This window comes from Mustelus asterias, chromosome 26 (genome assembly GCF_964213995.1).
Source record: "Mustelus asterias chromosome 26, sMusAst1.hap1.1, whole genome shotgun sequence".
Classification (NCBI taxonomy): Eukaryota; Metazoa; Chordata; class Chondrichthyes; order Carcharhiniformes; family Triakidae; genus Mustelus; species Mustelus asterias.
In genome coordinates, this window is record NC_135826.1 from 1,875,714 (window position 1) to 1,994,691 (window position 118,978).

At 43.0% G+C, this 118,978-nt stretch overlaps 1 protein-coding gene across 1 annotated transcript; it reads right to left on the minus strand.

The window, feature by feature from the left end:
- Nucleotides 1-3,922: 3,922 nt before the first annotated feature.
- LOC144479376 (uncharacterized) lies at nt 3,923-76,457 on the minus strand. Its single transcript, XM_078197996.1, has 9 exons — nt 75,180-76,457; nt 71,631-71,836; nt 49,686-49,732; nt 47,372-47,600; nt 32,876-33,132; nt 29,353-29,573; nt 17,724-17,838; nt 10,326-10,444; nt 3,923-5,533 (listed from the first exon to the last, which is right to left on the minus strand). Exons 1-9 carry the CDS (start codon nt 76,455-76,457, stop codon nt 5,522-5,524), a joined length of 2,484 nt encoding a protein of 827 aa, XP_078054122.1. The 3' UTR covers nt 3,923-5,521.
- Between the last annotated feature and the right edge of the window lie 42,521 nt (nt 76,458-118,978).

Consider the following 118,978-nt stretch of genomic DNA (forward strand, 5'->3'; position numbering starts at 1 on the left):
AATCAATCCATTAACATGCACTGGAAAAATACTTGTGCAATTTTCTAACGTGCAACACAGTGGCAGTGTCAACAGTCCTCCGGCTGCTGGCGAGTGGCATATCCTCTGGTCCTATTGGCTTGTTGCCCAGCAGTGTGGGTGGCTTCAATGAGAAATCCCATTAATAGCTTAGATGAACAGATACACAGGTGACATAAGCTCGGATACCAACAGGATAACAATTTAAGGTAATAACTTTGATGAGCAACATGGGGGCCAAATTTTGGAAGGTGTCAGGGTGTGTGTTGGTTCCTCAATCGCACCGGAGAATCAGCACCAGTTAGAGATAGGTTCCAATACAAATACAAAATATGATTGTAATTAACATATAAAGAAGGGTGTGATTAAGGACAAGTTTGAATGTGGCTTTTGACTAGACTGTAGCAGAGTTTGCAGTTTCTTATGGTATGAATAGTAGGAGGAAAAAATAAAAAGTCTGATTGTGAAACCTGTTTTCTATGTGATCATGTAAAATAAACTCATTTGCTGGCTTAAAATCATGCTTTTTCTCACTGGAATGCTTTTCCATTTACTTTGCATAAAGACAAGAAAATGCAGATGGGTGGACATGTCAAATCACATATCCAGTACAGAGAGCCAAAAGTTATCACCCCTGGGTGACACAATGGTTTTAACTAGCTCTGGGACTGTAGAGGACACAGAGTTTGCTTACGGAAGTGATCAGTAATACCAGTATGGCCCAGGCCCAGAGAGAGTGGAGCAGAATTAACAGCAGCATTGAGACGGGGTGGGCAGTGCTCGAGTGGAGCCCAGCAGAGTTGTGGGTTCCCTTTACAAAGGGGCAGCCAGGGAGAACTGGAATCAGAAGCATCATTATTGGGAGTTCAGCACTTTGAAGAAGCAGAGTAGACCAGCTAGAGGGAGGCAGAGCACACTTAGGAGGGCCAAAAAGTGTTTTTTGTGAAAAGTTAGTTTACCAATGAGAGAAAGATGGTCCAGGTGAGGAGGGTAAGAAATCTGACAGCAGCAGGAAAGCCAGAGCAATCAGAGAATGCTAGAGAGACCAAGAAACTTTGCTAGATGGAATTAATGTGACAGAGGTGAACAGGGAAGTAAATGGAGAATAAGGCAGACAAGTGATACAAATGGGTAACCTGGGGTGGGCAAAAAGTATAATATTCATAAATATATTGTGAACATTTCGTAAAGAGTTAATAAAGGGATGAAAGAAAAATAAGATAGTAACGCACAAACCACAACCATATATACCATGGAGCAAAGCCAAGATACAGACAACTCTATACCAAATTTACACAATAAATATTTATAGTTAATGGACAAGGTTTTAATGTGACTCGTAGCAGCCTATTCTTGCTATTTCTTACGTTAATAATAGTGGTATTTATTCCATGTCTGGATGGCATGGAGCCCACTGATTACATTTGTTGACGCAAGTGAAATTATATTTGTATTAAGCTGTATGTGATGTTTTTCAGAGGCTTTTGGGCTCAGGTTGTATGACTATTTCATAGTAAAACACTAAGAAATTGCATTTTTTATTTTTTTTAGACTGAATTTTAGCTTTAATTATAAGAGATGGAATTATAGTTACCTGGTGTTTAGCAGTATTGGGGAGGATAGTAATGGTCAATTGCATGGAGACGCCACTTTGGTAAAACTGGGGAATGTTCTACGCTGAGGCTCAGAGTCTGCAGCACAAGATTTAACCACAAGGTATCAAGTATTGTGATGTGAAGAAATATTTTAAACTCACCTTTAGGTCTTTCATGGGATGAGAGTGTCGTTGGCAGGATTAGCATTTGATGCTCATTCTTGATTGCCCTTGAGAAGATGGTGGTGAGCCACATTCTTGAACTGTTGCAGTCCATGTGGAGTAGGTCTATTCTGAACGCTGATATAGTATACTGTCAGAATGGTGTGTGGTTTAGAGGCTGGTGTTGTCATGCATCAGTAGCTCTTGTCCTTTTAGATGATATACATCTTGGGTTTGGAAAGTGCTGTCAAAGGAGTCTTGGTGAGTTGTTGCAGTGCAACTTCTAAATGGCAAATATTGTATTGGTGGAGGGAGTTAATATTTTTGATGGTGGATGGGACGCTGATCAAGCAGACTAGTTTGTCCTGGATGGTGTCAAGCTTCGAGTGTTGTTGGAGCTGCACTAATTCAGGCAATTGGAGACTATTCCATCACAATCCTGACTTGTGTCTTGTAGATGGTGGACAGGCCTTGGGGTGTCAGGAGACGAGTTACTCGCCACAAAATTCCCAGCCTCTGGCCTGCTCTTTAACCACAGCATTTATATGGCAGGTCCAGCTCAGTTTCTGGTCACCAGGATGTTGATGGTACAGGATTCAGCAATAATAATGTGGATGTGGTTACATTTTCTCTGCATGGAGGTGGTCATTGTCTGGCACTTATGTGGCATGAATGTTACTTATCAGCCCAATCCTGAATGTTGTCCAGCTCTTAATTTGCATATGGACAGACTGTTTCAGTATCTGAGGAGTTGTGAACAAATCACCAATGGACATCTCCATTTCTGATCCTATGATGAGGTGGTCATTAATGGAGCAACTGAAGATGTTTGTGCCTAGGACAGAAGAAGAAGAACTCCTGCAGCAATTTCCTTGGGATGGGGTAACTGGTGTCCAACAACCACAAACATTTACATTTGTGCTAGTTATGACTCTAACCAGTGTAGATTTTTCCCTTCAATGCCCACTAGATTCAATTCTGCTCGAGCTCCTTAATGCCACACTCGGTCAAATGCTGCCCTGATGTTAAGGATATTCATTCTCAATTCATCTTGATTTCAGCACTTTTGTCCAAGTTTGACCCAAGGCCAGGAATGAGTGGCTTTGGCATCCCATCCCACCACTAGCACAAAGGAAGTTGTTTGTGGTTGCTGGAGACAGTTATCTCATCCCAAGGAGATTGCTACAGGAGTTTTTAAAGTTAATTTATTAGTGTAACAAGTAGGCTTACATTAACACTGCAATGAAGTTGCTGTGAAAATTCCCTAGTCGCCACACACTCCAGCGCCTGTTTGGGTACACTGAGGGATAATTTAGCATGGCCAATGCACTTAACCAGCATGTCTTTCAGACTGTGGGAGGAAACCGGAGCACCCGGAGGAAACCCATGCAGACACGGGGAGAACATGCAAACTCCACAGACAGTGACTCAAGCCGGGAATTGAACCTGGGTCCCTGGCGCTGTGAGGCAGCAGTGCTAACCACTGTGCCACCGTGCCGCCCAGTTGCTCAGGGTAGTGTTCTAGGTACAAACATCTTCAATTACTTTATCAATGGCCTTCTCCCCAACACAAGGTCAGAAGTGGGAATGTTTGCTAATGATTTCACAATGTTCAGTACTGTCTGCAACCCAAATTGATCATCGGAGTGTTATGTGGCTGTTTGATGGCACTGTCGCCAGCACTTTACATTATACTGATAATCAAGAATAGCCACAGGGCGGTAACTAGCTGGATAGGATGTCATTTTTTTTGACAGGACAAATGGTGAATTTTCGACATTGCATCAATGTTGTAGGTACTCGAATAGCTTGGCTAGGGCACAGCTACTTCAGGAACACCAGCCTTCAGTACTACTGCTGGATTGTTCTCAGGACTGATAGCCTCTGTTTTTTCTAGTGGCTTTAACTATTTCTCTATAACTCACTCCATGTAACAAGTTGGCTGCAGACTGGCATCGTGATTTGGGGACCTCAGAAGGCAGCTGACATAGATCATTTGCATTCATAATTTTAAATCCAAAATCTGAAAATGGTGTACCTAGATCTTCAATCATTTAAACAAATAGAATATCCTCAATATTTATTAATCAAAAGGAAGATTAATACTTTTATAAACAGGCAGAATGATGGCATGACTATTGAAACAGTAAAATGTAAACATAAACATTTTATTTCATAAAGAAAATAAATCCAAGCTAACAGCTGTTTTAAATAAATCTTAAATCTTTCCAACACTGGAATTCTTAGGATTTACAGAACAAGAACATTTTCAGCAAGACTAACACATCAATCTCCAAGGACATAAACTGTCACTTTGCCAAAATTCCCCAAAATTCTTAAACAGAGCATTTGACAAGAAATTAATTTAATTCAAAATGTATTTAAATCAAGAGATTACAAACAAAAATATTAACCAAAATTAAAGACTATCCTCCTTCGATAGCAAATAACTCAGTTTCTACAGTACAGGTTCACCGTTTAATCTGATTCATATTTCTTTGGAAGGCTGGTCTATGTAATGAGACAACATATCAAAAATATGTAAAAGTGATTTTATGAAGAAATTCATTGAAAACTAAATAAATACAAGAATACAACTTAAAGCATCAAACGTATATTTAATTTTGAAATGAGCGCTTGCACATGTATGCATGGGATAGGGGAAAGAGGTAAAAAGGGAATGAATGCTCTTTAATATTTTCTGGGTGCATCTTTAGGAAATGTCTTCTGGAACCCAGGTTCACCACCTTCTGGACTTTGAAAAAAAATAGACATAGGAAAGTTATCTATTGCACCAAGGTCAACAATGTCTTAGTTTCTCTGATATAATGATCAATGGTTTGAAATTTAAATATCTCCTCTTAGAAGGAAAGCAGAAAATTTAGTAGGGATGGAGGAAAGAGGTGGAAAAAAAACATGGCCCTGATCTCTGTGGCAAACTGAAGGAGGAACATTTTGCACATTTTCCATGTCAAAATACTTCCTGTATGTTTGAGAGCACCCTCTCTAGTTGAGAACTTGCTGTGATTTCTGCATTAAAAGCCTGCAAGGGGTGGAAAAGTAAAGCATGCACAGGTGTATGCTCAACACTACACAAGGAATTTGTGAGCTTCAGCAAAAAAAAATTAAGCAACGTGTTGACATGAAATTTAGATTAATTTATAATGGCTGCATTTGATCAATTTAGATTTTTTTTTAGAAAAACTGCTAGAACCAGAGAGAGGTATGTAACAATTCCGTGAATCAGAAGTCAACAATATTCTAATTCAGTGAGCAAATATATCCATCACACACAAACATCACATTTTTCCACCATAAAGATCAGGTCATAATAGGAATGCAGCTTTCCCAGTTATAATAAACTACAAGGTTAGAGATGCAACAGATGTCGAAATTCATTTTCCAACAAAGGCAAATTTTAGGCAACAGATGGCTGTTTACATTGAGAAAAAAATGTTTTATTAAAACATATACTTGTCAGTCTTTTAAGCATCAAATTATACCACCCTCATTTAGCATTTCTATGCCATGTTAGAGCTCACTGTTCACCATTTCATACCTAAATTTAAACAAACCACTAAAAGAACACTAACACAATTTTGCATTTATTCCAAAAGAGCCCCAACATAAACCACAACAGTGACTGCTAAAGATTCAAGACAGTGTTTTCAGAGGAAAATGGGCCTTATCTGTCTGAAGACATTCAGCATTCTGGTCTTTATTCAGAGATTGTTCGTTCTCGTTTCCTCAGCTCCCAATCTGGTTATTAAAAATACATCATCAGTAATGGTCAACAAAATAAACCAATTTAAAAACTGCTAGATTCAATGCTACTTGTCCCAGAATAAATTAGTTTTACAAGGATCAGAAAAGGCCATCTTATCTTAACCCTCTTTTTGTGGGCTTCAAGCTGACTTAGTGAACAAAAGATTGATCTCTGCATGAGGTTTACTCAAGTACATTTAAAAAATATAACTCAATGAGGTCACCCCACAAGCACCTTGTTTCTAAATGAGTGAACTTGTGTTTCTCAAACCCATCTTCACAACCGATTCTTTACAATTGGAATCAATCTTTGTTGCAACCTCTCCACCGCATTATAGATTTTTGCAGCATTTGCTACACTAGTTCAGTATGATTTAACCAGTGTATTGTGAATTTTTCAGCATACTCTTTTGGAAGATTACGATCATAGAATAGCAAGCACCATCTTGCAGTTGGCCAACAAAACAGTCATCAAGCACAGCAATGAAAGGCTCCTGTATCAGCTATTTCTCCTGGTCCTTTTTTAGTTTGACTTACAGTAGTAGCAATTTGGGATGAACATGTGATGTTTTAACCTAAATCAAATTGTCGTGATTTATTTTGCCTTACGCAGTCACCAGATTTCCTTCATATCTTACCAATGATTTTATTCTAATACTTCACTTGCATTAAAAAAAATTCTACCATGTTTCAGCGTTGTGTCTGCCAGAACCTCCATGTTATTCACTAACCTTCTTGACAAAGTTAAAACAATTAATTTAAAACTCATGCTACACGTTTTGAAACCAATATGCAAAACTTTAACTGAAGTTAAAATTACATATTTTTTATTATAGAACAGATCTAAATCTCATTGTCTTAGTGTCAAAAGCAAACAGATTTTAAATTTGGTTGCAACATTCAAGTAATTGATGGATTTGAAACATTAAGGGTCTGAGCTCCAACAGCATCATTCAACTCTTGTCCCCGAGCCCCACCACAGCCCAATGCACTGCTCATATGCTAACATTTTGGATCAGAAAAACATTCTTTATTCTGTCTTAGGGTCTGTAACAGGCCCTGTTCGATGGGAGATAACCCATGTGCTTGGCTTTGTAAGCTAATTTAAAATTATGCACTGTAAAAAGGGTCACACACAATTAAATTTTGAACTTAAATTTACAAAGGGTTGCATCATCCCCATGGATATTAAATGACATTTATTTGCAAGTTGCCTTGAAAATATATAGTTCTTTCTTCTCCTCCTATCATTTCAGTTCCTGCTGTATCTTTGTATTCTGAGTTTACACTCATCTGCTGGGACAAACCAGGTTTCTGAAATCTCTACAGCATTTCCTGCTGCAAAACTGGCCTTCAATTTGTGACTCAATGCTAGAACCAGTAAGAACTAGATAGTTCTTGCTGGTTCTAGCATTGAGTCACAAGTCCTCTTTTTTAAACACCCTTTTCATAAGAAATATGAGTAGGAGTAGACCATATGGCTTGTCTAGCCAACATTCAGTGTGATCATTGATGATCTTTGGCTTAGTGCATCCACTAACTCTGCAGCTATCTCTTTTAGAACTTTTGTACATAGGCCATCAGGCCCCAGGATGTGAGTTCCTTAGATTTCTCTAATACTTTTTCTCTGCTGATATTAATTACCTCACTTGTTTAACCCCCTAGATTACCCTTTATATCTGGTATACAAATTAAATGTCAGATATAAATATCTCACCAAAGAAGTTAGATAACTACCTATCGTGGCATTCTTACAGATTGTTAATTAGTGGATTTATGGGCATTTATTTTTTGTTTAAATTCTCATGCTCACTTGTGATTTGTTGCTGTTTTGAAATTTGACCAAAATGTGCCAAGCAAGGACATGATGGACAAATTATCAATTGGTTTTCAAGACATTATCAATAGTAACTAACTTATTCACAATTCATTAGGGAAAATGTCCTTTTAATCCACATTATTTTAAAAAATTTCATATTCACATCTGGATTCAGAATGTTTTGTCAGAAATTATGCTTGCATTAAAGGCAGAAGCAACAAGAATTCCACATCTGTGATAAATCTTTCACTATCTTTCCACAAATCAACAACATTTTTGCTTGCAGTCAAAACATGCAAGCATTGGCATATTAGGAACAGGTGACGGTGTAGCCAACCTGTCCAAAATTATGAGGAGAATGTTTAGGTGTATATCAAAATTCCATTGATAAATGGGGTGCACAAGAACAAATCTGCTACAAAGGTTGGCCTCCAAATATATAGGCTTGGATTTTCGTGGATTGTGGAGACTCAGCGGACCTATAAAAATGGTGGAAGGGTCCAGGGTTCATAACTCCTGCCCCCATTTCCTGCAATTCCATTTTTGCTGGTAGGCGAAGAGGGTAGGATGTGAAGCTCATATCCACAAATTTGGAATCAGCTGGGTTATTTAAACTCAGTGCACAGGGCACGCAGACCTGATTCGCACTCCAAGAGCGGCCTCAATCTGCAGCATGTGTTTCGTGACTATGTAAATACTCTTGCAGGTTGCATAGAGCATGCAGAACTGTCATGCCATAAGTTATTTTAGAACCTACCCTTTAAATTTTGAAAAAAAAACTGCCTGCTTATGTTATGTGAAGTATGTTCCAGCAATTTCAATAGTTGCTGTTGACACAATCCTAAGTGCTATCATTAAAGCATTATTACTGCTTTACACAACCTATCATTATCACAATCGGAGGTTCCAAGTTCACAGTTTGATTCACAGCTCAAAAAGGACAAGGATTAGCTGTCTTTGATTTGGGGTTGTGAATAAAAATGTTTGTTTTAGAAGGAATTATGTACTTGAGATTGTATTATATATTGAATGGGCTTTTAGTAATGAGACTTTTTAATATAGTGAACTCTGTAATACATATTCAGAAGTTTATTTTATCTCAGCATGTTTCCTGAGGTCTGCTTATGGCGGATATTGGGTGAGTTGGCATGGAGGCTGTAAATGAAAAGGGTGGTGAGTGGAGGCCTTGAGTTTGCATGAATTGGCACTGAACTGGCATTAGGATTATAAGAGGCCAAGTGGACGGATGGGGGTATGGGTGGGCATATATGGGCATGGGAAGTGGTGGGAGATGTGGGGGTGAGAGCCTAATATTTAGCAAAACAACCAGAATGAAGCCCCAGAGAACCAAGGTGGGTCATTTAACCAGTTTGACTTGGCATGCAACAGATTGTGTTCACTTCTGATCTGCAACTGAGGGTAATGGGCCCAATTCCATCACACAGTCACCCTCTATACACATTTAGAACTGAATAGTCTCATTAGCGATAGACAACATGGTTTTGTATGAGAGAAGTCATGCCTCACAAATTTGGTTGAGTTTTTTGAGGAGGTGACAAAAATGATTGACGAGGGAAGGGCCGTGGATGTCGTCTACATGGATTTTAGTAAAGCATTTGACAAGGTCCCTCATGACAAGCTGGTGTAAAAGGTTAAATCTCACGGAATCAAAGGTGAACTAGCTAGATGGGTACAGAACTGGCTTGGCCATAGAAGACAGAGGGTAGCAGTGGAGGGGTCTTTTTCTGATTAGAGGTCTGTGACTAGTGGTGTTCCGCAGGGCTCTGTACTGGGACCTCTGCTGTTTGTGATATATATAAATGATTTGGAAGACAATGTAGCTGGTTTGATTAGTACGTTTGCGGACGACACAAAGATTGCTGGAGTTGCAGATAGTGATGAACATGGTCAGAGAATACAGCAGGATATAGATAGGCTGGAAAATTGGGCGGAGAAATGGCAGATGGAATTTAATCCAGATAAATGCGAAGTGATGCATTTTGGTAGATCTAATGCAGGGGGGAGCTATACAATAAATGGCAGAACCATCAGGAGTATAGACACACAGAGGGATCTGGGTGTGCAAGTCCACAGATCCTTAAAAGGTGGCAGCACAGGTGGAAAAAGTGGTGAACAAGGCATATGGCATGCTTACCTTTATTGGACGGGGCATAGAGTATAAAAGTTGGCATATGATGTTGCAGTTATATAGAACGTTGGTTAGGCCACATCTGGAATACTGCGTCCAGTTCTGGTCGCCACACAACCAGAAGGACGTTGAGGCTTTGGAGAGAGTGCAGAAAAGGTTTACCAGGATGTTGCCTGGTATGGAGGGTATTAGCTATGAGTTGAGATTGAGTAAACTAGGGTTGTTCTCCCTGGAAAGACGGAGGTTGAGGGGTGACCTAATAGAAGTTTATAAAATTATGAAGGGCATAGATAGGGTGAACAGTTGGAAGCTTTTTCCCAGGTCAGAAATGACAAACATAAGGGGTCACAAGTTCAAGGTAAGGAGGACAAGGTTCAATACGGATATGCGGGGGACGTATTTTACACAGAGGGTGGTGGGAGCCTGGAATGCACTACCAAGCAAGGTGGTTGAGGCGGACACGCTAGGATCATTTAAGACTTATCTAGATAGCCACATGAACAGACTGGGAATAGAGGGATACAAACGGATGGTCTAGTTAGGAACACATGATCGGTGCAGGCTTGGAGGGCCAAAGGGCCTGTTCCTGTGCTGTATTGTTCTTTGGGAGCAAACATTGCAGCATCCAGGACACTTTGTCCTGAGGGGGGTGCAGCGAGCCAGGAGGTCTCTCAGAAGAGAAAATTTAGCCCTCAATTTTAACATTGTTACAAAACCTCTGTACAAACAAGCCATCTCAGCTTCAGTACTCTGAAATTTGGGATCAAATCATTGTCATGGTTGTTACTGCAGTTATTGCAGAAAACAGTGCAACTTACAGAGTGTCTCTGAACATGGCATATCCATTCCGAGTGATCCAGAAACCTTCGGCCACAAAACTCACAAGGAAACCGTGTTGATTTAGTTGAATGGTTAAGTCGTATGCATCTTTGAATTCCTTGAAAGAGAGAAAGGACAGGGGTCTTAACACAACATTTTGTTTTATACTCATCTATGGAATGTGGACACCACAGGTGAGTTCAATGCTTGTTGTCAGTCCTTAATAGCCCTCGAGTTGTGGTGGTGAGCCCCCTACTTGAACAAACCTCATTGCAATACATTACCATAATTATAATAACCATTTTGCTAAAAGATCACATGGCCTAATGTTATACTTATTTTAAACCATGATACCCAAAGCTTAATGTAAGCAATCAGACCTTTTCTAATTCCTGCTATTGTGAACTCATGTCCTGTTTTCACTGCTTAAAAGATTGTTTCCATCAGATTAGAAGATTTCTTGCAGGTAGGATCTTCTTAAAATCATCAGATAAAACAATGGAAATGAGGCCATCTATTTCTACTGAAAGATTTTGTATACCAGTTCTCATTATGCATGCTTGGCTGAAAGCCCAGACTCATGATAGTGTAGAGGCCCTTGAAGTAGACTTCTTAGAATATGAACTCCTTGTTTAAAGCAGTAATGGGTTGTCCAAGCAGGGAGTTCTGCTTGTGTATATAATGTGGAATGTCAGGGTTACTGGCAGTCCGGGTTTACACTCTGTATGAGAAAGTACCTTTCGGAATTTTTCTGACTATGTGAATAAATCGAAGTTTGGTGAAGGAACATTAGCCTCTGAGAAGTTATTTCAGAAAGTACCTCAGTAGTGGTGGTGGTGCCTGTTTGGCCATTGAAAATAACTGTTGACTTTGCTTGATTATTATTTTTAAGTGGTATCTGCACAAAATCAAGAGGTGTGATGTGTTTGAAGCATCTGTTACTGATACTTTAAAGGACTGTCTGATGGAAACTTACAGGATTGTAGGTTTAACAGCAGATATTTTTTCAAAGGAAAATTTGTGGTGTTTTTCAGCACACACTATTATTACTATATGGTTTAATGGTTCTGTACATAGCATATACTGGGTGAATGGGCACGAAAGAGCATGAATTGGCATGGGGCATAGGTGGAAGGTATCAGCTGGAATGGAGAGAGCATAAGGAACATGGATGGGGTACAGAGGGTGGAGGCTGTACTCAATCTTGTGTTCATGATAAGTCTGAGTTAGGAGCAGAAGGGGTCACATCACCTGGTTCAACTTCAAAAGTACCCCCAGCCTGAGGTCCTTGATCCAGAGGAACACCAAGTCGAACGAGAGGACGAGGAGATCAGATGCATCCCATGGAGGAAACTGGCACGATCAATAGTCAAAGATGCTTTCCTTTTCGGAGATGAGTGAGACACAGCCTCGCACACATTTATGCTTGGCAAGAGATGTGGTGGCTCGTAACTGCCACATTCTGTTGGAGGATCTAATGCCACATGGACTAGGAGGCCATCCTCTGCCAGTGCCCTGAAGGCCACTGCCACACTCAATTTTTTTTGCAAGTGGCTCATTCCAGAGATCCACAGCAAACTTATGGCACCTCAGTCCTCGACACAGAAATGTATCAAAGAGGTGACGGGTGCCCCCTTCAGTAAAGTTCATCATTATGTGACGTTCACAAATGGATGGCACTAACCAGCTGCTAGATTTTTGGAGTGGCATCAATCTCAGGATTCTCTAGAGTGCAGGGTGCAATCGATTCCACACGTCACTTTAAAAGCTCCTTTGCAGCAGCCTCTGATCTTAACAGAAAAGGTTTTCACTCCCTTAACATTCAGCTGGTGTGTAATCATGTGCATCGAACCCTGGAAGTTCTCACACCTCAACATCCTGAGTAACTCCCAGGTGATATTCAATATTCGTCACAGATATCCAAAGGGCTGCAGTTCTTAGCGGGCTGGCTGCTGGGTGATATGGGGTACCCACTGAATAGATGGTTCACGCCACCTGGTCATCGTTCTCAAAGTACCTCAGAAGAAAGGCACAATGCTGTGCAGTGTGTGACAAGATCCTTCTTAGAGTAGGTCACTGGCACCCTGAAGATGCATTGCCAATGTTTGGACTGCTTAGGTGGGGCTCTGCAGTCCTCTCCACAGAGGGGATCCCACATCATTATCGTCTGTTGTGCCCTGCACAACCCAACACTTCAAATGGGAGATCACTTGTCAGAAAGATTCATGGAGAAGGCGGTGAACTCCTTGGACAATAAGGACTTGGAAGAACAGAAACTGGAGAGGGTCACCGTCCATGTGATGATGCTCTCAAAGCAGCACAACATGGAAGATGTACCCTTGATACACAGAGCCCCACAGTTCCAGTAGGAATAAGGCCCAGGCAAAGGTAACTGACCGCATACCTCCTTTCTCTTAGTGCCATGCCAGTGCTCAGAATAGCATTTACAGAAGTGACATCAAGAGCAAGGTCTGCATACAGCCTTGGATTTGCAACGCTCATGTCTCACCAGACCCTACTCTTCAAAAACAGCAGCAGCCAAAGCTCCATGTAGCCGCTCTGGGAACTAGAAGGCAGCTCTCCAGCACAAGCCCTGCATCTACTGGACTTGATGCACATATGGTTGGAGATATCATGGCTGCAGAACTTGTGCCTTGGCACAAACAATTACAGCAGCTCATTGCTGATAAGACATTCTTACTGGAAACCTCCAAGGCACAAGGATCCATAACTCCATGGTGTTTCGATTCCCGGCTTGGGTCACTGTCTGTGGCGTTTGCACATTTTCCTCGTATCTGCGTGGGTTTCCTCCAGGTGCTCCGGTTTCCTCCCACAGTCCAAAGATGTGCGGGTTAGGTTGAATGGCCATGCTAAAATTGCCCCTTAGTGTCCTGGGATGCATAGATTAGAGGGATTAGTGGGTAAAATATGTAGGGATATGGGGGTAGGGCCTGGGTGGGATTGTGGTCGGTGCAGACTCGATGGGCCGAATGGCCTCTTTCTGTACTGTAGGGTTTCTATGATTTCTAGGTTTTGTGAAGAATAAAAGTTCCACAAAGTGCAGACACTTCCAGGAAAGAGTTGGGCACATCTTCCTGACATCACACAAGAGGTGAGTAACTAACATGAGCCTGCTAAACATCACATGAACCCGAGGTTCACAAAGGCAGCCATTCATAAAGTGGTAGCTTGGGTCATCCTTGCCATAACAGGGCAGGCAGAGACATATGCACGACACATTCAAATTATGAGACCACTGTCATGAGCAGCAAATCTATTTACAAAGATGCATTACATATGTATATAGTAAGATCAACATTTAAATTTTTCTAACCCTACCATGATGGAATAACTGTACAGTTATATATACACACACATGCACTCATTGCTATTTCTAAATTTTAAAACTGGAATTTAACTATAAACATGATCCTTAAAATAGTTAAACCTATGCCTGTGACCCCAGAACAAAAGAAGCCACTTTGCAATCTTCAGGAAACTTGCATCCCGTTATCTCAGAGGAGCCACTAGCGATCACCTGAGGACCACATAGCCCAACTTTAAAGAAAGCCAATACAAAAGCCATTTGCATTTGATAATCCAACTTGTAAATGTAGTGGTAGTATTACAGACAGGAGGGAGGGTTAATTTAAACAGCACTAATTTTCCTCTCATTGCTTGTCCATAGACAGAAAGGTGTTTTGACATTTTCCCTATTAGCAGTGGTGTAATTCCTGTGCGATCCAAGTTTATGTTAATGACCCCCACAGCAAACTCAAGATAGGATGAACTCAAAGGGTTAATTTCTTTGCATACACTCAAAACTCAGGAAGGAAGGTTGGCCATATCACCTCCCAACTTGGACAGTAAAGAAGGGGCTGGAGAAAAGAAGATTTTGCAGTACAAAGACTACAGAGAAAATAAATATTGGTTCATGCGAGTTCAAGAATTGAAGTCCAATGAGATATTCTTTCACAGAGGCTGCAGGCTGAAAGCCTATGTTGGAGAATTCACTTTTCTAATGTTGACTTCACAAGATGATATAGACACGCAGAGATGAATCAGCCAGGAAGGCAATGGCACAGAACTTTGAACCGAAGCAGCACAGAAGGGGCCATTTCTCCTCTAGTCAGGAATCTCTCCCTGAGTTTGTGGGCAAGCTAGACCTGGATGAAGACAAATGGATGGGTTATGATGAGAAGGAATGGAGCAAAGGTTGGGAAGCATGCATGTCAACTGTGTGCTAAGCCCTCCCCAATAAGGGTTGAAGATGCTGCCTGTGCAATGTGATAGATGAGATGCTGATGATCCAGCATTCAATGCCGATATTCCCCAGCTCATATTGTGCGAGAATCTGGAGCTGAGAGATGCTTTGGGTGCATAATGCCAATATGACAGCAAGTGTATGGAATGAGCTTAACTTATCCTGACAGTACGGATGAGAACATTCACCCTCTTCTTGCACTGGATGGCATTTTTCCACTGGTTGCTGCGAAGCTGACCTCCTTTGTGACCACTTCTGTGCCTTTCCTTATTCATTAGGTAAGCTAGGTCAGTAGATGGTAATTTGAAGGTTTCCTTCACCAGATGCAATGATAGTTTCTGGGATCCAGAGTCAAGCTGAGGACTCTCAGGGCCATTCATTCCCGACTGCATACTGTTGTGCTACCCCCTCTGATGCATATGTCATGCAGGTTAGACTAACTGAGGGATGTAGTCTGTAAGGTATAATGAGGGGGAGTCTGTAAGCTATACTTTGGTGAGTAGGGCTGTACCAGGCTGTTGCTCGACTAGTCTGTGGGAGCAGACTGTGCCTTTGTCGTTTCCAGTGTTTGGGTCGATGTTGGGTTGTCCATCCAGTTTTCTGATTTGACTTTTCTATAGCAGTTTGATAGAACAGTGTGTCTTGTTAGGCCATTTCAGAGAGCAGTTCAGGGTCAACCATATCACTGTGGATTTGAAACCCATGCAGGTCAGACCAAGAAAAGATTGCAGATTTTCTCCCCTGAAGGATATTAGTGAACCTGATGTGTATTACAACAATCTAGTAGTTTCATGATCATTATTAAGAACTAGCATTTTATTCCAGAATTAGGAATTAATTGGTAGAATTTGAACTTGTGTCTCTGGACATTAGGCCAGGCCTCAAATTATTGTAACATTACTACTTGGTTACCGTCCCCCAGCATTCACTGTTTGTGTGCGCGAAGTTTGCACGTTCTCCCAGTGTCTGTATGGATTTCCTCCGGATGCCCAGTTTCCTCTCACAGTCCAAAGATTTGTATGTTAGGTGGATTAGTCATATTAAATTGCCCCATAGTGTCCAAAGATGTGTAGGGCAGGTGGATTAACCATGGTAAATACACAGGGTTATGGGATAGGGAAGGAAGGTGGGCCTGGTTAAGATGTTGAGTCAGTGCAGACTCGATGAATGGGCTCTTTATGCACTGTCGGAATCAATCTACCAGAGACAAGAGTGTGATGGAATAATCTCCACTTGTCTGGATGTGTGCAGCTCCAACAACACTCAATTTTGACACCATCCAGGTCAAAACAGCCTGCTTGATTAACACTTCATCCACCAACTTAAACATACATTCGCCACTGAAACACAGTGGTAGCAGTGTGTGCCACTCCAGAAGGTGCACAGCAACAACTTGGCAAGGTTCCTTTAACAGCATCTTCCATCACACAACGTCCAGCAGATGCATGGGAATACCACTATCTCCAAGTTCTCCTCCAAGCTACAAGCCATCTTGACTTGGAACACCACCATTCCTTTACAGTTGATGGATCAATATCCTGGAACTCCCTTCCGAATAGCATTGTAGTCGTACCTGCATGGTTCAAGCAGGCAGCTCGCTCACCATCACCTTCTCAAGGGGAATTAGGGATGGATAATAAATGCTGGGCTAGCTAGTGACACCCTCATTCCGTAAATGAACAATAATATAAAAGCACAATAATATAAAAACACATAACCAGTACTCCACCCCAACATCCAGGGAACATGATCACCTCAAAATCCTTATCTAGTTCATAAGCCATCGCAACTTCAAGATATATTCACTATTTCTTCGTCATTGCTGGGTCAAAATATTGCAATTCCCTATCGAACAGCATTGAGAGAGTATCTTCTGCACATGGACTACAACAGTTCAAGCAGAATCTCAATCACCATGACCACAAGGCCAGTCAAGAAAGGGCATTAAATACTGGTTTTGAAAGTGATGCCAATTAAGATACAGAAAGGTAATGACTTCCTCCACAAGTGCTGAACCTACAGGACGCTCAGATAAGAGTTTTCAATTTCCAAAGACATTGGTTACTCCCTCTGAACCTGTCCACATTGGATGGAAGACAATAATGAGATATGCAGATATCAAGAACATTTCATAAATCCGTATTTCTACATTCATCATTATAATTATGCCCATGGAGTAAGTATATTATTTTATAACGTTATTTTTATACTAATAAATTTTACTACCAATAAATTGCCCATGGTCTATCAATGAATGCGATCTACAAGATCTCACTACACTGGGCAAGGGACTTCAGAACTTTACTTCATAACACAACCTACTTATTGGCCAATTCCTGAATGGCATCATTAACAACTGTTTACATAGAGGATTCTTTTTTCCAAATGCTTACATAGTGAATGATAAACGTTGACAAGGCATGAACAAAAATTGTGGTTAATGGTGAATGCATGCATACACCAGTTTTTAGTAATGACTTATCAATCACCATGGCTTTGCATACAGGAAGTCAACATCAAGTTCATTCTTCAAGTATAGTGGCTTTAGAGGGTGGAGAATATTGGACCACAATATACAGATATGGATTATACAGATAAAATACAGTCTCTATTTTGAAGTAATGCGTTATTTCCTTATTTTTTTATATAAAACATTTATGCTGTAGAGCAAAACTTATGACAATTTGGAAAACAAAAAAGTAGTTGGTTGCAACACAGTAGTATCACTACAGTTCAAGTTAAGGAGCTAGGAGATGCAGAACAAGCATCAACACACTATCACAGTTGGGGGAGTAATTACAGTGCAGAAGGTTTCAATGAATAATTTTCAATTATAAATTCCTATATCCCTATTTACAAAGCTGATACAAAAGTTTGACAAAAAAAATCAGGACAAGAAACAAGGTTCTGAGGACAGAAATTATGTGCAGAGAAAGATTTTTGCCTGCCAGTTAGTGTAAATATTGCATGCTACAATCCTTGGATATATACATACTGTATGGCACAATGGTTCTTTGGAATTGGGTCAATCTGCTCAATCAAGTAATTCACATGCTAAATAATCAGATCCACTACAACAAATAAAAGATTCAAACAATCCAATATTTTTCAGTAAGATACAAGTACTGCTCACTTTTCTTTTCACCACGGCTTTTCTTGAATCTCTTCCTTTGGAACTCTTCAATCTCAATACCTAGGTCTGCTTCATTTAGGTTAACCTCACCAACCAGATCATAGTTGCATTTCACCTATTTAATAAGCACACATGCATTAACACGTTTATCATAAAATAACAGATGATTGACAGATTAGTCATATGGTAGATTCATGCACATCATAAAAAGGTTTAATAAAAATTCAAGCAAATATTAGAATAAGTATCCACCATATTTAAATTCATTCATCATTTATTTGAGCATTATAAATAGGAATTCTTGCATTATTAAAAATTAAGTTAATAAATTTGTAAGTCATTGATTCATTTAAAGTAGATAAAATAATACTTGTGTTTAAAGTATTCTAATTATTTTCAATGAATTAGAAACAGTTAGTTCAGATGGCTTTGAAATAAAACACATTTCATATGGAAATTACACTAACGATGAATTATAGTTTGATTTGATTTAGAACAAAGAACAAAGAAAATTACAGCACAGGAACAGGCCCTTCGGCCCTCCAAGCCTGCACCGACCATGCCGCCCGACTTAACAAAACCCCCAACGCTTCCGGGGACCATATCCCTCTATTCCCGACTTTTAAGACGCCCCTTAAAAGTCACTACCGTATCCACTTCCACTACTTCCCCCGGCAACGAGTTCCAGGCACCCACCACCTTCTGTGTAAAAAATCTGCCTCTTTTAAAACTTGCCCCTCGCAGCTTAAAATCTGCCTCTTTTAAAACTTGCCCCTCGCACCTTAAACCTGTGCCCCCTAGTAATTGACTCTTCCACCCTGGGAATAAGCTTCTGACTATCCACTCTATCCATGCCTCTCATAATCTTGTAGTCTTCTATCAGGTCTCCCCTCAACCTCCGTCGCTCCAGTGAGAACAAACCAAGTTTCTTCAACCTCTCTTCATAGCTAATGCTAATTTATTATTGATTTGATTTTGATATAGTCCTGAGTTTGGGGGGAAAGTCCTGAACGAAACAGCTTTTATAAAATGAGATTTCAACTAAAATAATTATATCTTCATCATCCTGTGTCAAAAGTATGTTAAAATAAATTGCGAGCATGGTTAAAATACTCACTGCTCTTGAACTCACCTAGTGTTTTTGGGCTAGCTTTTTGTATTTCAGTTCATGCACTCTCTAAAAAAACTAATGAATTAATGTGAATAATCTGCAAACTTTACTTGTAATCTAAAGATATTCTCTAGATTAGACTTTTAATGTTATCTTGCATAAAACTTGCATATTCTTCTGAGTCTTCATGTCTTCACCATCCATTCTAGACTGAACTAAGGAAAAGTGGTTACAACTAGTTATCAATTCCAAAACACCAATTTTAAACTCAATAGAGCAATAAAGTTTCACTTCATTGAGTCACTAAGATGGCCACAAAACATGTGGAACTTTGTTCTAAACTGTAGCTCCAAGTACATATGAAAGCCTAACAGCCCAGAAACTACATGCATCTGTAATATCCTAACTATGTTAGGAGTTGTGGGTTTTAAACAAGAAAAATACATGGTTTGTACACACAGATTCAAAGTAACACAATAGGTTTATTGAAAGAGATGTTTTCTGCACAAAGCAGAAATGAAACTAAGAAGCGGCACGGTAGCACAGTGGTTAGCACTGCTGCTTCACAGCTCCAGGGTCCCGGGTTCGATTCCTGGCTCGGGTCACTGTCTGTGTGGAGTTTGCACATTCTCCTCGTGTCTGCGTGGGTTTCCTCCGGGTGCTCCGGTTTCCTCCCACAGTCCAAAGATGTGCGGGTTAGGTTGATTGGCCAGGTTAAAACAAATTGCCCCTTAGAGTCCCGGGATGCGTAGGTTAGAGGGATTAGCGGGTAAAATATGTGGGGGTAGGGCCTGGGTGGGATTGTGGTCTGTGCAGACTCGATGGGCCGAATGGCCTCCTTCTGCACTGTAGGGTTTCTATGATTTCTATGAAGCCTGTGAAACACACAATGACCTCATGATCAAGTTATGTGACCTGTTCTTAAAGCAATAATGCAATCACTTAAATATATAACATTCCTCTCCTTTTACTTCTGTGGTCATGCCAACAATTTGCTACGATGTTACACATAGGACCAATCATACTCTACACAGTACTATGTAGTCAATATGCACAGTTATACACAGTCAATAGGAAAAATCGATCAGGAGGACATCTATTCCTCATTGTATACGACATTCTGGAATTTGGTTGTCCTCGACTCCAAAAGTATAATTTGGAACTTCACTAGACATTTCTTCTCTTGGAACTAATTCTGCATCATTCTCATGTGGTCCAGTAGCATACACAATCATCAGGCAACTCAGGTTCAAGTAGTCTTGCGTAGTAGTATTCACAACACTAGGGACTAAAGAAGTTGATACTTCTGGAGATGCCGGAGAGATCATTTTGAGATGACAACAATTGGTCAGCAGGGCGTCACCAAACTAGTTCATCTTCAGTTTGAACAGTGTAAGAAATTGAACCTGCCAGAACAATGGCTGGTACCCATTTCTCACTTGTGAATAATGTGTAACACTCAACTTCTTTTTTGAAATGAGAGTTGTTTTGCCTTCACTTCTCGTCTAGCAACTTGAGAGATTGTTTTTGATGTCTCTGAAGTTTCTGGAGATAATAACGAATCAAACTTAGTTCTCAACTTTCTTTTTAAAAGTAGTAATGCAGGTGAACTTTGGGTCGTCAGATGAGAAGCGTTTCTACAAGATGTCAAAAGCTATTCACACCATGATAATAAACCCTGTTCCTCTGAAGCTTTTAAAGAATTGTATGAATCTTTCAGCTAATCCATTGGTTGATTGATAAGGTGCAGATTTCATATGCAGAATACCATTAGTTTTGAGATAATCCTCAAACTCTTGAGAAGTAAACATGAATCATTATCGCGAACAATCTGTTCCAGTTTTCCAAATCTTGCAAAAGGTTTTTCAATGATTTGTTCAGATGTAGAAGATCTTTAGGTAACTTCTATATAAGACTGACAAGACAAAACTAAGACTAAGACAAGACAAGACTAAGACTAAGAATATAAAGATTGACAAATCCCCAGGGCCTGATGGAATCTATCCAAGGCTGCTCAGGGAGATGAGAGATGAAATCGCTGGGCCTCTGACGCAAATCTTTGTCTCGTCACTGGACGCAGGTGAGGTCATGATGTGGAGATGCCGGCGTTGGACTGGGGTAAACACAGTAAGAAGTTTAACAACACCAGGTTAAAGTCCAACAGGTTTATTTGGTAGCAAAAGCCACACAAGCTTTCGAAGCTCTAAGCCCCTTCTTCAGGTGAGTGGGAATTCTGTTCACAAACAGAGTTTATAAAGACACAGACTCAATTTACATGAATAATGGTTGGAATGCGAATACTTACAACTAATCAAGTCTTTAAGAAACAAAACAATGGGAGTGGAGAGAGCATCAAGACAGGCTAAAAAGATGTGTATTGTCTCCAGACAAGACAGCCAGTGAAACTCTGCAGGTCCACGCAACTGTGGGCGTTACAAATAGTGTGACATGAACCCAATATCCCGGTTGAGGCCGTCCGCGTGTGTGCGGAACTTGGCTATCAGTTTCTGCTCAGCGACTCTGCGCTGTGTGTCGCGAAGGCCGCCTTGGCTACCAAATAAACCTGTTGGACTTTAACCTGGTGTTGTTAAACTTCTTGCAGGTGAGGTCCCAGAGGATTGGAGGATAGCTAATATGGTCCCGTTATTTAAGAAAGGTAGGAAGGATAACCCGGGTAATTATAGGCCGGTGAGCTTGACGTCCATGGTGGGGAAGTTGTTGGAGAAGATCCTTAGAGATAGGATGTATGCGCATTTAGAAAGGAATAAACTCATTAACCATAGTCAGCATGGTTTTGTGAGAGGGAGGTCTTGCCTCACTAACCTGGTGGAGTTTTTTGAAGAAGTGACCAGAATGGTTGATGAGGGAAGGGCTGTGGATGTCGTCTATATGGACTTTAGTAAAGCGTTTGACAAAGTCCCTCATGGTAGGCTGGTGAAAAAGGTTGGATCTCATGGGATAAAGGGGGAGGTGGCTAGATGGGTGGAGAACTGGCTTGGTCACAAAAGACAGAGGGTGGTAGTGGAAGGGTCTTTTTCCGGCTGGAGGCCTGTGACTAGTGGTTTCCGCAGGGCTCTGTATTGGGACCTCTGCTGTTTGTGATTTATATAAATGATCTGGAAGGTGTAACTGGGGTGATCAGTAAGTTTGCGGACGACACAAGATTGGCAGGACTTGCAGATAGTGAGGAGCATTGTCAGAAGCTACAGAAGGATATAGATAGGCTGGAAATTTGGGCAAAGAAATGGCAGATGGAGTTCAATCCTGATAAATCCGAAGTGATGCATTTTGGTAGAAATAATGTAGGGAGGAGCTATACAATAAATGGCAGAACCATAAAGGGTGTAGATACGCAGAGGGACCTGGGTGTGCAAGTCCACAGATCCTTGAAGGTGATGTCACAGGTGGAGAAGGTGGTGAAGAAGGCATATGGCATGCTTGCCTTTATAGGACGGGGCATAGAGTATAAAAGTTGGGGTCTGATGTTGCAGATGTATAGAACGTTGGTTCGGCCGCATCTGGAATACTGCGTCCAGTTCTGGTCGCCACACTACCAGAAGGACGTGGAGGCTTTGGAGAGAGTACAGAGGAGGTTTACCAGGATGTTGCCTGGTATGGAGGGGCTTAGTTATGAGGAGAGATTGGGTAAACTGGGGTTGTTCTCCCTGGAAAGACGGAGGATGAGGGGAGACTTAATAGAGGTGCATAAAATTATGAAAGGCATAGATAGGGTGAACGGTGGGAAGCTTTTCCCCAGGTCGGTGGTGACGTTCATGAGGGGTCATAGGTTCAAGGTGAAGGGGGGGGGGGGGGGGGGAGTTTAACACAGATATCAGAAGGACATATTTTACACAGAGGGTGGTGGGGGCCTGGAATGCGCTGCCGGGCAAGGTGGTGGAGGCGGACACACTGGGAACGTTTAAGACTTATCTAGATAGCCATATGAACGGAGTGGGAATGGAGGGATACAAAAGAATGGTCTAGTTTGGACCAGGGAGCGGCACGGGCTTGGAGGGCCGAAGGGCCTGTTCCTGTGCTGTATTGTTCTTTGTTCTGACCATTTTGAGTATGCGTTAATTCGGACTAAGAACATGCAACCTTCAAACAGACCAGCAAAACCAGCAATCCATGCCATGGCATTTTAGCTCACTCCCAAAGGTTCAAAGGAGACAATGGTGGTGTATTTCTCATTTGTTCAAAGGATTGACAGTGTCCCACTTTCTTTTCAATCTAGGCATCTAGACTTGGCCACTAAAAGTACGTGCTAATTCCTTCACCCAGACTGGGCGGCACGGTAGCACAGTGGTTAGCACTGCTGCTTCACAGCTCCAGGGACCTGGGTTCGATTCCCGGCTTGGGTCACTGTCTGTGTGGAGTTTGCACATTCTCCTCGTGTCTGCATGGGTTTCCTCCGGATGCTCCGGTTTCCTCCCACAGTCCAAAGATGTGCAGGTTAGGTTGATTGGCCATGCTAAAAAAATTGCCCTTAGTGTCCTGAGATGCGTAGGTAAGAGGGATTAGTGGGTAAATATATGGGGGTAGGGCCTGGGTGGGATTGTGGTCGGTGCAGACTCGATGGGCTGAATGGCCCCTTTCTGCACTGTAGGGTTTCTATGATTTCTATGATTCTATGACTATGCCAGGATGTTCTTCATGCAATTGTTCAAGAACTCTTCCATGCAGGGCAGGAGGAATGGTTATTCTGATTCCCCAAAACAGACATCTACCTAAGCTTCCCTGACATGCGGTTTCAAATCAGGATGCGTACAACGAGTTCCAGCTATCATTCCTTTCAATACCAAATCCATCACCTTCCCCATCACAGGATCATTTTGGCATGTGGCTGAACTTGAGAAACTGTCACAAGCAAATGATCTACCAGCGAAGAATATTAGCAAAACTAGTTGGTGGCATCTGCTCAACAGGCAAAGGTAAGTGTGATAATGCATCAGCATTATCATGACACTGATTTACAATATTTTATATCATATGAATGTGCAGATAGGATCAGTGTTCATCTTTGCCATTGGGTAGGTGCCAACAAAGGTATGCCTTTCGTTAAGTGTCAATGATCAACAAATAATATAAAATGGCAAGCATATAAATAATGTACACCAAAAATTATACTCAATGCTTCTTTTTCTAGCTGACCATAGTTAGATTCAGCACTAGTCTGAGTACACAAAGCAAAAGCAATTCCTTGCTCTTCTCCCAAAGGCATTGGGGGCGATTCTCCCAAAACAATTCTAAGTGTCGAATTTGCATAAAAACTGGAGTAAATCCTGCTGGTTTTTATAGTGGGATTTTCAAAATGAACCTCCCACACGCTGTGCACTGCAGAGTGCACTAGCGTAAATCTTGTGAAAAATCAGTGGGCAGGCCCTATTCCCGCTGAAGAAGCTGGCAGCATAGTGCTGAGTGGGCTACTGCACATGCGCCGATTAGTGCATGTGCACTGCACTGCTAGCCTCCTGATCATTGGCCAGCCCCATGACATCTCATCGCTGGTCCTCTGACTCCCCCCGCGGCCCGATCACTGACCCTCCCCCGAATATGCCCAGCCAGTCTCAACTTCCCCTCACCCTCCCCACCCCTAATCTCCCGATTCCTACCACCAATCTCCCTCACTCCCTCCCAGTCCCGACACACCACCACCCCTATGTGACCTGCCTTGATCACTGGCCTTCCTCCCTCTGTCCCTCAGCCTGAGTGCAGAGTGGCAGCAGGACCCCTCACCTCCACCGTGCGTCCCACAAAGGCCCTGCCCCCATTAGGACCCGCTCCCTTGGAACTGCCCGATGTCCGGTAGGTTGTGCCAAGATGCCACCTGGGCATTGGCACTTTGTCCCTTGGGCAGTGCCCAGGCCAGGCTGGCAATGCCCAAGCAGTACCCCCCATACCCCTGATCCTCTGGGGGGGGGGCCTCGATGGCCCCCCCTCACTCCAGTGGGGTCAGGCCACCAGTTCCCCGCAATTAGGGAGCTATTGTAAACCCCGCTGCAGTGATACACTGCTGGCCGGGGGGGGGGTCTGGAGACTTCAGTCCCGGGCCCGCTAATCAGATGTAAAACACATTAAAATGAGAATTTGCATAAATTATGCAGCTTCGTGCCAATTTCTGGCGTGGAAATGATGGGCACTGGAAATCTGGTTGCCGGAGACTCGCGGAGGCTGTGGCACCCAACGGGAAAGCCCATGAAACTACATCCGCTCGAGTCTCCCGGCCCGCTGCGCTGCTACGAGAACTGCCCCCATCATCCAGTAGACATTATACTACAGAGAGACTACTTAAAATCTGATCCATCGATCTTTGGAATAAGCTGGTGCAGATGCGATCCCAAAGGGCAATCTTTCATAATGAAAAAGATCTTTATGAGTCCCGATGGGTAAGCAATAGTTGAGATTCAGTGGCCACATTCATTGGTAAATATGCTTGTGAAAGATCCATCTTGCTGCATATCTGCTCACCTGATAACCCAGCAAACAAATCTTTAATGATTGTTTTAAAATCACCACAAATACGAACTGAACCATCTGCTTTCATGACAGTTACGAAGGGGGTAGCTCAGTTACCCAATTGTAACCAGTTCTAACACACCAGTGTTAACAAGCTGTACTAATTCTTCTTCGACCATGGGATGGATTGCATACAGCACCATTCTTGCTGAGAGATTTTTTTGGTTGACTATTTGCTTTATCTTGCGTTTCACTTGAACTCCCTTCATCGAGCTAAGTGTCTCTTCGAATACACTCTTGTATTTATTCAGAAGGTGCTGTAGGTCTGTTTCCTCATCGACCAATCTGCTGCCAGCCCTCCTGTTAAGCTTTATCTTCTCCATGATCTCTCAAATAGAGGTGCAAAAATACCTTGGACTACATGGAGACAACTCCATTATTTGTCCACTTTGTTGACCATGATGTAACCTTTTAACGGCAGGATGCAATTCCTTAAAATCACATCAGCTGGTTTTAAAGGAAGATGCTTCAGTTTTTGTTGGTATATGGTCTGAATAATTAAAAATACAGTAGCATCAGTATCAACCTCCATTTGAAAAGATTGTCCACTTAACTTCGGAATCACCCAGAATCTGTGTGTTTCACTCTGCATGGAAAAGACTTTCAGTTGCAGCTCTTCATCATGTTTCTGGACATTCTCTTCTTCATAGTCACAATTCTTTTCTTCCATGTTGTAAATTATTTTTGTAGAATGCAATTTGAGCACTGAGCAAGTTTATTCTAGTCCTCTATTAACCCCTTAATGAATTCCTTGGCCCTCTCTGAATGCTAAACTGCTTCCAATCCTCAGGCCAGTTGTATTTTTTTAGCCAATTTGCATGTCTCTTCCTAGGATCTAATACTACCTGTAATTTCCCTTGTAAGCCATGGTTTGGCCACCTTTTCTTTTTACTTTTACGTCAGACAGGAATAAATAATTGTTACAGTTCACCCATGTACCCCTTGAATGTTTGCCAATGCGTCACCGCTTTAAGTAATGTTTCCCAATCCATCATAGCCACTTGCGTCTCACACCATTGTAGTCTCCTTTATTAAGACTCAGGACCCTCGTCTCAGTATCAACTACATCACTTTCCATCTTAATGAAAAATTCTATCATATTATGGTTGCTTATCCCCAAGGGGTTTCACACATCTAAATTGCCAATTATTTCTTTCTCATTAGACAATACGCAGTCTAGGATGGCCGGTTCTCCAGTTAGTTCCTAAAGCAAATTAGTATGCAGGTGCAGCAGGTAATAAGGAAGGCAAATGGAATTTCATCATTCATTGCTCATGGAATAGAGTATAAAAGTAGGACAGTGCTGTTGCAACTACATAGGGCATTGGTGAGACTGCACCTGGAGTACTGTGCACAGTTTTGGTCCCCTTACTTAAGGAAGGACGTAAATGCATTCGAGGCGTTTCAGAGAAGGTTCACTAGATTGATTCCAGGGATGAAGGACTTGCCATATGAAGAGAGAGTGAGTAGTTTAGACCTGTACTCATTGGAGTTTAGATGAATGAGAGGATATAAGATGCTGAAGGATATTGACAGGGTAGGCGTAGAGCAGATATTTACTCTTGTTGGACATTCTAGAATGAGGGGCCATAGTTTTAAGCAAAGGGGTGGCAGATTTAAATCAGAAAATGAGGAGGAATTACTTCACTCAAAGGGTTATGGATCTGTGGAATTCTGCATCCTCAGTGAATTGGATGCCAAGGAGATAGAAAGTTTTCTAGTTAGTAGTGGGGTTAAGGCTTATAGGGAGTAGGAAGGTGGAGATGAGCCCAAGATGAGATCAGCCATGATCATATTGAGTGACAGATCAGACTCGAGAGGCTGAACTGCCTACTCCTAGTTTTTATGTTAAAATATCATGAACAGATGCAGAATATGATCAAAAAGGTTCATGCTTTATATGTTGACCATTATATCTCAAGGACCAGAACACAAGGGGATAAAAGTCATGCTTCAGGTACACAATGTCCTGATTAGGCTATACCGAGAATACCGAGACACGTTCTGGCACCACATATGGGAAAGAATATATTTCTTCTGAAGGTAGAAGTACAGTGTAAATATTCTAGAATGATACCTGGATTAAATTATGAGGAGAAAAGATATTAAACAAACTAGGTAAAAATAGAAAATGCTGGAAATACTCAGCAGGTTTAGCCACATTTGCAATGGTCCGTGCTCCTTGTGGCCCTGTGCCAACCGACAACAGACCCTCCATCTTCTCATCTGGAGGAGAGCGTTAACCAAGGCAGGGTTGCCTCCTGCATTGACACCTCAGTGGACGTATGAACAAATTGAAATTATAAAATTAGTCTGCATGTCCTTTACAGGTTTCCCTCCATCTCAGAGGCAACAAGCAAATGCTAAGCCTTTCACCTGGCCTCCGTCTAGACATGGCATCTGCACCCCACCCAGGTAAAGAGCTGGAGGACCAGAGATGGGTATTCCTCCTGTTCATATATGAATATGTATGGAGACACTGATTCTTCTGCAGGGTGATGAGAACCACTTAGAAAAAGCTTCATGTGGGTACTTTTGCGCTCATCTCCACCACCCTCAAAACTCTAGAGAGATCATTGCTGTTGCAATTTAGAAGACTAACTGCATAATCCTTTGTCAGCCATGGCCATTCACCTGGGAAGATGGTGGTCTGCAGTCAGGAGTTGACTGCCGTCAACCAACCGTGCCCCTTGGGAGGCATCCACCTCCCTCTCTCCCTTCATCTCTGCCTCTGGCTGCAGTTGATGGCAATTGGCACAGAATGAACAGTAGCTTCACTCCCTGTTGGGATCTTAGTGTTATGGGACTCATGAGTAATTTGAAAAAACCTGCTGCAACTTGGCCTTCACCACAGAGAGGCGAGTACAAGTAAGAATCTTCAGCATCCTGTTGCCTCAATGATTAAGGTGTCCTTTTAGTCATCCACTTGTGCGGACCTTCAACTCCCCCCATCCAAAAGACCCTCTCAGTTTGAAGATTCACACAGATAGAACTGTGTTGTGCTAAGCTGCTTGTAACCTTCCAGACATGCTCAACCCACGTTATACCCTCCCTCCACCACCACAGATGGCACTGAATAGCGACATTCCTTTCCCCTCTGCCATTCTTAGATATCTCCTCCACTCTGCCCTGTTAAGCTCAGACCCCATAACAATCCATCTTCCCATGGATAGACACCTCTTATTGTCCCTTTGCCCACGCCCCATTTCACTATCCAGGTCATCTGTCTTGCTCCCCACTGTGACCTATTACCAAACTCCCACCATGAATCTTCCACTGTACCACATCCCACTTCTCTCTCCAACAACGATTGTTCTCTCCTACCACCAGCACTCAGAGTTCTCCTCGTAGGACCCTACTAGTTCCTGCCCTCTAAGACAGCCCCCAACTGCCCCCCATCACCTTCCCCAGAAACTCTCCCCTCCCTTCCCTCATAACTCTGCCTCCCATCCATTGTTGCTTTGTAATACAAGAACCCAAAGTTTCACAGCGATGCAACATCAATGCACCTGGAGAATGTTGACGTGAAGCTCACCAGGTGCACCCCACTTATGTACTGTTGGGAAACAGGCCATTCTAATAATCTGCTGGTGGGACACTTCATTTGGAAGGGGAAATAAGGTAATTTCAGCAAGTTGGCTTTTAAATGAGCATTCCTGAGATATGCAGGAAACTTGACCCACTTTTAACCTGCCTAATTCAGTAGAATAAAATTCCAAACTAATGTCCTGTTAGTGAGAAACTGGCTCCTACCATCATCATGCCAAATTTACTGCCTTGCCTGCCATGATTCACAATGCAGGCAGGAGTAGAAAATTCTGCTTAATGTCATTTTCACACAGATATAACAAGCAGAATCAACAATGGATGTCAAGTAAATACATGCAAATTCTGCTGACACAGGTGTAAATCATTTGTAAATTATCACACTTTGCATATGCAAAACATGCAACCATGTTATCCATGCTCTTTGCCATCTCCCCTACATATAATGGAAAGTACCTTATGTTGCTCCTGCAGGTGAATCTCCAACTCTGTCTGCAGTTTAGCTTCAAAGAAGCAGAGACGACACTTGTACGGTTTCATTGGGCTATGGGTGTCCATGTGATGTATTAGGGTGTCCTGACTAAATGCAACAAAGGTACACCAATCACAACAGAATACTTCTCCAGGAAAATGCATCAGTTCAAGTTGACATTCTTCCACATAAGCCATCTGTTCATCTGAAGACCAAAGTATAGGCAAATATTAGATGTTACATTTTTAATATAGAAGGAATGATAGTTACCTGACTTGCAATAAAAATAGAAATATCCATATATTTGTTGACGTCTCTTGGTCTTTCTATTGCTAGGTTTTATGTTGGCACATCTCGTTTTACAAGTCATGGGCTATCATTGTCAAAGCAAGTGCACAAGAAATGCCTGATTCTACTATACCCTCCAATGACCAGTTTTAAAAGCATTAAAAAACAGCAAAATCCAAAAGATATATACATGAACATCATTCTTCTCCCTCTCCCAATTACTGCAAGTCAGGAACAGCACAAGGACAGAGGCTTTTCATTGCAGTGTTCCTGCTATGGTGAAGCCCAGTAACAACCCTAATGGAAACGTTCCAATCTAATCTAGTCTGTAATTAGCAGTAACTGTAAAAAACTCTAAGCAGGCTAAATTCTTTCTTCCCAGCAGTTAGGTAGGGTAAACTCACTCAGCTGTGGGAGCTAATCTGGTTCAGTTAAATTCTCTATAAATTCAGGCCTTCAGTGCAGCAAGTAAATGCACCAAGGCTCAAAGTGAAAGCTTTGCATTAGGTCAGTGGGGAGTTTGGGGAGGGGGTTTTCTTTGCTTTCTTTATTGTTCTCACCCTTTAGGATGGTTTCTTACTCTACAACAGGGAAAGGAGTCAGCTGCTTGATGAGAACCTGGTAAGTGGGTAAATTCTACCCTTTGCCTAGGGATTAAAACAGTGCATAATTTGGGTAGACAATTTAATTAAGTCATTATTTAAGACACATTAAGGAGAGCAGGATAGATGATGTGTCAAGGCTGCAGCATGTGGGTGCTCATGGATAAAGTTGTGATCCAGGGCAAACACTACAGCAAGTGTTTGCAGCTTGAGAAACACAGGCTTGGAGTCAGCGAGCTGGAGGCTGAGCTGCAGACACTGATACATCAGGGAGAGAGAGAGAGAGAGTTAGTTACCTGGATGCTTTGTTTCAGGAGTCAATGACATCCCTTATGATGTGGTCTTCTGGTTCCGAAAGTCATCAGGGACAGGGTGGTGTGATTGCAGCTGAGGCAGGTAAGGGGACCCAGAGGGCAGGAGTGCAGGAATAGCCTCTGCAATTGTCCAGCAGATTTAAGGTTCTTTCAGCTTGAGTGGGGGCTGCAGGGTGGATGAGCTGACTGACCATGGCACTGTGGTACAGGAAGCCATTCAAGTGGGAGGAGAACATAAGAATGTAATGGTAGGAGAGTGTGTAGTGAGGGGGATTAACCCTGTTCTCTGTCATAATGAACCAAAATCCAGATGGCTGTGTTGCCTGCCTGGCACCAGGGTTCAGGATATCTGCTGTGGGCTGGAGATGAACTTGCAGTATGAGGAGGAAGATCCTATTGTCCATGTAGGTACCAACAACATAGGTAGAACAAGGAAAGAGGTTCTGCATAGAGTTTGAGGAGTTAGGCACTAAATTAAACAGAACCTCTAAGGTTATAATCTCCGGCTTATCTGAGCCGTGTGTGAATTGGCATAGGGTACACTAAAGTGAAGAAAGAGATGAATAGAGACTGGTGTGGGAGAAGTGGGTTTTGATTTGCGGGCAGTGGCATCAGTACTGGATAAAGTGGGGGCTGCATCGTTGGGATGGCCTACATTTAAACCGTGCTGCAAACCATTGCGGGGGGTTGACCCACAGCGCCGTTAAAGAGGGAATTCCAGGATTTTGACCCAGTGACTGGGAAGGAATGGCGATATATTTCTTACGTCAGGATGGTGAGTGGCTTGGAGGGGACTTGCGGGTGGTGGCGTTCCCATGTATTTGCTGCCCTTGTCCTTCTAGATGGAAGTCATTGTGGGTTTGGAGGGTGTAATATCATCGGATATTAAAGGAAGTAGCTACAGAGATAGAGGATGCACTGGTAGTAATCTTCCAAGAATCTTTAAATTCTGGAAAACTGCCAATGTAACAAACATCCTTATTCAAAAAGGGAGAGACACAAAAAAACAGCTAACTATAGGCCAGTTAGATTAACAATCGGTCATTGAGAAAGTCATAGAATCCCTACAGAGCAGGAGGCCGCCATTTGGCCCATTGAGCCTGCACCGACAACAATCTGGTTTGTTGATGCTGCCTGGTTTGGAGGGTAGGTCTTATGAGGAAAGGTTGAGGGAACTTGGGCTTTTTTCTTTGGAGCGGAGGAGGTTGAGAGGAGACTTGATAGAGGTTTATAAGATGATGAGGGGGATAGATCGAGTGAACGTTCAAAGACTATTTCCTCGGGTGAATGGAGTGTTAACTAGGGGGCATAACTATAGGGTTCATGGTGGGAGATACAGGAAGGATATCAGAGGTAGGTTCTTTACGCAGAGAGTGGTTGGGGTGTGGAATGGACTGCCTGCAGTGATAGTGGAGTCAGACACTTTAGGAACATTTAAGAAGCTATTGGATAGGCACATGGAGTACTTCGGGATGATAGGGAGTGGGATAGCTTGATCTTGGTTTCAGATAAAGCTCGGCACAACATCGTGGGCCGAAGGGCCTGTTCTGTGCTGTACTGTTCTATGTTCTAATCCCACCCAGCCCCTATCCCCCTAACCCTACGTATTTAAGCCCCTATCCCCGTAACCCCACGCATTTACCCTCCTAATCGCCCTAATCTACACATCTTGGGACACTAAGGGGCAATTTAGCATTGCCAATCAAGAGTCCATTAAAAGGAGTAATAACAGAGCATTTAGAAATGCCTAATCCTAGGTGCCGAGTAAAAATATATTTCATTCAACATATTTATGAACAGTAGCAAACACCTCAGTCTTGATAGCAAGTTGGATGCTGTGTTGCCTGACAAGAACAGAAGTGTTATACTGTCTTACAAACACCACTATTCTGCTGAGGTACAAGTGTTCTTTGAAGTCTAAAATTTCTCAATAGTGCAAAATTGTAGTTTGGTCAGGAAATTTTGCAGATTGGAATGTACTCTTCAATTTCGGATCACAACGCAGCACCTTATATTTTATCATTACAGGTGCAATAATCAAAATAAAATTCTGAACTGTGGATATTTTTCTGCAAAATTTAGTATCTTATCTAATGGCTATAAAAATGAGTTATATGTCCTTCAGCAATAGTCATGCACATTTATATACAACATATAAGGAAATAACATTTGCACTTAAAATATGAAGAAAATTCAAACGAATTATCAGGTTAACACATATACTGTCCATGAAGCTTAAATGCCCAACACAGACAGCACTCTGCAAAACTTAGTCATACATGGTTTAAATACAAATACTTCACTTTTGTGCTCCAGAGCGTGATTAACCATTCGGCTTTTGTGCTTGGTGCAATAGAGGCAGATAGGACAATGCAACATGCCAGATTCGCTCGCAGTTGAAGTCAGGCCAAAGTCTTCCTTAAAGAAAAGTGCACCCTTATTTTCACTTCCTGCCATAGTACTACTTTCTTCGAAGGTACAGTTATTCATCATCCTTGTAGAACAATTCTTCTCACCAGCTGTGAGTTCACATACTTGCGCATGCTGAGAAAGGGCATTCCTGAAAATAATTCAAAGGAGAAAAGAAAGATGGGTTTTGTATTGCACTTCTCAAATACCAGCATGAAACTGAAGGCCCTAATTATATTTTAAATTTTTTCCACATTTTGACTTTTGCCAGGTAGGTCCTAAATGAATTTTAAAATATAGACGAAATAGAAATAAACTGAAATACATAGAACTAACAGATAAAACACAAACTGAATCCATAACCAGCAAAAAAGCAGAAGAAAGGAGAACTACTGGAGTGAAGAAAAGGTCACAAGAGTGAATCAGGCTCACTATCCTTTTGGAAAATGACGAGGAGTAAAAACCACCATTGGAAGGCGAGGTAGGAGCATGGACTTGCTGTAAAAATCCTTCCTTAAAACCATTTTGTGTTCAGCAAGAATATGTGCAGTGTTTTGAAGTGATGCAATGGGGAAACATAGGTTAACCACAGTTACTAAAGCCAATTTGGAAACTACAGCCACTAAATTGTCTATGGATAGTTACCTTAGTCTAGAAATTTGTTCAAATAGTATTAGAAAAGGTAACCAGGATAACTGGAAGCTCTTTGCAGTCCCAAACATCTTTCTTGTTCTCCAATTGAAAACACAATGGATTACGGGTAGACAGTTTACACTGTACACCCTAGCCCCATATTCCATGAAATAGCTAGTCAGTAGTCTAGGTATTATGTTATACAATAACTCAATAAGAGGAGTGTCACTTGCACGCTGATCTATGATAATTTAGGATAAGAGTTCGTGTGCAAACCTGCAAGGTTCTCCTTTTGGGACAAGGTAGCAGCATATCAGCAAACATGCAAAGGGGTGGACGCCATCAAGCTTTGAATATTGTGATGATACTGTGACATTAAAAAATGTATTTTTAAATCATGTTTTTTGTAAGGGTACATTTAGAATTCAGCTCTGTTTAAAGGTGCTGATTCGCCTGCACCAGGCAGTTCACATGCTGAGAATGCAGACTAATAATTGATCTTAGCTAATGAGATGTTTGTTTTATTCTGAGTTAATGTATTTTTGTTTATTTGGTTTTTCCCCCGGGGTTTCAGAGTAGGACTTTTATTAGGTTGATTGACAGAGACGTCATGTGCTTAAGGTGAGGAGCTAAATTGACAGAGAAAAGCAAGCAGTTTCTGCACGGTCCTGAAAGCAGCAAGAGGTCTCTCTCTCTCTCTCCCTCCTTGGAGGCTGCTATTTGAGTGTCAGAAGACAAGTGTCTCTCTCTCCAGAATATTCAAAGGCTCTAAGAATGTTAACAAGTAAAAACACCTAAGTCTGTGTTGTTTGTTAACTTATTTTGAAGCAGAGTTTAAGTCTGTAAGAGGAATATTGCTTGAATTTGAATAGATAGGTTAGCAGTTAAACATGACAAGATAGAGTTCTTAAGTATTTCAATTGGTAAAAGTTCAGTTTGTTTAGTTAAACTGTTGTTAAATGCTTCCTATTGTGTGTCAATAGAATCACACCTGGAGTGAGACATCTTATTCCCACAATAACGCCAAAACAAAAGTTGGAGTCGAGTCTAACTTCATAATATACCTTGAGGTTTCTGATCTGGTCGCTAACAATATGCACAGAATGTCTGAAGTTGGCGACGAAATGAGAGAAACGTCATTATTGCCTAGAAATAGACTCAAAGTTTTCCTCAGGTAAAGCCAAGCCAAAGCCTTCCTTAAAAAATGTACACTTAGGTGGCTGTTTGTGGGTCTATTCTTTATATACTATGCATTTCCTACTCTTGATGGCATTAACCATATTTCATGTGTGTGTTATATGGTCTACCTTCCAACTTGCATGAGGATATTTCAGAAAACATATGCACATAAACATATAAACTTAATCCACATCTCTATGATCCCTATTCTCTTCAATCTGCACAAGCTCCGAGGGTGTCACCTTCAAAGTTTCCAATGTCTTTTATGACTTTGTCCATGACCATGCCCCTCCCTACCAGAGCTGTCCTCTTGCCTGACAAGAACAAAAGTAATAGGAGTAGGAGCAGCACATTTTTGAAAATTATTTTCAAAGGGACATTTGTTGCTCATTCCTAATTGCCTTTCAGGAGGTTGTAGTGGATTGCTACAGTGGAGGCACATCAAGTGATATTGAAATCACAGAATTGCTGCAAAAAAGGATGCCTCCTCCCAGCTTTTCCCAAGAACCCTGCAAATTCTTCCTTTTCAGATAAGTCTAATTCCCTTTTGAATGCTTCAGTTGAAATCTGCCTCCACCACACTTGAAGTGCATTCCAAACCTTAATTGACATCCTTCCTAAAGTACAGGGCCCAGAACTGGACGCAATACTCCAGCCGAGGTCGAACTAGTATATTTTTATTATTCATTTTACAGGATGTGGACATTGGTGGCTGGGAAGTATTTATTGTAAGAAGTCTAACACCAGGTTAAAGTCCAACAGGTTTATTTGGTAGCAAAAGCCACGAGCTTTCGGAACAGGCTGTCCCGTCATCAGGTGGGCGGGAGTTCTGATTACAAACAAGGCACAAAGACACAAACTCAATTTACGTGAATAATGATTGCAATGTGAGCCTTTACAGCTAATCAAGTCTTAAAGGTACAGACAATGTGAGTGGAGGGAGCATAAAGCACAGGTTAAAGAGATGTGTATTGTCTCCAGACAGGCCAGCTAGTGAGATTTTGCACATCCAGGCAGGTTGTGGGGGTTACAGGTAGTGTGACATGAACCCAATATCCCAGTTGAGGCCGTCCTCATGTGTGCGGAACCTGGCTATCAGTCTCTGCTCAGCGACTCTGCGCTGAGCAGAGACTGATACAGTAAGAAGTTTAACAACACCAGGTTAAAGTCCAACAGGTTTATTTGGTAGCAAAAGCCACACAAGCTTTCGGAGCTCCAAGCCCCTTCTTCAGGTGAGTGGGAATTCTGTTCGCAAACAGGGCATATAAAGACACAAACTCAATTTACATGAACAATGGTTGGAATGCGAATACTTACAGCTAATCAAGTCTTTAAGATACAAACAATGTGAGTGGAGAGAGCATCAAGACAGGCTAAAGAGATGTGTATTGTCTCCACACAGGACAGCCAGTGAGACTCTGCAGGTCGACACAGACATCAAGTTTCTACAATCTCCACATCAGAGACTGATAGCCAGGTTCCGCACACATAAGGACGGCCTCAACTGGGATATTGGGTTCATGTCACACTATCTGTAACCCCCACAACCTGCCTGGATGTGCAAAATCTCACTAGCTGGCCTGTCTGGAGACAATACACATCTCTTTAACCTGTGCTTAATGCTCCATCCACTCACACCTGTACCTTTAAGACTTGATTAGCTGTAAAGGCTCACATTCCAATCATTATTCATGTAAATTGAGTTTGTGTCTTTGTGCCTTGTTTGTAATCAGAACTCCCACCCACCTGACGAAGGGACAGCCTGTTCCGAAAGCTTGTGGCTTTTGCTACCAAATAAACCTGTTGGACTTTACCCTGGTGTTGTTAGGCTTCTTACTGTGTTTACCCCAGTCCAACGCCGGCATCTCCACATCAGTATTTATTGCCCGTCCCTAGTTGCCTTTTAAAAGAGTTGCCCTTTAAAAAATAAACTGCCTTCACCCATAGTGCTGTTAGGAAGGGAATTTTAGAATTTTGACCAAGTGATAGTGAAGCAATGGTGATAGATTTCCAAGTCAGGTTGATGAGTCGAGGAGGGGAGCCTCCAGGTGGTGGTGTTGCCAGTATATGCTTCATTTGTCCTTCTCGATAGTAATGATCATGGGTTTGGAAGGTGCTGTCGAAGGAACCTTGGTGAGTCAGAATCATAGAATCCCTACAGTGCAGAAGGACGCCATTCAGCCAACGAGCCTACAGTGACAACAATCCTATCCAGAGCCTATCCTCATAAACCCCATGTATTTACCCTACTAATCCCCCTGACACTAAGGGACAATTTAGCATGGCCAATCAACCAAACCTGCACATCTTTGGAGTGTGGGAGGAACCATAGCATCCGGAGAGCAGACATGGAAACAACGTGCAAACTCCACACAGGCCTGTGCAGTTTTGAGTTGCTACATCTATTCTGAGTCAGTACATGTAGGTATTCATAAGAGTTGAGGAAGATGGTTTACATTTAGCTGGAGTTGGTTGACATGAACCATAGAATCAGAGAGAATTCATGGCACAGGAGAGTACGTTCAGCCCACCATGTCCCTGCTAGTCAGAGAGGAGCTACCAACCCCAATCCATACCTTCCATCACTAGCTCTGTAACACAGCAGGTCAGACTTCTTCAAGTAGACATCAATGTGCTTTTGAAATGTGGTGAGAGTTTCCACTCCCCCCCCGCTCCCCCCCCCCTTCAGGACATGAGCTTCAAGTCTCTGACGCCAGAGAAAGTTTTGGCTCGTCCAGATCTTAAACATAGATAGACAGTTGGTGATAGTGGCAACTGTGACCACTAGAATAGAGTGCAACAGAGTTGGGTATTGTCAATAAATAGATAAAAACCGACTCCATGTTTTCTGGTAACATCACTCAAAAGCATAGAACATAGAACATTACAGAGCAGTACAGGCCCTTCGGCCCTCGATGTTGCGCCGACCAGTGAAACCAATCTAAAGCCCATCTAACCTACACTATTCCAATATCATCCATATGTTTACCCATTGACCATTTAAATGCCCTTAATGTTGGCGAGACCACTACTGCTGCAGGCAGGGCATTCCACGCCCTTACTACTCTCCGAGTAAAGAACCTACCTCTGACATCTGTCCGATATCTATCACCCCTCAATTTAAAGCCATGTCCCCTCATGCTAGCTATCACCATCCAAGGAAAAAGGCTCTCACTATCCACCCTATCTAATCCTCTGATCATCTTGTATGCCTCTATTAAGTCACCTCTTAACCTTCTTCTAACAAAAACAACCTCAAGCCCCTCAGCCTTTCCTCATAAGACCTTCCCACCATACCAGGCAACATCCTGGTAAATCTCCTCTGCACCCTTTCCAATGCTTCCACATCCTTCCTATAATGCGGTGATCAGAACTGTACACAATACTCCAAGTGTGGCCGCACCAGAGTTTTGTACAGCTGCAACATGACATCATGGCTCCGAAACTCAATCCCTCTACCAATAAAAGCTAACACTCCGTACGCCTTCTTAACAACCCTATCAACCTGGGTGCCAACTTTCAGGGATCTATGCACGTGAATACCGAGATCTCTCTACTCATCCACACTACCAAGTATCTTACCATTAGCCCAGTACTCTGTAATCTTGTCACTCCTTCCAAAGTGAATCACCTCACACTTTTCCGCATTGAACTCCATTTGCCACCTGTCAGACCAGCACTGCAGCTTATCTATGCCCCTCTGAAACCTGCAACAACCTTCCGCACTGTCCACAACTCCACCGACTTTAGTGTCATCCGCAAATTTACTAACCCATCCTTCTATGCCCTCATCCAGGTCATTTATAAAAATGACAAACAGCAGGGGCCCCAAAACAGATCCTTGCGGTACACCACTAGTAACTGAACTCCAGGATGAACATTTCCCATCAACCACCACCCTCTGTCTTCTTACAGGTAGCCAATTCCTGATCCAAACCGCTAAATCACCCTCAATCCCAGGCCTCCGTATCTTCTGCAATAGCTTACCGTGGGGAACCTTATCAAATGCTTTACTGAAATCCATGTACACCACATCAACTGCTTTACCCTCATCCACCTCTTTGGTCACCTTCTCAAAGAACTCAATAAGGACCTACCCTTCACAAAACGGTGTTGACTATCCCTAATCAAATTATTCCTTTCTAGATGATTATAAATCCTATCTCTTATAATCCTTTCCAAAACTTTGCCCACAACAGAAGTAAGGCTCACTGGTCTATAATTACCAGGGTTTTCTCTTCTCCCCTTCTTGAACAAGGGGACAACATTTGCTATCCTCCAGTCTTCTGGCACTATTCCTGTAGACAATGACGACATAAAGATCAAAGCCAAAGGCTCTGCAATCTCCTCCCTAGCCTCCCAAAGAATCCTGGAATAAATCCCATCCGGCCCAGTAACTTATCTATTTTCACACTTTCCAGAATTGCTAACACCTCCTCCTTATTAATCTCAATCCTGTCTAGTCCAATAGCCTGTATCTCAGTATTCTCCTCGACAACATTGTCTTTTTCCTGCGTGAATATTGATGAAAAATATTCATTTAGCACCACTCCTATCTCTTCAGGCTCCACGCACAACCTCCCACTACTGTCCTTGACTGGCCCTAATCTTACCCTAGTCATTCTTTTACTCCTGACATACCTATAGAAGGCTTTAGGGTTTTCCTTGATCCTACCTGCCAAAGACTTCTCATGTCCCCTCCTGACTCTTCTTAGCTCTCTCTTTAGGTCCTTCCTGGCTAACTTGTAACTCTCAAGCGCCCTAACTGAGCCTTCACGTCTCATCTTTACATAAGTCTCCTTCTTCCTCTTCACAAGAGATTCAACTTCTTTAGTAAACCACGGTTCCCTCACTTGACCACTTCCTCCCTGCCTGACAGGTACATACTTATCAAGGACACCCAGTAGCTGTTCCTTGAACAAGCTCCACATTTCAATTGTGCCCATCCCCTGCAGTTTCCTTCCCCAACCTATGCATCCTAAATCTCGCCTAATCGCATCATAATTTCCTTTCCCCCAGCTATAACTCTTGCCCTTCGGTATATACCTATTCCTTTCCATCGCTAAAGTAAACGTAACCGAATTGTGGTCACTATCACCAAAGTGCTCACCTACCTCCAAATCTAACACCGGGTCTGGTTCATTACCCAGTACCAAATCCATTGTGGCCTCGCCTCTTGTTGGCCTATCTACATACTGTGTCAGGAAACCCTTCTGCACACATTGGACAAAAACTGACCCATCTAAAGTACTCGAACTATAGCTTTTCCAGTCAATATTTGCAAAGTTAAAGTCCCCCATAACAACTACCCTGTTACTTTCGCTCCTATCCAGAATCTTTGCAATCCTTTCCTCTACATCTCTGGAACGTTTCGGAGGCCTATAGAAAACTCCCAACAGGGTGACCTCTCCCTTCCTGTTTCTAACCTCAGCCCATACTACTTCAGTAGACGAGTCCTCATCAAACGTCCTTTCTGCCACCGTAATACTGTCCTTGACGAACAATGCCACACCTCCACCTCTTTTGCCACCTTCCCTGCTCTTACTGAAACATCTAAACCCCCAAACCTGCAACAACCATTCCTGTCCCTGCTCTATCCATGTCTCTGAGATGTAAACCAAGGGCTAGGATTAGATTAAGGGTACAACAAAGGTGACAATAAAGCACAGTAAGAGAAACTATTTGAGATGATGCAACTTATGCATTGAGATAGCGCAGAGTGAAACCAGGCATGGGCATTGCTGTGGAGACCAAAGTGCTGACAGCATTAAAGGCAACAAAGATCAAACGAACAAAGAAAATTACAGCACACGAACAGGCCCTTCGGCCTTCCAAGCCTGCACCGACCATGCTGCCCGACTGAACTAAAACCCCCTACCCTTCTATTCCCATCCTATTCATGTATTTGTCAAGACACCCGTTAAAAGTCACTATCGTATCTGCTTCCACTATGCCCCCCGGCAGTGAGTTCCAGACAGCCACCACCCTCTGTGTACATCTCCTTTAAACCTTGCCCCTTAAACCTATGCCCTCTAGTAATTGACTCTTCCACCCTGGGAAAAAGCTTCTGACTATCCACTTGAGCCCTCGGCTGAGAACTTCGATATTGTCTGGTTGAAGTGTGTAGTCCGACAAGTTGACAACGGACTTCCCTGCAGTGGTACCCACAGATCCATTGGAGATCTCTACTCCCTCCCAAAGATTCACAAGGCCAACATCCGCGGCCATTGCATCGTATCAGGCAATGGGACCCTGTGTGAGAACTTCTCCGGCTACATCGAGGGCATCCTGAAACCCATTGTACAAAGAACCCCCAGCTTGTTGCTACACTACGGACTTTCTACAGAAACTCAGCACACATGGAGCAGTTGAACCAGGAGCACTCCTCGTCACAATGGATGTCTCGACACTCTACACCAGCATCCCCCACGACAACGGCACTGCTGCAACTGCCTCAGTACTCAACACCAACAACTGCCAATCTCCAGATGCAATTCTACAACTTATCCACTTCATCCTGGACCACAACGTCTTCACTTTCAACAACCAGTTCGTCATCCAGACACACAGAACAGCCATGGGGACCAAATTCGCACCTCAATATGCCAACATCTTCATGCACAGGTTCGAACAAGACCTCTTCACCGCACAGGAGCTTCAACGACACTGTACACTAGATACATCAACGACATTTTCTTCCTTTGAACTCATGGCGAACAATCACTGAAACAACTATATGATGACATCAACAAGTTCCATCCCACCATCAGACTCACCATGGACTACTCTCAGGAATCGGTTGCATTCTTGGACAGACCCATCTCCATCAAGGACGCCCGCCTCAGCACTTCCACTGTACCGTAAGCTCACGGATAACTTCATGATGCTCCACTTCTCCAGCTTCCACCCTAAACATGTTAAAGAAGCCATCCCCTACGGACAAGCCCTCCTTATATACAGGATCTGCTCAGATAAGGAGGATCACAACAGACACCGAAAGACACCCTCATAAGAACAGGATATAGCGCTTGACTCATCGATCGACAGTTCCGACGCGCCACGGCAAAAAACCGCACCGACCTCCTCAGAAGACAAACACAGGACACGACGGACAGAGTACCCTTTGTCGTCCAGTACTTTCCCGGAGCAGAGAAGCTACGACATCTTCTCCAGAGCCTTCAACATGTCATTGATGAAGACGAACATCTCGCCAAGGCCGTCCCTACACCCCCACTTCTTGCCTTCAAACAACCACACAACCTCAAACAGACCATTGTCCGCAGGCCTTCAGGAGAACAGTGACCACGACACCACACAACCCTGCCACAGCAACCTCTACAAGACGTGCCGGATCATCGACACGGATGCCATCATCTCACGTGAAAACACCATCCACCAGGTACACGGTACATACTCTTGTGACACGGCCAACGTTGTCTACCTGATATGCTGCAGGAAAGGATGTTCCGAAGCATGGTACATTGGCGAGACTATGCAGACACTACGACAACAGATGAATGAACACCGCTCGACAATCACCAGGCAGGAGTGTTCTCTTCCAGTCGGGGAACACTTCAGCAGTCAAGGGCATTCGGCCTCTGATCTTCAGGTAAGCGTTCTCCAAGGTGGCCTTCACGACACATGACAACACAGAATCGCTGAGCAGAAATTGATAGCCAAGTTCCGCACACGAGGACGGCCTCAACCAGGATCTTGGGTTCATGTCACACTATCTTGCCTGGACTTGCAAAATCTCACTAACTGTCCTGGCTGGAGACAATTCACATCTCTTTAACCTGTGCTTAACCCTCTCTCCACTCACATTGTCTGTACCTGTAAGACTTGATTACCTGTAAAGACTCACATTCCAACCATTATTTTGTAAATTGAGTCTGTGTCTATGTTTGTGAACACAACTCTTCACTCACCTGAAGAAGGAGCAACGCTCCGAAAGCCTGTGCTACCAAATAAATCTTTTGGACTCTAACCTGGTGTTGTGAGACTTCTTATGTGCTTACCCCAGACCAATGACGGCATCTCCACATCATGACCTCCCCTGTAGCCAGTGAGGATACAAAGATTTCTCTCAAGGCCCCTGCAATGTCCTCCTTTGCCTCTCTCAGTATTCTGGGGTATATCACATCAGGCCCTGGGGACTTGTCTACCTGAATGTTTCTCAAGAACCCCAATACCTCCTCCTTTTTAATCTCAACATGGCTCAAATTTTCTACACATCCTTTCCCAGACTCATCATCCGTGGAAGCATAGTGAACTATATGTATAGTAACATGCCAACTTTGACCAGTATAGTTTCAATACTATGGAAGGGCACCAACTTGGATGGCTTTGGATAGGGAGTTCTTAGATCACTGATTTGAGGCAACAATGTGGTCCCAGGACTTCAGAAAGAAAAGGGAAAAGCAAAAGCTAAACCCTACAATAACCTGACTAGAAAATTATATCAACCAGTTCCATAATAACTTGTGATCATAACTCTATCTCCTTTATGCTTGCATTGGAAAAAGAGAGGATCAGGCAAGCTAGGAAAGCGTTTATATGGAGTAAGGGGAAATATGAAGACATAAGGTAGCAAATTAGAGGAGTAAATTGGAAGGAGGTATTCTTGGGGAAATGTACTGAAGAGAGGTGGCAGTTTTTCAAGGAATGTCTGTCTAGAGTCCTACAGGACAACATTCCGAGCAGACAGGGAGGAGTTGGTCGGTTAAAGGAACCGTGGTGCATGAAAGCTGTGCGGGACCGAGTCGAGAAGAAAAGGAAAGTGTACAAAAGGTTCAGAGAGCTTGGCAAAGATAGGGATCTAGATGAGTATACGGCTTGTAGGAAGGGACTAAAGAAGGAAATTAGGAGATCCAGAAGGGGTCACGAGAAGGCCTTGACAGGTAGGATTAAGGAAAACACTAAGGCGTTCTATAAATATGTGAAGAGTAAAAGGATGAGACGTGAAGGAATAGGGCCCATAAAAGGTGAAGGCGGGAAAATCTGTACGGAACCAGTAGAAATGGCAGAGGTGCTTAATGAGCATTTTGCCTCGGTTTTCACAGAGGAGAAGGACATGGGTGGATGTACTGTGGGCTTGCGGTGGACTGAAAAGATCGAGTATGTGGAATTTAGCAAAGAGGTTGTGCTGGAATCTTTGAATGGCATCAAGATAGATAAGTCGCCGGGTCCGGATGGGATGTACCCCAGGCTACTGTGGGAGGCGAGGGAAGAGATTGCAGAGCCTCTGGCGATGATCTTTGCGTCGGCGATGGAGACGGGGGAGGTGCCGGAGGATTGCGGATGTGGTTCCTATTTTCAAGAAGGGGAATAGGGATAGCCCAGGAAATTACCAACCGGTGAGTCTAACCTCAGTGGTTGGTAAGCTGATGGAGAAGATCCTGAGGGACAAGATTTATGAGCATTTGGAGAGGTTTAGTATGCTCAAGAATACTCAGCATGGCTTTGTCAAAGGCAGATCGTGCCTTACGAGCCTGGTGGAGTTCTTCGAAAATGTGACTGAACACATTGACGAAGGGAAAGCGGTAGATGTGGTTTATATGGATTTTAGCAAGGCGTTCGATAAGGTCCCCCATGCAAGGCTTCTCGTAAAAGAGAGAGGGCATGGGATCCAAGGGGCTGCTGCCCTGTGGATCCAGAACTGGCTTGCCCAAAGGAGGCAGAGAATGTGTATAGATGGGTCTTTTTCTAAATGGAGGTCGGTCACCAGTGGTGTGCTCCAGGGATCTGTTCTGGGACCCTTGGTGTTTGTCATTTTCATAAATGACCTGGATGAGGAAGTGGAGGGATGGGTTGGTAAGTTTGCCAACGACACGAAGGTTGGTGGGGTTGTGGATAGTCTGGAGGGATGTCAGAAGTTACAGAGGGACATAGATAGGATGCAAGACTGGGCGGACAAGTGGCAGATGGACTTCAACCCAGATAAATGCGTAGTGGTCCATTTTGGTAGGTCAAATGGGATGAAGGAGTACAATATAAAGGGAAAGACTCTTAGTACGGTAGAGGATCAGAAGGACCTTGGGGTCTGGGTCCACAGGACTCTAAAATTGGCCCCGCAGGTGGAGGAGGTGGTTAAGAAGGCGTATGGTGTGCTGGCCTTTATCAATCGAGGGACTGAGTTTAGGAGTCCAGGGATAATGATGCAGCTATATAAGACCCTCGTCAGATCCCACTTGGAGTACTGTGCTCAGTTCTGGTTGCCTCATTACAGAAAGGATGTGGAAAAGATTGAAAGGGTGTAGAGGAGATTTATAAGGATGTTGCCTGGATTGAGTGGCATGCCTTATGAGGATAGGCTGAGGGAGCTCGGTCTTTTCTCCTTGGAGAGATGTAGGATGAGAGGAGACCTAATAGAGGTATATAAGATGTTGAGAGGCATAGATCGGGTGGACTCTCAGAGGCTTTTTCCCAGGGTGGAAATGGCTGCTACGAGAGGACACAGGTTTAAGGTGCTGGGGGGTAGGTACAGGGGAAATGTTAGGGGGAAGTTTTTCACACAGAGGGTGGTGGGCGAGTGGAATCGGCTGCCGTCAGTGGTGGTGCAGGCAAACTCAATAGGGTCTTTTAAGAGCCTCCTGGATGAGTACATGGGACTTAATAGGATGGAGGGTTATAGGTAGGCCTAAAAGGTAGGGATATGTTCGACACAACTTGTGGGGCCGAAGGGCCTGTTTTGTGCTGTAGTTTTTCTATGTTTCTATAATGCAATTCTTATCCACATAGAATCCTACAGTGTAGGAGGCAGCCACTCAGCCCATTGAGTCTGCACCGACCACAATCCCACCCAGGCTCTATCCCCATAACCCCATGCTTTTACCCTAGCTAGTCCCCCTGATACTAAGGGGCAATTTAGCATGGCCAATTCACCTAACCACACATTTTTTGACTGTGGGAGAAAACTGGAGCCCCAGAGGAAACCCATGCAGACATGGGGAGAATGTGCAACAGACAGTGACCCAAGCTGGGAATCGAACCCGGGTCCCTGGTGAGGCAGCAGTGCTAACCACCATGCCACCCTGGTTGTTAACCCATTATTTATTAGATTTATCCACGTAATTTCATAAATTGTCACAAACTCGGAGTTGCTAACCAGAACTATAACCACAACACTAAGATATCCTATTATTGGTCCTGATCGGATACATTTTCAAATGAGCTTTGTCCCAAAACAAAACTTCTTTTGACATGGGAGGCAGCAAGACCTGCTGCCTAAACTCACAAAACAAAACAACTTTGGGTATTAGTACTACAGAAGTTGGAACAATCACCTGCTCACTCAATGCACAGCTTCCTCAAGTGTCCCAGATAATTTTCCCTTATAGATAATTGTTCTCATCCTATATATGTGTCAACTCAATGAATGAGGAAGAACATCCAACTTCACTCATTTCCCCAATTCTATATTCTACCAAAAGTCAATGCTTTTATTAAGGTAGGAAAGTAGATAGAGTTTTCAATTTTCTTCAAAGTCAATGTCACACCATCTTTTCAGAAGCTATTTGGGAAACATTTGAAATACTTTGTACAAAGTCCATGAATGACACAGGCAACTTTAAAAACAATTCATCAGGAAAGGAAGCTGGGATTATACCCCTCGAAGCAAAGATTTGATAGATGTGTTCAAAATCATGAAGGGTTTAGAGAGAGTAAATAAAGAGAAACCATTTCCAATGGCAAGAAAGGGCCGATAACCAGATGGCACAGTTTTAAGGTCCTTGTCAAAAAAGCAGAGGTGACATGAGGAAAAGACTTTGTACACAACAAGTTAGGATGATTTGAAATGCGCTGCCTGATAGATGGAAACAGATTCTAAAATAGCTTTCAAATGAGATGTGGATAAATACTTGCAGAGATTGAGATAAAAAGGAAATAGGACCAACTGGACTGCACTTGGAAAGAGATGGCACAGATGCAACGGACTAAATAGCCTCCTTCTGTACAATGATTGGCTTCTGTTTTTATTAAATTTGTTCTGCATAAATACTTACACAAAACATTGCTGGGTTTCATTCAAAACCTCTTATTGTATTTCTGAGGTTAAAAATGGAAATTTCAATCTTAGTCATAATGGCACAGGAGCATGGCATTTGGCCCATCAAGTCTTTACCAGCTCACTGTCGAGCAATCCAATCTTTCCCATTCCCACACTTTATCCCACAGCCCTGCAAATTTATTTCCCTCAAATTTCCATCCAATTTCTTGGGCTTCCTTTTGAATAACACATTCACCCCGTCATTCAAAATATATGCTTCTTGTTTAAACAAGGAACGACATGTCGTGATCTTGCTGGCTAGAATTCCATCCCTTTGACTCATTTAGAAAATTTGAATAACCTTTCCCATTTTTAGTCCTGTCTACTACCTTTCCTCACCCAACATTCATTTCCAATAAGACACTACAAGAGATAACCAGTAAAATATAAGTTTTACCAAAATTTAAAATGCATGTCAACAAACATTTTTTCTGGATTGTAACACTAAGGTGACAATTAAATGCTTAAAACTCCATCATGTCAGTGCAAGTTCTAGCAATAGGTCACTGAGGCTTTTAAGGTAACTTACTTCTTCCCACTAAAGTAGTAACATTTTCTGCACTCGAAGTACAGGTTTTCACGATGTACTTTACGATAATGCTTCTTCACATTCTGAAACTGGCAAGTGGTGAACGTGCAGAATTCACACGCGTAGTTCTGGGCTTTGGCAGGCTTCGGTATGGCTTTCATTCCTGAATCAGAAGTCTGAACAGCACCCTCCTGATATTCACTGTGTGGAAACTCCAGAAAGACAGTTTCTGAAATGACAAAGCACTTCTATAAATTTGTTCACTAAATTTCTAGGAACAGAAACTCAAAATTTAGATGAGATGTTGGATTGAAGGGGCAATGAGGAAGAATAAAATAGCTTGTATTTATTATACACATTTCAGCCAAAGAAGTACTTTTGCAGTGTAGTCACTGCTGTGTAAGCAAAAGCAGCAGTCAATTTGTACCTAGTCAGTCAATTTCACTACATTCTTCATTGAACCAGGATTGGTCCATTGATGGAGGAATGAAAGGAATGAATCCTGAGGCTACAAATTATGGTGGTACATAATTCTGCTGCTGCTAATGGCTCAGTGACCCACGGATGCCCAGTTTTGAGATGCCATAATTGATTTTAATTCATCTTATTTTACACTGTGGTAGCACCACATAACAGTGGAAGGTTCTTTTGGTGTCAAGATAGAACTTGGTCTTACAAGGACTGTACAATAGTTAATCCCTGCCACCCCCAGTATTTCCTCTGAATGGTGTTGAACATAAAGCAGAATTGGTTCAAGCATCTGACAGAGAGCAGCAGGTAATATTCAGCAGATGTTTCTTTGGCCATAAGTCATGCGACTTCACTGGAGCCAAGGTCAATGCTTAGGACTCCCAGGGCTACTTCCCATAACTGTGGAACAGCATCAGCACCTCAGGTGCATCAGCTCTAATGGTGGGACAAACACATGACGGGATGGTGAAGAAGGATTCTGAGACTTCAGAGTAAATGTATGGGGTTATGGGGATAGGCAAGATGCTCTTTCGTCGGTGCAGACTTGATGAGCTGAATGGCCTTCTGCACAGTAGGGAGTCTATGGAAATAAAAAGAGACAAATCGATACATTCATCAATTTTCCTTTCTGTGGATTGGACCTGCGAGGAGAGTGATAAATTAAACAATTCATCCAGAAGTGTCAATATAAAGCTGGAAATTATTAATCGGCCGAATCTCGCAAATTCACCATCAACAGCTAGCTAACGGAGGATCTAAAACATGAAGCACAACAAGGCAAACAAATGTAATGTTCTTAGGAGTTATTAACATTTATACATCACAACGGGCAACATCCGCCAATATATCAGATATTCCATCTCCCTAGATCTACTGAAGTTATTCATATATCTTTGCAACTAGCTAAAACAGGAACATGGCTTGACCTCCTGGCTTGAGGGCGGCACGATGGCAGAGTGGTTAGCACTGCTGCTTCACAGCACGAGGGACCCAGGATCGATTCCAGCCCTGGGTGACCATCTGTGTGGTGTTTGCACGTTCTCCCTCTGGATGCATCGGTTTCCTCCCACATTCCAAGGATGTGCAGGTTAGGTTGATGGGCAATTTAGCATGACCACTTACTTTTCCAAGATGCATAGGTTAGATGGATTAGCCATGGCAAATGTGTGGGGTTACAGGGATAGGGTCTGGGTAAAATATCCTGGCAGAGTGTTGCTGCGTACTCGATGGGCCAAATGGCCCCTTTTGCACTCTAGGGATTCTATTTTAAACAATCAGCCTCTTTCTTACTCAGCACAACCTCTACCCTAAAAAATGGCTAATAGCCAGTCCTACCATTTAATGCTTGGTACACATATCCTTCAGCTTTTTCAGCATCTGAGACTGCAGCACGTAGTTTTGGCATAAGAAACCTTCCATGTACTTTGAGTGAATGGGACCTTAACTGTTCAATCATTGGGGTAGAATATGCACACCTGGGACATCTGTAGTTTCCACCTTCGGTAACATCTTTATAGAAAAATGCATTTAACTATTAACACAATTTTGCATCACTTTATTTACAACTATATTTTCTAGTTCAATAAATTTGATAAAAACATTGCTCCTTTCTCTAACTCCAACCTCAATAAAGTTGAACTTTGTAAATGTTTATGCAGCACATAATTTCACTGTCACTGAAAGAAATAGCCCACAAGAAAATAAACTTATCTACTGATTACCAACAATTCTTGCAGTAATTTTATGTACTGATATTCTTGCAAATGATCTATTTTAGTAACTTTCCTCAGTCAGAGAAGCTCACCAAAATTTAATGACAATCTTAAACAAAACGTCTGATTACCTGAGCTAGCAGTCTGCTTGCCATTTTTCAAGCTGTTCTTTCTTTTTCTAATATAATGAGACAAGAAAAAAATCATTAGCTTTACACATAATTCAAGCCCATTCTTCATTTCCATGCCACTTTAAACACTTAAAACTGCTAAGTTTTATTCTAAAGTCTTTCAGGTGGTTTTAGTTCACTGCTTGTAGTTAGAGATGGTCGGTTTTAGTTTATTCTCCAGATTTGGCCATGTGCAGAAAGATTTGAAATTTCACACCGTTAGATGCTGCAAGCCCCTCGGCTTTCTCAGAATTGGTTATTTATGCATTTTTCAGATTAATGAATGCATGCAGACTAAACACAGAACACTGCCAATGTGCAGAAATTGTACACTTGCATCTGGTCTTTATTTGAATCTCTGTACTTGTGGTAAATGTTTAATTGGCTAAAGAAAGCAGCATATATGTTTGAAAGGGGTATGGCCCCACTGGATTTCTGCACTACCTGTCTACCTCTATGCTGCGTGGCAGTCACCCATTCCATTTGTTTGTGCAGACTTAGCCCAAGGTGTGATCATCTCTCTAAACGTGCTATGGAAATCTCAGCCTCACAGGTACTCCAGAGTGGCTCCAGCTGCTGCTCCTATTCCAATACACTGACTTATAGCAGCTGGAGACACTTCCTGCACACAGGTTCATTCTGGATATAGAAAGTGTCCCTCATTTCCTTCATAGCATAGGAGGAGCATTTCACAGGGTCAAGCTCTCCTGCCATGACTTCCCTTAAATCATTCCCCTTACTACTTTCAAGTTCAAGTATATTCATTCATGACACTAAAGATCTTCTACTCCAAATGCTGACTCTAACAACAGACTTTACCTGTATTTTTACTATACCATCAATATCAAATGGTAGAATAGATACTTACCCGTTTCTACTCACCAATCAGCAGGTTTCTGGACAGCTGCACTGCAATGCTGACTGCAAGACACTCTTTCCATACTGCTTCACCGCAAAGCTGACTGTAAAACACTTTTCCAGACAGCTTGATGCTGACTGGAGGACACACTTCCCAGTTGATTGGTATAATCCTCAACAATTGCCAGACACCAATTCACAGACCTCCAAATTTGATATCATCAGCAAATTTTGAAATTTTACCATTTATTGCAATAACCAAATCAGTTATAGACAACGTAAAATAGTGATCCGAGTGAGCACTGAACCTTGTGGTGTGTCACTGAACACCATTCTCGAATTTGAAAAACACCCACTTACCACAACTTGCTGTTTTATGTCTTTAAGACAACTTTTCATCCAAACCAGCATTGACAATTCAATTAACCTCAATTTTGTTAACTCGCCTTTAATGAAGTCCTTCAAGTCCATGTAGTCAACATCCCTCCAGCAATCCCTTCAAGCTGCTGTTCTTTCATCAAACCATTCAATTTGATTAGTCAAACATGATCTGCCTCTTATAAAGGGTGGCACAGTGGTTAGCACTGTTGTATTACAGTTCAGGGATGTAGGTTCAATTCTGGTCTCAAATAACTATGTGGAGTTTGCATATTCTCCCCATGTCTGTGTGGGTTTCCTCCAGGTGCTCCGGTTTCCTCCCACAGTCTAAAGAAATGCAGGTTAAGTTGACTGGGTGTGATAAATTGCCCGTTAGTGTCAGGGGGATGAGCAGGGTGAATGTGTGAGATTGTTGTCGGTGCAGACTCGATGGGCCAAATGGCCTCCTTCTACACTGATGGGATTCTATGATGCTATGAAATTCATGCTGACTCTCCGCAGTTCTCAAACCTTACCAAGTACCTGTTAATTTCCCCCCCAATTTCTAAGACTTCACCGAGCAATGATATTAAATGGATCAGCCTGTAGTTGCTGAGAGTGCCCTTACATCCTTTCTTCAATAGGGTGTCACATTTGCCGCATTCCAATCATTTGGCATCTTCCCTGTATCAAAGGAAGATCTATTTATTTTTATTCTATTACGTCCACCATTTCAAATGCTGCCAGTATTGTGTCAGCATCCTCTTCCTCATGGATACAGATTATTCATCAAATTTTTCAGCCTTGACTTGCTAAGCCTATATCACCCTCTTTATCCCCAATAGGTCACAACCCCTCCTTTTACTACCAACTTACTATTTCCATGGTGGTAGAAAATGTCAGATTATCATTTAACCGCCATTCTATTCTTACATTTTTGTCTTTGCCTGTTTTATTATCCTCTTCATGTCCCTTCTCAACATAAGGGGTGCAATATTACCACCCATTCATGCCACATTCCCGCTGCAACGAAGATGGACCTGGGGATTACCATCGACCACAAACTGGGCTGGGCTAGCCATATAAACATCGTGGCTACAAGAGCAAGTGACAGCCTAGGAATGCTGAGGCGAGTAACTCATCTCCTGACTCCCAAAAGCCTGTCCACCACCTATAAGGTACAAGTCAGGAGTGTGATGGAATACTCACCACTTGCCTGGATGAATGCAGCTCCAACACCACTCGAAGCTTGACATCATCCAGGACAAAGGAACCTGTTTGATTGGTACCTCATCCACAAACATTCACTCCCTCCACCACTGATGAACAATGGCAGCAGTGCATACCATCTACAAGATGAACTGCCAGGAACTAATTTAGGCTCCTAAGACAGCACCTTCCTAACCCATGATCATTATCATTGGGAAGGACAAGGGCAGCAAATACATGAGAACACCATCACTTCAAAGTAACCCTTCAAACCACCTCACCCTCTTGACTTGGAAATATATTGCTGTTCCTTCACTGTCACTGGGTCAAAATCCTGGAAATCTGTCTTAACTGTACTATGGGTTACCTACGCCACATGGACTGCAGCGGTTTAAAAGATAATAAAAACAGAAAATGCTGGATAAATGCAGCATGTCTGACAGCATCTGTGGAGAGAGAAACATAGTTTAACTGATGCCACCAATGCGGTCAGACCTGACCGCATTTTCCATTTTTATTTCAGATTTCCAAATTATTTTTAAAAATTGTCCACTACCAAAGTCAGACTGACCAGCCTATAATTATTTGGTCTATCCCTCACACCATTGAAAGATTGGTATGATGTTCGCAGATCTTCAGTCCTCTGATACTTTATCTGTATCTAGTGAGGAAATCCTCAGGGCATCTGCTATTTCCTACCTGGTTTCCTTTAACAGCCTGGGATACAACCCTTCCAGCCCTGGTGATTTATCACCTTTAAGGATATCATTCCCTTCAGTACGTTTATTATGTCACAGAATCATTACAGTGCAGGAGGAGGCCATTTGGCCCATCGAGTTTGAACTTGCTCTCAAACAGCATTCCACCTTGTCCCAGTCCCCTGCCTTATCCTCGTAACCCTGCACATTGTCTCTTTTCAGATAGCAATCCTTTTTAATACCTTGATCAAATCTGCCTCCACCACCCTCAGGAAGTTTGTTCCAGACTCCAACCAGGCTCAGTGAAAAAAAAATTCTGCACATTACTTTTACCTCTTTTGCCAATTATTTTGAATTGGTGCCCTCTAGTTCTTGATACTCAAGTTGGCACAGTTTCTCACTATTTACACTGTCCATATGCCTCAGGATCTTGAATACCTCTATCAAGTCTCCTCTTAGCTATCTTTTCTCCATGGTAAACAGTCCCAACCTCTCTGATCTATCCTTATAATTACAGCTCTTTATCCCTGGAATCATCCTTGTGAATCTTCTCTGTATTCTCTCCAATGCCTTCACATCATTCCTCATGTGTGGCACTCAGAACCAGATGCAGTACTCCGGTTGAGGCCTTCAAGTATGGCACTTCAAACTGGATACAGTACTCCAGTTGAGGCCTGATTAATGTCTTATACAAGTTCAACAAAACCTCTTTGCTCATGTACTCTGTGCCCCTAATAAGAAGGCCTAAGATACCATCTGCTTTATTAACTGCTCTCTCAGCATGCCCCACCATCTTCAATGACTTATGCACATAAACATCGAGGTCCCTCTGTTCCTGCACTTCCTTTGGAGTTTCTCGTTTTATTTTATACTGTCTCTTCATATTCTTCTTGCCAAAATAAATCTAATATTTCACACTCCTCCTCATTAACTAGAATGTCTACATTGTCTCTCTCCTCACAAAGGTGAGGGATGAAGTGCTCAGTAAGGAACTTGTCTACATCTTCTGCATCAACACACAAGTTCCCTTGTACATCCCCAATAGTCCCTACTTTTCTTAGTTATCCTCTTGATCGTAAAGTAATGATAAAACATCATTGTGTTTTATTTGATTTTATCTGCCAATACTCTTTTCATATCCTCTCCTTGCTTTTACTTAACCTTGTATTTTCTGGACTCCTCTAGGCTTTCTAATTTTTTTTGTGACGGTTATAAGCTTTCTTTTTCTACTTTATCTTACCACTTCATCAGAAAAGGGGCTCTAGATTTAGCATTACTACCCTTTTTCTTTGTGGGAACAGGTTGCATTGTGCCTGTAAAATCGCACTTTTTTATGCCTCCCACTGGTGTCATTAATTTCCCTTTCAGTAGCTGTAACCAGTCCACTTCCATCAGATCACTACTCAGCTTCGTAAAATTTGTCTTTCCCGAATTTAGAACTTTTACCCATGTTCCATCTTTATCCTTTTCCATTATTATGCTAAATCTAACCATATTATGGTTACTATGTGCAAAATTGTCACCGACAGCTACTTTCAACCACTTGTTCAGCTTCATTTCATAGAAGAATCATAGAAACCCTACAGTGCAGAAAGAGGCCAGCTGGCCCATCGAGTCTGCACCGAACACAATCCCACCCAGGTCCTATCCCCATATCCCTACACATTTACCCGCTAATCCCTCTAACCTACGCATCTCAGGACACTAAGGGGCAATTTTTTTAGCATGGCCAGTCAACCTAACCCGCACATCTTTGGACTGTGGGAGGAAACCGGAGCACCCGGAGGAAACCCATGCAGACACGAGGAGAATGTGCAAACTCCACACAGACAGTGACCCAAGCCGGGAATCGAACCCAGGTCCCTGGAGCTGTGAAGCAGCAGTGCTAACCACTGTGCTACCGTGGTTTCCAAAGACTAAATTGAGAATTCCAGTGCCAGCAATTTTGTTGGGCTTAGAATCATAGAAAAGTTGCAGCAAAGAAACAGGTCACTCAGTCCATTATGTCTACTCTGGCATAAAAGAGAAAAAAAAATAGTCGCTCATTTTAACCCCACTTTCCAGCACCTGGTCCACAGCCCTACAAGTTACAGCACTTCAGGTGCAGATCCAAGTACCTTCTAAAGGAGTTGCGCATTTCAGTCTCAGCCACCAACCTAGGCAGCGGATGCCAGATGCCCACCACCCTCTGAGTGAAGTAGACTTTTCTCTTGCCTCCTCTAATACTTCTACCGATCATTTTAAATGCATTTGATTTGATTGATTGTCACATGTATTGGGATAGTGAAAAGTATTGTTTCTTGCGCGCTATACAGACAAAGCATACTGTACATAGGGAAGGAAAGGACAGGGTGCAGAATGTAGTGCTACAGTCATAGCTGGGGTGTAGAGAAAGATCAACTTAGTGTGAGGCAAGTCCATTCAAAAGTCTGATGGCAGCAGGGAAGAAGTTGTTCTTGAGTTGGTTGGTACGTGTCCTCAGACTTTAGTGTCTTTTTCCTGATGGAAGGAGGTGGAAGAGAGTATGTCCTGGGGGCGTGGGATCCTTAATTATGTTGACTGCTTTTCCAAGGCAGGGGGAAGTGTAGGCAGAGTCAATGGATGGGAGGCTCATTTGAGTGATGGATTGGGCTTTGTTTACGATCCTTTGCAGTTCCTTGCGGTCTTGGACAGGGCAGGGGCCATACCAAGCTGTGATACAATCAGAAAGAATGCTTTCTCTGGTGCATCTGTAAAGGTTGGTGAGAATCGTAGCTGACATGCCAAATTTCCTTAGTCTTCTCAGAAAGTAGAGGCTTGGTGGGCTTTCGTACCTATAACGTCAGCATGGAGGGACCAGGACAGGTTGTTGGTGATCTGGGTATCTAAAAACTTAAAAGTTCTTGACCATTTCTACTTCATCCCCATTGATGTAGACAGGGGTACATCCTCCACTACGCTTCCTGAAGTCGATGACAATCTTCTTCGTTTTGTTGACATTGAGGGAGAGATTATTGTCGTCGCACCAGTTCACCGGATTCTCTATCTCTTTCCTGTACTCTGTCTCGTCATTGTTTGAGATCTGAACGATCCACTATGGTGGTGTCATCAGCAAACTTGAAAGTCAAGTTGGAGGGGAATTTAGCCACATAGTCATAGGTGTATAAGGAGTTTGGTAGGGGGGTGAGGACAAAGCCTTGTGGGGCACCAGTATTGAGGATGATGGTGGAGGATGTGCTGTTGCCTAGCCTTACTGATTGCGGTCTGTGGGTCAGGAAGTGTTGGAGTAAACTCGAAATTAAAAGATACAAGATGGCACAAAATGGACTCTGTGAAAAGACATTAAGATGTGCTGACTTAGGCACAGACATTGCACAACAAGTTAAATCCTGTTAGTGTCAAATTACTACAGGAAATAAATCAGACCTTGAGGCCCAGATGATCACCTTAGCTTGAGATAAAGCAGAACCAAAACAATGAGTTTTGGTAACGAGATCAGTCGTTGATGGGGGGACATAAATGTATAACGATGTGATAACTGCTAATGTCCGTACTTGTCCACTATTTGAAAATGTATAAAAGCTCAGCTGCCATTTTAAAGTTGAGAAGGTGATTGCATGCACTGCGGAGAGCCCAGCGCTTCTCCCAAAGCTTTGTCCAATGAACTGCATGTTGAATCTTTAAATCTGACGCTGAGTGGTGATTTTCCCACAACAAATTGGCAAGGTTCTCACTGCTGGTGAGTTGATCGGTTGGCCTCGATCGGTAAACTGGAGTAGAGATTATTGAATTGTGGGAGTCAGACTGAGCCAACAATGCAGTTAAAAATGGGTGAAAATTAGGGGAATTTATGGGACTATCGGATAGAAACAGGAATTGATTGCTTGTGCTGATTGACTAAAGACAAGGAAGTGCCGGTCTCAAACGCGCAGCCTTAGACCGGTTGTTAAGAGGGGAAAATCCCCCACGCGAAGGTCAGGACTCCAAAGTGGGCGTAGAGGCACCAAGACACTTAGGATCGTGAAGCACAAGTGATAAAGGTCATTTAGCATCAAACTCTGTAGTGGCGAATAAACGCAGAGTTTGCCATCTGTTTGCATAAAGGTTTGTGTAGTTTGTGTACTTGTCTGTCACGTTGTAAAGCGGTGCGGTAAGGAACTGATCACCCTGACCTAGAGCCGGACTCCGGTGGAGGAAACACATTGCCGAGGAGGTAATCGTGGCCGTGAGTATAAATAGAAACTCCAACGGTGGAGAAAACACGTTGCTGAGGAGGTAATCGTGGCTGGGGCGTAGAAGTCTGCAAGATGGCAGGTAAAGAAACTAAGTGGGGACCTGCGGGTTCCCTTATTGATAAATATATGACAGACAGACACTCGTTGATTAAGAAGATGCAAAGGAATGGCTGGGATGTTTCTCAGACCTTAGAACAACAGAGAAAGTGGGTAGATGGGGAAAAGAGAGACAAAACAAAAAAGGCAGGGGTATTATTAGTACATCAATTAGCTGGACTAATTGGACAAGTAGCGGCTTCCACTAAAAAGTGGAACGAAGATGAGGATAAAATTTTAAAATTAGAATCCAGAGTAAGGGAATTGGAGAAAAGGAATCGAGTATTAGAGGAGAATCAATGGGGAGGGGAAACTGTTCCTCTGCCCCCTTATGAGTCCACACAACAGAGACCAACCGCCCCTCCAGAGGAAGGGGAAGCGCTAGAACACAACTTGGCGCCAGTAACCCGAGGGGGGACGGACGCGCAGCCAACAGCAAATTACAAACCATTCACCCTGGGCGCAAGACAGTAGATAATGGCCTCCCTGGGTAAACTACAACCTAGAAGCGCAAATACAAAATTTTGGGCAGAATTAGATACGGTTTGGGTAGGACACCAAGTGCACTTAAGGGATATACACCAATTGGTTAGGGCCGCATGTCCAGCGGATAAATGGAGACAGGTAGCCGGAGGGCCCGCCATTGCCCCAGCACAAGACTACAGTGGGGGACGTTGGACACATGCAGTAGCCCTAACAGCAGAAATAGATGCCCAACAGGCACCCTTCGCCCTGTTTAAAATAGAAGTCCAGAGAGTTTTAGGAAATGCCCCTACCAATTGGAGTAAAATCACAACGACCAAGCAACAAAAGGGGGAAGGGGCCTCTGAATATGGGGAACAGTTGTTCCAAGTATACCAGAAATGCTCAGGACAGGGAAACCCGGGCCGTGGGGATCGAGTCTTTATTCAAGCTTTCAAAGATGGGCTCCACCTACGGTAGCGGGAGCGGAACTAAGCCCAAACTGACCTGTCACAATTGTGGCCGACAAGGGCAATTTGCAAAGGAGTGCCGGGTCCCAAGGAAAGGAAATAAATTTGGAAACAGTGGGAGACATTGGAATTATTGTAATAAAAATGGACACACGGAAGCAATATGTTGGAACAAACATGGGAGACGCCCGCCCCGATCCATGTCCACAGCAGAATTGGAGGAACTAAGGAACCTCCGAGATCAGCAAGACTGACAGCTTGCAGCCCCCATTCATAAGAGTAAGAAGGAAGGAAGGATCTATGTGTCTGCACTGGTAGGGGGCAGGCAATGTGAGATGCTGGTGGACACAGGTGCATCCATATCTGTCACCAACCTTCCCTTACCCACTACAAGTAGGATGATTTATCTAACAGGGATAGGAGGGAACAAAACACCCCCGTACCTGAGCGAGACCACATTAGTAGAAATAAATAATTTGTATACACCTATGAGATTCTATGTATGTAAAAATAACGAGGGCACAATAATGGGAAATGATTTAATGAAGGAGTATGAAATTTTGATTGACTGTGGGAAGGGAGAGCTAATCTGGCCAAAACGGGACGGTCAGAAAACCAGAATGGGAAAACTCACGAGTCACCTCGAGACTATCAAGGTGGCCACAGCCACCACCAGAGATTGGCGACAAGAAACAAAGGGGTTTGGAACCATCTGTGCCTCCGTCCCCAGAGTATGGGCCGAAACGAAATTAGACACTGGCCTAACCAAAACTGACCCGATAAAGGTGCCCGGACCGGAGCATAAGCCCCACCGACAATACCCGATAAAACCGGAAGCAAAGACAGCTGTAGTAGAAATAGTTAAAGGGTTAGTGGAGAAAGGAATCCTGAGGAAAACTACGAGTACCACTAACTCCCCTACCTGGCCAGTAGCAAACCCAACGGAAGTTACAGACTCACAATAGACTACACAGGCCTCAATAAAGTCACGTCCAAATTGCACACCATTGTAGCAAGCTCCTCGACAATCCTGAATGGATTGTCACTGGAGCATAAAATCTTTACCGTATTAGATATAGCCAATGGATTCTGGTCCCTACCCTTAGATCCCGAATCCCAAGACAAATTCGCATTTACAGTGGGAGACAAACAGTACACTTGGACTCGCCTACCGCAGGGATTCCACAATAGTCCCGCTATCTTCCATCGAGTAATGAGTGACATCCTGAAAAGGGTAGAACTACCAGAGGGTAGCACGATTCTACAATACGTGGATGATATATTAATAGCCTCAGAATCTAAGTCAGGACATCAGGGAGCACTAAACCAAGTGTTGAATGAACTGAAAACCGCAGGGTTAAAGGTGAGCCTCAAAAAGGCACAAATCGGGAAAGCACAAGTCCTGTACCTAGGACACTTAATATCACAAGGGCTTAAAGAGATGCCAACAGACCAAAAGAAGGCAGTACAACAAATGCCGTGGCCAGTCACTGTAAGAGGAGTCAGGAAGGTGCTGGGACTGTTTAATTATAGCCGAAGTTTTATCCCGGAATTCGCAAAATTGGCAGAGCCTATACAGAGGCGAAAGGGGGAAAAGCCAGCTTTAAACTCCGTAGAATGGGGACCTGAGCAAGAAGAGGCCTATAATAAGTTAAAGGCAAAACTGATATCAACCCCCAGACTGGGACTACCAGATTCCAATAAAGATTTCCACATACACTGTAACAAAGGGGGGTTCTACTCTGCAGTAGGAACGCAAGATCATGGTGATAAACGGAGACCCATAGGTTACTATTCAACAGCAAAAGGGCTGGTAGAAACCGGACTGCCAAGGTGCATAGCTGCCTTAGATTGCGCCGCCTGGGCCGTAAAGGTTAGTGAACCAATAGTAATGACAGGAAACATAATCCTCCACACCAAACACACCTCGGTGGAAATGCTAAATACAGGAAAGTTAAGGTCCGTCTCGAACATGAGAAGGGCTAAATGGGAAGCCGTCCTCCTAGCTCCCAGCAAATCAGTTATAATAGTAAGAACACAGGATATAACCCAGCAGAAGGAATTTTGAATACAGGAGAACCACATAACTGTGGAGACGTAGATATGGATATAGAAGAAGGTAGGGTAAAGGATGTACCCTTAGCAACAGCTGAAGAGACCCTTTTTGTCGATGGCTCACGTAAATACGTGGAAGGATCATCCTGGCCAGGGTGGGCAGTAATAAATGACAGATTGGAAACGGTAAAGTCAAAGAATTGACGGAGGCCTATCCGCACAGGTGGCAGAACTAGTGGCACTCACAAACGCACTAGAATTGTCCGAAGGAAAGACGGTAAATATATATACCGAAAGTAGGTACGCATTTGGGGTAATACACGATTATATGACAGCATGGGGTAGAAGGGGGTTTGTAACCACGGGAGGAACTCCTATTAAACACCAACAAAGGATCGAGGCATTACTAAAGGACAGCGAAAAACCCCGAGAAGCGGCAGTAATAAAAATCAAAGCACACCAGAAGGAACCAGAAAGGGATAACCCCGATTGGTTAAAATACAAAGGGAACCAAGCCGCAGATAGAGCAGCGCAATTAGCGTTAGAACAGGAGGCAGTTGGCGAGCTGCCAATAGCAGTAACGGGCCAGACAGGAGACGAAATAGATATTCGGGACTTACACGAAGATACCTCGAAAGAGGAAAAGGGTAAGTGGGAAGCACAAGGAGCGAGCAGAGGGACTGATAACGTTTGGAGACGAGATGACAATGTAATGGCACCGGAGTGCATACAAAACACCTTGGTTCCCTTTTGAAACTACACCACGGACTCCCACATGCGGGAAGAGAGGCCATAGCAACTAGTATAGGAAAAGAATGGCGGTGGAAAGGAATGGGGAGGGACATTGCCTGACATTGTCACCAATGCGTGACATGCACGCAATACAACCCCGGTCGACCCATAAAAATTAAGATGGGACACCAGCCCCGACCAAAGGGGCCCTGGGAACATCTGCAAATAGATTTCACAGGGCCACTACCACAATCCCACGGCAAAACCTATTGTTTGGTTATCATAGACCAGTTTACCAGGTGGGTAGAAGCGTTCCCGACCAGAAATTGTACTGCTACCACGGTGGCTAGAATATTGGCGGAGGAGGTAATCCCTAGGTGGGGAATACCCATACAAATTGATTCGGATCAAGGGACGTATTTCACCGGAAAGGTGGTAAAAACGGTGTGCCAACTGATGGGAATAAAACAAAAATTCCACATCCCTTACCACCCGCAGAGTTCTGGAATGGTGGAACGCATGAACAGAACCCTTAAGAATGCCCTGGCCAAGGCCATGCAAACGTCAGGAAAAACGTGGACGGAAGTATTACCTACTATATTAATGAAGTTAAGAGCCACGACAAACTGGACAACTGGATTAACCCCTTATGAACTAATGACAGGAAGGGCGATGCAATTACCAGAAAACATCATAACAGGTGGGGCCGATGGATGTAGGCCCACCAAAAGACAAAATTAAACGATATGTTTTGGAACTAAGTGCCCAACTAAAAGGGATGTGTAAATTAGTAAGGGATAATCAGGAAGAAACAGACGCACAGAGCTTGAAATGCTCCCTGACGTCCCAACAGTGGGAAGCCGCATCATGGTAAAAACATTACCTGAAAAACCAGGGTTTGCACCAAAATGGAATGGGCCATGAGGTCAAAATTAGTGGAGGTACCTGTACCCGTATGGACATAAGGGGGAAAGGTGTATGGAAACATTGGACCCAGCTAAAATTATACAAAGAAATGAGTGAGTGATATTGACAAGTAAGCCATAAAGTGACCAGAGTGCTTTCCCCAAAACAGGTGATGACTACAAGCAAGATTAACTGACGCATTCGGGTTGGCAATACAGCCTTTGGGAACTTGTTAATATAGAGCAGGGGTCTCCAAACTTTTCAGTACGGGGGCCACATCGTATATTTTACACATTTTCGGGGGCCAAAGAAAAAAAAAATGGTTTTATGAATGAATCAATCAAATTTAAATCAACGAATATTTGGATCATCTTTGTAATCAGCATGATATGACATAGGTAGGAAAAGAGATGGGGATGCAAGGCAGAAATTCAGGGAGTTAGGGTGGAAGCTTAGAGCTAGAACAAATAGAGTTGTTATCTCTGGCTTGTTACTCGTGCCACGTGCTAGTGACGAGAGGAATAGGGAGAGAGAACAGTTGAATACGTGGCTACAGGAATGGTGCAGGAGGGAAGGATTCAGATACCTGGATAATTGGGGCTCATTCTGGGGTAGGTGGGACCTCTAGAAATGGGATGGTCTTCACCTGGACCAGAGGGGTATCAATATTCTGGGGGGGAAATTTGCGAATGCTCTTCGGGAGGGTTTAAACTAATTCGGCAGGGGAATGGGAACCTGAATTGTTGCTCCAGTGTACAGGAGGATGTGAGTGGTGAGGTCATGAATAAGGTTTCAAGGTCGCAGGAGTGTACTGGCAGGCAGGAAGGTGTTTTGAAGTGTGTCTACTTCAACGCCAGAGGCATCCGGAATAAGGTGGGTGAACCTGCAGCATGGGTTGGTACCTGGGACTTCGATGTTGTGGCCATTTCGGAGACATGGATAGAGCAGGGACAGGAATGGTTGTTGCAGGTTCCGGGGTTTAGATGTTTCAGTAAAATCAAAGTATGTAGATAGGCCAACAAGAGGCGAGGCCACATTGGATTTGGTACTGGGTAATGAACCAGGCCAGGTGATAGATTTGGAGGTAGGTGAGCACTTTGGTGATAGTGACCACAATTCGGTTACGTTTACTTTAGCGATGGAAAGGGATAGGTATATACCGCAGGGCAAATGTTATAGCTGGGGGAAAGAAAATTATGATGCGATTAGGCAAGATTTAGGATGCATAGGATGGGGAAGAAATCTGCAGGGGATGGGCACAATTGAAATGTGGAGCTTGTTCAAGGAACAGCTACTGCGTGTCCTTGATAAGAGTCGGAATAAATGGGTGTTTTTCCGGTTGGAGGAAGGTAACTAGTGGCGTGCCGCAGGGATCGGTACTCGGGCCGCAACTATTTACCATTTATATAGATGATCTGGAGGAGGGGACGGAGTGTAGGGTAACAAAGTTTGCAGACGACACAAAGATAAGTGGAAAAGTGAATCGTGTGGAGGACGGAGAAGATCTGCAGAGAGATTTGGACAGGCTGAGTGAGTGGGCGAGGATATGGCAAATGGAGTATAACGTTGAGAAATGCGAGGTTATACACTTTGGAGGAAATAATAACAAATGGGATTACTATCTCAATGGAAACAAATTAAAACATGCTACCGTGCAAAGGGACCTGGGGGTCCTTGTGCATGAGACGCAAAAGCCCAGTCTGTAGGTACAACAGGTGATCAAGAAGGCAAATGGGATGTTGGCCTATATCGCGAGGGGGATAGAATATAAAAGCAGGGATGTCTTGATGCACCTGTACAGGGCATTGGTGAGGCCGCAGCTGGAATACTGTGTGCAGTATTGGTCCCCTTATATGAGGAAGGATATATTGGCATTGGAGGGAGTGCAGAGAAGGTTCACCAGGTTGATACCGGAGATGAGGGGTTTGGATTATGAGGAGAGGCTGAGGAGATTGGGTTTGTACTCGTTGGAGTTTAGAAGGATGAGGGGGGATCTTATGGAGACTTATAAGATAATGCGGGGGCTGGATAGGGTGGAGGCGGAGAGATTCTTTCCACTTAGTAAGAAAGTTAAAACTAGAGGACACAGCCTCAAAATAAAGGGGGGTCGGTTTAAGACAGAGTTGAGGAGGAACTTCTTCTCCCAGAGGGTGGTGAATCTCTGGAATTCTCTGCCCACTGAGGTGGTGGAGGCTACCTCGCTGAATATGTTTAAAGCGCGGATGGATGGATTCCTGATCGGTAAGGGAATTAAGGGTTATGGGGATCAGGCGGGTAAGTGGTACTGATCCACGTCAGATCAGCCATGATCTTATTGAATGGCGGGGCAGGCTCGAGGGGCTAGATGGCCTACTCCTGCTCCTATTTCTTATGTTCTTATGTTCTTATGTACCTATCAGGCAGGAAGGAAGTGGTCGAGCGAGGGAACCGTGATTTACTAAAGAAGTTGAATCTCTTATGAAGAGGAAGAAGGAGACTTATGTAAAGATGAGACATGAAGGCTCAGTTACAAGTTAGCCAGGAAGGACCTGAAGAGAGAGCCAAGAAGAGCCAGGAGGGGACATGAGAAGTCTTTGGCAGGTAGGGTCAAGGAAAACCCTAAAGCTTTCCATAGGTATGTCAGGAATAAAAGAATGACTAGGGTAAGATTAGGGCCAGTCAAGGACAGTAGTGGGAAGTTGTGCGTGGAGTCCGAAGAGATAGGAGAGGCGCTAAATGAATATTTTTCGTCAGTATTCACACAGGAAAAAGACAATGTTGTCGAAGAGAATACTGAGATACAGGCTAATGGACTAGACGGGATTGAGCTTCATAGGAGGAGGTGTTAGCAATTCTGGAAAGTCTGAAAATAGATAAGTCCCCTGGGCCGGATGGGATTTATCCTATGATTCTCTGGGAAGCTAGGGAGGAAATTGCAGAGCCTTTGGCTTTGATCTTTATGTTGGAATAGTGCCAGAAGACTGAAGGATAGCAAATGTTGTCCCCTTGTTCAAGAAGGGGAGTAGAGACAACCCTGGTAATTATAGACCAGTGAGCCTTACTTCTGTTGTGGGCAAAGTTTTGGAAAGGATTATAAAAGATAGGATTTATAATCATCTAGAAAGGAATAATTTGATTAGGGATAGTCAATGCGGTTTTGTGAAAGGTAGGTCGTGCCTCACAAACCTTATTGAGTTCTTTGAGAACCAAAGAGGTGGATGAGGGTAAAGCAGTTGATGTGGTGTATATGGATTTCAGTAAAGCGTTTGATAAGGTTCCCCATGGTAGGCTATTGCAGAAAATACGGAGGCATGGGATTGAGGGTGATTTTGCGGTTTGGATCAGAAATTGGCTAGCTGTAAGAAAACAGAGGGTGGTGGTTGATGGAAAATGTTCATCCTGGAGTTCAGTTACTAGTGGTGTACCGCAAGGATTTGTTTTGGGGCCACTGCTGTTTGTCATTTTTATAAATGACCTGGATGGGTTGGTTAGTAAATTTGGCTGGGTTAGTAAATTTGCGGATGACACTAAAGTCGGTGGAGATGTGGACAGTGCGGAAGGATGTTGCAGGTTACAGAGGGACATAGATAAGCTTCAGAGCTGGGCTGAGAGGTGGCAAATGGAGTTTAACGCGGAAAAGTGTGAGGTGATTCACTTTGGAAGGAGTAACAAGAAATCAGAGTACTGGGCTAATGGTAAGATGGTAGTGTGGATGAGCAGAGAGATCTCAGTGTCTATGTGTATAGATCCCTGAAAGTTGGCACCCAGGTTGATAGGGTTGTTAAGAAGGCGTACAGTGTGTTAGCTTTTATTGATAGAGAGATTGAGTTTCGCCTCTTGTTGACCTATCTACATACTGTGTCAGGAAACCTTCCTGCACACATTGGACAAAAATTGACCCATCTAAAGTACTCAAACTATAGCGTTTCCAGTCAATATTTGTAAAGTTAAAGTCCCCCATAACAACTACCCTGTTACTTGCGCTCCTATCCAGAATCATCTTTTCAATCCTTTCCTCTACATCTCTGGAACTTTTCGGAGGCCTATAGAAAACTCCCAACAGGGTGACCTCTCCTTTCCTGTTTCTAACCTCAGCCCATACTACCTCAGTAGATGAGTCCTCATCTAACGTCCTTTCTGCCACCGTAACACTGTCCTTGACTAACAATGCCACACCTCCCCCTCTTTTACCACCTTCCCTGATTTTACTGAAACATCTAAACCCCGGAACCTGCAACAACCATTCCTGTCCCTGCTCTATCCATGTCTCCGAAGTGGCCACAACATCGAAGTCCCAGGTACCAACCCATGCTGCAAGTTCACCCACCTTATTCCGGATGCTCCTGGCGTTGAAGTAGACACACTTCAAAACACCTTCCTGCCTGCCAGTACACTCCTGCTTATTCATGACCTCACCACTCACATCCTCCTGTACACTGAAGCAACAATTCAGGTTCCCATTCCCCTGCCGAATTAGTTTAAACCCTCCCGAAGAGCATTCGCAAATTTCCCCCCCCCCCACCAGAATATTGGTACCCCTCTGGTCCAGGTGAAGACCATCCCGTTTGTAGAGGTCCCACCTACCCCAGAATGAGCCCCAATTATCCAGGTATCTGAATCCTTCCCTCCTGCACCATTCCTGTAGCCACGTGTCCAACTGTTCTCTCTCCCTATTCCTCTCCTCGCTAGCACGTGGCACGGGTAACAAACCAGAGATAACAACTCTATTTGTTCTAGCTCTAAGCTTCCACCCTAACTCCCTGAATTTCTGCCTTACATCCCCATCTCTTTTCCTACCTATGTCATTGGTGCCTATGTGGACCACAACTTGGGGCTGGTCCCCTTCCCCTTTAAGGATCTCGAAAACACGATCCGAGACATCACGGACTCTGGCACCTGGGAGGCAATACACCAACCGCGAGTCTCTCTCGTTCCCACAGAATCTCCTATCTGTCCCCCTAACTATAGAGTTCTCAATGACTAATGCTCTACTCCTCCCCCCGTTTCCCTTCTGAGCAACAGGGACAGACTCTGTGCCAGAGACCTGTACCCCATGGCTTACCCCTGGTAAGTCGTCCTCCCCAACAGTATCCAAAACGGTATACTTGCTATTCAGAGGAACAGCCACAGGGGATCGCTGCACTGACTGCTTCTTATCCCTTCTAACAGTCACCCAAGTATCCTCATTCCTAGGAGTATGAACCTCCCTGTAGCTTTTATCTATAACTGTCTCTGCCTCCCGAATGATCCTGAGTTCATCCAGTTCCAGCTCCAGACCCCTAACACGGTCTTCAAGGAGCTGGAATTGGGTGCACTTCCTGCAGGTGTACTCAGCTAGGATACTACTGGTGTCCCTCACCTCAAACATCCCACAGGAGGAATATTGCACTGCCTGCACTGACATCCCTAACTTCCCGAACTAAGAAACGAAAGAGAAAAGAAAAAGAAAGAAAAAGCTCACCTGCTCTCACACTGAGTTTTTTTTTAGGTTAGAGGAGGGGGAAGGGTGGGAGACTCTACACATGTAGATTCTCGGGTTACCTCCCCGTTCAAATTTATTGGGCAAAAAACCGTCCCAGGTCTCCCTGCGACCTGTTTCCGGTTTCCTGTTGCCCAGGAAAAAAAAACTCAGAATAAAGTTAAAAAAAAATTCAGCTCATCTTATCTTTCAGTTCTGCCCTCCAAAAATCACTCCCCTCTCAGAGGCCCTATTCTTTCCCTCGTTAGTCTTTTGCCCTTTATATATTTGTAGCAACTCTTTGGATTCTCTTTTGCCTTATCTGCCAAAACAATCTCATGTCCCCTTTCTGCCCTGCTGATTTCTCAACTCTACTCCGACATCCTCTATACTCTTCAAGGATCCACTTGACCCCAGCTGCCTATGTATGTCATATGCTTCCTTCTTCTTCTTGAGCAAGGCCTCAATATCCCAAGTCATCCAGGTTCCCTACTTCTACCAACCTTGCCCTTCATTCTGAAAGGAATGCGCTTACCTGAACCCTGGTTAACACAATTTTGAAAGCCTTCCATTTACCAGATGTCCCTTTGCCTGCCAACAGACTCCCCCAATCAACTTTTGAAAGTTCCTGTCTGATACCATCAAAATTGGCCTTGTCCCAATTTAGAAATTTAACTTTTGGATCAGACCTTCATTCTCCATAGCTATCTTAAAACTAATGGAATTATGGTCACTGGTCCCAAAGTGATCCCTCACTAACACTTCCGTCACCTGCCCTACCTTATTTCTCAAGAGGAAGTCAAGTTTTGTCCCCTCTCTAGTTGGGCCATCCACATACTGAATGAGAAATTCCTCCCGAATACACTCAACAAATTTCTTGCCATCCAAGCCACTAATGCTATCGCTGTCCCAGTCAATGTTGGGAAAGTTAAAGTCCCCTATTATTACCCTATTTTTCTTGGAGCTATCTGTAATCTCCTTACATATTTGCTCCTCAATTTCCTGCTGACTATTTGGGGGAATATAGTACAATCTTATCAAAGTGATCTGCCCTTTCTTATTTCTCAATTCTACCCATATAGAGTCAGTGGCCGAACCCTCGGATATATACCCTCCCTGTACTGCCGTGTTCTTCCTAATCAAAAACGCAACTCCCTCTCCTCGATTTTCACAGTGACTTCAGTGTTAATATAAGCCTACTTGTGACTAATAAACTAATAAATAAACAAACCTCCTGTCCTATTTTTCTCGTAGCATCTGTACCCTGGAACCTTGAGTTGTCAGTCCTGTCCCCCCCCCTTAGCCTTGTTTCAGTAATAGCTATAATATCCCAATCCATGTACCCATCCACGCCTTGAGTTCATCTGCCTTGCCCGTCAGGCCTCTTGCATTGAAATAAATGCAGTTGAATCTCAGCTTCCCTTGCTTTCACTCCTGCTCTTGCCTGACCAGTCAGTACTAGGATCACTGACGTTGCCTTTACTATTTAACATGCTCGCTTTAACTTCCGTGCTGAGAAGAATACCCATGATCACAGAGAGGCCGAAGACACGGGGTGGTGTGCCTGAGATCTGGGTCCTCACCCTCTATCAGGAGCGGGCACTGGAGCTTGCAGGAAAGGAGGGCATGCAGACCATTAGCAACAGCATGGTCGGGTTTGAGCAAAGAAATGAGCACCTGCCAATCCTCCACTTGTTGGAGAAATCTCAAGTAAGTTGCATGCAGCCAATTCCTGTCTGTCCCTTGCACTTAACCCTGTGTTGCAAGAAGGGACCCTGACATGCCCAGGCCACCTGGTGTCACGGCCCCCACTGCTGCTCCCTCCCATCCTGGCTCTGACAGCTCGGAACTCCTCAGAGGAAGCGGATGAAGGGACCTCTGAGGCCAGCGCCAGTTTTGCATCAGCTTCCACCTTGCAACTCACCATCCCAGAGACTCTCATCGGTGGATCAAGTTCGTGGCGAGGTATCTGGATCACTCTCTGGGTGCGCACGACACATCTGCTGGTGTACATCAAGGTGGAGAAGGGAACGTCCGAGGACTCTGACACATGGGGGCGTACCAGAGGCAAGGACTCAGCTGACCCCAGGCTACATGCTGGGCCTCTGCGATCACTTTTCTCTCAGCTGCTGGAGATGCAGCAACAATGCCAGGGAATGCAGGAGGGACTGACAGCAACTTTGGACTGATTGCGAGGCTGTTGGGAGGAGTCCTAAAGCTTTCAGGTGGACCAGCTATTGCCTATCTTACGTGGTTCCCAGGCCAACACTGCAAGGGTTGCATCCGCTGTGGAAACCCTGGGGCAGGAGATCATCACCATGAGTGGCAGGTTCCAAGCGACGGTCAAGTCACAGCAGGCCACGGTGGAGTCCCAGAGGGCCATGGCTGAGTCACAGCAGGCCACAGCTGAGGGCCTCAACAGGCTTCTTGAGATTCTGCGGCCCATGACTGAGAGACTCGAGAGCTTGCAGGAGACCCAGCGGGACAGTGCCAAGACACAAAGGGCCATGGCTGAGGGACTGCAGAGCATGACCCAGTCTCAGAGGGCACTTGCTGCTGCCATTGATAGGTGGCCCCCGACTCAGAGGGCCATCGCAGAGGGCTCGACCATCATAGCAAGAACACAGGTGGTCCTCCAAGACTGACAGGGCCAGATGACGCCATAGCTTCTGGAGCTCACTGCAGAAGCACCACCATCCCATGGAGTGACCCAGGAGCCCACAGGAACTCAGAGGGAGGAGAAAGGGCTCGAGCCAGTCCCTGGGCCTTCCACCCAGGAGACTGTGGCTACACCTTCTGACTTCCCCCTTCCTGACACCGGGGCATCTCAGGGACAGCTGGATGAAGAGGGAGTCATGGATATGTCCCTGACACCTGGAAGCTGGCCAGGGCCCTCAAGGCCCAGGCCCCCCAGAAAATGCTCGTCCAGGGCATCACAGACCATGGAGTGTGGTAGGCATCTGGCCACCTCCACTTCCAAAGTACATCCTAGGGTGACATCGAGACATAGTGGTAGGCCATGTAAGGTTAAGAAGATGTAGCGGCAGTAAGATGGCACAGGTGAAGGGCAATGCTAGGTAGATAGAATATTTAGGCACTTTAAGGTCTCACGTTCATGTTTTTATTCACATTTATTTTGAAAACAATTATTGGCAACAATAAATGTTATTCCACCCCACACCTGTGGCTAACTTGTCTTTAATTAGCCTCTAACAGGGATGTACTTACCTTGACGGTCGCATGAGGAACCCTGAACGTTGATGTCAGTGGGGACACCCCTCAATGCACTGCTACTGGAGAAAATCAAGGTGCTCAAATAATTCAATGGCTACAGTGGGTAGCATGCATTGGCAGTGACTTACAGCATCTGCCATGGCATCCCCAGAACCCACGAGAGATTCCCTCCCTCCGAACCCACACCACCCCCTGCAAAACCCTCAGTATCATGCAATGTAAATATGTTCCCAGCACCATGTATTTAGTTTGCCTATCCAATTTGTTCAGTGTGCCATTCTTAATGGGTGTATTTCATAAACCTGAAATCAATCACAGCATTATACCTAGATGACAAATTTTCTATACAATTGCAATCAACAACTATTATAAATAAACAACTGGATTTTGCAAGGAACTTAAAAATTTTGGGAGATGTTAATGCAGACATGCTGCACCAATTATCCACAATATATCATGCCATTGCAAAAGGGCATACATTAATTCTTCAGGTTGAGCACATACACTGTGCAGAGTGTAACATCCCAATTGGCCTCTGGCTTTGCTATACAATTTATGGAGTATGCTTATTTTTGCATTCTTGCCTGGAGAAGGACACATTGAATGGTGGTTTTAGAGGTTTATCACATGGTTCAAACGTTTTAGATGCATGAGAAAACTGAAGATTTAACTAACAGAATGTTTGATACATTACCTTATTGATCAATCAAACCTAGCCCCATGGAGAGGCTGATGATTCTGGCCCAAATTGAAGCTATATAGCCAACCGAAATACAGAAAATCTTTAACTGAGAATAAACTGGCATGGAAGCAGAATTCTGAAAGTTTTATTTGACACAGGACTAACAGCAGGAGCAGGAGATCATATGCAACATCATTCAGCTTCAAAAGTCACATTTTAAGAACCATAGGCCAGGATTTTCCTGTTCGGCCCCATCGTAGAGGACTAGCCGTGGGAAATTCTGCAGTCCAGCCAAAGGTCTTTTGGCAAGACTGGATGATCCCAGCAGTGGGCAGGGCTTGAAGATCCCATCCGTAGTTTATCCAGAAACGATCAAGTTAGACCATACACCCAGTGGAGGAGAATGCAGCATCAATCAAATTAAATAATTCAAGCAAATGAAGCATCATTTGCATGCAAGCATTTTGAACATAAGCAAAAAATATTTGAGTATTACCTGCTTTTGGTAACAGGGTGGTTGCACGTTTTGGATGTACAGTGAGTCTTCTCATGGTTCCGAAGTCCTGCTAGTGCTTTAAAAAGTCGTGCACAGTGCCTACAACGATACCCTTCCAATGCAGGACTGTGCTTCATTGTACTCTCCGAATCGGTTTCTTGCACACTAGTAACCTGCGCTCTGCTCGACACCTCATTTCCTGGGAGCTTAACAAAATGTCCAAAAAACATAATCCATTAATTTTTGAGTTAACAGACAAAAAGGATGTTTTCAAATATTGTAAATCTGTAGTTTAATGTTCCAATGCTGACAGATTTCTCAAGTGAGGCATGAGTGACTGCACTTGACATCAAAGTAGCATTTGACTGATTATGGCATCAAATATCCCTGAAGTCAATGGGAATAGTGGAAAAAACAGTCCATTGGTTGGGCTCATACCTGGTGAAGGAAGATGATTGAGGTTGTTGGAAGTCAATCATCTCAGTCCCAGGACATTGCTGCATTGCCTCAGTGTAGTCCCAGGCCCAACCATCTTCAGCTGCTTCATCAATGACCTTGATGATTGCACAATGTTCAGTAGCATTCATGACTCCTCAGATACTGAAGCAGTTCATGTCTAATGCAGAAAGACCTGGATAACATGCAGACTTGAACTGATAAGTTTCAAGTAACCTTGGCAGCACACGTCAAGCAATGACCACGTCCAAGAGGACAGAATCTAACCAGTTCTCCTGGACATTCAACAATATTACCATAGCTGAATTGACCAGTATCAACATCCGAGGTGGGGAGGGAGATGTGGTTACCATTGACCAGAATCTTAACTGGACGAGCATTATAAATACTGTGGCTACAACAGCAGTCAGAGGCTGGGAATTCTGCCATGGGTAACTTAACTCCCGACTTCTCAAAGCCTGTCCACCATCTACAAAGCATAAGTTAGCAATGTGATGCAATGCTCTTCATTTATCTGGATGAGTGCAGCTTCAACAGACTCAAGTAGCATGACACCATCAAGTTTAAAGCAGTCCACTTGATTGGCACCCCATCCACCACTGATGCACACTGGCAACAGTGTGTACCATACACAAGATGCACTACAGTAACTCACCGAGCCTCCTTCAATATCCTCCTGACCTGCAAGCTCTACCATCTAGGACAAGCAGTAAATACATAACACCATTGCCTGCAAGTTCCCCTCCAAGCCACACACCATTCTGACTTGGAACTATATCACTGTTCCTCCATTGGGTCAAAATCTTGAAACCCCTGACATAATTGCAATGTATATATACCTATCCCACATGGACTGCAGCAAATCAATAAGGCGGCTCACCACCAACTTTGAGAGCAATTAGGAATGGATAATAAAAGTGGGTCTTGCCAGCGATGGCCATATCCCTTGGGTGAATAAAAATCCACATCATGAATAAAAATCAGAGTATGCTAAGTATCTGTCCTTCTAGTGTGACAGAACTTTTCCTAGAGGCCTATGTTCACTTTGGCCTCTCTCTCCCTTCTGGTATACTTAAAGGAGCTCTTACCGTCCATTTTTATGTTACTTGCTAGTTTACCCCAGTTTATCTTCTCCCTCTTTATTATTTTTGGTCATTTTTTGATGTTAAAATTTTCCCAAACCTTTGGCCTACCTCTAATCTTTATTGTATATTTTTTCTTTCAAGTTTAATACTATCTTTAACTGCCTCGGTTAACCAGATTGATTGATCTCATACCTAGAATTATTCTTCCTCACTGGGATATATCTTTGCTATGAGTCATAAACTACTTTCACAAACGTCTGCCATTGCTGATCACTGTCTTTTCTGCTAAATTCCTTGCCAATTCTGCCCTCATTCCTTTGCAATTACCCGTAATCAAGTTGAGCACAGTTGCTTCTGACCCAAATTTCTCACTCAAATTGAATGTTAAATTCTACCATGTTGTGGTCACTGTTTCCTAGGGGATCTTTTACTCTGAGATTATTAAACCTGCCTCATACTCATTACCAGATCCAAAATAGCCTAATCCATGGTTGGATCCACAACATACTGTTCTAGGAAACTGTCCCAAATACACAATGAATTCTTCCTCACAGCTACCTCTGTCAATTTGATTTTCCCAATCCAGTCCTTGCCTGCACTTATCAAGAACTGGACAACATTCAGGCTTGGGCTGATATGTAACAAGTAAAAGTTTGTTCCACAGAAGTATCAGGCAATGATCATCTCCAATAAGATAGATTCTAACATTCTGCCCTTGACAGTCAATGGCATTACCATTGCTGAAACCCCAACAATAACATCCTGGGAGTTAGCATTGACCAGAAACGGAACTATACCAGCATATAAATACATGGCTATAAGAGCCGGTCAGAGGCTAAGAATAGAGTCATAGATTCTTCAATAAGTAATTCATCTCCAAAACCTGTTCACCATGTAAAAGGCACAAGCCAGGAGTGTGATGACAAATCCCTTGCATACCTGGATGAGTGATGCCAGAGGAGGTGGTAGAGGCAGATACAATAACAACGTTTAAGAGGCATCTTGGCAGATAAAGAATAGGCATAGAGGGATACAGACTGTGTAGAGGCAACAGGTCTTTAGTTTAGAAAGGCATATTCTGGCACAGGCTTGGTAAGCCGAAGGGGGCCTGTTCCTGTGCTGTAGCACGTTTGTCCTACATGCTATATTTGAATTTTAAAAATCAGAAAACACTTTTAAAGATTTAAGGGCAATTAGTGACATACACGCACGCACACATAAAAATGGAACAAAATTCCCAAAAAAGTAATTTAAGATTATAATTTTTTTTAAATCCAGTAAATAAAATGATAATCTACAATTCTCCAAGATTAAATTTCTCAATATTGCACAATCTGCTCTTTATCCAATTCTAGCGATGAGTGAAAAGAACAGAATTCACATTGGAAAGATTCACCATGAGATCAGAAAGATTCAAGAAATTCTTATTGAGCAGGTGCACCTTGAACTTCACTGACTGTATACCATATCATAATGGAAAAGAAAATAATGGAACGAGCTGCCAGAGGCTGTAGTAGAGGCGGGTACAATTTTGTCTTTTAAAAAGCATTTAGACAGTTACATGGATAAGATGGGTATAGCAGGATCTGGGCCAAATGCAGGTAATTGGGACTAGCTTAGTGGTAAAAGCTGGACGACATGGACAAGTTGGGCTGAAGGACCTGTTTCCATGCTGCAAACCTTTATTATTCAAGTTAATTTGCTAATTGACAAAGGTTTGGGATCTCAGTATTTCTGCAGAAAATTTCTATCGGAACAATTTGGTTTAAGCAAAATAAACGAGTGCAGTTACAAACTAAAATACAAAGGAGAAATAACCTTGGAAATTTACTTTACCCTATTCAAGTTAAATTACACATATATCTTGAAGTAATTTCATCCAATGTTAACAAAGCTCTCTTACATTATCTGAATAAGTAAATCTTTCAACCCAAATTGCCCTGATCTTAATATTTTTCATTCGAACAATATTCAAACAAAATTAATCAAAAAAGGAACTAAAACATACCAGGTCTCCTTGCTGCCAGCCTTCTTCAGCACTGGATATACATTCCTGGACTCTTAGTGTATTCAAAGGATCATCAAATTCACAAAAAAGGTCACTGTTGTCAACATTTTGCTTTTCTGGCATTATGAGGTTATATTCCAAATACCGCCTGCCACTTGTTGACAGCGAAAATTGTTTGGTTGGCAATCTTGTTACATTTATCGAGTTTATGGCCGTGGTGAAAGAATTGTTGATTTTCCCTTCATAGTTTGGGCTATTGTTTTGATTTCTCAATTTGGCTGGCATTGCTGTTATTAAGCTTTGATTTCCTTTACAGCTGATCAATTCCAGTTCATCGCCGTCATTAAAGGTTAAAGGCTCCTTTGTATTAATCACACTCTTTGTGCTCATGCCCCACTCCAACACAGCATTTACAGATTCACCTTCACTCTCTCTGGTTTTTTTTATTTCATAAAATTGAGTGTCCAGGTTAGTTACATGCAAGTTGCCATTATTTCTACACTCAATAGTGCACCTATTTTGGGAATAAAATTGGGGATGTCGCAATTTATAATGGAACAAAAGTTCTTTTTGAGTAATAGCCTTAAACGAGCATAATATGCAGATCTGTTTTTCCATACCAGCTTTCAGATCATCATCATTGGATACTAGTGAGAAAAGTTCATTATGGCCTGTCTTCATGCCTCGAGAGCTATATTGAGGTTCAATATCGTGGTATACAAGATAGTGATTAATGAGCCCTTTCTGAGTTAAATGAGTAAATGTACACAAGGCACATTTGAAAACAATATCAGAGTCTTCAATTTGAGCACAAGTAACGCTCTGCCTGATGCAATAATGTCTACAAATAACTCGTCTTGATGAACAGGTAAAATTACAGACCTGGCACTGAAACACCACCTGTGGTTCACTGTTGAAGGTTGAAGTGGGTCCCAGTGGTGCCCTGCCTTGGACATTGTTGACAATTTTCCTCTCTGATTCTTTCTGCTCACCAGTTTTGACTATTTTTATAGAAGCATGAGTTTTTTGGAAATGCTCAAATAAAGAAACCCAGTTTCCACTGTATGAACAATATTCACAGAAATTCAATTCATTAGATTCACCAAAGCAAGGCACAACTGGATCAGTAGATTCAGAATCAAACAAAAACAAGGTGTGTATTGGCAAAGACAAATCCATCTCTGTCTGCATGTTCATCTGATGACTGTATTTCCCAATTCTATTGCACGATGTATTTTCTTCAGGGTGTTGTCTGTGGTAGTGCGAAAGGACAGACATAATGTTAGCACTTGAAAAAGGACAGATGTCACATCTGTACACACCAGTACAAACAACTCCTGATTCCTTTCTTGAACTTGATGTAGGACACAACATGTTGCTTTCGTCTTCTGCTGCTTTTGTTAAGTTTTCATTTGGAGTATCATAATTTCTGCAAACCTGTGAATAGTTATCATCATCGGTATCAGATAACACTACCTCAATTTCAGCGATCGCATCAAGGAGGGAATCATCATCACCACCACCACACAAGGAGAACTCTGCTGCTCTTTCAATTTTTTGCTGTTTTAAGAAGCTATACGTCTCCATCACCCACTTAGCACGCTGCTCCTCTGTTGTTCTACAATATGGAATGCTTCGCCTGGGCTTTGCAGTTCTATCATTGAGCAAAGCAACTGCTGGTCTGCATTTGATTGGAGACATCATACGACTTTTCAAGTTTTTCACTATGGCTTCCAATGCTAGGCATTTTCTAGAAGACAGCACAGCTTTAATATTCAGATCACTGTAAGTTGCCTTCTTATCAGGAGTCATTAAGGTTGACAAACATGAAGGAGCTTCAAGTGCCTCTTTAAACATTTCTGAACTTGCATTAGTATCTGAATCATTAACCAGAAGACAAGGTACTGAAAATTGTAATTGATCACTAATCTGCTGCACCAATGGTGTTCCACAGTGTGAATCAATACATTGCTTGCTTAAGCAACTTTCTGATTCAGTAATATCTAATTGACGAAAGCAAAACAATGGTTTTGTAATAGAGGGCACCAAATCTACATCTTCACTTCTTACACCAGTATCTGGTTTTATTGTAGGCAAGTCATTTCTTTCTAAAGGCAACACACTGCCGTTCAAATTTAACTTTTTAGAAGTACATTCCCATTTACAAAGTTTCAGTGTTCTTAAGCCACCAGAAAAACTAGCACAACGTTTAACTTTACGCCTTCCTCTAGGGTTGAGATGCACATTTCTGACATGGCGCAGGACGCAACGATGATACAAAGTGTGAAATGGACAAATAATACAATGAAATAAACATAGGCGTTTTATATAGAATACCTTTCGGCTCTTTTTAACTTTTAATGTTCTTTTAATTTTTGGCCCAGATTTCTGTGGCATGTTCTCTGAAGGCTTGCAACCACCTATTTTTGGGATGTCATCGGTGGCATTTGTGACGAGATTTTCACATTCAGGTTTAATTGGCTCACTTTTCCTCACTATTATATCTCTATTCAGAGGATCATAATTAAGTGAATCAACTTGAGAATTCAAATAATTTTCTTCACATCCCAAGTATGGCAGCCCCAATGTGGAGGATGGTGCTTCTTTGCCAAATTCAAAATGACTGTGCAGTTCTTGTGTGTGATCTTCCAAGCACTGTTTATTAAATGTGTGGCATTCACACCACAAACATGACATTTTATCAGTCTCCATAACTAATTTTTCACCCTCTTCCAGTTCTGTCCCATTTTTGGTTTGTTTGACAGTGCTAATCTGTTTTGATAGATTATGTCCTTCACCTGAAGTAAGAAACAACAAATCTTCAGCTAATTCAGTTCCTTTACTGACTCCTAAACTAGTTTCATTAAGTTTTGCATGACCACGGTCTTTAATTCCCAGTTCCTCAGCACTGTATGAAGCAGCGTTAATAGTGTCCTTTAGCAGACAATGATCCAATTCTGACATCCTGGTGAAAAACTTGTCTTTATCACATTCATTATCATGTGCAATACTACACACATCCATCACCTGCTTGCTGGCATATTTCACATTAGCATTTAAATTACAATTGGAAGGAGCAACTTGTTTGTTTGATTCTTCTGGTGTTCCTAATTTCCCAATTGTTTCACAAAAGGCATTCATACTTTCCTTGAAAGTTTTGTATCCATACTGATCGTGGTAGTGTTCATCACCGATCTGCAAATGGTCAAGTGATTGAGTACTGTGACGACTGGGGATCAAATCCTCACTGAAGGCACTCTCATTCCAAGATGTTGAGTCTTGTCCTATACACAAGGAGAGGAGAAATATCAAAATAAAATTACATAGAATGTACAGCACAGAAACAGGACAGTTAATTCAACCAGTCTGTACTTGTGTTTATACTCCATCTGACTTTCTTCCTATTCCATCTACACATCTCAGCCTTTCAATTCTTTTATTCCTTTTTCTCTATATACTAGTCCACCTTCCTTTTTAAGCATATGCTTCAACCACTTCCTGGGGCAGTGAACACCCTCAGCACCTCTGAAGTGATTTCTCCTTTTACCCAACCGGATTTGTTCGTATCTCCTACTTATGGCCTAGTTTTGGATTCACCCCAAGTGAAAATATTCTCTCCACGTCATCTAATCTTTTCTACCAATTCATGATTTTAAAAGATCTCCTCGAAGTTTTTCCTTTTCTAAAAAGAAAAACAGCTCCAAATTGTACAATCTTTCCAGAAGGGTATAATGTCTCAGTTCTGTACCATCCTTGCAAATAAATATGTAATCAAAACAAAGGATTTTAATTTAGTATGTGTATAATGGAATGAAGGGAGATCAGAAATCTGACTCCATTATTGTGATAGAATTTGAATTCTTTTGGTATAATGGCCATAAGGGGGAGGCAGTTTCATTGTGGAAATGTCACTGGACTAGTAATCCAGGGGCCCAGGCTAATGTTCTGGGGGACAAGAACAAAGAAAGCTGGAAGAACTCTGCAAGTCTAGCAGCAGTGTTAACATTTCAAGCTTGGTTCTTCATCGGTACAACCGGAATTAAAAGCTGGTAATGGTGACCACATAACCATTGTTTCAAAAACCCATCTGGTGTCCAATGTGCTTTCGGGAACAAAATCTGCTATTTTACTTCGTCTGGCCTACATTTGACTCCAAACCGACAGCAATGTGGTTGACTCTTAAATGTCCTCTTAAAGGCTACCCAGTTGTATCAAACCACTACAAAGCCTAAAATCAATGAAATTGGCATCAACCTAGGCATTGGAAATGACAACACCAAAACCAGCCCTGTCGACCTCCTTACTGCCATCTGAGGGCTGGTGCCAAACTCACGAGAGCTGTCCCACAGACTCATCAAGCAACTGCCTGACAGTCATATTCAATGGAGTTCAATCAGGACAGCGTTGCAGGAATTCTCAGTGCAATGCCCGAGGCCCAACCATCCTTAGCTGCTTCATCAATAACCTTCCTTCCACAAGGACAGAAGTGGGGATGTTTGCACCACTGACCACAAATCAAACACAAAAGCAGTCCATTCCATTATGCAGCAAGACCTGGACAGTACAGTATTCAGGGCTGGACTGATAAGTGGCAGATAACATTTGTGCCACAAGTGCCAGTCAATGACCATATGTAACAAGAGAGAATCTAACCATTTGAACTTTGCATTCAATGGCATTACTGAATTCCCCCAATCTCAACATCTTGGAGGTTACCATTGACCAGAAACTAAGCTGGACCAGCCATGTAAATACTTCGGCTACAGATTGGAGGCTGAGAATTCTGCAGAGCGTAATTCATTTCCTGACTCCATAAAGCCTGTCCACTATCTACAATAAGAAGTCTCACAACACCAGGTTAAAGTCCAACAGGTTTATTTGGTAGCATGAGCTTTCGGAGCACTGCGCCTTCATCAGGTGAAGGGGCAGCACTCCGAAAGCTTGTGCTACCAAATAAACCTGTTGGACTTTAACCTGATGTTGTGAGACTTCTTACTGTGCCTATCCCAGTCCAACGCGGCATCTCCACATCATCACTATCTACAAGGCTTAAGTCACAAGTGCGACAGAATACTCTCCACTTGCCTGGATGAATGCAGCCCCAAGAACACAAAAAGCTCGAAACCATCAAGGACAATGCAGTCTGCTTGATTGGCACTCCATCCATCACCATATATATCCACTACCTCCACCACCGACGCACTGTAGCAGCAGTGTGTGCCATCTACAAGATGTACTGCAGCAACTCACTAAGGCTCCTTCGACAGCACCTTCCAAACCCACAATCTCTACCACTTAGAGATAAAAGGGCAGAACACCACTACCTGCAAGTTCCCCTCAAAGTCATACACCATCCTAATTTGGAACTGTATTGCAGTCCTTCAATGTCATTAGGGCAAACGTCCGGAACTCCTTTCCTAACAGCACTCTGGGCATTCCTAAAACACATGGACCGCAGCAGTTCAAGAATGCACCTCACCACCCACTTCTCAGTAGCATTTAGGGAAACAATGTAGCCTAGCCTGCGAAGCCCACATCCCATGAGCAAATTTTTAAAAAGTGCAATTAAGTTTATCACAGGTCAAAAATCAACATTTAACACTGTTGGAATGTAGCCAACCTGCAGACTCAGGTCAGATTATTTTTGCTCTGAAATAAGTCAAGGTAAGTTTAATAGGAGAAAAAAACCAGATCAACAGTTAAATCGAAGGTTGCATTTATTTGTGCCACAACAATATAGGGGGAGCACTCCTTGCAATAGAGGTAGTGACACTGGGTCCAAAGACAGCTCCATGAGTGACCCTTCAACTGAAGCATTAGCTTTCCTCCAACTAATTCAAGTAAGGCTAAATTAAATTGTTAAGTAACTCAAGTGCTCACAACAATTCTCATTTCTAAATATCTTAGTTCATCTCCAAAACAGTGTCTCATAGTGGGAAATATTTTCACACATGCCAGCAGCTAATTCCTGACCATTTTGTATGAATGAAGCACTATCCTCACTAATTCAATGTGGTAAGCTTCAGGTTCACATACTTTACATGCATGCACTTAACCAAGGTCAGCAGGTAACAATCAGTGTGTGAAAAACTCAGCAGGTCTGGCTGCATCTGTAGAGAGAAACAGAGTTAACCTTCGTGTCCAATATGGCTCTTCATCAGAAGAATCATCATATTGGAGTTGGAACACTGATGCTGTTTCTCTCTCCACAGATGCTGCCAGGTCTGCTGAGCTTTTCCAGCACTTGGATTTTATTTCAGACCTCCAGCATCCACAATATTTTGCTTTTATTGTGGTAATAATCAGCCAACCTGGCCAACTTTCCTTTTGCATTCCAAACACAACGTCACTTGTAATTCTCAACCCAGTGCCCCAATTAATCAGTAGATTTATAAACTGAACACAGGGCCTTCTTGGAATATAATGTTCATCAGGTCGCATGGTGTATTTACACACAACCATTAATGAAAATCTTAACACAAATTTACTGAAAGAAGTTCTGGGGAAAATTCTGCTCTTCCAATGTTCTTCAATAATCATCAAATGTTCCTTTAATGGCTCAGCTGATTTAGCTAATGAACAAGTTGCCCAGATAAAAAAATGTTTTCAATCCCGTCTCTGCTGGACTAGGTGCTCTCAGCAAAATAGCAAGAAGGGGCCATTACAACATGCTTATTATGTCCTTTAGTTCAGAGAATTCAGAGGATTCATGTTTCTGAACCTAGGTAAGAGACATTAGATAAAATCATGAGCATGAAAAAACAATATGCAAATATCAGGTGAGAACAATTTTGAGCCATAATATTCTCCTCACTGTCAAATAGCCTGGACTCAAATGATTGAATAGTGGCCAAGGTCCTGGATGAAAGCCAGAGCCAATGGAACAAGAAGTTGTTCTTCAATGCATTCATAAGATTAAAGAGGATGGATTGCGACTTCACCTAAATTATCAAAAATTCTTTTCATTATTGACCTCTTTGGTCAATCAGAATAATCACATAGCTGCTTAGAATCATAGAAACCCTACAGTACAGAAAGAGGCCATTCGGCCCATCGAGTCTGCACCGACCACAATCCCACCCAGGCCCTACCCCCATATCCCTACATATTTTATTCGCTAATCCCTCTAATCTACACATCCCAGGACACTAAGGGGCATTTTTTTTTTAGCATGGCCAATCAACCTAACCCGCACATCTTTGGATTGTGGGAGGAAACCGGAGCACCCGGAGGAAACCCACGCAGACACGAGGAGAATGTGCAAACTCCACACAGACAGTGACCCAAGCCGGGAATCGAACCCAGGTCCCTGGAGCTGTGAAGCAGCAGTGCTAACCACTGTGCTACCGTGCCGCCCTTCCAATGCTTCTTCCAATGTTCACAAAAAATTGGAGATGGGACAGTATCCGTTTTCCCCCAACTTCTCTTGGTCATCTCCAAGCCTTATCTTTTTATGTTATGAAGGTCAACTACTCATTGAATCAAATATATCTATTGACCAGTGTTTGCCTCAAGAGAGCTATGGGCTTCACTGCTTGCATACGCACCAGTAGTTACAATTCCACAAATGATGTACAGAGTTACATGCAGAAATAAGAAACTAGCCAAAGAACAAAATAGCAAATTATTTTTACACAGACTCTTACCAGAATTCACAGATGTTTGCGTGTCAAGCTGAATGGACTGCAAATCAGAGCATGATAAAACTGGGAAAATCTGATTGCTTGATTTTTCAGGACTGTTAGAAGACTGAAAGTCAGCATGCGTCTCCAGAATGTGAATGTCTAGCTCATCAACACACACAGTCCATAAGTCACAGTAATTACAACGGAACATCACTATTGCAGTTGATCAGCCTTTAGAGAAATATTTTCTGAAAGAGAAAAATAATGTTACCCTTCTTCTATTCTTTTCAATAAGTACTTTAAACACAGGTGAGGCAGCAGGATACCCGAGTGCCCGATTCAAATTCAATCCCTGCCTACAAATTTCCAATTTCAGCCATGCCACTGGGGAATAGGACAATGAAAAGGGAATTCAAGGAATGAAAAATTGAATGGTAAATAATCACTGGGTCATTCCAATCAGCATCGTAGCAGCTTGATGAGTGCTTTAACAAGTAACGAGGAAATCAGGAATGGAATAAGCAAGAAAATTATATCTATATCCTTAAAGTAGATTAAACTCAGGGTGGCGTTGTGGCTATGGATTTAGGCTCATGGGAGGAATAAAAGAGCATGCTGGGGATAATTCTCCTATTTTGTGGAATTCTGTACTCAACTTGAAGGCTGCTGTGAAGAAGATTTTTCACTTTGGCCACCCAGTTTTAATATCAAGGTGTCCTTGATGAGGCATGAAGTTCATAAATTTCCTGTTTTTCCTATTTCAGCCCAACTGTAGAAGAGCAGAACAGTATGTAATTTTTCCCTTTCCATCCCTTCGAGTCTGCAATGGCAAAATATCAATTGTTTTGTGCTATTGGTAAAAAGGCTGTAAATTAAGACTTTCCAAGATTATTTCATAGAGACCATTAGATGCATGACTGTATCCCCTTTTAGAAAGGGCTGGACTTCACCTACAGTAAAATTGCTGTTATCTGGCACCCTACCAACCGGAATTCTCTATTAAGCAGAATTTTGGGGTTGGTGTGTTTTTGAATTGGACAATGCCGAACTCACTGGTAGTGATTGGCCTGCCTTCATTCTGGTTTTAGCCTCCCACTTCTTCGCAGCACCATCTCCCCACAACACTGCTCACTCAATTTGCTTGCTGCTGCATCTCAGCTCCAGGGGCACTTTCTCATTGGATGAAAGCACAGAATTCTTTGCATTTCAGTTAACCAGCGCATTTAATTAACCGGCACCTCCCAGATTACACAGATTTTCCTGTACCATCTTTTGCTCCCCCATTGTCATGGAAAGCAGCTAGTTTCTGCAAGCTAAATGCAGCCAACTGTAGGTCCTAAGCAAAGTAGGGGAGGGAGAAATAAAATCAAACCTCTAGGATCATTACAAGGTACCATCTGCTGACACACTGCGTTAGAAACTTACCATGTGAAACAAAATCTAAATAACTGCATGGCAATCTAGTTTTAAATGAAAAAGTAAATCCAACAGGAAGTGCTGAAAACAGCACTAGTTAAAACAGGTGCATTGTTACGTTTTTGTATTTAGTTTTTTCAAATTAACAGATGTTATACTTTGTTGAGTTATAGAATAAGCAATGCTATCATGGAGATTCAGAAAGAGTAAATAAAGAGAAACTAATTCCAAGGACTGAAAGGTCAATAACCAGAGGGCACAGATTTATGCTGATTGGCAAAAGAAGCAACAGCAACATGAGAAAAAGTATTTTTATACAATGAGTGACTAGAATTTGAAATGCTCTGCCTGACAGGGTGGTTGGTGCAAGTAGGTTCAACAGATTTCAAAAGAAGAAAAAAATTGCAGATATCAACACGAGAGTGGGATTATTGCTCTTTGAATGAAATGGCACAGACTCAACGGGCCAACTAGACACCTGCACTGTACCATTCTATCATTTAAGGGAAAAATCCAATTATACTGAAATGAAGTAGTGTGTTAGTCGTCATCGTGGAACTGAGGCAGCAGGAAGAGGCATAGTATAGTGTTTCCATCCACTTTGCTAGGTACATTTCTCTAAGCATTTTGAACAACATGAAAAATATGAAGTCATGTTGAAAGAGTAAACATTTTAATTATCCAAAACTAACAGAAAACTATTCAGCTCCAAATTAAGCAGTCAGTTCCTTCAGTCTCACAATGAATATACTGGGCAAGTCAATAAAATTGATTTTAGGCACTTGTTTCATTTAGATATTGAAGAGATTGCAAAATTACAAATTTAAAAAAGGGAGCAAAAAATTACTTATTTTCCCCCAAAACCTTGCATTTGTTTAACCCCCAAAAACAAGCAACTGCTTTCAAAGTAATCCCAGTTACTCTCATTTTCTGGAAACTACCGGAAAGCATTATACTAGAAGCGTTACTTGCGACTTCGTGGGTTAGTGCAGATTCTCAACACACTGGGCCAATCCATTCCTATTTAATTACCTTGCACTGGAATTCCACGTTTCTCACCTGGACTTCCAAGCCAGGCCTCTTCAGAGATGTGGACTGTACCTGCGCTGGGAGTCTTCTTAGTTTAGGATCCTAGGGGATGCCATGGCCTCTTTTTACAGCATTAGTTACTGTATGCCAATGTATTTAAAAGTCCCAAAGCCTCATTGAGAAGCTAATGAGAGGTGTGAAAGGAAAGTGGGCAAGGGGGTAGGGTGCCAGGTGACTGGGTTCGTCGTGTGGTCAGTGGGTGAATTGGGGAGGGGGTACAGTGGGAAGTCAGGGGGACCAGTAATATGATTACCCGGAAGTTAGAACTGGTTTTAATTCTTCTAACTTTTCCTGGGTAACTATTCTGCTAAGTGTGGCAGAACAATCCAAAGTTTTCAATTTTAACTCAAGATTCAAAACGTTCTAGAAGCCCACTGGTTGTCCAAACCTTATGGAAATTCAAGTGTAGTGAATGCATGGGGACTTCAGAGCGATGCCCCTGTGCATCTTGGGGGTACCTCCAGGGTACGACAATCTGGAGATTGGAAGAACTGGGCCATCATTTTGTGGGATATAAATCCTGCTAATTTAAGGAAGTGATTAGAATAGTGATGAAGATGGTCTGGTTCACATTACAAGCCTTGGCTTCCAAAAAGCTTTTTATAAAGTATCAAATGCCTATTCAAAAAAACATACTCATTAAATTATTTAAGTCATTAAGATGGATATGTAACCAACTGAAATCACTGATAAAGGGCTGTTGCCAGTGGTCCAAATTTGATGGATGCCTAGTTAAAAGCAGGATTCTCAAGGGGTCTTTACTGGGTCTGTTTACTTCATCATTAATTATCTATGCAAAGGCTTAAAATGAACCATACTGTATCACAGATGATACAAAAAAATGTACAACAGGGATAATAATTCAGAACAGTTAAGCTGCAAGTCAATTTTGATAAGTTATTTAATTGGTCTCCATAATGCAGAGGTCATCTAACGTGAAAATGCAGTCTTTTACTTGGGGTTAGGAAACTTCTTCAATGTCTATACTATGCTGGAATACCAATAACAGGTCAAAAAAGATCTCAAGGTTTAAAAATAAACAAGACATGTGACGTAGCTGGGGGAAAAAAAAACAGGGTTATTGTTTGTAAAAACTTTTGAAAATGATGGGCAAATCACAATTGATAGTGAAGTGTATATGAAGGAAGCAAGCCATTAAGAGCCATGTTTTCCAATGGTATCTTGCCAGAAAATGCAATTAGCAAAGGTGACTTATAATATTATAAGAATTTGACCAAGAATTAGCTATTCGACCCACTGAGCCTGCTCCACCGTTCAATAAGATCATGGCTGATCTGACTGTGTCCTGAACTCCACTTTCCTGCCTGTCATCCATAACCTTTGACTCCCTTGTCAATCAAAAGCCTGTAATTCAAGCTTTGATATTCAATGACCCAGCCTCCATCGTTCTCTGGACCTGATGAGTTCCATCCTAGGATATTAAAAAGTAGCTATAGAGATGGCAGTAGTAAACTTCCAAGAATCCTAGAGGATTGGAAAACTCAACGTAACACCCCAATTCAAAAAGGAAGGCAAAAAAAACTAATTATAGGCCAATTAGCTTAACATCGGTCATTGGAAAATCATAGAATCCTACAGTGCAGGAGGCCATTCGGCCCATCGAGTCCGCACCAACCACAATCCCACCCAGGCTCTATCCCCAGAACCCCATGCATTTACCCTAGCTAGTCCCGCTGACACGAAGGGGTAATTTAGTATGGCCAATCCACCTAACCCGCACATCTTTGGACTGTGGGAGGAAACCGGAATACCCAGGGGAAACCTACAGAGACATGGGGAGAACGTGCAAACTCCACACAGACAGTGGCCCAAGCCGGGAATCAAACCCGGATCCCTGGTGCTGTGAGGCAGCAGTGATAACCACTGTGCCACCGTAAAATGTTATAGAGTCCGTGAGAAGGGATGTAATAATAGCAGAAAATTTAGAAATACATGGTGGGGTGGGGGGAAATCCTTCGAAGTGTTGAACGAGCATGAAAATGGGAGATATGCAGGTTTCTTTGGGCGGGTCCCCAAGCACAATCATACGACACTTAGAAAAAAAGAGGCAAAATGATTGTCACCAGCAGGAGGAGTAGGCGGAGCCTATCCACACCTTGAGGCCAGCTCCTGAGCTCTAAGAGCGCCAATGCACAGCACCCGCCCGCCCCCCGGCTGATTACTGCCCCTGATCCCACCCCTCACCCCCAGCCGAATGACACTCCTGACCACCAGGGGAGGGGGGGGGGGGGGGGGGGGTTTCAATAGCCTCCAGTTCCACTGTTGAAACCAACATGTCAAGTCGCCGTTAGTGGGGACCATACGTGATCCTTTCCGGTGAGGATCTTGACAGCCAGCAGGTAAGGACAAGTGAGCCTGATTTTCTTGCCTCTCGCACAATCTTACCAGCTCACCTCACCGATCAACTGGCATGAAGAGCTGGAGACAATACACATCTCTTTAACCTGTGCTTAATGCTCTCTCCACTCACATTGTCTGTACCTTTAAGACTTGATTACCTGTAAAGACTCGCATGCCAACCATTATTTTGTAAATTGAGTTGTGTCTTTAGATGCCCTGTTTGTGAACTGAAATCCCACTCACCTGATGAAGGGGCAGCGCTCCGAAAGCTAGTGGCTTGTGCTACCAAATAAACCTGTTGGACTTTAACCTGGTGTTGTGAGACTTCTTACTGTGTAAACTCCTTGAAAACATACAATGTTTTGACCTCAACTGCTTTGTGATGAATAATTCCACAGGCTTCCCACTGAATGCTTTGTTTACCCCGTATACTTAGACCGTGACCACTGATTCTGGTCTCCCCCTGTCATTGGGAACATCCTTCCTGTATCTCGCCTGTCCAGTCCTGTTAGAATTTTATAGATTCCAACAAGATTCCTCCTCATTCTTCTAAACTCCAGCGAATATGATCCTTACCAACTGAATCTCTCCTCATATGCCAGTCCCACCATCCCCAGAATCAAACTGCACTGTTTCTATAGCAAGAACATCCTTCCTTAGATGAGACAAAACTACACAATATCCCACGTCTTGTCTCACCATGGCCCTGTATAATTGCAGCAAGTAGAAAGTCTCACAACACCAGGTTAAAGTCCAACAGGTTTATTTGGTAGCAAATACCATTAGCTTTCGGAGCACTGCTCCTTCGTCAGATGGAGTGGAAATCTGCTCTCAAACAGTGCAAACAGACAGAATCAAGTTGCAGAATACTGATTAGAATGCGAATCCTACAGCCAGCCGAGCCAGCCACCCACATTGTCTGTACATTTAAGACCTGGCTGGCTGTAGGATTCGCATTCTAATCAGTATTCTGCAACTTGATTCTGTCTGTTTGCACTGTTTGAGAGCAGATTTCCACTCCATCTGACGAAGGAGCAGTGCTCCGAAAGCTTATGGTATTTGCTACCAAATAAACCTGTTGGACTTTAACCTGGTGTTGTGAGACTTCTTACTGTGTTCACCCCAGTCCAACGCCGGCATCTCCACATCATAATTGCAGCAAGACATCCTTGTCTTGTACTCAAATCCTCTCATTATGAAGGTTAACATACCATTTGCCTTCTTTACGACCTGCATGCTTACTTTCAGCAACTGGTGCACAAGGACACCCAGGTCTCATTAAACATTCCCCTCTCTTAATTTATAGCAATTCAGATAATAATCTGTCTTCCTATTTTTGCTACCAAAGTGGCTAACCTCATATTTACCCACTTTATTCTGCATCTGCCATGCATTTTCACACTCACTCAACTTGTCCAAATCACACTGAAGCATCTCTGCATCCTTCTTAGAGTTCACCCTCCCACTCAGCTTTATGTCATCTGCAAGTCTGGAAATATTACATTTAGTTCCCTCATCTAAATCATTAATATATATTGTGAATAGCTGCAATCCTAGCATTGATCACCACTAGTCACTGCCTGCCATTTGGAAAAAAAACTGTTTATTTTTATTATTTCCTGTCTGCCGACCAGTTTTCTATCCATCTCAATACACAACCCCCAATTGCACGAGCTTTAATTTTACACACTAATCTCATGTGGGAATTTGTCGAAAGCATCCTGAAAGTCCAAATAAAGTCCACATTCACTGGCTCCCCCTCCTCAACTCTACTGGTTCCCCAACATTTCTGATACAGTATTTATGCCCTCCTTTGCAAAGACAGAACAAAGTATGTATTTAGTTAGCCAGCCATTTTTTTATTCCCCATTATAAATTCCCATTTCTGACTGTAAGGGACCTAGATTTGCCTTCATCAATCAATTTGTATGCCTCTTCCTTGGATCTAATACAATTGCTAATTCCCCTTGTAAGCCATGGTTTGCCCACCTTTCCCATTTTACTTTTGCTCCAGACAGGAATGACAATTGTTGCAGTTCATCCATGTGCTCTTTGAATGTTTGCCATTGCCATCCACTCATCCCTTTAAGTAACATTCCCCAATCCATAATAGCCAACTCACACCTCATACCATCGTAGTTTATTTTATTTAGATTCAGGACCCCAGTTTCAGAATTACTCTCCAACTTGATGAAGAATTTTATATTATGGTTGTTCATTCCCAAGGGGCCTCACATAACTAGACTATCAATTATTCTTCTCACCACAAAATGAGAAGTCGAGGATAGCCTGTTCTCCAGTTGGTTCCTCAACATATTAATTTAGAAATCCATCCCATATACACTCTAACAGCATTGTTAGTAATTTGATTTGGCCAATCTATGTACAAATTAAAGTGGAGTTTGCACATTCTCCCAGTGTCTGTGTGAGTTGCCTCAGGGCGCTTCGGCTTCCTCACACGGTCCATAAATTGCCCCGTGTTCAAAGTTTAGGTGGATTAACCATGGTAAATGCATGGGGTTACAGGGATAAGGCAGAGGGGTGGGATGTTCTTTCGGAGAGTTGGTGCAGACTCGATGGGCCAAATGGCCTCTTTCTGAACTGTAGGGATTCTATGGATGATTTGTATATTGTTTGCTATAAATGGGCTTCACAATCCAAAAAAATCATTATCCTGTTATCATATAGAAACATAGAAAAGCTACAGCACAATACAGGCCCTTCAGCCCACAAAGTTGTGCCGAACATGTCCCTACCTTAGCGATTGCTAGGCTTACCTATAACCCTCTATCTGACTAAGTTCCATGTACGTATCTAAAAGTCTCTTAAAAGACCCTATCGAATCCGCCTCCACCACCGTTGCTGGCAGCCCATTCCACGCACCCACCACCCTCCGAGTGAAAGACTTACCCCTGACATCTCCTCTGTACCTACTCCCCAGCACCTTAAACCTGTGTCCTCTTGTGGCAACCATTTCAGCCCTAGGAAAAAGCCTCTGACTGTCCACACGATCAATACCTCTCAACATCTTATACACCTCTATCAGGTCACCCCTCATTCTCCATCTCTCCAAGGAGAAAAGGCCGAGCTCACTCAACCTATCCTCATAAGGCATGCCCCCCAACCCAGGCAACATCCTTGTAAATCTCCTCTGCACCCTTTCTATGGCTTCCACATCCTTCCTGTAATGAGACGACCACAACTGAGCACAGTACTCCAAGTGGGGTCTGACCAGGGTCTTATATAGCTGCAACATTATCTCACGACTCCTAAACTCAATTCCCCGATTGATGAAGGCCAGTACACCATACGCCTTCTTAACCACAGCCTCAATCTGCACAGCTACTTTGAGCATCCTATGAACTCGGACCCCAAGATCCTTCTGATCTTTCACACTGCCAACAGTCCTACCATTAATATTATATTCCGCCATCCTATTTGACCTGCCAAAATGAACCACCTCACACTTATCTGGGTTGAACTCCATCTGCCACTTCTCCGCCCAGTCCTGCATCCTATCAATGTCTCGCTGCAACTTCTGACATCCCTCCACACTATCCACAACACTTCCAACCTTTGTGTCGTCAGCAAACTTACCAACCCATCCCTCCACTTCCTCATCCAGGTCATTTATAAAAATCACAAAGAGTAAGGATCCCAGAACAGATCCCTGGGGCACTCCACTGGTGACCGACCTCCATGCAGAATATGACCCATCTATAACCACTCTTTGCCTTCTGTGGGCAAGCCAGTTCTGGATCCACAAAGCAATGTCCCCCTCGCTTTCTCAATAAGCCTTGCATGGGGCACCTTATCAAATGCCTTGCTGAAGTCCATATATACTACATCTACTGCCCTTCCTTCATCAATGTGTTTAGTCACATCCTCAAAAAATTCAATCAGGCTCGTGAGGCATGATCTGCCTTTGACAGAGCCATGCTGACTATCCTTAATCATATTATACCACTCCAAATGTTCATAAATCCTGCCTCTCAGGATCTTCTTCATCAATTTACCAACCACTGAGGTTAGACTCACTGGTCTATAATTTCCAGGGCTATCTCTACTCCCTTTCTTGAATAAAGGAACAACATCCGCAATCCTCCAGAACCTCTCCAGTCTCCATTGATGATGCAAAGATCATCGCCAGAGGCTCAGCAATCTCTTCCCTCGCCTCCCACAGTAGCCTGGGGTACATCTCATCCGGTCCCGGCGACTTATCTAACTTGATGCTATTCAAAAGCTCCAACACATCCTCTTTCTTAATATCTCATGCTCAAGCTTTTCAGTCCTTTTCCATAGTAAATACTGAAGTAAAGTATTCATTCAGTACCTCTGCTATTTCTTCCGGTTCCATACAAATTTTCCCACTGTCACACTTGATAGGTCCTATTCTTTCACGTCTTATCCTCTTGCTCTTCACATACTTGTAGAATGCTTTGGGGTTTTCTTTAATCCTGCCTGCCAAGGCCTTCTAATGACCCCTCCTGGCTCTCCTAATTTCCTTAAGATCCTTCCTATTAGCCGTATCCTCTTCTAGATCTCTAACATTACCTAGCACTCTGAACCTCTCGTAAACTTTTCTTTTCTTCTTGACTAGATTCATTCCAGCCTTTGTACACCACGGTTCCTGTAACCTACCATAACTTCCCTGTCTCATTGGAACGTTGCTATGCAGAACTCCAGACAAATATTCCCTGAAAATTTGCCACATTTCTTCTGTACATTTCCCTGAGAAAACCTCTTTCCAATTTAAGCCTCCAATTTCCTGCCTGATAGCCTCATAATTCCCCTTACTCCAATTAAACACTTTTCTAACTTGTCTGATCCTATCTCTCTCCAATGCTATTGTAAAAGAGATAGAATTATGATCACTATCTCCATAATGCTCTCCCACTGGGAGATCTGGCACCTGACCAGGTTCATTTCCCAATACCAAATCAAGTACGGCCTCTCCTCTTGTAGGCTTATCTACATACTGTGTCAAGAAACCCTCCTGAACACACCGAACAAACTCCTCCCCATTTACACCCCTTACTCTAGGGAGATTCCAATCGATATTTGGGAAATTAAAATCTCCCATCACAATTCTGTTATTATTACACCTTTCCAGGATCTGATTCCCTATCTGCTCCTCAACATCCCTGTCACTATTGGGCGGCCTATAGAAAACACCCAGTAAAGTTATTGACCCCTTCCTGTTCCTAACCTCCACCCACAGAGTGTCCATCTTTTCTGCAGCCGTGACACTATCTCTGATCAACAGTGCCACTCCCCCACCTCTTTTGCCTCCCTCCCTGTCCCTTCTGAAACCCGGCACTTGAAGTAACCAGTCCTGTCCCGGAGTCATCCAAGTCTCTGTAATGGCCACCACATCATATTTCCAAGTAGTGATCCACGCTCTAAGCTCATCCACTTTGTTCACAACACTCCTTGCGTTAAAATAGACACATCTCAAACCTTCGGTCTGAGCGCTCCCCTTCTCTATCACCCGCCTATCCTCCCTCCCACACTGTCGGCAAGCTTTCTCTATTTGTGAGCTAACCTCCACTCTCCCAGTCATTTCAATTTGATTCCCACCCCCCAACCATATATATAGGCACGACATTGCCCTCCATTCAGAGAAAGCAGACTAGAATACAAATAAAATATCGCCTCATCAAACCCTGGTCTGACCAGGGTTCTACTCAAGAGAACTGTGCTGCTGCTCTGCAGTAACATGGCAATCACAAATGATTTTGAATTAAGTTGGGCCTCGGAATCTGCTCCATAGTCATGGCACACCCGCATACTTCTTGAGCACACTGACCATAGAAACTAGAAGCAGGAGTAGGCCATTTGGTTCTTCTAGCCTGCTCCACCATTCACTTTGATCAAGGCTGATCATTGACTTCAATATCCTGATACCCTCCTTCCCACCATATCCCTTGATCCCTTTAGCTCCTAGAGCTATGTCTAATTTCTTCTTGAAATCAGACAATGTTTTGGCCTCAACTACATTCTGAGAGAGTGAATTCCACACGTTTACCACTCTCTGGGTGAAGCAATTTCTCCTCAACCCAGTTCTAAAAGATTTACCCCTTATCCTCAAACTATGACCCCTAGTTCTGGACTCCCCCACTATTGGGGACATCCTTTCTGAATCTACTCTGTCTAACCCGGTTAGAATTTTATTAGTTTCTAGGAGATCCCCTCTCACTCTTCTAAACTCCAGTGAATATAGTCCTAACTGACTTAGTCTCTCCTCATATGACAGACCTGCTATCCCAGGAATTAGCCTGGTAAACCTTAGCTGTGCTCCCTCTCTAGCAAGGACATCCTTCCTCAGATAAGGACATCCTTCCTCAGATAAGGACATCAAAACTGCACGCAATACTCCAAGTGTGGCCTCACCAATGCCCTATACAATTGCAACAAAAATATCCCTATCCTCAAATCCTCTCGTTAGAAAGGCCAACATACCATTCACCTTCTTTACTGCCTGCTGTATCTGCGCACTTACTTTCAGCAACTGATGCTGAGTATCCACCTCTCAACTTATGCCCATTCAAGTAATAATCTGTCTTCCTATTATTGCTACCAAAGTGGATAACCTCACATTTATCCACATTATACTGTATCTGTCATGCATATGCCCACACACTTAGCCTGTTCAAATCACACTGAAGCATCTCTATATCCTCCTCACAGCTTATCCTCCCACCTAACTTTGTATTATCTGCAAATTTGGAGATAGTACATTCAGTTCTCTCTTCCAGATCATTAATATACAATGTGAACATTTGGGGTCCTAGCACAGATCCCTGTGCTGGTCACTGACTCCCAATCAGAAAAAGACCCATTTATGCCAACTCCTTGCTTCCTATCTGCTAACCTGCTTCTATCCATCTCAAGCCAATACCTACAATCCCAGTGCTTTAAATTTACATAGTAGTCTGTTATGAGACCCCTTGTCAACAACCTTCTGGAAGTCTAAATAAATCACATCCACTGGTTCTCCTCAGTCAACACTACTAGTTACATCCTCAAAGAATTCCAATAGTTTTGTCAAGCATAATTTCCCTTTTGTAAATCCATGCTGACTTTGTCTGATTATGCCACTGCCTTCTAAATGCCGAGTTATGAAATCCTTGATAATGGACTGTTGAAACTTCCCCAGAACTGACATTAGGTTCACTGGTCTATAGCTCCCTGTTTTCTCTCTACCTCCTTTTTTGAATAGCAGGCTTGCGTTAGCTACACTCCAATCTGTAGGAACCAGTCCAGAGCCAAAAGAATTTTGTAAAATAACCACCATTTGATCTACTATTACCAGGGCCACTTCCATACTATGGGATGAAGATCATCAGGACCTAGAATTTATCCACCTTCAATTTCCCCAAAACCATTTCTCAACTAGTGTTGATTTCCTTCAGCTCCTCACTAAAACTTGCTTCCATCAGAACTTCTGGTACATTATTCATCTCTTCCTTTGTGAAGGCTGAAGCAAAGTACAAACTTAATTCCTCAGCCATTTCTTTATTGCCCATTATGAATTCTCCCATTCCTGACTGTAAAGGGGCCTATATTCATTTTTGTCAATCTTTTTCTCTTTACATACCTATAGAAACTTTTATCGTCAGTTATGTTCCCCACTAGCTTATTTCATACTCTATTTTTCCCTTCTTAATCATTCCCTTGGTCCTCCTTTGCTGAATTTTATACTGTTCCCAATCCTCAGGCCTAGTGCTTTCTTTTGCCAATTTGTATGCTTCTCCCTTGAATCTGATACTATCTCTAATTTCCCTTGTAACCATGGTTTGGCCACAATTCCCTTACAATTCTTGCACCAAACAGGAACAAAACTTCTGGAGTTCACCGATTCGTTCTTTAAATGCCTGCCATTGCCTGTCCACTGTCTTTCCTTTCAGTAACATTTCCCAATCCATCATGGCCAATTCATGCCTCATACCATCATAGTTGCCTTTATTGTGATTCAGGACCCTGGTCTCAGAATCAACTGCATCACTTTGACAAAGAATTCTACCATATCATGATCACTTGTCCCCAAGAGAGAAACCACCTGTGCATACATTAATCAGGTGCAGTCTCATCAATCCCATGTACAGCTGTACGTCCCTACTTTTATTCATTTACAAGCATTCTATACTGCAGCATTCAGCTGTCTCTCTCCATTTAAATTGTATTATGCTTTTTACTCCCCCCCCCCCCCCCCCACCACAAAGTCCACAACTTCAGATTTTCCACATTATGTTCAAGCTGCCAAATGTTGTCTACTCAAATAACCTACCCATAAAACTTCGCAGACTCCTTGTACCTTCCTCACAACTTTTTTTGCTACCTACCTTTGTTTCGTCAGAAAATTTGACGACAACACAGACCCTTCATCCAGCACTGATCCATGCAGCACTCAACTCGTTACAATTTGCCAATCTTAAAATTACCCATTTGTCTCCCTGTTAGTCAATCCTCTACACATATTAATAGATCATGCAGACCTCTTATTTTGTATGTAATCTTTTATGTGGCATCTTATCGAATGCCTCTTGAAAATCCAAATACACTATATCTGCTGGTTCCTCTATCAACTCTGCTTGTTAAATCCTCAAAGAACTCCCAATAAATTTGCCGAACATGATTTTCCTTTCACAAAACCATGTTGACTCTGCCTGATTGTATTGTGATTTTCTAAGTGCCCTGCTACTACCTCCTTAATAAGGAATTCTAACATTTTCCCAATAAGACGTTAGACTAACTGGCCTATAGTTTCCTACTTCCAACCTCCATTCTTGAATAGTGGTGGTACATTTGCAGCTTTCCAACCTGATGGGACCTTTCAAAAATCTTGGGAATTTTGGAAGATTGCAAGTAATGCACCCACTATCTCTACAACTATTTCCCTTAAGACCCTAGGATGCAGTCCATCAGGTCCAGGTGACTTGTTAGCCTTCAGTCCTATTAGTTTTCCCAGTAGCTTTTGATTGTTTTATGTTCCTCTCTCCCTTTTGCCCTTTGCTTTTCTACTATTCTTGGGATTTTAAAAATGTCTTCTACATGTGAAGACAGATACAAAATACACAGTCTCTACCGTTTCCTTATTTCCAATTATTAATTCCCCAGTGTCAACCACTAAGGGACCAACCTCACTGTTACTTTTGATGTACTTGTGGAAGTTTTTAACTAACTTTTTTTTATATTTCTTGCTAATTTTCTCTCAAATTTCAATTTCTCCCTCTTGGTTGTTACAAACCCTTTGCTAGTTTCTAAAACTTTCCCAATCTTCTGACCTACCATTATTCTTCCAATTTCACTGCCACACCATACTACCCACTACCTCCATTAAAATGGAAATAAAGTAAAGTTGGAAAAAAGATGTTTGTGAAGTAGAAGAGAGAAACAGAAGCATAAACACAGTTAAAAAAACAGGACAATGAGAAGCATGAGAAACTGAAGCCTTCAAATTACAGAAGAAACTCACCAGCAAATTAAAAATCATATGCATGCTCTAGATTTCACTGAAAAATATGCCATTTTGAATATTAACTTCAGCATAATAATTGGAACAGTTCTTGCATTAAGTTGATCTTTCTCTACACCCTAGCTATGACTGTAACACTACATTCTGCACCCTGTCCTTTCCTTCCCTATGTACAGTATGCTTTGTCTGTATAGCACACAAGAAACAATACTTTTCCCTGTATACTAACATGTGACAATAATAAACCAAATAAAAATAATTCACTGGAGCACCATTAGATGGTGTTTCAATATTAAAATCCTTGCTAATTAAAGTCTTACCTGATGTTGTTTAAATGTCTATCATCTTTGCACAGCTGCGGAGACTATTTCTGAAATAAATTCTTACCCTATCCCACTTGTCAACAATTCTTACCCACCCCCAAGTCACATCATCTTCAAATATTGAGATGCTGCACTCCACACTTTGCCCCTTCCTCCAAATAACCCCAGTGCTTTTCCCCACTCTCATGACTGCCCCTTTGAACTACTTAGGCACTCTTCATGCCGACCTAGTCAATCTCTTACTGACCACATTTTCTTAAAAGAAATAATTCATGGGGTGTGAGCTCCATTGGCTGACCCAGCATTTATTGCTCATCCACAAGCCTAGGTTGCCTATCACTGCTCTAGAAAAAATAACATTATGACCTTTAGCGTGACAGTTCATAAAATAATAATGCAATATACATTACATGCTGCAACATTGCTCTCTGAGATAGCATTTAACTCACATGCAACACTTCACCATGATTGAAGTTTGAATGCAGGTGTGTCTTCAGCACGAATGACTGATATGAACCAACTGCCAATGCCTGATAACCATGAGTTTATATAGCATAAAGGACCAATCACATTCTAGTAATTATTGCTATCCATATATCCATTTTTAATTATGACCTTTTGCCCATACTTTCTTTATCCTACTTCACTTTAAATTATTTTTACTGTTTATGTTCTCCCACAGTCTCAGATTCCAGGCTGCTCAGCCTCATTATTCTGCCTAACCCAAATCTCAGTTGTTCCAAGCTGAGTCACACACCCACCTGCTCTGCTCTCCACAATCCAAATCTCCCCTCCAAGTAGACATTTGTTAAAGGTCATGATCTGCTCATACCTCTCCTGGGTTAAACACAAATTTCCTTTCACAAAGGCAACATGGTCTCAGCTTGCTCTGCTCTCTTGACTCAACAATCTCCGTAAAGGCAAAATGTGCTTGAACTGCTCAGCTCTCCCCTTCTCGACCCAAATCTCCTTTCACAATGGCAATACGATTCTGGTCAACTCAGCCATCCTACTTCCCAAACCAAAGTGACCCATATGTCTTGTCAGTGCAACAGCAAAGCCAGGGCTGGGAAAATAAACTAAAGACAATTTAAATATATATTATATGTGGACTTTCAGGGAAATACAGAATTAGTCAAGGATGCAAAGGAAGATTCAGGTGAAAGAAAAGCAGATTTGAAAAAGTTAAAAAGTGTGACTTCCAAATATATAACTTTGCTCACCTCTAACCCCAGCTCATCTAGCCTGCTGCTGAACCCCTAATCCACACCTTGTCATGTCCATACATGACTATTTTAATGCTCTCTGGTCAACCGCTATAAAGTTCAGCTTATCCTAAAACCCTGAATCACATATTCTGTCCTGCACATATTGAACTAAATTAGGTGCCAGATTGAATTATTTGCTAGGATTAAAATGGTGCTGCCTTTTTACAATCCCTGCCCAAACTCAAAAACTATTTCAATAACCTTTGTGGATATCTGGACGTATCATTTCTATGGGAAAATATGCCCATACAAACTGCGCTGACAGAATCCACTGATATTGCAGAGTCTATCCTAATCAAAGCAAGTGGGCAATAATCCAAGCAGCTGATGGCCGACATTATGGCACCAAAACATATTTAGATTTAATATTTTGAGCCTACAGAGAAAATTCCATCATTAGGATTTCAATTTCTTTTGCTCTTCCATCTGTGAAACAGAAGCTACACTCTATATCACACCCTTGCTTTTTTTAAAAATCGATAATTCATAGAGCCTCATCTTAAAATACCTGCCGAATGTCCTTTTAAGATTATTTATGGAATCAGCTTCTGCCACCTTTGAGGTACACCATCCCAAATCCCAATTACTCAGAGAGAATAAGTCACATCGGCCATTTAATGTGTAAACAAATAAATGAGTACACTGTAAACATTCAATTATTTGATCTAAATAACATGTATGGCTAAATCTTCAGAGAATAGGCAACTTACAATACATAATTTGATGAAATGTAAAATTGTGACAACTTTGGTTGCCTCACTAAGTTTGAAAAACTAAAATTGCAGAATTGCACTGCAATATAGTGAATTGAAGTGGTCCTGCATTCTGTCCAATTTGTCTCAAATTATATGTTTATGTATTTTGAATGTAGTGTGCTTTATACTTGGTGCATATTTTTTAATTTAATGAGTGCATTCTGGTATTCCAGCTTTACGATTTTCTTTTGAAATGACTCCTGTTCAGTTTTTAAATCATTCCACAGGTTCTTCCTTTTCCTTGGTGTCCCTCTAGTAGAGCAACCTGCTTAAGAAAAATGACTGAACCAGTCAGCCACATAAACATGGGCTGGCTGCCATTGACATACTTCAATGTAGTTCCACCTGAGCACTGTGGTAATTCCTCCAACAAACTCGCAATTGCCCTCAGTGGAATCTTTGCATCACCAACCTCGCAGGAAGCTTAAATAAAAAGTCAGGTACAAAAAAAAAGTAAAAAGAGTATCTGAATGGCAGAGTATGACCCAATGTTGTCCAATTCCCTCCCCAAGGACAAAGTTCATTCGGGTAGGGGTTGAAGTTGTTGGAGGGGAAAGGTGTGTGGGTGGAAAAGGGCGTTATTATCAGACAATGATTTAACAATTAATCAAACAGAGGGTGCAGCCAACCTTCTGGAAAGTTCATCCCACCGCCGCCACGATGACACTGGGTTTAAACCCCAACTGTTGAGGGTGGCCACACCACTTGAAACCAGCCTGGTTCATTCCTGCAATATTTTTACCTCAGACCTAGTCAGCGCAAGGACATTGACCTCACATTCCCAGGCTCCCGGCACATCTCCTCTCAGGCCTTCCACAACAATTTCCCTCGAAAACACAGACCGCCCTTCATCCCGGCCGCCTCCAGCCAGGATTGACAGGCTCCTCAGCCAATCAGAGCTGGGCTCTGTGACGTCACTGCGCCAATCAGTGTTGTGGGTGGGACCTGGCGAGACGGCAAGGCGGGAAGCTTGGTGAGTGTGCAATGGGCAGCTGTGAGGGGCAATTGGGATCATGCTGGTTGTAATTGGTGTTTAAACAATTAAAACCAAGATATTTGCACCCATCTTTTGAAATTCTGTCGAATGCTGTTAAAATTCTACTTGGTCTAGTTTGATGTCCCAGAGTGTTATAGTATATTATGTTATACTGGGTATAAAGAGCTAGAAACTAATTCATAGAATCCCTACAGTGCAGAAGAAGGCCATTTGGCCCATCAAGTCCGCACCAACCACTGACACTAAGGGACAATTTAGCATGGCCAATCAACCTAACCTGCACGTCTTTGGACAGTGGGCGGAAAGCGGAGCATCCGGAGGAAACCCATGCAGACGCAGGAAGAATGTGCAAACTTCACACAGACAGTAATCTGAGGCCGGAATTGGACCCCGGTCCCTGGCGCTGTGAGGCAGCACTGCTAACCACTGTGCCATCCTGCTGCTGGGAATTGTTCTGTGAATATATATGAAGTGCCACATTTCACGGCTGCATTTCAGAAAATGGCCTATTGCTTTTGCAGCGAAGTCAGTGGTGGTAGAGCATGAATCATAGAATGCCTACAGTGCAGAAGTGGCCCATCAAGTCTGCATTGACTCTCTGGCAGGGTATTTTACCCAGGCCTTCTCCCCCACCCTATCCCTGTAATCCCACACATTTACCATGGCTAATCCAATCTAACCTTAACATTTTGAGACACTAAAGGGCAATTTAGCATGTCTAATTCACCTAATTTTAAAGTAACTGGTAGAAAGATTACAGGGGAGATGAGGAAAATGTTTTTCACCCAGAGGGTTGTGAAGGCATGGAACTCACTGTCTGAAAGGGTAGTAGAGGCAGAAATCCTCAACTTGTTTAAAAGATATCTGGATATACATCTCAAGTGCCATAACCTGCAGGGCTCCAAATCAGATGCTAGAAAGTGGGATTAGACTGGGTGGGTCAGTTTTCAGCTGGCACACACACAATGGCCTAAGTGACTTCTTTTTGTATGATTCAACATAAAGTCAAGCTTTAAACTCCAGCTAAAGTCAAATCACCAGATCTACTGACATGAATTTCAAGGCCTAAGGCAGGTGAGCCTGTTGACGATTTCATAACAAGACTGAAAAATACAGCCAGAAACCATCAATACAAGGACATGGATGAAAGGCTTTTGGGGCTCTGCACACTGAAGTACAAAAAGAACTGTTTGGAAAGGAGGAGGTCATAATATCATAGACTATAGACACTGCCAGAGCACCTGAAGCCATTAGTAAACAGATGAAGACATTGATTACTCAAATAGTTAGCCTTTAGTTAAGTCACAAGAAAGGCAGCAGCGTTGATGCAGTGAAACAGCAAAAGAAGAAAGCACACCAGAGAGAGAGAAAGAGCTGTAGATGAGTTCACAGACAGAAGGAAATATCCCACATATGGATCAAACCGGAACCACCAAAACTGAGTCAAACTAAAGATGAGACCAGCAGAGATGAAGATTTACACATACTCTCCTAGGAAGTGATCCAGGGGCAGCAATATGGCAGCATATGTCTATTAGATTAGATTTGATCTGATTTATTATTGTCACATGTATTAGCATACAGTGAAAGTATTGTTTCTTGCGCGCTATACAGACAAAGCATACCGTTCATAAAGAAGGAAACGAGAGAGTGCAGAATGTACTGTTACAGTTATAGCTAGGGTGTAGAGAAAGATCAACTTAATGCGAGGTGGGTGACATCTCCCGAGAAGATGGTGCTCTGCTAGCTGGATCCAGAATAATCATACCCAAAACAATGCAAGAAGAACTTCTCCAAAAGATACAGGAGGGCCACAGAATAAAGAAATGCAAGTTCAGCTAGGTGAGCTGTGTATGACTGGATAGGCATCTACAAAGTCACTGAAAGAAAGGTATGTACATGCAATGTATGCCAGAAGCACAGAAATACACAGCAGAAAGAAGAGATGATAGGTACTGAAGTACCACCCAGACCATGACATACTGTGGGAGCCAGTTTATTCACACACAATCAAGAATAGTATCTCATAGTTGCAGTCTACTGCTCAAAGTTCCCTTTTATTCAAAAGTTGAAAGTTTTGAGAGCACAACTATCATCTCAACAATATTTCTATTTGCCGAGAGAAAGATTCCTGAAAGAATAATATGCGACAATGGAACCCAATTCACCTTCGGAGAATTTAAGGAATTCACTAAACAGTTCAAGTTTCAACATCACCTTGTGATGTGATTACTCAAGGAGACATGGGTTTATGGAAAGACATATTCAGTTGATCAAGAGAACCCTTGCAAAATGGTGAGAAACAAAGGAAAATCCAAACCTTGACTATTGCCACTTGAACTACACCTCTCAAGGCTGACGTGAAATCGCTTGCAGAGTTATTAAATGGAAGAAAGTATAAGACAACTCTGCCAAGCAAGATACTCTCTCCAAGTGACCAGCAAGAGGCAAGACAACAAGTACGCTAAATCCCTGCCTGATTGTTGAAAGGACAAACTGTACATGTACAGGATCTAATCATGAAAAATTCAAACCCAGCAAAAGTTGTTGGCGAAGCTGAGATTCCAATGTCATACATGGTAACCTGAGTGTGAAATGCAAAAGTAAGCTGACCAGAATTGTCAATGCTGCAGGTAAAAGTATTGGCAGACAGCAGACGCAGCTCAGTAACCTATCGAACAACGCAGTTAAGAGGAAAGCCAAATATCCTCAATTTGAAAGGCTCCCTTCGGGACGGATGCTTTAGAATGCCTGTTGCCAGGGAAAATCTGTTCAAGTGGTCTTTTAAGCTTACTAAATAACATAATGTGAACTCAACCCACTGTTTCAATTTATTTATTCAATAGCAATAAGTGCTTTAATGGTAAAGTGCAACATGTTATGATTGTACGGTATCGATGTATGTTATACATACACAAATGTATGAATTTACTTATCATGAAATATTCATTGTTTTTAATCTAACGACTATATGATTGGATGTTATGCTGGAGGTGAAGTCAAAGACAAATTTCCACTTTTGACAATAAAGTTCTATATTCTATACAAGATTGAGATATAAACCGGTAAGTAGAATCCATATTGGACCTGCTGGAAAGCAGAAAAGATCATCTCCAGCAACTACACTAACCAGCGAGACAACACGAGCAGAATCACGAACGAGCGGGTGCAACGCCAACATCACCAGCAAGCGAAACAAAATTATGAATATTCAGCACAACAACTACATACACCATCACTGTACATGGAGAGCGATGAATGCCAAATCCACAAGATAAGAGACACATCAAAAAATATTCTGAGTGTATTCCTAACATCAAAGTCAATAAACTCACACTCCCAACATTATATTACATCTGCCACCCGGTTACCTATCTATATTTCTTTGTATAATCACAGCTTATAGTCCCACCTAGTTTTGTATCATGAGCAAATTTACGTTACTCTCAAGTCTTTTGTCCAAGTCATTAATGCAAATTGTCAATAGTTAAGCACCAGGACTGATCATTGTGGCACTTCATTAGTTATGGTCTGCCAACTTGAAAATGCCCCATTTGTTCCTACTTACTGTCTGCTTCCTGTCAGTTAACCAATTCACAACCATGCTACCTACCATATTACCTCCAACTTCATGAGCCCTTATCTTGCATATTAACCTTATGCGTGGCATTTTATTGATTACCTTTGTTGTAGGTAAAAAATACCTCTGAGGCTAGTTTGAGTCAAAATACAGTAAGGCTTTATTCTCACAAGCTTGCGGGAGAACCTGACCCCTGAACGCGGAAGCCAAAGTTCTCTCTGAACACAGAAAAGTGGGGATATATATACAGCATGGCTCCCAATACTAGTCACGACTAAAAAGTACAATTCACAACTGCTGGTCACGAAGCAACCTCCAGACCAGTTACAAATCAAAAATACAATGTACAGCTTCTGGTCACGAAGTAAACTCCAGTTTCCTGCTCTTCCGCGGTTTCCCCTTTGAAGTTACCGGCGCAATTGCAGCTGTCCCAGCGGGGAGTCTTCCTGTCAAATCGCACTCCACATCATGTAATTGCTTTCTTTCCTCAAACCACACACAAGCTTGTAGAAAAGGTAAAACTTTACAATTAACATTCACATTGACTGTCTATCGTTATAAGAATAAGAGTTTAAAGAATGAATAACTTGTATTAATGCCAGGAGTAGTATAAAAAAGGGGAGATTAGCCACAATGAAGGGTTATGTTGGTGATACATTCTAAGTACAAAGTTCAACCCTTTAGGTACAAAATACATTAACCCTTTCCCTTCTTCAACCTTTTAGAAATCCAAGTATAGAAGAGACCCTTTGACCCATCGTGTCTGTACCAACAATACTCTACTAAATCTACACTAATCCCAGTTTCCAGCATTTGGCCCATCGTCTTGAATGTTATGACATTTCGAGTATTCGTCCATGTACTTCTTAAAAGTTCTGAGGTTTCCTGCTTCTACTATCCTCTCAGGCAGTGCATTCCAGACTCCCACCAATCCCCTCTAAACCTCCTGCCCTACACCTCAAAATTACACCCCTTCATTATTGACCCTTCAACCAAGGGGAACAGCTGCTTCCTATTCACCCTGTCCATATGCTTCATGATGTGGAGATGCCAGCGTTGGACTGGGGTAAGCACAGTAAGAAGTCTCACAACACCAGGTTAAAGTCCAACAGGTTTATTTGGTAGCACAAGCTTTTGGAGTGTCACTCCTTCTTCAGGTGAGGAAGGAGCCTGATGAAGGAGCAACACTCCAAAAGCTTGTGCTACCAAATAAACCTGTTTGGACTTTAACCTGGTGTTGTGAGACTTCTTACTGTGCATATGCTTCATCCCAGGCAACATCCTGGTGAATCTCCTCTACACCCTCTCCAGTGCAATCACATGCTTCCTATAGTGAGGCGACCAGAATTGCACACAGTACTCCAGCTGTGGCCTAACCAAGATTTTTGTACAGTTCCAACATAACCTCCCTGCTCTTATAATCTATGCCACGATTGATTAAGGTAAGTGTCCTGTATGCCTTCTTAATTACCCTAATAACCCGTCATGCCACCTTCAGGAATCTGTGAACAAACATCCCAAGATTTTTCACAGTAACTTCATTGCAATGTTAATGTGAGCCTACTTGTGACACTAATAAGATGCCACTGCTCCTCTAAGGTTCATAGTGTCCTGCCATTCATTGAGTACTCCCCTTGTCTTCTTACTCCTTCCAAAGTGCATTGCCTTGCACTTTTCAGGGTTAAATTCCATCTGCCAATGATTTGCCCATTTAACCAACCTGTCTATACCCTCCTGCAACCTAAAACCTTCTCACTATTAACCACCCTGCCAATCTTCGTGTCATCGACAAACTTAACATCCCTCCCCCCCAACATTCTCATCTATATCATGAACAATAAAGGACATAGCACTGATCCATGTGGGACACCACTGGACATTAATCTCCAGTCACACAAACAGCCTTCTACCACCACCCTCTGTCTCCTACCAGTCAACCAGTTTTGAATCCAACTTGCCAAGTTACCTTAGATCCCATGTGTCCCTTCCTTATCAGTATCCCATGTAGGATCTTGTCAAAGGCTTTGCTGAAATCCATACATACTGCATCAACCGCAGTACCCTCATCTAAAACACCTGATAACCTTGAAAAATTCTCTCAAGTTTGTTATGCATGACCTCCCTCTAACAAAGCTATGCTAACTCTATCCCTGATCAACCCATGCCTTTCCAAATGGAGATAAATTGTCTCCTTTTGAATTTTCTCCAATAGTTAATCAACCACTGGTGTGAGACTCACTGGCTTATAATTCCCTGGTTTATCTCTAAAACCCTTCTTGAAAAGTGGAACCACATTAGCAGTCTGCCAATCATAGAGTCATAGAGGTTTACAGCATGGAAACAGGCCCTTCGGCCCAACTTGTCCATGCCACCCTTTTTTTTAAACCCCTAAGCTAATCCCAATTGCCCGCATTTGGCCCATATCCCTCTATATCCATCTTATCCATGTAACTATCTAAATGCTTTTTAAAAGACAAAATTGTACCCGCCTCTACTACCTCACAGATCCTTCTCCCGAGTGAAGATAGATGTAAAGCACTCATTTAACACCCTACCATTGTCCTCTGGCTAAACTGATAGCCAAGTTCCGCACACATGAGGACGGCCTCAACCAGGATCTTGGGTTCATGTCACACTATCTGTAACCCCCACAACTTGCCTGGACTTGCAAAATCTCACTAACTGTCCTGGCTGGAGACAATACGCATCTCTTTAACCTGTGCTTGGCCCTCTCTTCATTCACATTGTCTGTACCTTTAAGACTTGATTACCTGTAAAGACTTGCATTCCAACCATTATCTTGTAAATTGAGTTTGTGTCTATATGTGCCCTGTTTGTGAACACAACTCTCACTCACCTGATGAAGGGGCAATGCTCCAAAAGCTTGTGGCTTATGCTACCAAATAAACATGTTGGACTTTAACCTGGTATTGTGAGACTTCTTACTCTGGCTACACGCACAGATTGCCCCCTTGATCCCTAATGGGCCCGGCTCTTCCCCTTAATATAGAATATCTTGGAATTCTCCTTAATCTTATCCATCAGTGCTTTTTCATGCCCCGTCTTTGCTCTCCTAATCACTTTCCCTGCACTTTCTTTCCTCCACCACGGCTTCTGCTGCTCCCTTTGTATCTGCTAAAAGCCTCTTTTTTTTCTCATCCAGTCTTGAATATTCCTTGACACCCAGAATTCTCTGGGCTTGTTGCTCCTACATTTCACCCTAAAGGGAACATGTTGGGCCTGTTCTCTCCCCATTTCCTTTTTGAATGTCCCCCACTATCTGGTGCATGTAATGATGCACGTTCATAGTCTTCGTTAGGAACTCTAATGGGACAGTGGCTTTGTACAATACTGGGCCTACTGTTCTGAAACCTGGCATGGAGAGTGCAGTCCCAACAGGAAACGAGAAAAGGAATGATTCTGCAAGGACAGAAAGAACATTTAAAATGGGTGATCTGGTTCACGTAAGGAACTTCGGAGATGGTCCCAGTTGGGTCCCTGGGATCATTATGGAGAAAACTTATCTAGATAGCCACATGAACGGAGTGGGAATGGAGGGATACAAAAGAATGGTCTAGTTTGGACCAGGGAGCGGCGCAGGCTTGGAGGGCCGAAGGGCCTGTTCCTGTGCTGTATTGTTCTTTGTTGTTTGTTTTTAAAACGGGGCCAGTATCATATAAGGTTAAAGTTCAGAGTAAAATCGTAAAGAAACGTCTGGACCATTTAGGAATCAGGGAGTCTACTCCCAAGCAGGTCTCATTTCCGGCCATGAAGATGGCCGTCTCCAGTGTTAGCCCACAGCTCGAATCTGACTCTCCAGACAATGAGGACATGGACTCAGTGCTGGAAGCAGAGGAAGTGGGCATCCTGGCTGAAGCAAACCCGAGAAGGAACCCGCATGAGTAACCCTGCAAAGATGAAGGTCTCCATTTGGTTCATGCCACCTGACCCGGCTCCACCTTCAACAGACCTCAGGCTAACCGTTGAATGGCAGAAAGGACCTTCTCACAGTGGGGATGCTGGAAGAGAAACGGATCTGAGGGAGGAGGGACGTTACGACAGCCATGAAGGATTCAGAGGATCATCAATAGATCTCCTCATGGGCTTTGGGGAGATCTCCCCAAACTGCCTTCACTACCCAGTAAAAAGTGAGCAGTGGGAGATTGTAGAAGGGGATTCTAAGTTAGCAGATCCTGTGTATACGGAGGGCTTGTCCGTAGGGGATGGCTTCTTTAATGTGTTTAAGGTGGAAGCTGGAGAAGTGGAGCATCGTGAGGTTATCCGTGGGCTTGCGGTATAGTGAGGTGCTGAGGTGACCGTCCTTAATTGCGGTATAGTGAGGTGCTGAGGTGACCGTCCTTAATTGCGGTACAGTGAGGTGCTGAGGTGACCGTCCGACGCGCCACAGCAAAAAACCGCACTGACCTCCTCAGAAGACAAACATGGGACACGGCGGACAGAGTACCCTTCATTGTCCAGTACTTCCCCGGAGCGGAGAAGCTACGGCATCTCCTCCGGAGCCTTCAACATGTCATTGATGAAGACGAACATCTCGCCAAGGCCATCCCCACACCCCCACTTCTTGCCTTCAAACAACCGCACAACCTCAAACAGACCATTGTCCGCAGCAAACTACCCAGCCTTCAGGAGAACAGTGACCACGACACCACACAACCCTGCCACAGCAACCTCTGCAAGACGTGCCGGATCAGCGACATGGATGCCATCATCTCACGTGAGAACACCATCCACCAGGTACACGGTACATACTCTTGCAACTCGGCCGACGCTGTCTACCTGATACGTTGCAGGAAAGGATGTCCCGAGGCATGGTACATTGGGGAGACCATGCAGACGCTGCGACAACGGATGAATGAACACCGCTCAACAATCACCAGGCAAGACTGTTCTCTTCCTGTTGGGGAACACTTCAGCGGTCATAGGCATTCGGCCTCTGATATTCGGGTAAGCGTTCTCCAAGGAGGCCTTCGCAACACATGACGGCGCTGAGTCGCTGAGCAGAAACTGATAGCCAAGTTCCGCACACATGAGGGCGGCCTCAACCGGGATATTGGGTTTATGTCACACTATCTGTAATCCCCACAGCTTGCCTGGACTTGCAGAGTCTCACTGGCTGTCCTGTCTGGAGACAATACACATCTCTTGAACAAAGAACAATACAGCACAGGAACAGGCCCTTCGGCCCTCCAAGCCCGCGCCGCTCCCCGGTCCAGGATTGAATCCTGAATCCAGGATCCCCGCCCAATTTTCCAGCCTATCTACATACCAATATCCTATCCACCGAGCTGTCCCTCACAGCTACGATGCTTTGTTCATTACAACCTATTAACTTACCCCCACCCCCCCATTCCAGACCATGTGATCTCCAGGGAGAGGCGAAAACCCAGAGTGAAAAACCCCAGGGCCAATATGGGGAAAAAAAATCTGGAAAATTCCTCTCCGACCCCCTGAGGCGATCGAAACGAGTCCAGGAGATCACAATGGCCCCGATCGGAAAATGCTTCCCAACCCTAGTCATTTCCACTTCCACGAACACCATATGAATTCCCTGCCCCCGAGACAGGTTCCCAACTATCCGCAGTCTCACTCTGTACTGGCACCAGCAAGATGATCGTAGAATGAAGCCTTGAAACGAGAAACCAGGAACAATTAGCCCACGCCGCTCCCTGGTCCAAACTAGACCACTCTTTTGTATCCCTCCATTCCCACTCCGTTCATATAGCTGTCTAGATAAGTCTTAAACGTTCCCAGTGTGTCCGCCTCCACCACCTTGCCCGGCAACACATTCCAGGCCCCCACGACCCTCTGTGTGAAATATGTCCTTCTGATATCTGTGTTAAACCTCCCCCCCTTCACCTTGAACCTATGACCCCTCGTGAACGTCACCACCGACCCGGGGAAAAGCTTCCCACCGTTCACCCTATCTATGAACCTGTGCTTAATGCTCTCTCCACTCACATTGTTTGTACCTTTAAGACTTGATTAGTTGTAAGTATTCGCATTCCAACCATTATTCTGTAAATTGAGTTTGCGTCTCTGTATGCCCTGTTTGTGAACAGAATTCCCACTCACCTGAAGAAGGAGCTTAAGGCTCCGAAAGGTAGTGGCCTTTGCTACCAAATAAACCTGTTGGACTTTAACCTGGTGTTGTTAAACATCTTACCATTTGAGAATCCAGGGAGTTTTGGACGTTGGATCCTGACACAAATATTGTACCGAATTGTCATGACTTTCAATGCCTTGTAATAAATAGCAGTGGATGCGCAATAGGGAAAGGTTCTCCGATTTTAAATTTGTAATGCCTAGCTCCTTGATCCACTCACTCCCACTGTATGGAGTAGGGATAATGGTTAATATTGAATTGAATATATCTACTGTGTTTCAAAAGTGTTGTAGGGTGTTAGATACTGTTTAGTAGATTTCAATGAAGTCTTCTTAGTCTTAAATAGGTGAGCTGTATGTATTTATTAACGACAAGGACTATGTGCACATATACAGCAAAGGGTTCAAGCTCGGAGTTGTCTCCATGCTTGTAACACACAGTCCTGTCTAACATGACTGACCCCTGAAATACAGGTCATGTGTTCCTTTAAGACGTTGTATGGGCAGTACTGCTTTCAGTCCCATGTTAGTCCAGACCTTAGACCAGAGAAAGCAACCTCAACATGTTCAGATAATAAACACTCCATTCCTGATGCAAAATGGCTCGAACTATAATGTTGCAAGCACACCATTTGCTGAATTTATTTCAAGTTGAACCTCACAGGATTTTGTGAGATAGGAAATATTGAAATAACTTAAATAAGTTTCCAGTTTAGCTTGTGCCTGCAGATGGGAACTTACCAAAGGTACAGCTAGAAATTCTTGAGAGATTACAGCTCCTAAAGAGCTGTGGCACAAATTTAACCAATTGAACCCACCAGGTGAAACTATATTTTAAATACTTGTCATCTCCATGAAGAGTAAAGAGGTAATTTTCAAAAATAAAGGAAAGCACAACACTGCATTGGTCAGCAGGGTGTAGCAGAATATCCAACTCGAGGAGGCTGATAGCATTGTTGTTTATGAGATGGATAAGTGGAGTATTGTCCTAATACATACTCTAAAGGAGGTTTCTTAGAGGACAACAATGAACTACAAGGTGTGTGATGATACTGTGGCTTTAAGAAATGTGTTTTTGTCATGTTTCTTGTGCAGGATTTTTTTTAGGTCTGTTCTATTTACCTGGTGCCACTTTGTCTGTTACTGGCAGCCCACATGTTGATACTGCAGAAGCATAATTGATCCTAATTGCTGGAATGTTTGTTTTAATCTGGGCTAATGCAGTGTTGTTTTTTAGTGTTATCCCCCAGGATTTTTCAGAGTGGGGTTTGATTAGGTTGATTGACAGGAAAAATCATGCAATTGGGCGGGGCTAGGCTTACGGAGAGAAACAAGCTCAGATGCAGTTTTGGATCATTACAGATCAGTAGCTCTCTCTGAAGTTTGGAGTCTGGGACCTGCCGAAAATAGTCTCTTCCTCGGGAGGGTTTGGTTTGGCAGGGAGGTGAAACCCAAAGCAGTAGGGAGACAGAAGAGAAGGTTGAGGACAGCACAGAAGTTAAAGAGAGCACATTAAATAGTAAAGGCAGTGTCATTAATCCTAGTACCAGACAGATCAGGCAAAAGCAGGACAGAGACCAAGGGAAGTCCAGATTAAACTGCATTTATTTCAAAGCAAGAGGCCTGACGGGCAAGGCAAATGAACTCAGGGCATGGATGGGTACATGGGACTGGGATATCATAGCAATTACTGAAACATGGCTAAGGAAGGGACAGGACTGGCAGGTCAATGTTCCAGGGAACAGATGCTATAGGAAAGATAGAACAGGAGGTAAGAGAGGAGGGGGAGTTGCACTTTCGATTAGGGAAAACATCATGGCAGTACTGAGAGGGGATATATCCGAGGGTTCGGCCACTGAATCTATATGGGTAGAACTGAGAAATAAGGGGGAAATCACTTTGATAGGGTTGTACTATAGGCCCCCAAATAGTCAGCAGGAAATTGAGGAGCAAATATGTAAGGAGATTACAGATAGCTCCAAGAAAAATAGGGTGGTAATAGTCGGAGATTATAATTTTCCCAACATTGACTGGGACAGCCATAGTATTAGAGGGTTGGATGGAGAGAAATTTGTTGAGTGTATTCAGGAGGAATTTCTCATTCAGTATGTGGATGGCCCGACTAGAGAGGGGGCAAAACGTGACCTCCTCTTGGGAATTAAGGAAGGGCAGGTGACAGAAGTGTTAGTGACGGATCACTTTGGGGCCAGTGACCATAATTCCATTAGTTTTAAGATAGTTATGGAGAATGATAGGTCTGGCCAAAAGTTAAAATTCTAAATTGGGGCAAGGCTAATTTTGATGGTATCAGGCAGGAACTTTCAAAAGTTAATTGGGGGAGTCTGTGGAAAGGCAAAGGGATGTCTGGTAAGTGGGAGGCTTTCAAAAGTGTGTTAACCAGGGTTCAGGGTAAGCACATTCCTCTTAGATTGAAGGGTAAGGCTAGTAGAAGTAAGGAACCCTGGATGACTCGGGATATTGAGGCCCTTGTCAAGAAGAAGAAGGAGGCACATGACATGCATAGGCAGCTGGGATCAGGTGAATCCCTTGAATAGTATAGGGGTGTAGTAGTCGAGTTAAGAGAGAAATTAGGAGGGCAAAAAGGGGACACAAGATTGTTTTGGCAGATAAGGCAAAGGAGAATCCAAAGAGCTTCTACAAATACATAAAGGCCAAAAGAGTAACTGGGGAGAGAGTAGGGCCTCTTAAGAATCAACAAGGTCATCTATGTGTGGATCCACAAGAGATGGGTGAGATCCTAAATGAATATTTCTCATCAGAATTTACTGTTGAGAAAAGCATGGATGTTAGGGAACTTGGGGAAATAAATCGTGATGTCTTGAGGAGTGTACATATTACAGAGAAGAAGGTGCTGGAAGTCTTAAAGCGCATCAAGGTAGATAAATCGCTGGGACCTGATGAAGTGTATCCCAGGCTAGGGAGGAAATTGCGGGTCCCCTAGCAGAGATATTTGAATAATCAATAGTCACAGGTGAGGTGCCTGAAGATTGGAGGGTGGTAAATGTTGTGCCTTTGTTTAAAAATGGTTGCAAGGAAAAGCCTGGGAACTACAGGTCGGTGAGCCTCTCATCTGTAGTGGATAAGTTGTTGGAAGGTATTTTGAGAGACAAGATCTACAGGGGATTAAGAGATGCAAGGACTGATTAGGGACAGTCAGCATGGTTTTGTGAGTGAAGAATCATGTCTCACAAATTTGATTGAGTTTTTTGAAGCGGTAACCAAGAAGGTAGATGAGGGCAGTGCAGCTGATGTTGTCTACATGGACTTTAGCAAGGCCTTTGACAAGGTACCGCATGGTAGGTTGTTGCACAAGGTTAAATCACACTGGATCCAGGGTGAGGTAACTAAAGGATACAAAATTGGCTTGATGACAGAAGCCAGAGGTTGGTTGTAGAGGGTTGTTTTTCGAACTGGAGACCGGTGTGCCTCAAGAGATCGATGCTGAGTCCACTGTTATTTGTCATTTATATTAATAATTGGGCTGAGAATATAGGAGGCATGGTTAGTAAGTTTGAAGATGACACCAAGATTGGTGGCATAGTGGACAGTGAAGAAGGTTATCTCGGATTGCAATGGGATCTTGATCAATTGGGCCAGTGGGCTGATAAATGGCAGATGGAGTTTAATTTAGATCAATGCGAGGTGATGCATTTTGGTAGATTGAACCAGGGCAGGACTTACTAAGTTAATGGTAGGGCGTTGGGGAGAGTTGCAGAACAAATAGATCCAGGAGTACAGGTTCATAGCCCCTTAGAACATAGAACATTACAGCGCAGTACAGACCCTTTGGCCCACAATGTTGCGCCGACCTGTGAAACCAATCTAAAGCCCATCTAACCTACACTATTCCAATATCATCCATATGTTTACCCAATGACCATTTAAATGCCCTTAATGTTGGTGAAGGAGGAAATTTTCCAGAAAACCATATTTGTATCATCAAACATATTTTTATTGGACTAATTGGCACCACTCATAACGAGCCAACAATGCAGAGGGGCACCCCCGGATAGATATTCGATCGGGTCTCCCCCTGCACAGCTGAGAGACTCACGAATTTCAGAAACTACGGAAGATCCCTAATCTGCCTAGCAACAGCACGTAGCTGCATTTTTAAACTGGCCAAGGCAGACATAAAAATCTGATAAACTAAGAGATAAGGATAAAAGGTTAAGAATGAAATACCCCAGACACCCAACAGGACAGGATGACATTAACACTCAATCTCACAAGCAGGAAACACAGACACGGAACAATAGGATCAATTTAAATAAGAGGACACATAGAGATGGTAATGGAAAACGCATTTAGACACCGGGGCAGGACCAAGTAATCCCATTAACACGAACACCAACCATACAAATGCTAATCCATGAAACTTCCTAGGGACTTTTGAAACTGACAGACCACTTTATACATTGTGTAAAAAAAGGCATAATCAAATGTTCCCGCGCGAATTTTGGATCCCTATAAAGATCCAGAGCTGATGTGATTTAATTGAGATCAACGTGGCCTAGCCACTGTTTCTGAGCTGGCTACGGGGGTCTCCCTGGGATCCCAGTAATTGTACAATAAAGACACGCTTTGAACCTTGATTTGCGACTCAACTTCTATTCTGCACTGGTAAGGGATATTTCCCTACGACAAAATGGCGTAGTCACGGCAGGATTTGATATCTGACTTCTGACTGATGGCCACAGTTTGAAAGTCGGGATCAAATTTAAACGAATCTGATACAAATCCAGAGCAGTCAAAGGCGAGTGCAGGTCTCCGTTCAAAGTGAGGTACCTTTAAGGGTTAGGGTTTGTCTGTTTTAAGTATTGTTGTCTTGTAGAACAGTATAATCTTGCCTAAGTTTTTAAATTGAAACAGAAGTCCGCACTAAAGAGGTACAGGTCAGAACGACCGCGTGGAAGAAGGTAAGTAACTTTTAACTTTAATAGGAGTAAAGGACCAGAGGTAAAGATAACAGGTTTTGGGCTATTTGATAACAGGAATTAAGACTAATATAAAGATAAGTACCGCATGCAGAACTAATTGGTGTAACTAACCCAGGATTGTAAATGAAACCACTGTCTGTGCCAAGGCAATAGGACAAGGGAGTGCTTGACTCAAGGTGCCCTACCCTAAACTGGACGTTAAGAGGAGAAATCTCCCACGCTAAGGTTGGGTTTTGAAGCGGGCGCTAAGAGGCACAGGCACTCAGGGTGCAAGGCACGGACAGTGTAAATCGGGTAACAACACTGACTCTGAAGGGACGAACAACCTCAGAGTCGATACAGTTACTAACTATAACAGGGGCTTTGATAACAGAATACATGTGTGTAAGTGTTGAGGAAAAGGGGACCCGATCCATCCTGACCAAGAGACACGACGACGGAGGATCCATTAGGGACCCGGGCGGAGTTTGATAACCTTGTTCGTCTGTAGGGAACACCACAGCCCATAGCAGGATACCCGGTTTTGGGGTAACGGATCAACCCTGCTAGTGGGGGTGGTGGCCGAGCAGGAGGCGTTGTACTTAGAGGGGCTGGGAACAGGGGCGGACAAACCCACTAAACAACCAGCACACATCCCAATAAGACAACACAAAATAGTCCAAGCGTGAGGTGTCAGGAATAGTTGGGGGAGCCCAGGGGAAAGAGACCCACTGGAACCTCACTACGAGGCCCTACAGCAATACAGACGGTGCTGGGGCAGTATCAGTGACAGGAGATAAGGGAGAGAGTTGAGGCACTTTTACTGTAGCAGCCAGCATACGGGGGTTGCAGGACTGCTAGACAGAAAAATGGCAGACCACGTTGTTAAGGGAGAAACTGCAGTAGCTCTCATTTTGAAGTATCTGTTAGCCAGAGAAGCGATTGTTGCAAAGATGAAACGGAACGGGTGGAACGCATCACAAACTTTAGAAGATCAAAGAAAGTGGGTAGACGGAGTTAAACGGGACAAAACAAAAGTAATGGGAGTAATATTAGTGACCCAGTTAGCTGGACTAATTGAGGAAGTAAATGCCTCAATGGAGGAGAGACACAAAGAGACAGAACAAATTAAAGTATTACAGGAGAGAGTGAGGGAATTAGAACACAGAAGACACACTGCGGAGATAACGCAGAGATCAGAGGAAACGGACCCTCGGCGCCCATACGAGTCAGTGCAGAAACATACAGCCACTCCAGCATCAGAAGAAAACGTAGAAAATTATAATCTAGCGCCAGTCACGAGAGGAGGGACGTTAGCACAACCAAAGGCAACCTATAAGCCTTTTACGCCAGGGGAAAGGCAGCAGATGGATAGGAGAGATCTTAGTTTTTGTATTTCAGTGTGTTTGTGAGATCTGGTAGCTTGTCGAATGTAGGTGGTTGTTGTTGTAATTAGATTGAGAGCAGGGAGCTCTTTGTTCCTGTGGAATGTTTGCTACAGGCAGTGGGTGCAGTACATTGCACCTTGGTTTAGCCTCAGGGGGCTGGGAGAGTGTTAAAACTGTTAAAAATTAAAGTGATAGGATTTCTTGAATTTACTTCTGTTTTGAGTCAATTACAGTTTGGAAGAAAGAAGAATAAAAGCGATTGTCTTAATCAATGTTCTGTATTCTCTTTGAATGTTTTACACTCATCCCAGTCTGAAATGATAAGTTTGAATGAAAAAGGATGTACAGTGGAATGACTTTTGGAAGCTTCCATGTGTGTGTGTGTGTGTTTAAACAAAGTGGTTGCGTGGATGCTTTGTTGTTGTTTGTTTTAATGTTAAGAAAGGATTTAAACCTTGGAAGGAAGCATGTGCTCTTTCCTTTGTCTTGAAGTAGAAATTATAAGAGTTAGTTGAGGAGTTAAGAGAAGAAAATAAGTTATTTTGTGGAAAGGTAGAAAAGCAGGAACAAAAGACTGAGGTCTATGAATTAGTTTAAAGTGTATCAAGTCAGTGAAATACAGTATTAATCGCAGAATATCGCGATTTGCGAACGTCAGATAGTTTAGTATTCTGAACTAGTTAAAATTATGTACTGCCGTCGGAATTTCATGAGCCATCAAGGTTCAAGGTTTGCCAAATATAAAAGCACTGCAAAGCTTAAAACCTAGCCAGTTAAGAAACCAAAATGTTCCTAATCAAATAACTGGTATGTATTGTACCTGCTTTGATTTTGATTCGGCGCCTGTTACTTTTCCTAGAGTGCGGGGGTTTCGATCTGGAGCTCAGTTTAAAAATAGAAACGGCTTGAATTAAAAGGGTTTGGATATCACGGGTACGATGTGTAAAGTGGTATGATACAACTGCCGCTTGATTATTTTTATTATACAGTATAGCACTGCCATATAGACACAAGAATAACATCAAATCCTGAAAAGCCTTAACCAACTTTGTATGATATATTCATATACTATATTGGGCATTGATAAAGACATAATTGGGCATTGATAAAGACATAATTATTTTGTGAAGTACTGTGGTGTAGCGCTTGCACGCAAACAAATGATCAAATTAGAGATAGTGTAAGAGTACTCATATAAAGATCGGAACTGTATGGCATGTGATTTTAATGGGGAAAGCGATGTCTTTTGATAAGACTACATACAAATGAATGGATGTATCCGACAATACATCCGAGACCTTAGCACCCAATTGAAGGGGATGCGCCGGTCCGTAATTTCTAATCAGGCACAGGTCGACGCAGAGGGGGACTCAGAAATATTACCAGAAGTCCCAAAAGCCGGGAATTAACAAAAGTGCTTCCTGCAAAACCAGGATTTGCCCCAAGATGGCACGGACCTTACGAGGTCATTATTAGCGGAGATACCTGTGCCTGTATAGATATAAGGGGACAGGGGGTCTGGAAACACTGGACCCAATTAAAACTATATGAGGACAAATGAACTAAAAAAATACCGTTTTGCTCATTCAACTTCCACAGGGACCAGGACCAGATCTACTATCAAGACGTCGGAACCAACTACTTTTAATTTAATTGCCTGTTTATTTTCTGTATATACTGTAATTGTAAAATACTGTTGAAAAAAAAAAGAGCGATATGGGAACAGGGACATATCTGATAATAACCCTGACCATTGTAAATACACTCCAACATATGGGGGTTAGGGGAGCAGAACCACCAATCATGGAAGGAAACCTATTCCTGAAAACACACATCCAGATCTATGGGAATAGGACCGCTTGTTACCCCTCAGCGCGATCAGTAAACTCCCTATTCATCGCAACACCAGGGTGGCTCCCACAAGAGTTATTCACTATTGACACATCGGGGGCACCCTGCAAAGAACATATTGGGTACTTTAAGCAAGGGATACAAGGAAGGTGTGTAGAGCTCACTGAGCCGGGAATTCTAAGGGGGACGGGACCCCAACCGGAGGAGACACTTGGGAACTACCCACAAGGAGATAAGGGAGAGGGATGGGGGTGCGTGCATGCCTTTGTCCCTAAAAATGATTCGTGCGCTGAGGCACATTGTGCTCTCCAGGAGTGCCGGGTCCGGGAAGGACACTTCACTTGTGACTGCAAGCAACAAAAATGCATTGCAGTCACCGCGGGTAGGCAGCTTATGTGTGGCAAGTGCAACAGCACCCACGTAAGCTCAGCCTCAGGGACATATCCATTTGATTCTCACCAAGAGGTACAATCAAGTGGACAGTCCAGGGGGAGGGAAGGTTCCACAAGATGGGGCCATGCGGTCAAACGACCCCGGGGTAATGCATGTTATCGGGTTAAAGACGGGTACGTGTTTTTATTTAAAAATGTATATATGACGGCCAC

What these genes read in the sequence shown, in the direction of transcription:
- LOC144479376 (XM_078197996.1), bottom strand. Translation starts at nt 76,457, where the DNA reads ATGTCTGTCCTTTCGCACTACCACAGACAACACCCTGAAGAAAATACA. An exon ending in CAAGCAGACTGCTAGCTCAG is followed by an intron (nt 47,601 to 49,685) that starts GTAATCAGACGT and finishes TTGTCATTTCAG; the next exon opens with AAACTGTCTTTCTGGAGTTT. An exon ending in AAGCCGTGGTGAAAAGAAAA is followed by an intron (nt 10,445 to 17,723) that starts GTGAGCAGTACT and finishes CTCTCTTTCAAG; the next exon opens with GAATTCAAAGATGCATACGA.